The 144,179-nt window shown below is 45.7% G+C and overlaps 1 protein-coding gene across 1 annotated transcript; it reads left to right on the top strand.

The window, feature by feature from the left end:
- The first annotated feature begins 49,220 nt into the window (after positions 1-49,220).
- LOC141098814 (vomeronasal type-2 receptor 26-like) lies at positions 49,221-112,605 on the top strand. Its single transcript, XM_073586790.1, has 4 exons — positions 49,221-49,418; positions 56,829-57,635; positions 100,498-100,621; positions 111,677-112,605. Exons 1-4 carry the CDS (start codon positions 49,221-49,223, stop codon positions 112,603-112,605), a joined length of 2,058 nt encoding a protein of 685 aa, XP_073442891.1.
- The last annotated feature ends 31,574 nt before the right edge of the window (positions 112,606-144,179 follow it).

The following is a 144,179-nucleotide window of genomic DNA, read 5'->3' as shown; positions in this document are numbered from 1 at the left end:
GTATTGTTCAACATCTTTATCAACGATTTAGATGAAGGAATTGAGGGTAAACTGATTAAATTTGCTGATGACACAAAGCTAGGAGGGATAGCTAATACTAGAGAAGAGAGAGAGAAGATTCAAAAAGATATAAATAAACTGGAGCAGTGGGCAGCAACTAACAGAATGGATTTTAACAGGGAAAAATGCAAAGTACTACATCTGGGCAATAAAAATGAAAAAATCATATACAGAATGGGAGGAATAGGGCTAAGCAACAGCACATGTGAAAAAGACTTGGGTATACTAATACATCACAGACTGAATATGAGTCAACAGTGTGATGCTGCAGCAAAAAAGGCAAATGCAATTCTAGGATGTATTAACAGAAGCATACAGTCTAGATCACGTGAAGCCATTATTGCCCTCTACTTCTCTTTGGTCAGACCTGATCTAAAATACTGTGTCCAGTTTTGGGTGCCACATTTTAAAAAAGACATCAACAAACTGGAGCAAGTTCAGAAAAGAGCGGCCAGAATGGTGACTGGTCTGCAAACCCTGTCTTATGAGGAAAGGTTGCAGGATTTGGGAATGTTTAGCCTGCAAAAGAGAAGACTGCGAGGAGACTTAATAACTGTCTACAAATAACTCAAGGACTGTCACATTGCAGAAGGATCATCTTTATTCTCATTTGCACAAGGAAAGACTAGAAGCAACGGGATGAAACTGAATGGGAGGAGACACAGATTAGATATTAGAAAAAACTTTTTGACAGTTAGAGTGATCAATGTTTGGAACAGGCTGCCACGAGAGGGGATGAGTTCTCCTTCAATAGAAGTCTTCAAACAGAGGCTGGACAGATATCTGTCTGGGATCATTTAGCGAATCCTGCTTTGAGCAGGGGGTTGGACCAGATGGCCCAGGAGGTCCCTTCCAACTCTACGATTCTATGATTCTGATACAATTGCTTGCAAGCCCTTAGGTGCATTCAAACACAAACTGACCATTTAGTCATTTAGGTAAAGGGAAATGAGATAAAAGGCAGTTGAAGAGAAAATTTTTGATTTTGTACAAAAGAGTAATCAGAAGATAATATTAACTAAAAAGCAGCAAAATATACATGGCTCAAAAAAAATAAAGGGAACACTTAAACAACAGAATATAACTCCAAGTAAATCAAACTTCTGTGAAATCAAACTGTCCACTTAGGAAGCAACACTGATTGACAATCAATTTCACATGCTGTTATGCAAATGGAATAGACAACAGATGGAAATTATTGGCAATTATCAAGACACCCTCAATAATGGAGTGGTTCTGCAGGTGGTAGCATGAGAGGGACTCTACAACCCACACAAGTGGCTCAGGTAGTGCAGCTCATCCAGGATGGCACATCAATGCAAGCTGTGGCAAGAAGGTTTTCTGTGTCTGTCAGCGTTTGAAGGCGCTACCATTAGACCGACCAGTACACCAGGAGACAAGGAGGGGGCTGTAGGAGGACAACAACCCTGCAGCAGGACCGCTTCCTCAGCCCTTGTGCAAGAAGGAACAGGATGAGATGTTGTGAATTCTCTCTCTGACTTTACTGAAGGTAGTGGAGCTGGTCAGATTGACAGAGGGGTTGTGAGTTCTCTTTCTGGGCTCCCTCTGGTGGTTACTGGAGGTAGTGGAGCTGATCTGATTGACAGAGGCTTGCCACTTGATAATGAGGAAGACGATTGGAGATCTGGGGTTTCTGATTGGGATTTAAGACAGCTGACTCCCTCTATCTCTGCTGGTGATTTTCTTCCTGTGCCTTCTGAGGTCTGATGTCTCCTGCTCTGTCCCTGCATGGTTCAGCTAAGTGGTTTATTTGCTATTCTGTTTGCATTTGATCTGGTTTTGTCTATCTCTGCTTTGTGCGGGTCAGCCAGTTCCGGGTGAGGCTGTACTGAATCACCGCCCATATGTTACTGCTTGTGCCAGTTTGTTTTGTCCCCTGTTATATTGGTCTCTTTTTGCTTTGCTTTCAGAATATACCAGAGTGCTGATATAGTGGGGGCGAAGTTGTGCGACTTCAGTGTTTTTTGTGCATCAGACGTTTTGGACTTTTTGCAGGGTTTTTTGCATGATTGCAGACAGTGTCTTTTCTTTTCTGCCTGCGTTTGTGTTTTCATCTTGTCTCGTTGACAATATGTGTTTGGGGGCTATCTATTCCTTTGGGGTCTGCTCTGGGGCAGTTTAGATTTCCCCTTTCTGGTTTTAGGCTTAGTTAACTCTCCGGCTGTGCCGAGGCGTCTAGGATCATCGTAGGTATGCTCCACGGCTACTGCTAGTTGTGTGGATAGGATCAGGGGTCTGCAATCCGCTTAGTTACCAACCTCTCTGGTTTTCTGTTGCTTAGCCTGGGCATGCTATCCTCCTCGGTGACCCAATCATAATAAGGAGCACTGCCAGAGCCCTGCAAAATGACCTCCAGCAGGCCACAAATGTGCATGTGTCTGCAAAAATGGTTAGAAACTGACTCCGTGAGGATGATATGAGCTCCCGACATCCACAGATGGGGGTTGTGCTAACAGCTCAACACCTTGCAGGACACTTGGCATTTGCCACTGAACACCAGGATTAGCATCACCACTGGCGCCCTGTGCTCTTCACAGATGAAAGCAGGTTCACACTGAGCACATGTGACAAACGTGACAGAGTCTGAAGACGCCCTGGAGAGCGATCTGCTGCATGCAACATCCTTCAGCTTTAAGGTTTGGCAGTGGGTCAGTAATGGTGTGGGGTGGCATTTCTTTGGAGGGCCGCATGATGTTGGGCTGTGAGCACAACCTGTCATGTAGTGACTTGTCATGTGTGACGCGACCAGCAGGTCGGTAACTAGAACGATAAGACAAACAAGGGAACACCGGGGACACAGTTACAACGGTGAGCCCTACAATAGGGAACTGGGATGTGGACACCTCCTGCACTCTCCTGAGGCTGTGTCCCTGAACACTCCTAATGTTCCCTATACAAGCTCTTCACCTGTCGACGACCAGGATACCTGAATCCCTCACTAGCCCTGCACCTATCCCTTACTAGGGAACTGGCTAGTGCGGACACTGGTCCCACCGCTGTGCTAATATAACATTAGGAAAAATAACAAACAGCGAAAACAAACAACTTAGCTTTCTCTGTTGCCAATGCTCCTGAGGCAACAGAGTACGGCACCCGGATACAGCATCCAACTGAACCGCTGAAACACCAAAGCTCTGGATGAGCTGCAAAGCACTGCTCCCAATAGCTCCTCTCTCCTCCAAGGTTGGTTAGGAAATGACCAGTATCATGAACAGTGATCCAGAGCACCTGACACCCTTTTAAAGGAAGGAGAGGAGGGTTAACACCTGCTGGCTAATTTACACATGTAGTAACCCCAGTTGCCACCGGGGGCAACCCATTAGCAGCAAACAAGGTTGTAATAACCTCAGCGGCCATCGGGGGCAAAAACTCATTAGCAGCCACTAAGGTTGTAATAATACCAGAGGCCACTGGGGGCAAAAACTAGCATTAAGCCAGAGGCTTGAAGGAAAAAAAAAGGTTATATGTGAGCCCAGATCTGCCACAGATCCAAACATGGATTGTAACGCAACCCCCATCTGTGGATGTTGGGCTCTCAGACCATCCTTATGGAGTCAGTTTCTAAATGTTTGTGCAGGCACATTCACATCTGTGGCCTGCTGGAGGTCATTTTGAAGGCGCTCTTGCAGTGCTCTTCCTGTTCCTCCTTGCACAAAGACTAATGTAGCGGTCCTGCTGCTGGTTTGTTGCCCTCCTACGACCCCCTCAACGTCTCCAGGTGTACTGGCATGTTTACTGGTAGCGCCTAAAGCCTCTGGACACTACGCTGACAGACACAGCAAACCTTCTTGCCACAGCTCGCATTGATGTGCCATCCTGGATGAGCTGCACTACCTTAGCCACTTGTGTGGGTTGTAGAATCCGTCTCATGCTACCACGAGTGTGAAAGCACAACCAACATTCAAAACTGACCAAAACATCAGCCAGAAAGCATTGGTACTGAGATGTGGTCTGTGGTCCCCACCTGCAGAACCACTCCTTTATTGAGGGTGTCTTGATAATTGCCAATAAACTCCATCCGTTGTTTATTCCATTTGCACAACAGCATGTGAAATTGATTGTCAGTCAGTGTTGCTTCCTAAGTGGACAGTTTGATTTCACAGAAGTTTGATTTACTTGGAGTTATATTCTGTTGTTTAAGTGTTCCCTTTATTTTTTTGAGCAGTTTATATACTTCAAAGGAAGTGATAACATGCAGATGTAAGGTACAATGGCAGGATGTGTCATCACTTTGAAATTTTTGTCTTTTTCTACATGGAACATTCTTTCAGCACAAATTATAATGTATAAACAGAAAAAAGTTAAATAAAATACTGACACGTTTTAGCTTTGACCAGCTATATGCATCTGTTTCTCAATTCAATATATTAATAAATAACAAAAGAATAGAAGCATAATAATCTATGAATAAATCTCTCTCTCTTGCATTGCCTATATAAGTCGGTAGAACGCTGCACACTTCCCTGAAGAACAGATACGTGTTACGTTCTGCGCTCGATCTTCTACTTGAAATGACTGAATCCAACATGTCTAATGCAGCAATGATGGACACATTTCTGTCTCTAGCAATATTATATCTTATTACCATTTTATTATCTCAGTGCCAAATATCTGACACAAGTCCGCAATGCTTTATACGAAGAAGAGTGAGTTTATTTCATGCAAATTATGTGCAGAATGGAGATCTGATCATCGGGGGGATATTTACTGTCAGTTCTACAAAGAAAAATTTACATAAGAAATTAAATGATATTTTATCTTACTGCGAAATGTAAGTACATTGTGCCATCTTGTCTGCTGTCATTTTATGTTTTAAATGGAGGTTATGATGGTAATGATCATGTTAGCATCAGGCAGGTCTGCAATAATCAAACGAGAAAGACAGAAAATGGTGAACTGAGCGATCAGATGTATCGGCACATGGCTACAGCCATGGCTCACAATGACTGTAGACATCCAGGGTAAACCTCTCTGATGGAAAGCCGGCAGGTCCAGGAAGAGAAAAAGTTCAATTTCCCAACTGTAGTGCATTCTATTAGGCGGCCGGTCAGGTTTGTAATGATATTAAGCAGCAAATTAGCTCTATATCTGCAAGTCATTAGCATTTTGGGTTATGAAAGGTTGTCAGTGAACGTGGATATTCTGTGTTTATATCCACAATGTACACTGATAGGACCTTTGGGTCAGATACAATACTTTGATATCTTGGCAAATTTTAATGCAATTCGAGGTTGCGTAGAGATTTGACAACTTTCTGCATTTCCATGCCAATCTCATCCAGCTCCACCAAAATGAGGAGAATAGGGGGAGACAGAGGGGAAACACCACTGCTAATCATGAATTAAGATTTCTGGTAAAGCACACAGGTTAATTCATTAAAAGGTCACCTGTCAGAGAAGCCTGGTCATTTGGAGGCCATCAGCAGCACTCTTGAATTATTAGACTGGCAAAGTATTTATTTTTGCATTTTCTTTTCTTTCTCTTTTTATCTCTCTCTCGCGCTAATAAAGTTTGATTTTTTTCTAACTTTCTACAGACCTATGCCTCATTTCTACAGATATCTTATGGCCTTTATTTTTGCCATTGATGAAATTAACAAGAATCCTGATATTTTACCAAATATGACTCTGGGATACCATGTGTACGACTCTTGTAACTCTGTAAATAATGCTGTATATAGTGTTCTACAGATTCTATCCGGTCCTGGAGATCCAATTCCTAATTATTTTTGTAAGAAGTTTGGAAACTTGGTTGGTGTTATTGGAGATCTGAATCCAGGCATATCTTTAACCTTAGCACAGGTATTGGGTGTTCTCGGATACTCACAGGTGAGTTGCATTGTTACAGAAATATCTATGTCGGTTTTGTTCTATCATCTTTGGTTAATTATTAGGAATTCGCAAGAGGGTGTGAGATGCTTAACTGTGTGGGTAAGGAATGGGATATGAATAGTGTTGAGCATTCCGATACCGCAAGTATTGGGTATCGGCCGATATTCGCGGTATCGGAATTCCGATACTGAGTTCCGATACTTTTTGCATATCGAATACCGGAATCGGAAGTTTCCATAATGCTATGAGCCAGTTTGAGTTGATTCAGCCAGTCAGGAATCCTAAGAAGTGTGGGCACATCCTGTTAGGCATGTAGGCATGTTAACTAATGGCATGGCTCTGATTGGCTGCTGAAATGATGTCTTGATGCACTATAAAAGCCACCGCCGCCATTTAGGGCTCACTCTGCTGTGAATTCAGTTAGGGACAGGACGCTGCTGTTCAAGACTCTGAGGGACAGTTAGAGATAGCGATTTGCTATATAATATTGTGCTTTACTCAGGCTACATTATCAATCAGTGTAGCTTTCTTTTGCCTTGCAGCGCTGTTCACAGCTGTCTGCAAGGTCTGTGTGAGTGCAGCTCACGATGTAGTGTGTCCTGTAGCCACATCTAGTTGTAGGCCGCTCAGCGTGCGTCACTGCCTCATACATATTTATTTTTGTTTTATTGCTGCTCATTTTTCATTAATTCTCCTATTAGTGTTCAACAATAGTCAGTCAAAGAAAAAAGAAACATCCGGCACTGTCCCTGAGAAAGAAATACCCACAAAGCCACTTATAACCGCTATCAGTGTGACACCTGTAACCCTTGCTGAACGGGTGCTCTATCCATGTGAAGAAAAAACATGAATATCATAGTGGAAAAAGACAGCAGGATGGCACTCACCGTTCTCTTGAAATGATTCACTTTATTTCATATTAATAAAGCATAGGCATCGGCACGGGAGAAATGCAAAAAGACGGACGACAGCCGTTTCGTGCACAATGCACTTCAACAGGTCCCATCAGGTCCGTCTTTTTGCATTTCTCCCGTGCCGATGCCTATGCTTTATTAATATGAAATAAAGTGAATCATTTCAAGAGAACGGTGAGTGCCATCCTGCTGTCTTTTTCTCCTATTAGTGTGCATCCATCTGTATCCATATACATTGGTTGCAAATACTATAGGAGTAGACAGCGGAGCCTTTCTGCAGTCTTTCAGTGCTAGTGCCCAGTTCTCTGCACTGTTCACGGCTGTCTGTGAGGTCTCTGTGTGTTAGTGCAGCTCACGTTGTAGTGTGTTCTGCAGCCACCTCTGGTTGTAGTCCGCTCAGCGTACGTCACTGCCTCATACATAGTCCATTTTTGTTTTATTGCAGCTCATTTTTCCTGATTTTTTTCTCCTATTAGTGTGCTTTCATCCGTATCCATCTACATTGGTTGGTTGCAAACACTATATAGGAGTAGATAGAGGAGCCTTTTTGCTGGCTTGTGCCCTGCAGCCGCAGCCAGATTAGTATTAGCCTATTTTTTGGAGCCTCATCTATTGCATTGTAGGTTACCTTCCTGCATTGTAATAGCTCCAAAAAGTTTGTGATACTATCGCTTTCACATCTTTGGTCACATCCTTTTTGTTTTTTTGAAAAAAAAAACACGTAAATAAAGTTTACCAAACACTCCACTTGACAGTTGTGTAGGCCACATTAGCTCATATTAAAGTGTAGTCCACACACTTTAAAACAAGGTGTTTCTTATACCTATTAGCAGCTGTTCAGGAATAAGCACACTAAGCCCCCCTTTGTACTTTTCTACCTATCTTTATCAGTCTACCTAGATGAAGAAGGCAGGGAGTAAGGCACGTGGTCGTCGGCGTGGAGTTTCAGCAGGGAGAGGACGTGGGGATTCTGTGCCTGCTGCGGGCACCAGTGACTCAGCATCCCCTAGTTTTACCAGGTAACAGTCCTTTATGCGCAGCTTTGTAGCACCTCGCCGTACCCCACTGCTGCGGGACGAACAAATTGAAGCCGTTGTCGGATGGATGGCAGCTAATGCATCAACTTCAATTACTTCCACATCCTCTCAGGGCCAGAGCACTGAAGAGCAACCATCTGTCTCTTCACCACCTGCCAAATTGCCCAGGCAGTCAGAGAGCCCTGGACAGGAGCCATCTCTACTTCTGTTCTCTGAATCTCTTGGCTTGGAAACAGGGGGCCAGCCAAGCAGCATTCTAGAATGTGAAGAAGGGGGAGTATGCAGTGATGCGCAACTGCTTTGTCCCTCTGAATCTGAAGAGGCGGGTGGGCCAGTGCCTATGGTCAGCACACCTCAGTACGGATCAGATGATGAGACTCAGGTGCCACTTTCTGGTGTGTACTGTGCTGGCGAGACTACCCAGGAGAAGCAGGTGTTTGAAGACGGGAGTGTAGATGATGAAGTCCTTGACCCATCATGGCGTGAGGAAAAGGAAGGTGGTGGGAGCAGCTCTGAGGAAGAGATTCCCCGAATGGCCAAAACAGGAGGGAGAGGGAGGGGGCAGACTTGGTTGCCTGTAGCCTCCACTTCGGCACCCGTTAGGAGCATTCCTCTTCCAAAACCCAACACGGGCGCTCCCAGGACTTGCAGTGCATGGTCCTTTTTTGACACAGTTGCAGATGACATTTACTTTGTCAAATGCAAGCTGTGTAATCATAAAGTCAAAAGAGGGAAAAGTGTCAGCAACCTCAATACCACAAATATGTGGAAACATGTGCGGACCAAGCATGTGATGGAGTTACAAAGACACACTGAAGACGTAGGCCAACCTTCAGCACCACCTACCACCTCTTCAGTTCGTGTTGTAGCCTCTTCCTCCAGCTCACACACAGATGGTTCGGCTTCCTCACAGGATCGCCATGAAAGAACCTCTGGCACTGTTTTCCAGAGACCAAGTGACATTCCACCCACAGCACCATGTTCCCTGTCATCCTCACACTCCCAGGCCACTCTACAGCCATCGGTAGCACAGGCATGGGAGAAAAGGTAGCCATACACGGCAAACCATCCCCGAGCACAGGCTCTGAATGCTGGCATTGCAAAACTACTGGCCCTTGAAATGCTCTCATTCAGGCTGGTGGAGACTGACACCTTCCGTAACTTCATGGCATTGGCAGTCCCACAATACACCATGCCAAGCCGCTTTTATTTCAGCAGGCAAGCCGTCCCTGCCCTGCAAAAGCATGTGGACTGAAAAATTAAACATGCGCTACTAAATGCCATCAGTAGCAAGGTCCACCTGACCACCGATGCGTGGACCAGTAACCAAGGACAGGGATGATACCTTTCCCTCACTACCTATTGGGTCAATGTTGTAGAGCCGGGTACAGATCTTGAGAGTGGCGCTGTACGTGTTCTGCCAACTCCAAGAATTGCAGGAATCCAGTCTGTACACATTGACTCCTCCTCATACTCCAGTTCTTCTGAATCAGCGCTGCAGGAGCCGTCACGGTCTACCTCCACATGGACCCGTGAACGCTTACCCAATATGAGCATAGTCGTGGCCAAACGTCAACAGGCCGTACTGAAATTAATTTCTTTGGGGAATCAAAGCCACACAGTGCAGGAGCTCTGGAATGCCATCAAGCAGGAGAGCGACGTGTGGTTTGTGCCAGCGAATCTCCAGCCAGGCTTGGTAGTGTGTGACAATGGCCAAAATCTGGTGGCAGCTCTGGGCCTAGGCAACCTCTCTCACATCCCATGTCTGGCAGATGTGCTCAACTTGGTCATGCAGAGCTTTCTGAGGGACTATCCGGATCTTGATGCACTGCTGCACAAGGTCCGCATAGAGTGCGCTCACTTACGGCGTTCCAGCATGGCAAGATCGCTCATTGCAGCTCTGCAGCGCCGATTCCGCCTTCCGGCACATCGCATCATATGTGACCTACCCACCAGGTGGAATTCAATGTTACATATGTTGGAGCGGTTGTGTGAGCAGCAGGAAGCAGTAATGGAGTACCAGCTGCACCAGGCACAAACAAGTCGCACTGTGCGCCGGTCACACTTCAGCACCACTGAGTGGGCCTCTATGAAGGACATCTGCCTCGTTTTGCGTGCCTTCGATGATTCCACGTGGATGGCGAGTGCAGATCATGCACTAATCAGCATGACTGTCCCCCTTATCTGCCTGCTTCAAAAAACACTGCAAGCGCTAAGGGAGGAGGTTTTGGAAGAGGTGGAGGATGATGAGTCACAAATGCCATCTGCTTCTGGACAGTCTGCACAGCGTGGCTCCTCACAAAGGCCTAGGCAGGGGACACTTTGTGAGGAGGATGAGGAGGAGTCAATGGAGGAGGAAGACATCTCTCCAGAGGAGGGAGGTACACAATGCTCTAGTAGTCAGTATGTAGAAGAGGGCGGGTGATGCAGAGCAGGCAGAGATGACGCCTCAAGCAGGGGACAGCGTTTCTTGGCCAGTTGGGAGTCTGCAGCACATGGTTGATTTCATGCTGCAGTGCCTGAGAAACGACCGCCGCATCGCCCACATTCTCAACACGGCTGATTATTGGGTGTACACACTCCTAGATCCTCGCTACCAGGACAACTTACAAAGCCTCATAACATCGTTGAAGCGGGAGTGTAAAATGTGGGAGTACCAAGACTCACTGGTGCATTCCATCATGTTCTCCATTCCGCCCGAGAGCAGTGCTGCTAGTGCTTTACATAGCAGCTCTGTGCGTCGAGGCAGTGGAGGAAGCTCTGCACAAAGAGGGAGCAGAGGCAGCGCCTCAGCACAAGGCAAGACCAATATGGCCCAAATGTGGCAAAGTTTTGTGTGCCCACCACAAATGTCTACACCATCACAGACAGCTCCAGTCAGCAGGAGGCAACGTTTCTGTCATATGGTGACTGACTACATATCTTGCCCTCTCAGTGTACTCCAAGACGACTCTTCCCCCTTCAAGTTTTGGGTCTCTAAGCTGGATACATGGCCAGAGCTTAGCCAGTATGCATTGAAAGTTGTTGCTCTGAAGTGCCGTCTGCACAGAGAAAAACACATGCTCCAGTGTTAGTGGGGTTCAGTAACGCCAGCTGCTCCCCTGCTGTGTGTCCGGCAAAGTCTCCTGCTGCCTCCACATTAAAACTACATCAGATATAAAACTTGCTCCAATTAGGCCTCAGCGTAAACCCTGATTGAACCTGGGCTCCAACACCGCCAGTTGTTGCTCAGAAGTGCCGTCTGCACAGAGAAAAACACATGCTCCAGTGTTAGTGGGGATCAGTAATGCCAGCTGCTCCGCTGCTGTGTGTCCGGCAATGTCTACTGCTGCCTCCACATTAACACTACTACTGATTTCAAACGTGCTCCAATTAGGCCTCTGGCTCCACTCTGTCTCTAGTAATTACCCTGGCCTCCAACACCGCCAGTTGCTGCTCAGAAGTGCCATCTGCACAATCAACACGTTCCTGTGTTACTGGGGTTCAGTAACGTCAGCTGATCCCCTGATGTGTGTCCGGCAATGTCTCCTGCTCTGTCCACATTCCCACTACTAGTAGAGTGGAGCCAGAGGCCTAATTGGAGCACGTTTAAAATCAGTAGTAGTCTACAACAGATATTAAACTTGATGAAATTAGACCTCAGTCTACACCCTGATTGACCCTGGGCTCCAACATCGCCAGTTGCTGCTCAGAAGTGCCGTTTGCACAGTCAACATATGCTCCAGTGTTATTGGGCTTCAGAAATGTCATCTGATCCCCAGCTGTGTGTCCGGCAACTTCTCCTGCTCTGTCCACACTCACACAACTACAGATTTTAAACTTGCTCCAGTTAGGCCTCTGTCTCCACTCTGTTTGTGGTATTTTCCCTGGGTTCCCGCACTGCCTGCTGTTTCCCGGTATTGTCTTTGGCACAGGTACTCCCTCCTGCCCAGCCTGGTTCCAGCACGCCTGCTGTTTCCGGGTAGTGTCAATGTCACTTTGCCACCAATACATTGTCCTGTCGTGTTGAGGTCGGGTTTGCCGACTCTATGGTGCCAGCAGTTTATCGGCTTCCTATGTGGGCTGCGGGATCTGTCAACAAAGGCTGGTTCCGTAGTGCCAATAGGACAAGCACCCCCTGTAGGACTGAGGGTTTTGGTAACTGCAGCCGGCTCGCGGCCTTGCAACTTTGTGTTTCATGGGTACCTTCTGCTACCCATCCAGGTTCCAGCACCGTCAGCTGGTTTTCGGCAGTGCATTTGGCTGAGGTGCCTCCTTCTCGGTATCCGAGTTCCAGCAATGTCTGCTGGTCCTTGGTAGTGCTTTCTAGCACATGTACCTCCTGCTTAGTAACCATGTTCCAGAACCGTCAGCTGGTCCTCGGTAGTGCCATTGGATCTTGTTCAATCTGCTGCCCCTCCGGGTTCCAGCACCGTCAGCTGGTCCTCGCTAGTTCCATTGGCTCTTGCAGCTTCTGCTACCGTTCCGGGTTCCAGCACTGTCAGCTGGTTCTCGGCAGTGCCTTTGGCTGAGGTGCCTCCTTCTCGGTATCCGAGTTCCAGCAACGTCTGCTGGTCCTTGGTAGTGCTTTCTAGCACAGGTACCTCCTGCTTAGTAACCGTGTTCCAGAACCGTCAGCTGGTCCACGGTTCTCCCATTGGCTTTTGTTCCTTCTGCTGCCCCTCTGGGTTCCAGCACCATCAGCTGGTCCTCGCTAGTTCCATTGGCTCTTGCAGCTTCTGCTACCCTTCCGGGTTCCAGCACTGTCAGCTCCCTATCATGAGAGGGAGGAGATAGGGGCCAATGAAGACTGCAAGTTCTTCATAAGTTTCTGGGTGTTAATGGCCTGTATGTTTCTATAAGTCTGGACAGTGGGGGTGACCTGAGCAGCCTGGCAGTTCTTGATAGAGAATGAAAGAAGATTGTGGTCAGAGAGCGGGAGAGGGGAGTTTGCAAAATCATCCACTGCACAAAGCCTAGAGAAGACCAAGTCGAGGGAGTTTCCGTCTTCATGCGTTGGAGAATTAGTAAGCTGCGAGAAGCCAAACGAGGAGGTTAGAGATAAAAGGTGAGTAGCAGATGGTGAGAGGGGAAGAGCAATGGTATGCCCCAGAGTGTCTCAAAGTTCCCACCACTGTAGTCCAACATCCTCATCTTTTCTGCGTCTGGCCTCCTGTTTCCTCTTTGTGCAACTCTACTCTGTGTTTATAACCAAAAACTATACCCATAAGCAAATAACCAGGTAACAAAAAACTGATACAATATATGAACACAAGAGAAACTACAGTATATAGTGCCAATTAAAAATATCTTTTATTTACACTTAGTAAAAGTTGTTCCAAAATAAATCAAGAGTAGTATCATACATAATTAATAAAGCAAATGTTATCCAAAAATTGGGAAACACACCAAACACTACTGATCCAATAGACAAAAAAAAAAGGAAAATCTAACTCGTGATGTATGAGAAAAGCCAGGATAGATGAATGTGTGTATATAAAGAGCTTAATAAAAAACAAAATATGTATAATAAAATAAGCCTTTATTATGAATTTTGGCCAGACAACCAACAACAACATCAATTGAAAAAATAATATATAAAAACATATAAAAATATTTTTATATTATTTGGCAAAAAAATGCACAATATATTAATAATCTAGTATCTTGCTTATGATAATTTCACCACTGTACGAAAGAATGTACAAATTGAGCATATATAATAATCCCCAAGTAAAGCAGCAAAAAGCATAAATATACGAGTGCATAAAAAATGGTGAAGTGATCAAAAAATAAAATAATGAAATTATCAAATGCAAATCACTACACAAAAAATGTGAAAAATATAATAATCATAAATAAAGTGTAAAAGAATGTGTATGTATAACACATGTATATGTGGAAGATTCAATGAACACTGTGAAAAAATGTATATATATAATGATGATATAATAATAAAAACAAAAGTGAAATCACTCAAAATTGTGAAAAAATGGCTGCTAAAAAAAATGGGGCCAAAAGTGAATACTAAGCTCACATAGGAAATACTAAAACATAAAATTGTGATAGCGCTGCATTGGATTACAAAGCAAACAATAAAAATATACTGTATGCAAAATATCCTTTTAATAAAGATGCACTTGTATGATTAATAACCAATGTGCACCATATAATCGCTATGTAAAAAGCCACTAGAAAGGTGCCATATAGAGCGCTATGTAGTAAAAATGGGCCAAAACCAGGGAAAAAACTACCCGCATACCAGATAATGATATATAAAACACTGACGGTGCTGGAACCCGGAGGGGCAGCAGAAGGAACAAGAGCTAATAGCACTACCGAGGACCAGCTGACGGTGCTGGAACCCGGTTACTAAGCAGGAGGTAGCTGTGCTAGAATGCACTACCAAGGACCAGCAGACGTTGCTGGAACTCGGATGCCGAGAAGGAGGCACCTCAGCCAAAGGCACTGCCGAGAACCAGCTGACAGTGCTGGAACCCGGAAGTGTAGCAGAAGCTTATTGATACCGGATGGTCTGCCATCCAATTTTAAAAGGAACACATCGGTTACTTAGAAAACTATATTTTGTTGTATACTATTGATTTATTACATATTACTGCAGTGTTCGTTTTCTTTTCTGATCCAATAGACGCATAAAAATAGAGCCCATGTAACGCCCTCTGTTAAAGCCCTTAACATGTCCTAACACTGGTACAAATTGTGTCCAAATATGATCAAGCTGTAATAAGTTAAATTGAGGAAGCAATTACATGAGTAGCAGTTCAGAGTGTGGCATCCCTGTTACCCCAACGCGCGTTTCGTTTCTTCGTCAGGAGGCGAGTCTCAAAGTTGTTCAATGTGAATCAAATAGTTCCTGCTATCCCCCAGAGTGACTCAAAGTTCCCACCGCTGTAGTCCAACATCCTCATTTTTTCTACGTCTTTACTCCTGTTTCCTCTTTGTGCAACTCTTCTTTATGTTTACTCTGATATATTGATGCTCATTTTGGCATCACTTCATGACTTTTCCAATATCATGACTCATTTGGCCTATTGGACATCATGTTGTGTTGTTGTAACGTCAAATGGATGTATTCACTACAGAGGCCCACTTGACATTGTAAGCCCTGCCAAAAATATATGAATGATTGGACTTGATTCTTTATGGCATCCCCAGTATTTCTTTAGATGTGGATAGACCTGTGTGATGTATTGTATGGCTTCTGTTGATTCATGTTAGCCAACTGGGAAATTATAGTTCAAGTCTTGTGCCAACTGTGAATGTCAAGAGGAAATATAGAAAAGAAATTTTGGCGAGTGCCAAAATATATAAAATCCTCAATTTATTTCAAATATTTAAAAGAACATACAGGTTGGGGATACATCTCAACGCGTTTCTGGCAAAAGCCATTATTCACGACTATTGGCTGGAGATCCACTACATTGCAAGATGGACTGAATTATACTTTAGGACAACGGAGAGGCTATCTTTTTGCTTACTTTACCATAGAGGAAATATACTGATCTGTTAGGCCTCTATGAGACATTCATTTTATTACTGCTTAGTCAGTTTGTTAATTTGTTAATTTGTACAATCAATTTTTATTGGCAATTTTTTAACTTCAAATAATTATATAGCTTCAAAATTGTTATCTGGACTTCTGGTGCCAGTGCAGGTAGCCAGAAGTCATGTGATTGGTGTTCAAGTCTACAGTCAGGATTCTCCGGTGCTAGTGCTGGGAGCAAGCGATAATGAGCCTGCAAGAATGTGATTTGCATCCTGTCGTCCCTTACTTCATAGATACCGTTGGCAAAAAAATTATTTAGTCAGCCACCAATTGTGCAAGTTCTCCTACTTAAAAAGATGAGAGAGGCCTATAATTGACATCATAGGTAGATCACAACTATGAGAGTCAAAATTGAGAAAACAAATGCAGAAAATCACCTTGTCTGATTTGGCAAGATTTATTTTGCAACTTATGGTGGAAAATAAGTATTTGGTATTAACAAAAGTTAATCTCAATATTTTGTTATATATCCTTTGTTGGCAATGATAGAGGTCAAATGTTCTTTGTAAGTCTTCACAAGGTTGGCACACACTGTTGATGGTATGTTGGCCTATTCCTTCATGTAGATCTGTTTTGGGCCTGTCGCTGAGCAACACAGATTTGCAAATCCCTCCAAAGGTTTTCTATGGGGTTGAGATCTGGAAACTGGCTAGTCCACTCCAGGAACCTCATATGCTTCTTACAAAGCCACTCCTTCATTGCCCTGGTGGTGTGCTTGGGATCATTATCATACTGAAAGACCCCATCACGCTTCATCTTCAATACCCTTGCTGATGGAAGAAGGTTTGCACTCAAAATCTCACGATACATGGCTCCATTCATTCTATAATGTACATGGATCAGTTGTCCAGTCCCTTTGCAGAGAAATAGCCCAAAAGAATGGTGTTGCCACCCCCATGCTTCACAGAAAGTATGATGTTATTTGGATGCAACTCAGCATTCTGTATCCTCCAAACATGAGTTTTGTTTCTACCAAAGAGTTCTACTTTGGTTTCATTAGACCATATGACATTCTCCCAATACTCTTCTGGATAATCCAAATGCTCTCTAGCAAGTTTCAGTCAGGCCTGGACATGAACTGGCTTATGCAGGGGGACACGTCTGGCACTTCAGGATCTGAGTCCATGGCAGCATAGTGTGTTACTGATGGTAGCCTTTTTACGGTGGTCCCAGCTCTATGCAGGTCATTTACTAGTGATCATTTTGACCACACAGAGTGTGATTTTGCATGGAGCCCCAGATAGAGGGAGATTATCAGTGGTCTTGTATGTCTTCCATTGTCTTGTATGGTCTTGTATGTCTTCCATTTTCTTATTATTGCTCCCACAGTTGATTTCATCACATCCAGCTGCTTGCCAATTGCAGATTCAGAAATCTCTCATCATTTTAAGTGGGAGAACTTTCACAATTGGTAGCTGACTAAATACTTTTTCCCCCACTATATGTACAGCCTGGTTCTATACAAGGGAACTGAGTGAGGCCGCAAACACGTAATGGGAATGCAGCTCTAAGTATGCGAAGCTCGCAATTATTATTATTTATTATTTTTTTATTTTAGAGCACCATTGATTTCATTGAAGAAGAGTTACATACAGGTTACAAATAAAAAACATGGTGAAGAAAGTAACAATGACAGACTGATACAGAGGGGAGAGGGACCTATCCTTGTGGGCTTACAGCCTACAGCATTGCAGTCACATAACCGCTTGCTCATGAAACCGGCACGGGAGTATTGTGATAGTGTGCAATGTGCGAGCTGAAAGGAGTCACACTAGCAATTTTAAAATCATTCCAATTTTGTTCCTGCAAAGTTGGACAAGCGTAATGCAAGTGTCATGCTTTTTCATGCAAGTACAATCTGATTTTTAACACTTAGTATCTGATTTACATCCTAAGGCTGGTTTCACACTTCCTGATATTTCCAGTACCAGAAAAAAATGGTACCAGAGATGTCAATGTCCATGTGTGTAATACGTGTGGCACATGAGTGGCAACCATGTGCCACCCATGAGCTGCCCGTGTGCCGCATTTATACCACACAGACGAGTGCCAGGGTAGAAGCATTACAGTAAGTGCTGTTCCCCGGCGCCGGGTGCTGAAGATGACCCTCATCATTCTCCCCTGCTCTGCGATCAGCATGAGCAGGGGAGAATAATGAGAGTTGTATTTAACTGAGAACAATGACAGCAGGCAAAAGTTTTTGGAACTATTACTCCCATCATCCTGCATCTACTGAAATGTCCCCACGCCATATTTTTAATTATTTAAAAATTGCTTGTGTTCCCTTTATTTTTTTAGCCAGCCAGGTATAACTGACAGCTGAGGCCTGCAACTCTCAGCTGTCAGCTTCAGCAAGGCTGGTTATTAAGAATAGAGGAGTCCCCACACTGCTTTTTTAATTATTTATTGTTATGAATGAGTCACCGTAGGAGGCAAAAGCAGAAATACAAGCTAAGTCCTAAGCTAAGGGGGCATTTATGCACATGTAATCCAAGTACATGTATCAAAGTACTGGCAGTTATAACATGGCAGTTAGACAAGGCAGGAGACAGGTAAGACATTTATATACATCTTCTCCCTGTACATTTGGATTACAACAAATATATACCATATGCTTTTGTGTAATTTATATCCTGGCCGCTGCATTCACACACATCCACCGCCCTGCCATTAACTCTCTACACTCCATCCATATCAGCCCCTCGCTCCTTTCCTCTCCTATGTATAGCACTCACGCTCTTTTCACATTGCTACACAGCACAGATCCAGTCAGTCCCACCATTCAACATAAGAGACGCTCTCACAAATCACTTAACCATCTGCTCACTCTTTCTATCCTCCTTCTCCTAGTCGCAGGAGACATTGCTCCCAACCCTGGCCCCCCATGTTATAGAAAGTCAAACCCCCATCTGCTACACTCAGAAACCCCTCTAATCTTATCAATATTCCCTGCCTGCCATCTGTCTCTTTTAATTGTGCACTTTGGAATTCTCGCTCAGTGTGTAACAAACTCTCCTTCATTCATGACTTTTTCCTCTCTAATTCTCTTAACCTCCTGGCTCTTACTGAAACCTGGATCCTGCAGTCAGACACTACTGCTGCTGCTGCTCTTTCATACGGGGGACTACACTTCTCTCATACCCCAAGATCAGACAATAGAGCAGGTGGAGGCGTTGGTCTGCTCCTATCACCAAAATGTACATTTCAAGTTATCCCTCAACTACCCTCACTAGTCTTCCCTTCTTTTGAGGTCCATGCCGTCAGACTCTACACCCCCTTCTCCATGCGAGTGGCGGTGGTGTATCGTCCTCCCGGCCCCTCCCATCAGTGCCTGGATCATTTTGCCACTTGGCTTCCACATTTTCTCTCCTGTGACATCCCTACCCTCATCAAGGGCGATTTCAACATCCCCATTGCTCTTCCCCTCTCACCATCTGCTACTCACCTTTTATCTCTAACCTCCTCATTTGGCCTTTCGCAGCTTACTAATTCTCCAACGCATGAAGATGGAAATTCCCTTGATTTGGTCTTCCCTCGGCTTTGTGCAGTGGATGATTTTGCAAACTCCCCTCTCCCGCTCTCTGACCACAACCTTCTTTCATTCTCTATCAAGAACTGCCAGGCTGCTCAGGTCACCTCCACTGTCCAGACTTATAGAAACATACAGGCCATTAACACCCAGAAACTTATGAAGAACTTGCAGTCTTCATTGGCCCCTATCTCCTCCCTCTCATGTCCTGATTCTGCATTGAAGCATTACAATGAAACACTTCAAAGTGCCCTGGATGAATTTGCACCCCCTATAAATAGAACACCACAACGCAGATGGCGACAACCCTGGCACACGGTGCAAACACGTTTCCTGCAGCGGTGCTCCAGGTGCGCCGAACGTCTGTGGAGAAAATCCAATCTACATGAAGATTTCATCCATTTTAAGTTTATGCTTAGAACATACAACACTGCCCTTCACCTCTCCAAACAAGCCTATTTCAACACCCTCATCACGTCACTGTCCAATAACCCGAAACGTCTCTTTGACACTTTTCATTCTCTACTCAACCCAAGAGTACAGGCCCCAACCACGGAGCTCCGAGCTGACGATCTGGCCAATTACTTCAAAGAAAAAATTGACCAGATCCGACAGGAAATTATCTCCAAATCCCCTCATACCATGCACTGTCCTCCCTCCCCCACTGCATGTAACTCACTCTCTGATTTTGAACCAGTCACAGAAGAAGAACTAAGCAGGCTCCTTGCATCTTCTCGCCCAACCACTTGCACCAGTGACCCATTTCCGTCACATCTGCTCCAGTCCCTTTCCCCTGCTGTCACCCTTCACCTAACTAAAATATTTAACCTCTCTGTCTCTTCTGGTATTTTTCCCTCCTCATTTAAGCATGCTATCATACATCCACTACTTAAAAAACCATCCCTCGACCAAAACTGTGCCGCTAACTATAGACCTGTCTCTAATCTTCCCTTCATCTCTAAACTCCTGGAACGCCTGGTCCACTCCCGTCTGATCCGCTATCTCTCTGATAACTCTCTTCTCGACCCTCTCCAATCTGGTTTCCGCTCTTTACACTCTACTGAAACTGCCCTCACTAAAGTCTCTAATGATCTACTAACAGTTAAATCAAATGGTCATTACTCCATGCTAATTCTCTTGGATCTCTCTGCAGCATTCGACACTGTGGATCATCAACTCCTCCTCACTATGCTCCGTTCCATTGGCCTCAAGGACACCGTTCTCTCATGGTTCTCCTCCTATCTCTCCGACGGCTCCTTTACTGTATCTTTTGCCGGTTCCTCCTCCTCTCACCTTCCCCTTACTGTTGGGGTTCCTCAAGGATCGGTTCTAGGCCCCCTCCTCTTCTCCTTGTACACTGCCCCTATTGGTCAACCAATCAGTAGATTTGGTTTCCAGTACCATCTCTATGCTGATGACACCCAATTATACGCTTCTTCTCCTGACATCATGCCAGCCTTTCTAGAAAACACCGGCGATTGTCTAAACGCTTTATCTAATATCATGTCCTCACTATATCTGAAACTGAACCTGTCAAAGACTGAACTCCTGGTGTTTCCTCCCTCTTCTAATGTACCTATACCCGACATTGCCATTTCTGTGTGTGGTTCCACTATTACTCCCCAGCAACAGGCCCGCTGTCTTGGGGTCATACTTGATTCCGAGCTTTCCTTTGCCCCCCACATTAGATCACTGGCTCGCTCTTGTCATCTGCACCTCAAAAACATTTCTAGAATCCGACCTTTTCTTACTTTTGACTCTGCAAAAACTCTTACTGTTTCTCTTATTCACTCTCGTCTCGACTATTGTAACTCTCTTCTAATCGGTCTCCCTCTTACCAAACTCTCCCCTCTCCAATCTGTCTTGAATGCTGCAGCCAGGATCATATTCCTCACCAATCGTTACACCGATGCCTCTACCTTGTGCCAGTCATTACACTGGCTACCCATCCACTCCAGAATCCAGTACAAACTTATTGCCCTCACCCACAAAGCCCTCCATAGCTCAGCACCACCTTACATCTCCTCCCTTGTTTCAGTATACCACCCTACCCGCACCCTCTGTTCTGCTGATGACCTGAGGTTAGCATCCTCAATAGTCATAACCTCCCACTCCCGTCTCCAAGACTTTACACGTGCTGCGCCAATTCTTTGGAATGCACTTCCTAGGTCAATACGATTAGTCCCCAATCCCCACAATTTTAAGCGTGCCCTGAAAACGCATTTATTCAGACTGGCCTACCGCCTCAACACATTAACCTAACCTATCCCTGTGTGGCACAACCAAAAGTTTAACCATAACCAGGTTCCCTGCATCATGTTCCCACATGCTTTATGCATCCATCAGCCCTCTGTTTGGACCAGCCATAATGTTAAGTGTGTAACAGTACAGACACAATCAGGGCAACTGTTACTACCCACCTTTCGTGTCTCCCTTTTTCCCTCATATACTGTAAGCTCGCAAGCAGGGCCCTCATTCCTCTTGGTATTTTGTTATAATCTACTGTTTGTGATTATTGTTATGCTGTAATGTCTATTGTCTGTACAAATCCCCTCTGAAATGTAAAGTGCTGCGGAATATGTCGGCGCTATAGAAATAAAATTTATTATTATATTATATTAAGTCCAGAAAACCAGAGAAGTTGGCAACTATCAGATTGCAGACCCCTGAACCTATCAACACAACTAGCAGTAGCCGTGGGGGGTTTCTACGATGCCCTAGACCCCTCGATCACAGCCGGAGAATTACATAGGCCTAAAGAAAGAAAGGGGAAATCTAAACTGCCCCAGAGCAGACCCCAAAGCAATAGGCAGTCCCCAACATATAATAACGGTGAAGCAAGATGAAAATACTAACATAGACAGAAAGATAGACTGAGCAAAGATGGGGCCCAAAACTACCTAGATAGGAAAGGACAGGAAGGCTGCTGTCTGCAATCTGCCAAAACCCTATCAAAGACATAAGACAACAAGCTGATATGAAAAAGGCCCTGAAGCAGCAAGGCTTCAAAAACTAAATCAGCACTCAGGTATTTTCAGAAGACAGAGCTAAATGAATTCAGCACACCCCAGCAGGGAATGGCAGAAATCCAGAAAAACAAAGCAAAACAAAGTCAAAGCACCAAAGCAAAAGACCGAGCAGCAAACTTAGCTTTAGAGGAGCAGGAATTCAGACTGGTCTCCAAGGATCCCACAGAGAAATCACCCGCAGGGCAGAAGGGCGTCGGCAGCCTTATATCCAGTCAGTAACTCCACTCAGCCAGTCATCATCATCAGCCTCAGGTGTTTGATAATCAGGCTCACTACCTTTCTTTACCAGAAGAGGGAGTTCCTCGGGCCTCAGTAATGAAGGGGAAAATGAACTCACAACAGTACCTCCCCCTTGAGGAGGGGTCACCGAACCCTCAACTACGCCACCAGGGCGATCAGGGTGAGCCCGATGAAAGGCACGCACCAATCTTTTGGCATGAATATCAGAGGCAGAGACCCAGGAATTATCCTCCTGACCATAACCCTTCCACTTAACCAAATACTGGAGTCTCCGTCTAGCCAGATGGGAATCCAGTACTTTCTCTACCTCATATTCCATGTTACCTTCAACCAATACAGGGTCTGGAGGTGCCACCCCCAGAACAACAGGTTCAACAAACCTCTTCAACAAAGATTTATGGAACACATTATGGATTTTAAATGTGACAGGAAGAGCCAAACGAAAAGAGACCGGATTAATAATCTCCACAATCTTGTAAGGTCCAATAAATCTAGGCTTAAACTTAGGAGAAGCCACCTTCATAGCAATATTTTTTGATGATAACCACACCATATCACCAACCTTAAACTGGGGACCAATGGTCCTATGTCGGTTGGAAAACCGCTGGGCCTTTTCCTGGGAGAGAGATAACTTATCCGCCACTTGTTCCCAGATCTGGTGCATTCTCTCCACCACAGTGTCAACACCTGGGCAGGCAGAGGGCTCCACCTGCCCTGAAGAAAATCGAGGATGAAACCCAAAGTTACAAAAAAAAGGTGACATCAAAGTGGCAGAACTAGCTCTATTATTTAAAGCAAATTCGGCCAAGGGCAAAAATGAAACCCAATCATCCTGATCAGCAGAAATAAAACATCTCAAATATGACTCCAAGGTCTGGTTTGTTCTCTCTGTCTGCCCATTGGTCTGGGGGTGAAAAGCAGAGGAGAAGGACAACTGAATTCCCAGCCTGGAACAGAAAGTTCTCCAAAATCTAGACACAAACTGGACTCCTCTGTCAGATACAATGTTCTCAGGAATCCCGTGCAAACGAACCACCTGTTGTAAAAACAGGGGCACCAACTCAGAGGAAGATGGCAACTTAGGGAGTGGTACAAGATGAACCATCTTAGAGAACCTATCACAAATCACCCAAATAACAGTCATCCTCTGAGAGACAGGCATATCAGAGATGAAATCCATTGTAATATGGGTCCATGGCCTCTTGGGGACAGGCAAAGGCATCAACAACCCACTGGAGCGAGAACACGATTTAGACCGGGAGCACGTCCCACAGGACTGCACAAAATTCCTGACATCACGAGACAAGGAGGGCCACCAAAAAAACCGACTGACCAGATCTCTAGTACCAAAAATACCTGGATGACCAGCCAAAGCAGAGCAATGAACTTCAGACATCACTCTCTTCTTCCACTGGTCAGGAACATACAACTTTCCACTGGGACAACGCTCAGGTTTGTCCTCCTGGAACTCTTCCAGAGAACGTCTCAAATCGGGCGAGATGGCAGAAAGAACTGCCCCTTCGCCTAAGATGGTAGCAGGCTTGGTCACCACAGGAGAATCAGCAAAGAAGCTCCTAGAGAGGGCGTCTGCCTTGACATTCTTTGTTCCAGGAAGAAAAGAAACCACAAAATCAAAACGTGTAAAAAACAAGGCCCACCTAGCCTGTCTAGGGTTCAAGCACTTAGCCGACTCTAGGTAAATCAAATTCTTGTGGTTAGTGAGGACCACGACTTGATGCTTAGCTCCCTCCAACCAATGTCTCCACTCCTCAAATGCCCATTTCATGGCCAACAGTTCCCTATTCCCCACATCATAGTTACGTTCAGATGGAGAGAACTTTCGGGAAAAGAAAGCACAGGGATTCATTTTAGAAGTTACAGGATCCTTTTGGGACAAAACAGCTCCTGCACCAATCTCAGAAGCATCCACCTCTACCTGGAATGGAAGTGAGACATCAGGTTGCCGCAAAACCGGGGCGGAGGTGAATCTTCTCTTCAGCTCCTGAAAGGAAGAAACAGCCTCCGGAGACCAATTTAACACATCAGCACCCTTTTTAGTCAAATCAGTCAATGGCTTGGCAATACTAGAAAATTTTGCTATAAATTTCCGATAAAAATTAGCAAAACCCAAAAACTTCTGGAGGGCCTTCAAAGAAGTGGGCTGAACCCAATCGTGAATGGCCTGTACCTTGGCCGGGTCCATTTCAATAGTTGACGGGGACAAAATAAATCCCAAAAAAGAAATCCTCTGTACTCCAAAAAGGCATTTAGATCCTTTGACACACAGGGAATTCTCCCTCAAGATCCGGAACACAGTCTGAACATGTTCCACATGAGAATCCCAATCCTTGGAGTAGATCAAAATATCATCCAGATAGATAATCAAAAATTTATCAACAAAATCTCGGAAAATATCGTTCATGAAGCACTGGAAGACAGAAGGGGCATTAGTGAGCCCAAAAGGCATCACCAGGTACTCAAAATGTCCCTCCGGAGTATTAAACGCCGTCTTCCATTCATCCCCATGCTTAATGCGAATAAGATTATACGTCCCCCTGAGGTCAAGCTTGGTAAACCAGCAAGCACCTTTAACTCTGGAAAATAGATCAGAAATCAGGAGTAACGGATACTGATACTTAACAGTAATTTTGTTGAGGGCACAATCTTAATGATCCATCCTTTTTGGCTACAAAAAAAAAACCGGCACCTAAGGGTGACGAGGATGGTCTAATATGACCCTTCTCCAACGCCTCCTTAACATAGGATCGCATAGCCTCGTGCTCTTGTACAGATAAATTGAAGAGCCGACCCTTGGGAAATTTACACCCCGGGCTCAGTTCAATTGCACAGTCATAACTCCTATGAGGAGGCAGAGACGCAGACTCATTCTCACTAAATACATCATAAAAGTCTGCCAAATAATCAGGAACATCATGCGACTGAGGAGAGGTGGAAAACACCGGAGCCTCACTAAAGGCACACCGACAACCCCAACTCACCACAGACACAGATTTCCAATACAACACTGGATTATGAATCTGTAACCAGGGAAACCCCAGAACAATAGTATCATGCAGATTATGCAACACCAAAAATCTGCAATTTTCTTGATGGTCTGGGGCGACCCGCATTACCACCTGGGTCCAAAACTGGGGTTTATTTTTAGCCAAAGGAGTAGCATCAATCCCCCTCAAAGGGATAGGCGTCTGCAGAGGTGTCATCGGAAATCCACAACGTTTAGCAAAATCCAAGTCCATTAGGTTTAGGGCTGCTCCCGAATCCACAAAAGCCTTGGCGGAAAATGTGGACAGGGAGCAGATCAGAGTAATAGCCAGAAGAAACTTAGGTTGAACACCCCCAACAGAAAACGTGTGTGCCAAGCATTTCTCTCGTTTAGGACAGACAGAAATGATATGCGAGGCATCTCCACAGAAAAAACACAACTTATTACGCCTTCTGAACTCCTGACGCTGCTCTCTGGAAAAAACTCTATCACATTGCATAGGTTCAGACATTTGTTCAACAGGTGGCAACACCTCTCGTGCAGCTTTGCGTTCGCGCAAACGCCGATCAACCTGAATGGCTAATGACATAGAATCATCAGACCAGAGGGAACAGGAAATCCCACCATAGTATCTTTTACGGCTTCTGACAACCCCTTCCGAAAGAGAGCAGCCAAGGCATTATCATTCCAGGTAGTAAGTACTGCCCACTTTCGGAATTTTTGACAGTACAATTCTGCAGAATCACGACCCTGGCTCAATGCCAGCAGGGTCTTTTCAGCCTGATCAATGGCATTAGGTTCGTCATACAACAACCCCAAAGCTTGAAACAATGCGTTCACATTAGTCAGAATAGGATCATCTGGTTTCAAAGAAAACGCCCAATCCTGGGGATCGCCACGCAGCAAAGAGATGACAATTTTAACCTGCTGCGCGGAGCTCCCTGACGAGTTAGGCTTCAAGGCAAAAAATAATTTACAATTATTTTTGAAATTCAAAAATTTAGACCGATCCCCAAAAAATACATCAGGTGTAGGAATCTTTGGTTCAGCAGCATGTGAATGAGCAAGGTAGGCGGAAATTCCCCGCACTTCCGCAGCGAGCTGCTCCACACGATCAGACAATTGCTTTATCTCCATTGAGAGAAAAAAAAATTCCCCCTACGGCCTCAGAGATATAGAGGAAAAAATATACACACTTTTTTTTTTTTTTTTTTTTACAATTCTTTCCTGCTATTGAGTACCCTAGGATCTGCGGTATGGCGGGTGATTCTGTTATGAATGAGTCACCATAGGAGGCAAAAGCAGAAATACAAGCTAAGTCCAGAAAACCAGAGAAGTTGGCAACTATCAGATTGCAGACCCCTGAACCTATCAACACAACTAGCAGTAGCCGTGGGGGGTTCCTACGATGCCCTAGACCCCTCGATCACAGCCGGAGAATTACATAGGCCTAAAGAAAGAAAGGGGAAATCTAAACTGCCCCAGAGCAGACCCCAAAGCAATAGGCAGCCCCCAACATATAATGACGGTGAAGCAAGATGAAAATACTAACACAGACAGAAAGATAGACTGAGCAAAGACGGGGCCCAAAACTACCTAGATAGGAAAGGACAGGAAGGCTGCTGTCTGCAATCTGCCAAAACCCTATCAAAAACATAAGCCAACAAGCTGATAGAAAAAGGCCCTGAAGCAGCTAGGCTTCAAAAACTAAATCAGCACGACAGGTATTTTCAGAAGACAGAGCTAAATGAATTCAGCACACCCCAGCAGGGAATGGCAGAAATCCAGAAAAACAAAGCAAAACAAAGTCAAAGCACCAAAGCAAAAGACCGAGCAGCAAACTTAGCTTTAGAGGAGCAGGAATTCAGACTGGTCTCCAAGGATCCCACAGAGAAATCACCCGCAGGGCAGAAGGGCGTCGGCAGCCTTATATCCAGTCAGTAACTCCACTCAGCCAGTCATCATCATCAGCCTCAGGTGTTTGATAATCAGGCTCACTACCTTTCTTTACCAGAAGAGGGAGTTCCTCGGGCCTCAGTAATGAAGGGGAAAATGAACTCACAACAATTTATATAAATAATTTAAAAAAATGATGTGGGGTCCCCCCATTTTTGACAACCAGCCTTGCTAAAGCAGACAGTTGGGGGCTGATATTCTCAGGCTGGTAAGGGGCCATGGATATTGACCACATCCAGACTAAAAATATCAGCCCGCAGCCACCCATCTATTATATGCACCCATATCAACCAATAGCTGTATGCTTAGAATTTGCTAGTTATTAATTATAGAAGGAATCTACATTATTTTATGGGGGGTCCCCCATTTTAATAGCCTGTAAAGGCTAAGTAAACAGTTGGGAACTGATATTAATAGCCTGGGAAGCTCCAGTGGTATTACCCCCTACCCAGGCTATAAACATCAGCCCCCAGCCGTTGGCTTTCCCTCTGCTGTTTAAGAAAATTACATGGAATCTCACACCATTTTTTTCATAAACATAAACTTTTGATAATTAAATACATGTACAGTGAGCTGCACCTGCACTGTACTAATTGTATATGTCACTGACATCTGTATATTTATCTATTTTATGTGTATATACTGTATGTATCTCTTCTATCCCAACCTGCTATGATTTTACAGTGCGTGGCTGCTGAATTGCCGACTTTTCTTCTTTCAATTTATCTATCTAACTATTTATCATCTACTTTAAAATACTTTACTGGCAACACAATTATTTTCCCACAATTGTACCTAATTTTTCTGTCTTTTTCCGATTTTAAGGAAAATGTTTGTGCTTCCAATCATGAATCCGAATTTGCCATATTCGTGCCGAATTTACGTTTGGCGATAGTTTTCCAAACATAGTCACTTACAGTATCTCTACCCAAGACAGCAGTGAGATATCAAGCCCTGAGAACGTCAAGTCGTCATCGCCTAAACATTAGCAGCAGCAGCAGTGTAAGTGGCATAAGCAATTTCTGTGACTCCTTTAACACATTTTTTAGACCAGTCAGTGCACAGGCAGAACAAAGTACAAGTCTGTCACATTGTGAATGACTAGAGTGGATGGTGCAGGAGTATCTGAAGCTCAATATCAATGCTATCAAGGGTGGTTTGAAGCCTTTTAGATTTTGGTTTTTGAAAATGGAAGATTGGCCTGAGCTTGTCTGTCAGGCATTTGAGGTTTTGTCATGCCCGGCATCCTGCATTCTCTCAGAACATGTCTTCCGCACTGCTGGTGGTGTCCCGACGGATAAGCGTATCTATCTGTCCCCTCAAAGTGTAGACTGCCTAACTTTCATTAAAATGAACAAATCATGAATTGCCGATGACTTTTGCGCCCCAGTCTGGGCTGGCTAGGTGATGGTGTTGTTTTTAGTGTCATGTATTAATCTTGCGTTATTTCATTCTGTGCCATCTTTGTGGTGTCATCTGTGAGCTGTTGCTATTGCTGCTGATGTTACAAACACATTTTTGAAATGTGGAGACTCCAAGTTGAGTCTTCATCTGGTGGTTTGCCTGTGGTGGAAGGTGTGTCAGAGGCCTATTATAATATTTCTACTTTGTGGAAAATGATGCCTCTTTAGTGGTGTGTGACAATTATTTTTTGAAATGTGGAGACTCAAAGTTGGATCTCCATCTGGTGGGTTGCCCACGTAAGTAGGGCACCTAGACAGGCAGGCCTGTACTTACTTTTAGATCACTAACTGTGTTACTATTCTTACATTTTTATATCAATAGTAATCTATGAAACTGATGTTTGTGCCATTTGAGCATGGCTGGAATAAGAAAAAAAAATTGTGATGTGGCACAAATTGTGAGGTCTTCCAGCTAAGAAGCCTTACACCGCTCCCATAACCACCAGGTCCTCATTAAAACTTTAATTCCAAGCTGTAAATGCTGGGTCAGGCCCTGATACCTCATGCATGGCCAATGGCTAACATGTGTGCCATTTTAACAGATTTTACTGTGGGTTAATTGATCACTCAACTACCTGTGTTACTATTTTTACATTTTTCTATCAATAGTAGTCTATCAAACTAATGTTTTTGCCATCTGAGCATTGCTGGAATAATACAAAAATGTGTTGCATGAGGTGTGAGGTCTCCCAGCTGAAATGACTTACCTCTGTCTTAACCATCAGATCCTCATTGAAACTTCAATTTCAAGCTGTAAATGGTGGGCCAGGCCATTTGCAAATTTCTATGGTGGGTCAATTGATGCCACATTTCATGGTGTCTGCCCCAAATTTTAACAGTTTGGGAAACTTTTGTCACCCCTTAAGTTGTTGTGCATGTATTTGGCTTTGCCTCCCATTGAGTCTAATGAGGTTTGGATATGCTCGTCGAACCATTCGGGGAACGGTTTGGCGAACGGTGGTCCGTTCGGCGAATTCGAACCGAACCTTGAAAGGTTCGCTCATCTCTAGTAATAATCCTACCTCCGATCAGATCTGTTGGTGTTTCTCATGCATATGACAGCATAGGAAAACCTGACGTTTGGGGTACCAAACCCAAACAGTATCATGGACTTCGTGGAATGGTCCATGTTTGCGCTCTGTATTCGAACACTTCTGTAGGTGTTTTGTGCGGTATGTAAACTTTACTACTCAGTTTTGTCCATCTCTAGTGTCCATTTCTTCTACTTCCTCAGGAGGCTGGGGGGACTGCCTCCTCTCCTGCTACCTGGAGCTTGATTTCCAGATAGTGCTGGTGCCCTTGGCATGTAGAAATGGGCAACTGTCCCCTTTTTCACCTGCACCATCTCCTGCTCCCACATAGGAGGTGGGGAACCTGAGGACAGTGTGATTTCTCAGGGGTGATAGAAATCCCATCTCGAGCCACCTTGAAGAGCCTCTCTCAGGTCTATTTTCCTCAAGAAGGATTCATCCTGCTCCCTTCCTTCTAGGATCACACTCACCAAATACCAATGATGCATCCCCTCCATTTTTGAAGAACATTACCCTGACTCTAGCCACCAGATTTTGCATCCTTCAAGGAAAGTATTCCATCCCAAACTCTTTGATGGACCTTCATCTCCACTGTTGGTCATGCTTAATCACATCTCTGTCAGTACTTTGTGACTAAAGGGTCCGCTAGCATTTCTTGCTTGCCTCCTTGTCTCTTGCTACCAGCCTAGGCTTTGCAGTCCGATCATCAATTCCTTGCTCTCCCATCTGCAGTCCACAAAAAACCCAGAAATGAAGGCTGTGGCCTTGATTGGGCCAGTGTTTGGGCCCTGATGGTGAGAGGAAAGTGGCTTACCACATGCTCCTGCCACCTTGCTGCTGCTCCACCTTGATCAGGCTCCATATTCCTCCAGTCACTTCTTTGAGTGTTTCATGTGATTTTGCCTCCTTTGTCGCACACTAATCATGTTACAAAGTATGGATAATTAACTTAATCCAGAAAAAAAATTCAATGCTTTTTTGGTGTGTAATAAAACACAGAAATGATCCACAAAGCACATAAAACTCTATACAGGAGTTATTAAATCCAGATACATTTTTGAAGCTGTTTTTGGAGAGTTATATACAACCAAAATGAACCACAAAGCTCAAAATACTCTATGGATGAGGTATCGATTCCATTAAAATTTGTCTGCCCATGGACAACATAGTACGTCATAGCGATCGGCCGTGCACATGGGTGGTGTGTGGCAGATTGCAGCCGGGTGTTATCTGATTCTCACAGCTGACACCCTGCACTAAGTGCCAGAAGCAGTCACAGACCGCTCCCAGGACTTTAACCCCTGAAATGCTGTGATCGAACATGATCGTAGCATTCTGGGAGCAGGCAGAGGGGCTGTCAGCTCTCACAGCCCCTCTGCCTTCTGATGGGAGACCCTGAGACGTGGCGCGGGGTCCCGATCGCTGCTCTGGAGACCCGATGTCCTTGTGACGACATCCGGGTCTCCAGAGCTGAGAAACTTCCTGTCATGCGCAGTGCATGTCAGGAAGTCTTTCACGTTAGTGTAAAGAAACTGCGGCGCTGACAGCTTCTATAGCATGAAGATCTGCATGCTATATAAGCGATCAGCCTGCACAAAACGATTATCCCATAGTGGGACAAAGTGTAAAATTAAGAATGAAATAAAAAAAAACATTTTTTAAATAATTGGAAAAATATAAAAAAATAAAATAAATAATCAATAGTTATTATATCACTAAATAAATATTTGTATGAAAAAAAATCTAAACAATAAAAGTACACGTATTTAGTATTGCTGGGTTCGTAATGATCCAAGCTTTAAAACTGTCCCACTAGTTCATCCCTTTAGTGAACACCATAAAAAAATCAATGCAAAAAGCAATGTTTTATCATCATACAGCAGAATAAAAAGTGGAGTAATACACGATCAAAAAGACAGAAATGTCAGGATATCCAAAACTGACATCCAGCCAGTGTCTGGACCCTGAGAAACCCTTGCTGCTGCAGGGGCTTACCGGGGTCCCTAGGGAGAGGAGCATGTCCCAAAGGCTGTGTACTAGCAGGACCTGAACCACGTGACTACCAGGGGGCGGGGCCTCTTGCAGGTCTCCCAGAGGAAGCTGGAGCAGAGAGAGATTGCTTCAGGCCAGATAGGACCTGAAGCATCTGACTGCTAGGGGCATGGCCTAAGCTCCAGAGAGCAAGGAGATGAAGGAAAACTCCTAGAAGAGTAACTATGAGACAAAGTTACCAAGGGGCATAGACAGGAACGTAAACCAGATCAGGCCAGGGTCAAAGCACAAGATAGCATGACAGTGCCAAAGGATTAGACAGAATGGATAGTCAGGACGTAGCAAGAGATCAGTAAACCAGAACAGGCAATAGACAGTACAGAAACGGCAGGCAAGCGCACATCGGGGACAGACCGGGTCAGAACCCAAGATATCAAACACAGAAGCATGCACAAGGCACAAACGCACAGGGGTCACTAAAACTAAGCCAAGGGCAAAAGTATAGCTGACAGAGAACCCTGGTAAAGAGTGAGTATAAATACCTCTCCAAGATCCAGAAAGAGGCCACATACACTTAACCCTGCAGGGCAGGAACCCTTTTCAAACCATGTCAGTATATAAATAAACATGGTACCACTTAAAATGTCATCTTGTCCTGCAAAAAACAAGCTGCCACACAGCGTCATCAACGAAAAGAAAAAAAACTTGTAGCTGTCAGAATAAAGTGATGGAAAAACAATTATTTTTTCCATAAAATAGTTTTTATTATATAAAAGCGCCATAACATAAAAAATTATATAAAAGAGGTACCGCTGTAATCGTACTGACCCAAAGTATAAAACTGCCTTATCAGTTTTATCACATACAGAAAGGTGTAAACACCCCCCAAAAGAAATTTATGAATTGCTGTTTTTTTCTCATTCTGTCTCCCAAAAATCGGAATAGAAAGTGATCAAAAATATCATGTGCCCGAAAATGGTACCAATAAAAATGTCAGCTCATCCCGCAAAACATAAGACCTCACATGACTCTGTGGGCCAAAGTATGGAAAAATTATAGCTCTCAAAATGTGGTGATGCAAAAATTATTTTTTGCAATAAAAAGAGTCTTTTAGCATGTGACAGCTGCCAAACATAAAACCCCACCATAAATAGTAAATCAAACCCCCCTTTATCACCCCCTTAGTTAGGGAAAAATAATAAAATTAAAAAAATGTATTTATTTCCATTTTCCCATTAGGGTTAGGGTTAGGGCTAGCACTAGGGTAGGACTAGGGATAGGGCTAGGATTAGGGCTGAGATTAGGGTTAGGGGTGTGTTGGGGTTAGGGTTGGAGTTAGAAATGGGGGGTTTCCACAGTTTAGGCACATCAGATGCTCTCCCAATGCAACATGGCGTCTGATCTCAATTCCAGCTAATTCTGTGTTGAAAAAGTCAAACGGTGCTCCTTCCCTTCCAAGCTCCACCATGCGCCCAAACAATAGTTTACCCCCACATATATGATATCAGCCTACTCAGGATAAATTGCACAACAACTTTTGTGGTCCATTTTCTCCTGTTACCCTTAGGAAAGTAAAAAATTGGATGCAAAAATATCTTTTTTATGGGAAAAAATATGATTTTTTTCATTTTTATGGCTCTACGTTATAAACTTCTGTGATGCACTTGGGGGTTCAAAGTGCTCACCACACCTAGATAAGTTCATTGGGGGGTCTAGTTTCCAAAATTGGGTCACTTGTGGGGGGTTTTCACAGTTTAGGCACATCAGGGGCTCTCCAAAGGTAACATGACACCCGAAGATCATTCCATCAAAGTCTGCATTCCAAAACGTCACTGCTTCAATTCTGAGCCCCGACGTGTGCCCATACAGTAGTTTTCTCCCACATATGGAATATCAGCATACTCACCACACCTAGATAGGTTCATTCGGGGGTCTAGTTTCCAAAATGGAGTTACTTGGGGTTTTTCACAGTTTAGGCAGATCAGAGGCTCTCCAAAGGCAACATGACACCCGCAGACCATTCTATAAAAGTCTTCATTCCAAAACATCACTACTTCCCTTCTGACCCCCGATGTGTGCCCACACAGCAGTTTTGTAAAAGATCATGCTTGTGGAAAAAATATTATTTTGTTATTTTCACGCCCGGGCGTTATAAACTTCTGTGAAGTCCTTGGGGGTTCAAAGTTCTCACCACACATCTAGATAAGTTCCTTGAGAGGTCTAGTTTCTAAAATGGTGTCATTTGTGGGGGGTTTCCACTGTTTTGGCACATCAGGGGCTTTCCAAACGCGACATGGCGCCCGATCTCAATTCCAGCCAAAAAAGTCAAATGGCGCTGACTCCCTTCTGAGCTCAGCCTTGCGCCCAAATAGTTGTTTACCCCCACATATGGGATATAAGCATACTCAGGACAAATTGCACAATAACTTTTGAGGTCCTGTAACCCTTGGGAAAGTAAAAATTGGGGGTGAAAAGATCATTTTTGTGGAAAAAATATGATTATTTCATTGTATGGCTGTAGGTTATAAACCTCTGTGAAGCCCTTGGGGTTCAAAGTTCTCACCACATATCTAGGTAAGTTCCTTGATTGGTCTAGTTTCCAAAATGGGGTCACTTGTGGGGGGTTTCCACTGTTTAGGCACATCAGGGGCTCTCCAAACGTGACATGGCGTCTGATCTGAATTCCAGCCAATTTTTGCTCTCTTCTGAGCTCTGCCATGCGCCAAAACTATGGTTCCCCCCCACATATCAGGTATCAGCATACTCAGTACAAATTTCACAATAACTTTTGCAGTCCAATTTCTCCTGTTACCCTTGGTAAAATAAAAAAAATTGGATCTGAAGTAATTTTTTGGTGAAAAAAAGTTAAATGTTTATTTTTTTAAACATTCAAAATATTCCTGTGAAGCTCCAGAACGTTTAATGAACTTCTTGAATGTGGTTTTGAGCAGCTTGAGGATGCAGCTTTTAGAATGGTGTCACTTTTTGGAATTTTCTATCATATAGACCCCTCAAAGTGACTTCAAATGTGATGTGGTCTCTAAAAATAAAATGGTGTTGTCAAAATGAGAAATCGCTGGTCAACTTTTAACCCTTATAACTTCCAAACAACAAAAATTTTGGTACCCAATTTTTGCTGATGTAAAGTAAACATGTGGGAAATGATATTTATTAAGTATTTTGTGTGCTATATCTCTGTGATTTAAGGGCATAAAAATTCAAAGTTGGAAAATCGCAAAATTTTCAAAATTTTTGCCAAATTTTCATTTTTTTCACAAATAACGCAAGTTATATGAATTAAGTTTTACCACTAACATGAAGTACAATATGTCACGAGAAAACAGAGTCAGAATCACCAGGATCCATGGAAGCGTTCCAGAGTTATTACCTCATAAAGGGACAGTGGTCAGAATTGTAAAAATTGGCCCAGTCATGAGCGTGCAAACCACCATTGGGGGTAAAGGGGCACGTAACGGCTCTGAAGTTTAAGGTTATAGCATCCCCCAGCAATGGAATATATTCTGGGTCTTGGCTGCTGGGGTTGCCAAAACCCCAGAGAATATGATTCAAGTTGGTTTTTACGGACCCTGTTGCTATGATCACCGTTATTAGAGGTATAACGGCGACCGCAAAAAAGTCTGATTTTCCAATTAATTTCTCTCTCCTCTGATTTGATTGCACATCACAGGAGAGAGAAATAGGGTCCCCCGGTACCTCCATGGTCCCTTTAGGCCCCCCTGAAGTCCCCTGGGCCACCGGCTTCTCCTTCCAGGAGAAAATGCCGGGCGCATGAGCAGTGTGCCCGCCGAGATCTACCAGCTAGCACCCGGCACTAATAGGAGATTTTTTTCCTATTGGTTCATTTTGATCACTGTGACAGACCCTATCATAGTTATCAAAATAAAAAAAACCTGTAAATTAAACCCCCTTTATCACCCCCTTAGTTAGGGAAAAATAATCAAATAAAAAAAAGTATTTACTTCCATTTTCACATTAGGGTTAGAGTTGGGCTAAAGTTAGGGTTAGGCTTGGGGTTAAAATTAGGGGTGGGGTTGGAGCTAAAGTTAGGGTTGCGGCTAAAGTTAGGGTTAGGGTTGGGGCTAAAGTTAGGGTTAGAGTTTGGGCTAAAGTTAGGGTTAGGGTTTGGGTTGGGCTAAAGATAGGGTTAGTGTTGAAAAGAGAGTTGAGGTTAGGGTTTGAATTATGGTTACGGTTGGGATGCGGGTAAACGTTGGGATTAGGAATAGGGGTGTGTTGGCATTAGAGTTGGAGTTAGAATTGGGGGGGTTTCCACTGTTTAGGCACATCAGGGGCTCTCCAATCGCGATATGGCGTTCGATCTCAATTCCAGCCAATTCTGCATCAAAAAAGTCAAACGGCGCTCCATTCCTTCCAAGCTCTGCTGTGCACCCAAACAGTGATTTACCCCCACATATGGGGTATCTGTGTACTCAAGACAAATTGGACATGAACTTTTGGGGTCAAATTTTTCCTGTTACCCTTGTTAAAATAAAAAAAATTGGATCTGAAGTAAATTTTTTGTGAAAAATAGTTAAATGTTCATTTTTTTTAAACATTCCAAAAATTTCTGTGAAGCACCTGAAGGGTTAATAAACATCTTGAATGTGGTTTTGAGCACCTTCAGGGGTGCATTTTTTTGAAATGGTGTCAGCTTTGGGTATTTTCTATCATATAGACCCGTCAAAGTAACTTCAAATGTCATGTGGTCCCTAAAAAAAATGGTATTGTGAAAATGAGAAATCACTGTTTAACTTTTGACCCTTATAACTTCCTAACAAAAAAAAATTGTTTCCAAAATTGTGCTGATGTAAAGTAAACATGTGGAAAATGTTACTTATTAAGTATTTTAGATTATATATCTCTGTAATTTAAGGACATGAAAATTCAACGTTGGAAAATTGTGAAATTTTCAAAATTTATGCCAAATTTCCATTTTTTCACAAATAAATACAATTCATATCAAACAAATTTTACCACTATCATGAAGTACAATATGTCACGAGAAAACAATGTCAAATCACTGGGATCCATGGAAGCATTCCAGAGTTATTACCTCATAAAGGGACAGTGGTCAGAATTGTAAAAATTGGCCCGGTCATTACCGTGCAAACCACCATTGGAGTAAAGGGCTCAAATCCAGGCAAATTTTTTCAACGCTTTTTTGGAATGTTATATCTGTCCAAATTGTACCACAGAGCATTCAATACTCAATGAGTGAGTAATTGTATTCAGAAAATCTTTTAAATGCTTTTTTGGAGTGTTATATTCCACTGAAATGTACCACAAAGAGAATAAGGCCGGAGTCACACTAGAGAGGAATACGGACGAGTGCTATGCGAGAAAAAAAAATCGCATAGCACTCAGACTACTGTTAATCTATGGGGCAGCTCCCATCACTGTTTTTTTTCCCACGCTGCAGAGTTCATCACTGATGCTGCCACCGGCAGCTTCCCATTCATTCATCAGTGGTTTACAGCCGAATCTGTCGCATTAGCAGTGCTCCCAGTTGTAAACTATATATCCCCAAATATGGATTGCAGCGTGTGACTGAGGGCCAGATAAGTGTGGTATGTTGTTGTTTTTTTATTTTTTCTTTATTACAACAGATCGAGGGTGTCGTTTGGATTAGCATAACAATAAAGATGGCAAAACTGTGTGATGTTTCATTTCTTTAAAATACTTTTTTCTGGCTGTGCATTTATTTAACTCTTTACTGTGTATAGGATTAGTAATGGATAGGTGTCTTATTGGCACCTCTCCATTACAAAGCTGGACTTAATGTCACCTTACAAAATAAAGGTGACATTAATGCCCTATTACCCTATATGTCAAGGCTACAGGGCAGCGGGAACAGAAAGGCTAAGTGGTGGAATTGGCACATCTTATTGGCGCCTTTTCTGGGGTAGCAGGGGGCAGATGTTTTTAGCCAGGAGCGCAATCACCATGGTCCCTTCCTAGGCTATTAATATCTGCCCACAGTCACTGACTTTCCCTCTCTGCCGCAGAAAATTGCGCGGGAGCCCACACCATTTTTCCTTGAAAATAATCTTTTATTAAATACATACACGTCCCCTAATTTGCACACTCACTATACTAACTGTATTGCTCACAGACATCTACATATCTAACTATTCTGCATGGATTTACTGTATGTAATCCATGTCTTCTATCCTGTCGGTTTCTGCATTGATTTACTGAAGCCGACAAATGAATTAACAGCTATTCTTCTATGTCTCTCTCTATGCAATATAAAGATATACATGTACATACATGTGTGTCACTGACATACATATACATGTATATATACATATATATATACTAGCTGAAGAGCCCGGCGCTGCCCGGGCATAGTAACTAACTGTGGTTAGTTATAACAAATTATAATTATCCTCCATCCCATAGTCCCGTGCCCATATACCCATCACACATCCTCCATCCCATAGTCCCATGCCCATACACCCATCATACATATCCTCCATCCCATAGTCCCGTGCCCATATACCCATCTTACATATCCTCCATCCCATAGTCTAGTGCCCATATACCCACCACATACCCTCCATCCCATAGTCCAGTGCCCATATACCCATCATACATATTCGCCATCCCATAGTCTAGTGCCCATATACCCATCACACATCCTCCATCCCATAGTCCCGTATCCATATACATATCCGCCATCCCATAGTCCAGTTCCCATATACCCATGTTACATATCCGCCATCTCATAGTCCAGTGCCCATATACCCATCACACATCCTCCATCCCATAGTCCCGTGCCCATATACCCATCATACATATCCGCCATCTCATAGTCCCGTGCCCATATACCCGTCATACATATCCTCCATCCCATAGTCCAATGCCCATCATATACCCATCACACATCCTCCATCCCATAGTCCCGTGCCCATATACATATCCGCCATCCCATAGTCCCGTGCCCATATACCCATCATACATATCCTCCATCCCATAGTCCAGTGCCCATATACCCATCACACATCCTCCATCCCATAGTCAACCATTATGACATCATAATGAGCGGCAGGGCTTGCGACCTATGATGATATCAGCGTCGCCATGGCAACCATTGTGACATCATAATGAGGGGGGGCTTGATACACACACACTGCTTCCCCAGTATGCAAATAGGGGCATTATGACATCACAATGAGGGGTGGGGCTTGACGCACACACACACTTTTTCCCCCCAGTATGTAGATTGGGGCAAAATTGTTTGGTGAATTAGAACGCGCAGGGTTAAAATTTCGCCTCACAACATAGCTTAGGACGCTCTCGGGGTCCAGACGTGTGACTGTGCCAAATTTTGTGGCTGTAGCTGCGACGGTGTGGATGCCCATCCCGGACATACACACATACACACACACACACACACATACTTACACACTTTGAGCTTTATATATATTATATATATATATATATATATATATATATATATATATACTGTATATACACACGGGTGGGCCATTTATATGGATACACCAGGGTGGGCCATTTTTAAAGATGCAAACCAAAATGGCCAACTTCAAAATGGCCGCCATGGTCACCATCCATCTTGAAAAGTTTTCCCCTCACAAATACTAATGTGCCACAAACAGGAAGTTGATATCACCAACCATTCCCAATTAATCTAGGTTTGTCTATATAAATGGCCCACCCAGGTGTATCCATATAACTGGCCCACCCTGTATACATGTATAAATATCACACGGATACTAGATGAGAGGAAATCGCATCATTAAGCCACATGCACACAACCAGTATTTGATGAGTTTTTACCCCAGTATTTGTAAGCCAAAACCAAGAGTGGGTGAAAAATGCAGAAGGGGAGCAAATGTTTCTAGTATGCTTTTCCTCTGAACGCTCCACTCCTGGTTTTGCCTTAAAAATACCGGGGTAAAAAAACTCACCAAATACTCAATGTGTGCACGTGGCCTCACAATGCAAACGGATTACAAACAGATCACTGTTCGGGGAACACTTGTGCGATTCTCGGCCGTCAAAACAGGACCGATTTTTTTATACGTTAAGTGTGACTCCAGCCTAATACTCAAAATAAACAATTTTTTCATCTCTAATAATGTGGTCACGTGCAGCAGATAAATATTTAGCAACGGGCTGAAAACCCTATACCCTGCCTATAGAATGTAATATGTCATTTTCTCTCCTCCAGCAATTGTTCCACCCTAGGTTACATGCAGAAAGAGTCTGATACAAACAGCAAAGAACAGATTTAGCCCTTACAAGGGCTGTTAATATGATGGTTCATACTCAGCACTAGTATCAATGCTAGAGGACTCTGATTCGTTCAACTGTGCACACACAGCCCTGGACAAGCACTCTCTCCATCCAATAAGAACTGTCCCTGAGCTGTACGATTGCATCATTCTGCCGAATATTGCCACGCAAGTCCTTTGGTAACCTCCAATGATGTAATATTGCCAGCTAATCACAGTAATGCCACTACCAAGATGGCTGCAACATTACAGTGAGTAGCTGGCAATCCCAATCTGCTTACTGGCTGGATAACAGGTGCCAAACAAGCGGGAAGGGGAATCAAGTTTCAAACTCAAACACAGGCTAATGTTGTGTGTACTCAAGAGGAAGGTGTTGCATTTGGGCAAGTAGAAGGTACAGAACAAGCTTGGCCTCTCCCTGCAGTAGCTACACTACCATCAGCAGCTGCACCATTATCACCACAGCCACATCCCTGTCCCCTATTTGATGCTCTTCTCATTTTTTAAAAGGGTTATTTTGCATACTTCTTATAGAGAGATGGCAGAAAAATAGATTTATTTGCAGCATTATTAAAAAACACACAGCGGTCCGCAAAAATATATTTATTTTGCTTGCTAATGGCAACGAGATGGCTGATTCCAATTTTTTATTTTCCAGACTACTAGAAAACAAACACCAGTCTTGAAAAATTATTTATTTCCCCTACAAATGACAAAAAGATGACTAAGGCCAATTATTTGTTAATAACTGTACTAGAAAGACACACACCGGTCCAGAAAAATATTTATTTGGCCTACAGATGCCAACCAGATCTCTGATTCCAATTGTTTATTTCACAGACTACTAGAAATACCACTCAAGTCTAGAAACATTATTTATGTGGCCTACAAACAGCAGTGAGACAATTGAAGCTAATTATTTTTTGGTAACAGTACTAGAAAATACACAGCAGTCCAGAAAACTTACTTGTTTGGCCTACAAAAGGCAACGAGACAGCTAATTCTAAATACTTATTTTTCAAACTAGTAGAAAAGATACAGTTGCTTAAAGGCAGGATACTACCACTGGTGAGGGATACAACTTACACACATTGAATTAAAGGAATAGTACTCCCACAGCCGGGGGTGCAGAGTATAAGGTAAGTTCACACGTAGCGGAACTCCCATGGAAGTTACCGCGGGAATTCCATTCAGCGGGAAAATCACATTTTAAATTCCCGTGATTTTCCCGTGGAAAAACTAGCCATTTGCAAGCGTAATTAGCTTGCAGAATGCTAGCGTTTTCCAAGCGATCTGTAGCATGGCTCGGAAAACTGATTGATAGGTTGGTCACACTCATCAAGCATTGTGCTTGACTAGTGTGACCAACTTTTTACTATTGAGGCTGCCTATGCTGCATCAGTAATAAAAAGATCTAAAGTTAAAAATAATAAAAAAAATAAAAAAACGGGTTATATTCACCTTCCGATATCCCTCGCAGCGTACCCAGGCCTCCGTGATGCTCCGCCAGGTCCTGTTCCCAGTGATGCAATGACCTTTGATGATGTCGCTGTTCGCAAGACCGCTACATTATCGCGAGACAGCGACGTCAGCAAAGGTCATTATCGCAATGCCGCGTGCATCGCTGAAGCCTGGGGACGCTGTACGGGACATCGGAAGGTGAATATAACTCGATTTTTTAATTTTAATTCTATTTTTTACAGGGCTACGGTACCCACAGCCCGGAGGACAGTCTCCTCTCCTCCGGAGCGTGGGTACCAACCGCAAATGTTCTGCTTACTTTTCGCATGGTGGGCACAGCCACATGCGGAAAGTAAGCAGAACAATGCATTCCTATGTGGGCGGAATCACCGCGATTCTGCAAAATAATGAGCATGTGATTCCACCGCGGGAAAATCCGCAGCATTAGCACAGCATTGCGGAATCCCATAGGATTTTTGCAGCAAAACCGCGCGTTAAAAACAGCCGCAAAAACACGAAAAAAACGCGATGTGTGAACGCAGCCTAATAGTGGTTTAAAGGCACAGTACTCCCACAGTTGAGGGTGCAGAGCACACACAGAATCTTTAAGACACAGTACTCCCACAGATGGGGGTGCAGCGTACACACAGCAGCTTATCCCCTTCCTGACATCTGACGTACTATGCTGTCCATGGGACCCGGGCCCCTATGCCCATGGACAGGATAGTATGCCATAGCGATCAGCAGTGCTCACGAGGGGAGCACGGCTGATCGCGGCCGGGTGTCAGCTGATTATCACAGCTGACACCCGGCACTATGTGTCAGGGGTGGTCACGGGCCGCCCCCGGCACGTTAACTCCTGACACACTGCGATCAAACACGATCGCAGTGTATTGGGGATTTAGGGAAGCATCGGCAGGGAGTGGGCTCCCTCCGTGCTTCCCTGAGACGTGCAGAGCTGCTTCGGGGGCCTCCTTCCCTGCAGGTCCCCGGATCCAATATGGTGGCGGGGACCTTTGGGGGCCTGCAGGCTTCCTCACTGTCTGCAAAGCTCAGGCATGACGAAGCCTTGTGCAGTGCCTGTGTTAGATCGCTGATCTGTCACAGCGCTCTGTGATGTGTCATATCAGCGATCTGACACATGACAGTGATGTCCCCCCCTGGGACAATGTAACAAAGCTAAAAAAAAATTGTAAAAATGATTTATAAAAAATCGCTAAATAAATTTTAAAAAAAATTCCCTAATAAATTCATTTTTTGGAAATAAAAAAAAAATAAAAGTACACATATTTAGTATGCATATTATCGTCCATAATGACCCGCCCTATAAAACTTTCTCATCAGTTAACCCCTTTAGCAAACCCCTTAAAAAATAACAATAAAAAGCAAAGCAAAAAATAATGCTTCATTATCATACCGCCAAACAAAAAGTGCAGTAACGCGCGATCAAAAAGACGCATATAAATATCCATGGTACCGCTGAAAACGTCATCTTGTCCCGCAAAAAACGAGCCACCACACAGCATCATCAGCAAAAAAATAAAAAAGTTATAGCTCACAGAATAAAGCGATGCAAAAATAATTATTTTTTATATAAAATGGTTTTCATTGCATAAAAGCGTCAAAACATAAAATAAGACATAAATGAGATATTGTTGTAATTGTACTTACCCGAAGAATAAAACCACTTTATCAATTTTACTGCACGCGGAACAGTGTAAATGCACCCCCCCAAAAGAATTTCTTGAAATGCTGGTTTTTGTTCATTCTGCATCACTAAAATCAGAATAAAAAGTGATCAAAAAATGTCACGTGCTCGAAAATGGTACCAATAAAAATGTCAACTCGTCCCGCAAAAAATAGGACCTCACATGTCTCAGTGAGTCAAAATATGGAAAAATTATAGCTCTCAAAATGTGGTGATGCAAAAACTATTTTTTCAATAAAAAGCGTCTTTTAGCGTATGACAGCTGCCAAACATAAAAACCGCCATAAATAGTAAATCAAACCCCCCGTTATCACCCCCTTAGTTATGGAAAAAGAATAAAATTAAAAAAATGTATTTATTTCCATTTTCCCATTAGGTTTAGGGTTAGGGCCAGGGTTAGGGCTAGGGTTAGAGATAGGGCTAGGATTAGGGCTAATATTAGGGTTAGGGTTGTGTTGGGGTTAGGGTTGGAGTTAGAATTGGGGAGTTTCCACTGTTTGGGCACATCAGGTGCTCTCCAAACGCAACATGGTATCTGATGTCAATTCCAGGCAATTCTGCGTTGAAAAAGTCAAATGGTGCTCCTTCCCTTCCAAGCTCTGCCATGCACCCAAATAGTGTTTTACCCCCACATATGGGGTATCAGCCTACTCAGGTCAAATTGCAAAACAACTTTTGGGGTCCACTTTCTCCTGTTACCCTTAGGAAAATAAAAAATTGGGGGCATAAACATCATTTTTATGGAAAAAAAATATGATTTTTTATTTTCACGCCTGAATGTTATAAACTTCTGTGAAGCACTGGGGGGTTCCAAGTGCTCACCACACATCTAGCATAGTTCCTTAGGAGGTCTAGTTTCCAATGTGGGGTCACTTGTGGGGGGTTCCACTGTTTAGGTACATCAGGGGCTCTCCAAAGGCAACATGATACCCAGAAACCATTCCATCAAAGTCCGCATTCCAAAACATCACTACTTCCCTTCCGAGCCCTGACGTGTGTCCATACAGTAGTTTTCTTCCACATATGGGGTATCCGCATATTCATGACAAATTGGAAAACAACTTTTGGGGTCCAATTTCTTCTGTTACCCTTGGCAAAATAAAACAAATTGGGGACTAAAAGATCATGTTTGTGGAAAAAATGTGATTTTTTTTTTTTCACACCCAGGTGTTATAAACTTCTGTGAAGCACTGGGGGGTTTAAAGTGCTCACCACACATCTAGAATAGTTCCTTAGGGGATCTAGTTTCCAAAATGGGGTCACTTGTGGGGGGTTTCCATTGTTTAGGTACATCAGGGGCTCTTCAAAGGCAACATGCCATCCGCAGACCATTCTATCAAAGTCTGCATTCCAAAACGTCACTACTTCCCTTCCGTAGTTTTCTCCCACGTATGGGATATCAGCGTACCCAGGACAAATTGGACAACAACATTTGGGGTCCAATTTCTCCTGTTACCCTTGGGAAAATAAAAATTGGGGGTGAAAAGATCATGTTTGTGGAAAAAGTATGATTTTTTTATTTTCACGCCCGGGCATTATTAACTTCTGTGAAGCCCTTGGGGGTTCAAAGTTGTCACCACATATCTAGATAAATTCCTTGGGGGGTCTAGTTTCCAGAATGGTGTCATTTGTGGGACATTTCCACTGTTTTGGCACATCAGGGGCTTTCCAAACGCGACATGGCATCTGATCTCAATTCAGGCCATAAAAGTCAAATGGTGCTGACTCCCTTCCGAGCTCTGCCATGTGCACAAATAGTGGTTTACCCCCATATATTGGGCATCAGCGTATTCAGGACAAATTGCACAATAACCTTTGGGGTCCTGTTACCCTTGGGAAAATAAAAATTGAGGACGAAAGGATCATTTTTGTGGAAAAAATATGATTTTTTTAATTGTACAGCTGTACGTTATAAATGTCTGTGAAGCCCTTGGGGGTTCAAAGTTCTCAAAACATATCTAGATAAGTTCCTTCGGGGGGTCTAGTTTCCAAAATGGGGTCACTTGTGGGGGGTTTCCACTGTTTAGGCACATGAGGGGCTCTCCAAACGTGACATGGCATCCGATCTGAATTCCAGCCAATTTTGCAGTGAAAAAGTCAAACGGCGCTCCTTCCCTTCTGAGCTATGCCATGCGCCGAAACAGTGGTTCCCCCCCACATATCAGGTTTCAGCGTACTCAGAACAAATTGCACAATAACTTTTGCAGTCCAATTTCTCCTGTTCCCGTGGTAAAATAAAAAAATTCGACCTGAAGTAATTTTTTTGTGAAAAAAGTTAAATGTTCATTTTTTTTAAACATTCAAAAAATTCCTGTGAAGCACCTGAAGGGTTAATAAACTTTTTGAATGCGGTTCTGAGGGGTGAAGTTTTTAGAATGGTGTCACTTTTGGGTATTTTCTATCATATAGACCCCTCAAAGTGGCTTCAAATGTGATGTGGTCCGTAAAAATAAAATGGTGTTGTAAAAATGAGAAATCGCTGGTCAACTTTTAACCCTTATAACTTCCTAACAAAAGAAAATTTTGGTTCCAAAATTGTGCTGATGTAAAGTAAACATGTGGGATATGTTACTTATTAAGTTTTTTGTGTGCCATATCTCTGTGATTTAAGAGCAAAAAAATTCAGAGTTGGAAAATTGCGAAATTTTCTCCAAATTTCAGTTTTTTCACAAATAAACGCAAGTTATATCAATGAAATTTTACCACTAACATGAAGTATAATACGTCACAAGAAAACAGAATCACCAGAATCCATGGAAGCGTTTCATAGTTATTACCTCATAAAGGGACAGTGGTCAGAATTGTAAAAATTGGCCCGGTCATGAACGTGTAAACCACCCTTGGGGGTAAAGGGGTTAAAGTCACAGTACTCACACAGGAGGGGAGTGCAGAGTATGTACAGCAGCTTGAAGGCACAGTACTCCCTCTGATATCAGTTGCAGTATACATACAGTATATCAGCGTTTGGCGCAGTACCCCTATGGATATGGGTTGCAGAGTACAATCAGTAGTGTTTTTGCAGAGTGCTCAATCAGAATCTGTCTCTCACTCCACCTGCATCTAATCTCTGCATAATTAAGAGGTAGAATGGCGGTAGAACTCATGATCTTGCCTTTATACTGGCTGTGTCACGTGGTGCGCTGGCCAATCACAGTCATTCCAGCACAGGCACTCTGCCCCAACATCATGCTCCTCTCAGATTAGTAACAAAAACAGAGTAAAAGTATCATGATCCAGGATGGGATTTTGTCTTTGTCCCATCTTGGTCAGACAGGGGTTAATTGTTTCTGCCTCTCTCTGGTAGAGGGAGGCTATTTAGTTGCCAATTGACCTAGGTCTGGTGTCAGTTATACTCCTGCCCTCAGCTGAGTTAGTTGACCCCTTGCTTGCCTGTGCCCTGTGCCTGTTATCTGGTTGCTTGTTTGGTTTTTAACCAGTCCGTCTCTTCGTTGTGAGTTTGTCTACTGTCTTCGTACTGTGTATTTGCCCGTTCTGGTTTACTGATCTCTTGCTACGTCCTGACTATCCATTCTGTCTAATCCTTTGGTACTGTCATGCTATCTTCTGCTTTGACCCTGGCCTGATCTGGTTTATGTCCCTGTCTATGCCCCTTGGTAACTTTGTCCCGTAGTTACCCTTCTAGGAGTTTTCCTTTGGCTCCTAGCGCTTGGAGTTTAGGCCACGCCCCCAGCAGTCAAGTGCTTCAGGTCCTATCTGGCCTGGAGCAATCTCTCTCTGCTCCTGCTTCCTCTGAGAGACCTGTGGCTGGCTCCGCCCCTTGGCAGTCACGTGATTTAGGTCCTGTTTGTCTGAAGCACACATCTTCACCTCTGCTGCCCCGCTCCACAGGTATCTTTGAAGATGTGTGCTTCAGACAAGCAGGACCTGAATCACATGACTGCCAAGGGGCGGAGCTGGCCACAGGTCTCTCAGAGGAAGCAGGAGCAGAGAGAGATTGCTCCAGACCAGATAGGACCCGAAGCATTTGACTGCTGGGGGTGTGGCCTAAACTCCAAGCGCTAGGAGCCGAAGATACCTGTCCTACTTAGGACACGCACACTGGCTCAGTGAGCAAGTGCAGTGCAGTGTTCCTGACAGAAAGATTCCGTTGAAGCCCAAAAGAAACTTGGAACTTAAGGAGACAATAAAAAATAAAGTAACAGAATAACAAATATTCTTATCGCTTACACAGACATTGGTGGATGTATGTAAGTGTGTGTGGGGTGGGGTAAGAAGGGGGGCTAAATGAATTGACAAGAGTTTTCTTTGAAAGTTTATTCCCATCTCCATAAATCACTATTGCTGTATAATGCTTATACATAAAGCAAGCTTGAAATTTAGAGCTGCTTATTAATATTTTCTACATTTCTTAAGATATTAACACTTTTCTTGTGTTTACAGCTTGCTGCCTTGGAAATCAATAACCTCTGCAAGACAGAGGAACAAGCTCAGTGTTTGCAGGTTTTTTTTTCTGATCTTGTAATCACTGTTTGAAGCTGCCCAGGATCCCAGAAGCCCAGAAGCACATTGTTACCTTCTAATCCTGGCCTACTTCACTGCAATGCTTAAAAGTTAGAAAGTGATCGATCTCCTAGCACTCAAGCTATAAATAAAAAAAAGTGTTAATATCTGAAGAACAACAGAAAAATGTCATAAGAATTAATCTAGTACAGGCCGGAGCAAGCCGCCCCTCTCCCCCCATGTGGCGTTAGCAAAGGCCGGCATGACAGGGGGTTGGAGGGGGGTTGGGATATTTTAATATGGCTTGGAATATTCATTAGTGAAGTTTATAGGGCAAGCTAGGGGTGGGGTTTGGCCAGTTCCCGCTTCGGAGGCATTCTGAGCAGTCTCCCAATCTCCCTGCTTATCATCATGGGATCTATTGAGCAGGTGCTGAAGAGGCTGCGGGTGGCTGCCAATAATCAACCGCCCAGTTGGCTGGAGGCACAAGTGTCCGGGATTATAGGAGGAGGCAGCAGGGATGTCCCGGTGGTCATCGCAGGCGAGAAGTGCTCCCAGCGTGTCAGGCCTCCAGAGCGCTTGTCCCCGATGTGCCTCATAGGCCCCAGCACTGGCACAGGAGCCCCTCCAGGGACCCTCTGGGCTGGGTGACTGCCCACAGATGCCCAAGCAGGCCACTGTCTGGGAGGAATCCGCAAGTCGGGTTGGGGCCTGCGGCGGTTGAGAGGCCTACTCCCCTGTTGCTGCGTGTGGCGGAGCCATCGCACGCCGTGTCCTCGGGAGCTCCCTGTGATGTCACCTCGGGTCGCCATAGTGATGACCCTGCCTAGTGGCCTAGTGGCCCGCCTCCTTCTCCAGACATAGAAGTTGGGGGAGAGCCTGTTCTGATGAAGCGACAGGCAGTGCCCCAGGTGATTCGGGGCTGCTGGACCTGTGAGTGGACTGGGGATCATTTTCATTGCCCTCCAGCAGGGCTGGGACAAATCTGCTGTAGGGATCGCTTGGAAGCAGATCGGGCTGTGGGATTGCTCCCGGGGGCTAACCATTTCTGACTGTACCTGCTGGCCCAGGAAGTCTTTCCAGTGGGATCGTGTCCAGGATTGAGGGGCCTGTTGGGGCCATGGCATCAGAATCATCATCTGGATGCGGACCTCAGCTTCTTGAGGGTCCAGGGAGCGGATCAGTGATAATTGACAGCTGGACGAGTGCAAGGTCTGCGGCTAGGGAATCACAGCTCCTTTGCAACCTGGTGAGTATGAGTCTATGTCCTGTATGTTGCTGGCGTTTTCACTGTCACCATCATTGGGGGCTAGTCAGGCTGTGGGGTCCGTAGTGCAGGGCCAGGGAGTAGGGGTTCAGTCTGATTTGGGGAGCCACGGGATGAAAGAGTTATTGTGCAATGTGCGGGAGTTGCTGACGCATTTAGAGGGTGAGGGATTGACACCGTCGCATTTAGCAGCATGGGTGGGTTCTCAGGAGGTTGGTTGCAGTTCGACAGGCTCGGGGTTTTGTAGCGCCCAGCAGGTTTTCTGAACCATATTAGTGTCAGTGCAGACCAAAAAAGAAAAAGAAGGTGGGATTCATTTTGATGATAGGGAGCATTGCGAAGTTTACATTTGTTTTGAAGGGCCGCTGGGGGCTCATTTAAAAAAGATATGCGTGAGAAGATTTGGAAAGATGAGTATGTCGAGATCTTTTCACTTCTTCCGTTGGAAAAATTTAATTTGGATAAAACTAAAAAGGATGATCGTGAAAAGGATGATCGTGAAAAGGAGGAAGAAGAAGAGGAAAAATGGAGGTGGCCCCTGATCCCTCAGACATTTGTAAATTGGCTGCAGGCGTTTGCGATTTTGGTGAGTTAAAAGGCAAGAAAGCACCGAAGAACTGATCTGCCTTGCTTTCCTATATGGATTCCACAGGTGAGGCGCATAGGGTTTATGGAGGTTAAGCTTGGCATTGTTATGATGAGCAGTTCAGGCAGGGGAAGGCAGTTCATCCGTCGATTCGGTGGGATCAAAAGGACATAGATCTGTGGGTACGGGTTATGGCATCAACCAGGTTTGGTCATTCCTTTCAAGGTGGGGCCGGGGTTGATGGCCAGTCTGCCTCTCAAAGAAGTATTCAAGGGACTGGGGGTAAGTCAGGACAGGCAGGAGGTCAAAAGCATGGTTTATGCTTGCAGTTCAACGAAGGCCAGAGTAAGTTCAGAACCACTTGTAAGTTCAAGCACGTGTACTCACACTGCAGTGGTTCTTCACACGGCGCAGACAGGTTATTAGGGTTGCGGATCGCACTGAATATAAAATATAAGAAAATGCGATCGCAACCCGGGGTCCTCCGTGCAGAGATGGTAAACTGCTACTCGGTAATGGCGGAGTACTAACTGAACACCGGTTGGTTAACCACTGACCCGCTGTGTACAGGAGCAAACTCTGTTACCTCACAGAGACACTGAAACAAATGCCAGAGCCTGTTTATTTTCACAGGACTTGGCAGGGGAGCGCTAGTGTAGAGACCCAGGACTTTGCCCCAAGGACACAGGGTTAAAGTCCCTCTAGCCCCACTAGCATTCAGGACCGTGACTGCGATGCCTGGACAGACTCTTATAGAATGCTGCGCCCTGTTAACAGTCAGAGGGTGCAGCTGATAGTTACTTACTACACTAAGTGCGTACAGCGCATTTCTGGCGAACGACACAAACCAGCCTAAGCTTAGGACTGGAAAGCGCATAAGAGGCACATGGCACCGCTCTAACGGATACTGATGTGCATGCGGTAGCGTAGAGCCTAAGGTAGAGTGGCACACTCTGGCGCTAGCATGTGTGAGGAGTTGGGAGCACTGTCGTGCTAGGCAGTGCCACAACTCGGCGCTGACTCTGACTCTAAAACTCTATCTCATGCACAACTAAGGGAGGGAATTATAATGAGTCAGTCACCTGTCACAAGTATCCATCATCACACACACACTTAGCCATATTAGTCTATATTAGCGCATGGCTGAGCGGCCATGCAAGCCTTTTATAACAGCGTCCTTCCGGGACCTTCCTGAAAGTCCAATCCGAACTGCTTGAGGACCTGAGCATGTGACCTCCGACCTCCAATGAGAGGTCGTCCCACGGGCATGCTCAGCCTCAGTAGGCTAGAAAAAGGACTTAGCCTCTGGAGCTGCGAGCTGCTGACTAGTGCAGATTGCTAAAGCTGAACCAGGGTGGCAGCAGCAACCAACCCAACAGCACTAGCCTGAGCAAGACATCGGGATTGACACCTTTGCTGAGCAGCCTCCTCTGTGGTTGGGACTGAATGGGAGACCACAGAAGGCAAGGCTCGGGATTCCTCCTGTTCAGAGGCAGGAACCCGACGCCTAACACAGGTGTTTCAGGAAAAACAAGGGAAATGCAGAGATTAATAATCAAAAAGAAGGTGACAACAATGAAACTAGTCACGATGGTCCCCTATCTAAATAGATTCCAGGACAAGAATAAGGCGGATCTCCTGTTGTTAGGTTTCCGAGATGGTTTTAGAATCCCTGCTCCTCCTTTTGAAATCCCTCAGGTTTTGAAGCTCCTCAGGTCGGCTGAGTTACATGCTGATGTTGTTACGAAAAAGTTAATTAAGGAGGTTTCACTGAGATGGATGTCCTGACCTTTTCCGGTTCCTTCTTTGGCAAATTTGGTGGTATCGCCTTTGGGTGTGGTTCCGAAGAAGGAACCAAATAAGTTCAGGCTTATTCAGCATTTGAACATAAAAAATAAAAAAATCACATTACATGAAAGTAAACTCACCAAAACCTTGACTAATGCACTAGTAGGGTGTTTGCTAGGGACTCGCAATTATTGGGAAGCCTTGACGTTGGGTTGTGAGCTTATCTGTCTTGGTCAAAATATTAACTAATACCCCAATATTTTTTCATCTTTTTTGCTCTTTTTATCATTTTTGCAGGATGCAGCCAGGCCTCTTTATGTTGGCTTGGTTTTTCTGTGTGATGCATATATATAGTACTGAACAGCCTGCAGTAACCACCGATCGACCAAACCGCTGCATGACCAGCTCTACCCTCACCTACTGTATTATCACCCATCCCTTGTAGATTGTGAGCCCTCGCAGGCAGGGTCCTCTCTCCTCCTGTACCAGTTATGACTTGTATTGTTTAAGATTATTGTACTTTTATTATGTATACCCCTCCTTACATGTAAAGCGCCATGGAATAAATGGCGCTATAACAATAAATAATAATAATAATAATAATAATAATAACAGCCCACCTGCTAATACTAGGGGCATTATCAATAGGATGTTCAGACACTTTGCACCACACTTATCTGTGTGACTGATGTCCTTTGCAAGCCTTTTTTTGTGCATTTTTCCACTAGGCAGCCAGCCCCTCCATTGCCTGGTTGGGTGACTGGTTATTTTCATCAGTAGAATGCACCTGTACTGCCCCAGCTTTTATCAGTGGGAGGTCTGCTGCATCCTGCTAGTGCATTAGTCAAGGTTTTCGTGGGTCTACATTTCATGTAATGTGTTTTTTATTCAGCATTTGTCATATCCTTGGCGGAGGTCTGTGAATGATGGGATAGACCCAGAGCTTTGTTCTGTGGTTTATGCATCATTTGATGAGGTGGCGCATTGGGTGCGTTGTTGTGGCAGGGGTGCATTGTTGGCAAAAAACAATATTGAATCGGCTTTTCATTTGTTACTGGTTCACCATGAGAGTGTCAGGTTGTTGGGTTGTTATTGGGGAGGGGGGGTTTACGTTGACAGATGTTTGCCAAATGGTTGTTCGTTGTCTTGCACATTTTTTGTGGCATTCAGTTCTTTTCTTGAATGGGTGGTTTGTGATGTGTCAGGTTTTGATTCTTTGATACATTACTTGGATGGCTTTTTGTGTATCAGACCGGGGCAGTCCAGGTGCTGTGAGGTTATTTTAAAGATGGTTGTTTGGGTGGCGAAACGTTTTGGTGTCCCATTGGCTCAAGAAGTAACACAGGGGCCGTTCCCGAGTCTCTCTTTCCTGGGCATTGTGATTGATTTGGTCAGTTGGGAGTTCAGGTTACAGGAGGAGAAGGTGGTGGCTTTGAGAGAGGAAGTGGCACAGGTGAGACGTTTGAAGAAGCTGTCACTGCGTGAGTTTCAGTCGCTTCTTGGAAAATTAAATTTTGCTTGTCGCATCATCCCGATGGGGAAAGTCTTTTCACATAGGTTGGCTAGCGCCACGGCTGGAGTGAAGGCTCCACATCATTTTGTTTTTCTTTGTCCAGCGAGCACAAGGCAAATTTGGAGGTGTGGGATAGTTTTTTGGTGCAGTATAACGGTCGCTCCTTGCTGATGTAGGAGGTGGTTGGTAACGTTGATTTGGACCTGTTTACGGACGCTTCCGGTGGTGTTGGCTTTGGGGCCTATTTTGGAGGTCTGTGATGTGCCACTAGGTGGCCTGAGGAATGGTTTGCTTTGGGTTTGGTGAGGAATGTAAGGTTGCTGGAGATTTTTCCCACTCTGATGGCTGTGCATTTATGGAGGGGTGATTTTCAGAACAAGCGGATTCGCTTCCATTGTGACAACATGGCTGTCGTGTGTGCTATCAATAATTTGACGGCATTTTCCCCTCCGGTGATTAGGGTTCTTCGGCAGTTGGTGCTGTTTTGCTTGTCCATAAATGCGCACGTTATTGCCTCTCATGTGCCGGGTGTGAAGAATGATATCGCTGATTCCTTGTCTCATTTTCAGTGGGAGCTTTTCCGGTCGCTGGCTCCGGATCCGGAGGAACAGGGTTTGGAGTGCCTGGCGGAGCTTTGGAGTATGGCATCCGGGTTGCACATCCTTTGATTTGGGCGTCGTTGGCTCCCAGCACATGGGCTGCTTACCAATCGGTATGGTGTGCATGGGAGAGTTGGCTGGTATCATGTGGGGCCAGCTGCACTAGCGAGAACTGGGTGGGAGCTTTGTTATGGTGGCTGAGTCGTGGGGTGGATGAAGGGTGGTCAGCAGCAAAGGTGGGTAGGCTAAGTGCGACTTTGGCCTTTGGTTTTAAGCTTAGGGGTCAGAGAGATGTGACAAAGTCGTTCTTGGTAAAGCAAGCGATTAGGGGGTTTAGAAGAAGGGATGTCTGGGGGATTGTAGGCACTCGGTCTCCTTTAGTGTGCTAAAACAGTTAGGCGCATGTTTGAAGGAGGTTTGTATGTCTGACTTTGAGGTTGCTCTTTTTTGTTTAGCCTTTTCTTTTGCCTTTTTCGGGGCTTTAAGGGTTGAGGAAATTGTGTCTCCTAGTAGGCTTAGACAGGGCGGTTTACTGGCTAAGGATGTAGTGTGTACTGGTGGTCATTTGGAATTTTGGAAAGGCGGTCTAAAACGGAGCAGGAAGGAAAAGGTAAGAGTGTATTATTAGGGGCAGTGCCAGGCTCTTTGATGTGCTCGATTCGTTGTTTACTGGCGTTTGACAGTTTTCAGCCTATAAAGAATGGGCCATTATTGTGTTATGAGGATGGGTCTTTTCTTTCTAAATTTCAGTTTGACACAGTTTTCAGACAAGCCTTGACTGGTTTGGGTTTGGATGCTTCCCGGTTTGCATCTCACTCATTTCAGACTGGGGCTGCAACGGAGGCAGCAGTTGGGGGTTTAGCCCCTGAGGTAGTGCAAAGGATTGGGAGATGGGAGTCAGGGCGTTACAAGAGTTACATTAGGCCTTAAGGGGTACGGATGTTTTTTCATGTAGGGTGCGTTGTTCCTTGTTAATATTGTGTGTTGTAAGATGTTTCTGCTTTATTATAGGTTTCAATCCTCTGTTGGTCTGGGTCATAGTCCACTCCTAAGTTTATTGGGGCACAAGTTGCGTGGATATGCAGCATGAGGGAAGACAACTCGGTTTCTCCAGGGACATGGCGGTCATCAGGAGGTTGGGTTTCAGGAGATTGGAATGGAGCAAGGTTTTTTCAGAAAATACAAAGTAGTGTCAGGTTGGACAAGCCACCTGACATTTTGGTTTTGCATGTCCAGGGAAATAACTTGGGGGTTCAGCTGTGTCAAGAATAGGTAAGAGACATCAAGCATGATTTACTAAGGCTATGTTTATCATTTTGCAATTTGACTGTAGTGTGGTCAGATGTGGATCCACAGAAACCCTGGCAACATGATAGATCAGTGTAGAAGATCAATAAGGTGAGAATGAAGGCCAATCGGGTGGTATCTAGTTTTGTAATTAGGAATGAAGGTGTGGCGATACATCATTTTGAATTGGAAGAAGGGGGCGAGGTGTTTTTGCTGGGTGATGGGGTGCACTTAAATGCAGTGGGCATCGATCTGTGGGCACTTGTTTTGCAGAGCGGTATTGAGAGGGCCATAGCGGTTCGGTGTGTGGGGGGCTCAGGGATTTGAGGTGGTCAAATACCCTCATTGTGGCAATTGGGGGGTCCTTGAAGTTGGTGCTAAATTGGCCGGTAGGATCCGTGGGTATACAAATTCTTCAGTTGGTGTTGGATTATGGTTCTATGGTCAGGTGATTTGGAAGAATCTTGGCAACGGTGAGTCAGAGTCCCAGGGTTAAGTGGACAACGGAACTCTTCAGAGTATTTGTTGCTCCCGAGCCAGTGGAGTAACGGCTGGGAGTAGAGTTGAGCGACTTTAGTCGGATCGGGTTTCATGAAGCAAAATTCGTTTCAGATGAAACTGGTCCGACTAGGGCAAAAAAAGTCGGAGTTTCGTCCGAAACCCGACCCCAATGCAAGTCAATGGGGAACAAAAGTCGGCATTGAGTGGATGAATGTCATCAGGCTGCTGTGGCCGATTATTATCCAAGTTCGGAGTTTTGTCTTTATTTAGGGAAGGGGATTGGGTAAGGGGGAAGGGGCTGTTTAAGTGGAAGGGAAGTATGGAACGTGAGTAAATACCCCAACAGGATATCGACAATACCAATGTCAAGCACAGGCCGGAGCAAGCCGCCCCCCTCCCCCCACCTGGCATTAGAAAAGGCCGGCATGATGGGGATTGGAGGGGGGTGGGTATATTTTAATATGGCTTGGAATATTTATTAGGGTGTTTATAGGGCGAGTTAGGGGTGGGGTTTGGCCAGTTCCCACTTCGGAGGTGTTCTGAGCAGTCCTGCCCGCCCCCCTTTATTTCTTTGGTGGAGTGTCTTTGAAGAACTGTTTTGGGTCATAGTGGTTATGATGCGGTTGGGGGGTCCTTGAAGTTGATAATAAATTGGCCTGGGTGATCTGTGGGTATACGGATTCTTCAGTTGATGTTGGATTATGGTTCTATGGTCTGGTGATTTGGGGGAATCTTGGCAATGGTGGGCCGGATTCCCTGGGGTTAAGTGGACAGCGGAACCCTTCTGGGTATTTGGTGCTCCCGAGCCAGTGGGGCTGCTGTGGCCGGTTATTATCCAAGTTCGGAGTTTTGTCTTTATTTGGGGAAGGGGATTGGGTATGGGGGAAGGGGCTGTTTAAGAGAAAGGGGAGTATGGAACGTGAGTAAATGCCTCACCAAGATATCAACAATGCCAGTGTCAACTTCTTGCAAGTATTTACCGAAGACAATCATTTATGAAAATAGGAATAACTTTTTAATGATTGCTGGTGGTTAGGGATGGGCGAATCCTGAAATACTCGGAATCGCTAGACTGTAACGAGTCCGAGTCGGAAACTCGCTATTCGTTGCAAGTCTAGCGAGTCCAATGTTAATGAATGGGGATGCGAGTCTTGCAGCGATTCCTGTGCTTGGGGGGAGAGAGAGAGAGAGAGAGAGAGAATTTCAGAGTTTAATACAAGCAATTCTAGTGTCAGCAGGGGGACACAGAATCGCTGAGACTCCTATTTTTTTTTTCAGAGTTTAATACAAGCAATTCTAGTTTCTTAGCGATTTTGTGTCAGCAGGGGGACACAAAATCGCTAAGAAACTAGGATTGCTTGTATTAAACTCTGAAAAAACTAGGATTGCCATTGATTTGTATTGGACTCGTTACTGTGCGAGTAATCGCATGGAAACTCGCAGAGTACCGACTCCTGCGAGTCCCCTACTACTCGCAGAGTAACGAGTCCTAACGAGTAGATTCGCCCATCCCTACTGGTGGTCTAACTGTCAGAGACCTCTAAAGATTTGGATTCTGGAAAACAGGCTGTGTAGAGCCCCTTCTTGATTGAAGTAGAGCTGCACATGCTCAACCTCAGCTCTGTTCATCATCTATGGAACTGTATGAAATAGCCTATGGAGAAGAATATGTTTTGTGAAGCAATAATAATTATGTTCCCATGTTTTTACTGTATTATTTAGATCAGTTTTGGTACAATGGATCCAATTATGAGCAATTCAATCCTCTTTCCATCGTTCTTCCAAGCACTTCCCAATTACTCAACCCAGTGTCTGGCCATTATACAATTACTCAGACATTATAACTGGACGTGGATCGGTGTTATTACATCTGATGATGATTTCGGAGAGAAGCAGAGCCAGGAGTTAGAGATAAAGGCTGCCAAATATGAAATCTGTGTTGAGTATATTATTAAGATATATGATGACATAGAAATACATGTAGATCATTACCAAAAAATAAAGTTTATTAACAAATCAGCTTCACAAGTCATTGTCATTTGTGGAACATTTTCTGGCTTCATTGTATACTTTATTGAGGAGGAACTCAAGGCCCATGAGAAGACCTTCATTGTACCAGCAGGTTGGATTGCTCACTTCATACCATCTATAAAAGCAAGGTCAGCATTTCATGGAAGTCTGGTGTTTTCTCCACCTACTAAAAAGATGCCAGATTTAAAAAAATTCCTACAAGAAATTAGTCCAACAAATCGTCCAGATGACATTTTATTGCAGATTTTCATTGCATATGCTTTTGAATGTTTCATCTCTGGTCAAATGAGAAAATATCTTATTCATTTACGTCTTCACGAATGCAACAGAACCATAAAGTTAGGTGAACTTGGGAACAATATATATGATACCAACAGATTTAGGGTCACTTATCTTGTGTATAAATCTGTCTACGCCATGGCTCATGCTCTACATGAGATGAAATCACAGATAGGAAAAAATATAAAATACAAAGAAAATCAGAGACTGCTGCAAAAGGTAAGAAATGACTTATAAAAAGCATAAGATTAAGTATAAATGAAGAATGAAGCTACAATGGAATCATTTCTGTCACGGAGTGACTGACCAGTGCAACATGACCCAACGATTGGTCAGTCACAGCAAAATAAAAAACACACCAGGAAACACCAGGGGAAGCTTTAACAATGGTGGGCCCTGTCAGTAGGGAAAGGGGAAAATGGACACCTCCTGCACTTACCTGAGGAAGTGCCCTGATGTTACTAACATCCCTATGCAGGTTCTTTCGACCTGTCGCCGAGCAGGATACCTAAGCCCTCTCTTGCCCTGCACCAATCCCTAAGAAGGGAATAGGCAAGTGAGGACTCTGGTCCCACCGCTGCACTAAGACAACACAAGGTAAGGATAGACAGGCAGAAAAAGGAACAGTGTAACAAAAATACAACACTTAGCTTTCTGCTGTAAAGCACCGCACAGCAGGATCACAACACCAGATACACCATAAACATCTGAGGCACCACCGCTCTCAGCAAGCTCCTTCCTCCAGTTTGGTCGCTGTAGCATGAACTTTAACACTGACTGTCAGCTGATGCATCAGATGACCTCTTTAAGGATGGTGGGAGTGGTGACCACCTGCATCAATAAACTCAGCAGAAATGTAATTACACCTGCAGCCACTGGGGGAAAAACTGACACTAACCCCCGACGGCCTGAAAGGAAAAAAGTTTTAATGTGAAGAGCCAGATCTGCTACAAATCCAAAAATGGTTAGTGACAAATTCTCAACTAAATGCCTTACAATTATCACACAATAATTAAAATAATTATCACCACCATTCTAGTCAGCAATTATTGACATTCACATTGATCTTTAATCGCTTAGCATTGCAAGAGTTTTTGATTTGTAGTACAAAGCAATTAATTAATTAGTACGGCGTATTGTTAGATACATCTCACTGCTGCTTGATCTGTATGTGTTGATCAATCCTGCAGGTGATACGTGAGGCTGCATGGACACAGTTGTTGAGATTCCGGATGTATTTTATAAAGACCAAATATAATTTGAAGTCTTGAAAATGGTGGCTTGAAATCAAATAATATTTAATGTAAACCATTAACATACAGAAGGCACAGAAGAGTTTCTCTGATACATTTTGAGTTAATCCAACTTTTAGTCATCTAAGGCCTCGTTCACACGTTCAGTATTTGGTCAGTATTTTACATTAGTATTTGTAAGCCAAAATCAGTAGTGGGTGAAAAATTTCTCTATTATACTTTTTCTTTGATTTTTCCTCTACTGATTTTGGCTTGCAAATACTGATCTAAAATACTGACCAAATAGTGAATGTGATAACAAGGCCTAAGGGCAGAGACACACTGGCGAATTTTTCGTCCGAGAATCGGATCGTAAAACTTGCCCTGGCCGGCACCTCTCCTGACCTGAACTTAACAGCTGCATAGTAATCCATCACGCTGTCATGCTCAGGTCAAGAGAGGTGCCGGCCAGGGCAAGTTTTACGATCCGATTCTCGGAAGAAAAATTCGCCAGTGTGTCTCTGCCCTTAGAGTAAAAGTCAGATCAATTTGAGATGGATCTGAAAAACTCTTTTGACTTAATTAATTAATTTAATGCATTTAAAGAGTCATAATTTTTTCCTAAGCTGTCATCAATCAAGCTGCATCAAGGCTTGCTTTCTGCAGGAAATACACTGTTTCTTTTAGGCTAGTTGTGGTAGAGTATATATATACAGTATATGTGTTAGGGCTAGCGGAATGCACCAAGTAATAATGAGAAGGTATCAAGGTACATTCGCAGCCCAGGGTCCACCGTGCAGAGATCTTACCTACTGATCGGTATTAGCGGACGCAGTATGGAAATATGATAGCTGAACACAGACGGGTTAACGTCACCTGGTGTGTACAGCGGTGGATTCTGTTACAGCACAGAACCGCAGAACATAAACGCCGGAGCCTGTTAATGCTCACAGAGCCCGGCAAAGGGAACGCTAGTGTAGAGACACAGAACTCTACACTAAGGACACAGGGCTAGAGTCCCTCTAGACCCACTAGCACGCGGCACTGCAACTGCAATGCCAGGCCAACGTGACTAGGAATAATCCTCTCCAAGTGCATACAGTGCCGCAATGGCGGATGCCAATAACCAGCCAAAGCTTGCAGGCTGGAAAGCGCACCAACTGCGCAGGGCGCTGTACTGGTGGGTGCTGCAATATTTGTGGTACAGTGGTGCCTTGTGCTGGAAGGCACATTCGGCGCTAACATGTGTGAGGAGCTGGGAGCACAGCAGCGCTAGGCAGTGCCACTACTCAGCCCTGACTCTGAACCCTAACCCTACAAACAAGCACAACCAGAGGGAGTTAGTCACCTGTCACAAGCATCCATCAATACACACACACAAATTGCCATAAGAGCCTATACTAGCGGCGTCCTTCTGGGACCTTTCCAGTGGTCCAATCGGAGCAGGAACAGGACCTGTGCATGTGACCTCCGACCTCCAATGAGAGGTCGTCCCACGGGCATGCTCAGTAGGCAGAAGCCAGGACTTAGTCTCAGGAGTGTCTGCTTGCTGCTGACTCAAGCATGGTGTTAAAGCAGAGCCAGAAGAAGCAACCAGGCACCTAGCATTAGCCAGGGCAAGACGCTGGGACCGTCGTCTCTGCTGAGCAGCAATCTCTGCGGCTGCAGAAGAATGGGAGACCACAGAGGACATGGCTTGAGATTCCCCCTGTGCAGTGGGGGAAAATCGATGTCTAACATATATATATAGTGGGTACGGAAAGTATTCATACCCCTTTAAATTTGTCGCTCTGTTTCATTGCAGTCATTTGGTAAATTCACAAATGTTTATTTTTTTCTCATTAATGTACACGCTGCACCCCATCTTGACTGAAAAAAACAGAAATGTAGTAATTTTTGCAAATTTAATAAAAAATAAAAACTGAAATATCACATGGTCATAAGTATTCAGATCCTTTGCTCAGACACTCATATTTAATTCCCATGCTGTCCATTTCCTTGTGATCCTCCATGAGATGGTTCTACTCCTTCATTGGAGTCCAGCTGTGTTTAATAAAACTGATAGGACTTGATTTATAAAGGCTCACACCTGTCTATATAAGACCTCACAGCTCACAGTGCATGTCAGACCAAATGACGATCATGAGGTCAAAGGAACTGGCTAAGGAGCTCAAAGACAGAATTATGGCAAGGCACAGATCTGGCCAAGGTTACAACAAAAATTTTGCAGTACTCATGGCCCCTAAGAGCACAGTGGCCTCCATAGTCCTTAAATGGAAGAAGTTTGGGACCACCAGAAGTCTTCCTAGACCTGGCTGTCCAGCCAAACTGAGCAATCATGGGAGAAGAGCCTTGGTGTGAGCGGTAAAGAAGAACCCCAAGATCACTGTGGCTGAGCTCCAGAAATGCAGTAGGGAGATGGTAGAAAGTAACACAAATTCAACTATCACTGCAGCCCTCTACCAGTCCGGACTTTATGGCAGAGTGGCCCGACGGAAGCCTCTCCTCAGTGCCAGACATATGAAAGCCTGCACAGAGGTTGCTAAAAAACAAATGAAGGACTCTCAGACTATGAGAAATAAGATTCTCTGGTCTTATGAGATGAAGATAGACCTTTTTGGTGATAATTCCAAGCGGTATGTTTGGAGAAAACCAGGCACTGCTCATCACCTGCCCAATACAATCGAAACAGTGAAATGTTGTTGCAGCATCATGCTATGGGGTTGTTTTTCTGCTTCAGGGACAGGACGAATGTTTGCAATTGAAGCAAACATGAATGCGGCCAAGTACAGATATCCTGGATGAAAATCTCTTCCAGAGTACTCTGGATCTCAGACTTAGCAGAAGGTTCACCTTCCAATAAGACAATGACCCTAAGCATGCAGTTAAAATAACAAAGGAGAGCCCTGACCTAAACCCAACTGAGCATCTCTGGAGAGACTTGAAAATGGCTGTCCACCAACGTTCACCATCCAACCTGATGGAACTGGAGAGGATCTGCAAGGAAAAATGGCAGAAGATCCCCAAATCGAAGTGTGGAAAACTTGTTGCATCATTCCCAAGAAGACTCATGGCTGTGCTAGCTCAAATGGGCGCTTCTACTCAATACTGAGCAAAGGGTCTGAATACTTATGACCATGTGATATTTCAGTTTTTATTTTTTATTAAATTTGCAAAAAATACTTAATTTCTGTTTTTCTTCAGTCAAGATGGGGTGCAGAGTGTACATTGATGAGAAAAAAGTGAACGTTTGTGAATTTACCAAATGACTGCAATGAAACAGAGTGAAAAATTTAAAGGGGCATGAATACTTTCAGTACCCACTATATATATATATATATATATATATATATATATATAAAGAGAGCGAGAGAGAGAGAGATAGAGAGAGAATTATATGTGATTCACTGCAATTGAGATACAGTTGTGCTCAAAAATTTACATGCCCAGGCACAATTTTTGCATTCTTGGCTTTTTTTCAGAGAATATGAATTATAACACCAAAATCATTTTCCCACTCATGGTTAGTGGTTGGGTGAAGCCATTTTTTGTCAAACTACTGTGTGATTTTGGCCTGATTACATGCACAGAAGTTAACACAGATAGGTTTGAATGGCTACTAAAGGTAACATCCTCACCTGTGACCTGTTTACTTGTAATCAGTGTGTGTGCATAAAAGCTGAGTGAGTTTATGGGATCCAGACAGACTCTTGCATCTTTCATCCAGCCACTGATCTTTCTGCATTGTGAGTCTTGGGGAAAGCAAAAGAATTGTCAATGGATCTATGGGAAAAGGTAGTTGAACTGTATAAAAAGGAAAGGGATACAAAAAGATATCCAAGGAAGTGATAATGCCAGTCAGCAGCGTTCAAACTGTGATTAACAAATGGAAAATCAGTGGCTCTGTAGAGAGAAAACCACGGTCAGGTAGACCAACTAAAATTTAGTCCACAACTGCCATGAAAATTGTTCAGGATGCAAAGAAAAAACCACAAATAAAATCAGCTGAAATGCTGGACTCTGAAAACTAGTGGTGTGGCTGTTTCAAGATGCACAATAAGAAGTTACTTGAAGAAATATGGGCTGCATGGTCGAGTTGCCAGAAGAAAGCCATTACTGTGCAAATGCCACAAAGTATCTCACCTATAATACGCAAAACAGCACAGAGACAAGCCTCAAAACTTCTGGAACAAGGTAATTTGGAGTGATGAGACCAAAATTGAACTTTTTTACCACAACCATAAATGTTGCAATTGGAGAGAGGTCAACAAGGCCTATGATGAAAGGAACACAATTCCTACTGTAAAGCACGAAGGTGGATCGCTGATGTTTTAGGGATGTGTGAGCTTCAAAGGCACAGAAAACTTGGTCAAAATTGAAGGAAAGATGAAAGAAGCACGTTATCATCAAATACTGGAGGCAAATTTGCAATCATCAGCCCCGAAGCTGCGCATGGGACGTACTTTCACGGTTTAACATGGCAACGATCAAAAACACATGGCCAAGTTGACCTGTCATTGGCTACAACAGAACAAAGTGAAGGTTCTGGAGTGGCCATCTCAGTCTCCTGACCTCAATATCACTGAGCCACTCTGGTGAGATCTCAAACGCTCAGTTCATGCTAGACAGCCCAGGAATTTACAGGAAATGGAGGATTTTTGCCAAGAAGAGAGGGCAGCTTTACCATCTGAGAAAGTAAAAAACTTCATTCACAACTGCCACAAACTTTTTCAAATTGTCATGGATGTTAGAGTGGGCAATACACGGTATTAAGAAATGGGGCATGTAAACTTTTGATCAGGATCATTTGGATGTTTTGGGTTGTCACTATGATTTAAAAAGAGAAAACACAGTTGTCTGACAATAAAAGGCTTCACCAAACCACTAACCATGAGTGGAGAAAAAGTTTTGGTTTTACCATTTATATTCTCTGAAAAAAGGCCAAGAAAGCAAAAATTATGCCGGGACATGTAAACTATTGAGCACAACTGTAGCACAAAATTTGTTTTTTTTTATACAGGTATACCATTTTAGTACTGCCATTATTATTATTAGTAGTAGTAATTATTACTTTCATGGGATAGTGGCATTCCTTATGAAACTTTATGAGCGCTCATAAAGTAACAGTCATATCATATCCTGGAGTACTTCACTGACAGTCAAGCTTTAAATTACATACTTATGGCAGATAAAGAAACTTGCTTTGATCCTTGGCTGCCATAGTTAATAATTTGAACTTTGAATCATATTTTTTTAGAGGGGCCATGAGTTGACAGAGGGAGGTTTTACCCTTTATCAAACATCTTACCTAGAGCAGCTAGCATAAACCATATGATCAAGGGTTTAAATATTAGGAGTCCCACATGAACAGATCTTTTGAAATTCAAATTTGCCAGCTTTGTCAAATCTTTCATTAAAAATGTTGGTGATTTACATATTTTTCGCTTTGGAAGATGCACCTGATTATAGAGATGAAAATCAGGGGAAGAGTCTTGAGGAGATCATTTGCATATTCCCAGTGCCTTCTGGGATAAGTGAAGAGTCTCCGCGAGCTCAACGATCACTGTGTTTTGGCCGTTGCAGCTGAAAAGAGGAAATCGGAAAACCAGGGGAAGAGTCTTGAGGAGATCATTTGCATATTCCCAGTGCCTTCTGGGATAAGTGAAGAGTCTCCGCGAGCTCAACGATCACTGGGTTTTGGCCGTTGCAGCTGAAAAGAGGAAATCGGAAAACCAGGGGAAGAGTCTTGAGGAGATCATTTGCATATTCCCAGTGCCTTCTGGGATAAGTGAAGAGTCTCCGCGAGCTCAACGATCACTGGGTTTTGGCCGTTGCAGCTGAAAAGAGGAAATCGGAAAACCAGGGGAAGAGTCTTGAGGAGATCATTTGCATATTCCCAGTGCCTTCTGGGATATGTGAAGAGTCTCCGCGAGCTCAACGATCCCTGGGTTTTGGCCGTTGCAGCTGAAAAGAGGAAAGCGGAAAACCAGGGGAAGAGTCTTGAGGAGATCATTTGCATATTCCCAGTGCCTTCTGGGATAAGTGAAGAGTCTCCGCGAGCTCAACGATCACTGGGTTTTGGCCGTTGCAGCTGAAAAGAGGAAATCGGAAAACCAGGGGAAGAGTCTTGAGGAGATCATTTGCATATTCCCAGTGCCTTCTGGGATAAGTGAAGAGTCTCCGCGAGCTCAACGATCACTGGGTTTTGGCCGTTGCAGCTGAAAAGAGGAAAGCGGAAAACCAGGGGAAGAGTCTTGAGGAGATCATTTGCATATTCCCAGTGCCTTCTGGGATAAGTGAAGAGTCTCCGCGAGCTCAACGATCACTGGGTTTTGGCCGTTGCAGCTGAAAAGAGGAAATCGGAAAACCAGGGGAAGAGTCTTGAGGAGATCATTTGCATATTCCCAGTGCCTTCTGGGATAAGTGAAGAGTCTCCGCGAGCTCAACGATCACTGGGTTTTGGCCGTTGCAGCTGAAAAGAGGAAATCGGAAAACCAGGGGAAGAGTCTTGAGGAGATCATTTGCATATTCCCAGTGCCTTCTGGGATAAGTGAAGAGTCTCCGCGAGCTCAACGATCACTGGGTTTTGGCCGTTGCAGCTGAAAAGAGGAAATCGGAAAACCAGGGGAAGAGTCTTGAGGAGATCATTTGCATATTCCCAGTGCCTTCTGGGATAAGTGAAGAGTCTCCGCGAGCTCAACGATCACTGGGTTTTGGCCGTTGCAGCTGAAAAGAGGAAATCGGAAAACCAGGGGAAGAGTCTTGAGGAGATCATTTGCATATTCCCAGTGCCTTCTGGGAGAAGTGAAGAGTCTCCGCGAGCTCAACGATCACTGGGTTTTGGCCGTTGCAGCTGAAAAGAGGAAATCGGAAAACCAGGGGAAGAGTCTTGAGGAGATCATTTGCATATTCCCAGTGCCTTCTGGGAGAAGTGAAGAGTCTCCGCGAGCTCAACGATCACTGGGTTTTGGCCGTTGCAGCTGAAAAGAGGAAATCGGAAAACCAGGGGAAGAGTCTTGAGGAGATCATTTGCATATTCCCAGTGCCTTCTGGGAGAAGTGAAGAGTCTCCGCGAGCTCAACGATCACTGGGTTTTGGCCGTTGCAGCTGAAAAGAGGAAATCGGAAAACCAGGGGAAGAGTCTTGAGGAGATCATTTGCATATTCCCAGTGCCTTCTGGGAGAAGTGAAGAGTCTCCGCGAGCTCAACGATCCCTGGGTTTTGGCCGTTGCAGCTGAAAAGAGGAAATCGGAAAACCAGGGGAAGAGTCTTGAGGAGATCATTTGCATATTCCCAGTGCCTTCTGGGATAAGTGAAGAGTCTCCGCGAGCTCAACGATCCCTGGGTTTTGGCCGTTGCAGCTGAAAAGAGGAAATCGGAAAACCAGGGGAAGAGTCTTGAGGAGATCATTTGCATATTCCCAGTGCCTTCTGGGATAAGTGAAGAGTCTCCGCGAGCTCAACGATCCCTGGGTTTTGGCCGTTGCAGCTGAAAAGAGGAAATCGGAAAACCAGGGGAAGAGTCTTGAGGAGATCGTTTGCATATTCCCAGTGCCTTCTGGGATAAGTGAAGAGTCTCCGCGAGCTCAACGATCCCTGGGTTTTGGCCGTTGCAGCTGAAAAGAGGAAATCGGAAAACCAGGGGAAGAGTCTTGAGGAGATCGTTTGCATATTCCCAGTGCCTTCTGGGATAAGTGAAGAGTCTCCGCGAGCTCAACGATCACTGGGTTTTGGCCGTTGCAGCTGAAAAGAGGAAATCGGAAAACCAGGGGAAGAGTCTTGAGGAGATCGTTTGCATATTCCCAGTGCCTTCTGGGATAAGTGAAGAGTCTCCGCGAGCTCAACGATCACTGGGTTTTGGCCGTTGCAGCTGAAAAGAGGAAATCGGAAAACCAGGGGAAGAGTCTTGAGGAGATCATTTGCATATTCCCAGTGCCTTCTGGGATAAGTGAAGAGTCTCCGCGAGCTCAACGATCACTGGGTTTTGGCCGTTGCAGCTGAAAAGAGGAAATCGGAAAACCAGGGGAAGAGTCTTGAGGAGATCATTTGCATATTCCCAGTGCCTTCTGGGATAAGTGAAGAGTCTCCGCGAGCTCAACGATCACTGGGTTTTGGCCGTTGCAGCTGAAAAGAGGAAATCGGAATTTTGGCACATCTTTCATTGTTTTTAAGAAATCTCAAGATGGAAGAGGCCAGGAGCCATCTGGTGAGCTGCATTTCTTGCTACATGTTCACAGATTTACCTGTTGAGAAGCCAAACTTCACATGCCACAAATGCAAGCTTGTGTCCCTGTTGGAGGAAAAGTTGCAAAATCTCGAAGAGAGGTTAGCTACGTTGAAGATCATTAAGGAAGGTGAAGAGTTCTTGGACAGAGCAGAATTATCTCTTCATGTTACAGAAAGAGAAGAAATTCGAAGTGCACCTGAAGAAACAGAGGAATGGAGACATGTGACCCAGAGAAGCAGGAGGATCAGTAGGCAGTCAGCACCCATACTGCTCAGAAACCAGTACCAGGCTCTCACGCAGGAAAACGATGAAGAAATACATCAGGATAAGACTTTGCCAACAAACAGCAACCTTATACGCCTTCAGAGTCCTCCTGGATGGAGAAAGAAAAATGTTGTGAAGAAGAAACGGAGAGTGGTGGTCATGGGGGGTTCCCTGTTGAGAGGAACAGAGGCCGCTATCTGCAGACCGGATATAACTTCAAGAGAAATGTGCTGTCTTCCAGGTGCGAAGATTAAGGATGTGTCTGACAGGATATCAGGACTCTTCAGACCTACAGATGACTACCCATTCCTGCTACTACATGTGGGGACAAATGACACCGCAAGAAACGACCTGGAAACCATCTGCAGAGACTTTGAAGACTTGGGCAAGAAAGTGAAGGAACTGGGAGCGCAGGTGGTCTTCTCTTCCATCCTCCCAGTGGATGGCCATGGAGCAAGGAGGTGGAATAAGATTCTGCAGGTGAACAACTGGCTACGTCGATGGTGCCGTCAGCAACGATTTGGATTTCTGGATCACGGAATGAACTACTTATACGATGGACTACTTGCTAGAGATGGGTGCACCTTACGAAGACTGGAAAGCATGTATTTGGAAGTCGCCTTGCTACACTTGTTAGGAGAGCTTTAAACTAGAACAACATGGGAAGGGAAGCAAAAGGCCAGAAAAAGCCATACACCTGACAAATGCTATTGAGAACTCTGCTATTAGAAGTGGAAAGGAAGAACAAAGACGAAAGAATCTAATTAATACAAATATTGGAGAAAGAGAAACCAATCACAAACTAAAATGTTTCTATACTAATGCACAAAGCATGGGCAACAAACAAGGAGAATTGGAACTACTAACACAGGAAAAGAAATATGATGTCATTGGAATCACTGAAACTTGGTGGGACAATACACATGATTGGAATACAAGACTAGAAGGATACAACTTATTTGCAAGAAACAGACTTGATAAACGAGGAGGGGGTGTCGCATTGTATGTTAGAAATGCGTATATCTGCACAGAGATTGAAGCTTCAGAGACTGGGAGTTCTGTGGAAACTGTTTGGGTAAGAATACAAGGACAGAACAATGGAAAGGACACCATTGTAGGCATTTACTACAGGCCGCCTGTGCAAGCTGAAGATATGGATGAACTCTTTATGCATCAAATGGCCAAGTTCTCCAAAAAATATGACATAGTTGTCATGGGAGATTTCAACTATCCAGACATTTGTTGGGAATCTCTCTCAGGCAAAACTAACAGGTCAAGGAAATTCTTATCCCCTCTTGCTGACAACTTTATCTTCCAAAAGGTAAGGGAGAAAACAAGGGGAACTGCTACCTTGGATCTAATCCTTATAAACAGGGAGGAAATGGTTGAGGAGGTAAAAGTGGCTGGGACCCTAGGAGGTAGCGACCATGCTATTTTAGAATTTTGGATAACTAGAGGCGGAAGACCTGTGAAGACTCAGACGTCAAGGTTAGATTTCAGAAAGGCAGATTTTAAGGGATTCAGAAAGAGAATTGGAGGGATCCAATGGCTGGATATCCTTAAAGACAAAAATGTCCAGGAAGGATGGGAAATCTTGAAAAATGAAATTCTCAAAGCACAGTTGTTAACAATTCCGAAAAGAGGGAAGAATAGGAAGCATTTAAGGAAACCAGGATGGATGAACACAGAACTTAAGCACATGCTAAAAAGGAAGAAAAAAATGTTTATAAAATGGAAAGAGGGAGGCATATCTAAAGAAGAATATAATGCTGTCTGCAGAACCTGCAGGGCACAAATCAGATTAGCTAAAGCTGAAAATGAATTGAGGCTTGCAAGAGATGTCAAAAGCAATAATAAAGGATTTTGGGGATATGTCAAAAGTAAAAGAAAAGTCAAAGATGCTATAGGATTTTTACAGGATGAAAATGATGAAATGGTAAGACAGGATGTTGAGAAGGCCGAACTTTTAAATTCCTATTTTGCATCTGTTTTCTCTCAGAAAGGAAATGTAACATCAACTGTTATTCACTGTCCTATTAAGGGAGTAGAAGAATCCAGGATATCTATAAACAGAAAGATAGTGAGGAAACACTTAGCTAACCTAAATGAATTCAAGTCTCCAGGTCCAGATGAATTACACCCCAGAGTACTGAAGGAGATAGCAGAATAAATTTTTGAACCCCTCTCCATAATCTTTGAAAATTCTTGGAGAACAGGAGAAGTGCCAGAAGACTGGAGAAGAGCAAATGTTGTTCCTATCTTCAAAAAGGGGAAGAAGGTGGACCCAGGCAACTATAGGCCGGTGAGTCTGACTTCTATACCAGGAAAGATCTTTGAACAAATTATTAAACAACATGTATGTCAATGCCTGGATAAGAATGAAGTGATTAAACAGAGTCAGCATGGGTTTGTAGCTAATAAGTCATGTCAGACTAACTTAATTTCCTTCTATGACGGTATCACTGATTGGGTGGATCAAGGAAATGCTGTAGATATAGTATATCTTGACTTCAGCAAAGCATTTGACAAAGTCTCTCATACAATCCTTATTGAAAAAATGACTAAGTATGGGATGGACAAGGCAACTGTTAGGTGGATTCATAACTGGCTTAGTGATCGGACCCAAAGAGTGGTCGTAAATGGCTGTACATCCAGTTGGAAGAATGTCTCAAGTGGGGTACCACAGGGCTCTGTCCTGGGCCCTGTATTGTTCAACATCTTTATCAACGATTTAGATGAAGGAATTGAGGGTAAACTGATTAAATTTGCTGATGACACAAAGCTAGGAGGGATAGCTAATACTAGAGAAGAGAGAGAGAGGATTCAAAAAGATATAAATAAACTGGAGAAGTGGGCAGCAACTAACAGAATGGTTTTTAACAGGGAGAAATGCAAAGTACTACATCTGAGCAATAAAAATGAAAAAAGCATATATAGAATGGGAGGAATAGGGCTAAGTGACAGCACATGTGAAAAAGACTTGGGTATACTAATAGATCACAGACTGAATATGAGTCAACAGTGTGATGCAGCAGCAAAAAAGGCAAATGCAATTCTAGGATGTATTAACAGAAGCATACAGTCTAGATCACGTGAAGTCATTATTTCCCTCTACTCCTCTTTGGTCAGACCTCATCTGGAATATTGTGTCCAGTTTTGGGCACCACATTTTAAAAAAGACATCAACAAACTGGAGCAAGTTCAGAAAAGAGCGACCAGAATGGTGACCGGTCTGCAAACCCTGTCTTATGAGGAAAGGTTGCAGGATTTGGGAATGTTTAGTTTGCAAAAGAGAAGACTGAGAGGAGACTTAATAGCTGTCTACAAATATCTAAAGGGCTGTCACATTGTAGAAGGATCAACTTTATTCTCATTTGCACAAGGAAAGACTAGAAGCAATGGGATGAAACTGAATGGGAGGAGACACAGATTAGATATTAGAAAAAACTTTTTGACAGTTAGAGTAATCAATGAGTGGAACAAGCTGCCACGAGAAGTGGTGAGTTCTCCTTCAATGGAAGTCTTCAAACAGAGGCTGGACAGACATCTGACTGGGATGATTTAGCGAATCCTGCTTTGAGCAGGGGGTTGGACCAGATGGCCCAGGAGGTCCCTTCCAACTCTACCAAAAAAAAAAAAAAAAAAAAATAAGAAAAAAATATTTTGAGCCAAATAGTGTGCAAAAACCTTTAATAAAATGCAAAAATATTATCTGTGGATGACGCTCTCTTATGGGGAATCTGTGAATTCCAGTACAGTGCCTGCAGTACCGTACATTGTGACTACCACCCCCCTCATCCTCAGCGACACATTGATGGATTCTGAAAGATGAGGGAGGTGGTATTCACATTTGCAATAAACACTTTAGATACTACATTACAGTGTATATTTGCACTAAATATGGCTAGAACTCCCATCATCCTTCAGAATATACCCATTGATACAGTATATTCTAAGGGATGATTAGGGTTGTTTGCTCACCTTTCCTAAAAGGATCTTGGACTTGTGAATGCCGATCATTATCCATCACTGCTCTTCTCTCCCTCCTCAGCTTTAGACCTCTTTCACACATCCATGTCTCCGGTACATACAGTGACAGTTTTCACATGTACTGTAGACACTGACATACATACACCCATTCAAATGTGCACGTCGGTGTGTTTCAACGGACCATGTGTCCGTGTGCCTCACTCGCAGACATGTCCGTTTTTTAGTCTCAGCATGGGCGGCAAAATGTCTCTCATGCGAGCACACAGAGAACATACAAGAAGTACTACAGTAAGCACTATTCCCCGGCGCTGGGTGCTGAAGATGGCTCTCATCATTCTTCCCTGCTCAGCTGGTGATCAACGTGAGCAGAGGAGAATGATGAGAGTTCTGAGAGTTATATTCAAGTCAGAACAATGACAGCAGGTGGGGGCTTTTTGAACTACTCCTCCCATCAACCTACACCTGCTGCCGCTAATAACAGTGAGAGCAGGAGCGGATGGTGGGGTTATTCCTCACCCGCTGCCTGCGATATAGCTACCGGTAAATGAATTTAAAAACCCAGCATGGGTTCCCCCGTATTTTCTATAACCTGCCAAGCAAAACTTACAGCAAGGGGCTGAAACCCTCAGCTGTCAGCTTAAACAAGGTTGGTTATCAAGAATAGAGGGGTCCCCATGCCTTATTTTTATTATTTTAATAAATAATTTTAAAAAAGGCATGGGGTCCCCCCATTTTTGACAACCAGCCTTGCTAAAGCTCACAGCTGGGGGCTGGTATTCTCAGGCTGGTATGGGGCCATGAATATTGTGGCCCCCAGCCTAATAATAGCAGCCTGCAGCTGCCCAGAAAGTCACATCTAACATATGCACCAATTCTGGCTCTTTGCCCTGCTCTTCCCATTTGCCCTGCAGTGGTGGCAAGTGGGGTTCATATTTGTGGTGTTGATGTCACCTTTGTAGTGGCAGGTGACATCAAGCCCACAGCTTAGTAATGGAGAGGCATCTATAAGACACCAATCCTTTACTAATCCTATAGTTGTATTGTAAATAAATCCACAGCCAGAATAAAATCCTTCAATTGAAAAAATGACACAGACTCCTTTAATAATCTCAATTAACCCCTTTCCTACAATGGACGTAATATTCCGTCCATGTGACCTGGGACCTAAGTTCCAAGGACGGAATAGTACGTCTAATGCGATCAGCTGCGCCCACGGGGGGAGCGCAGCTGATTGCGGCCAGCTGTCAGCTGATTATCACAGCTGACACCCGGCACAATGTGTGAGGGGCGGTCATGGACCGCCCCCGACATGTTAACCCCTGGCACACCGCGATCAAACATGATCTCGGTGTACCTGGGGCTAATGGAAGCATCGACAGGGAGGGGGCTCCCTCCGTGCTTCCTTGTGTCCCCCACAGCAGCACGATGTGCAGCGCCGCTACGGGGGTCGCCTTCCCTGCAGGTCCCCGGATCCAATATGGCGACGGGGAACTTCAGGGACCTTCAGGGAGCTGGCTTCCTCACTGACTGCAGAGCGCAGGAATGAGAAAGCCTGCAGCAGTGCCTGTGACAGATCGATGATCTGTCACAGCGATCTGTGATGTGACAGATCAGTAATCTGTCACATGACAGTGATGTCCCCACTGGGACATCATAATAAAGTTGAAAAAAAGTGTAAAAATAATTTAAAAAAAAAAATCCCTAATAAATTCATTTTTTGAAAATAAAAAACAAAAAAACAATAAAAGTACACATATTCGGTATCGCCGCGTCCGTAATGACCCACCCTATAAAACTGTCCCATTAGTTAACCCTTTTAGCGAACCCCTTAAAAAATAAAAATAAAAAATGAAGCAAAAAATAATGATTTATTATCATACCGCCGAACAAAACGTGCAATAACGCGCAATCAAAAAGATGCATATAAATATCCATGGAACCACTGAAAACGTCATCTTCTCCCGCAAAACTTGAGCCACCACACAGCGCTGTCAACAAAAAATATAAAAGTTATAGCTCGTAGAATAAAGCAATGCAAAAATAATTATTTTTTATATAAAATTGTTTTCATTGCATAAAAGTGCCAAAACATAAAAATTGACATAAATGAGGTATCACTATAACCATACTGACCCAAAGAATAAAACCGCTTTATCAATTTTACTGCACACAAAACGGTGTAAACGCACCCCCCAAAAGAAATTCATGAAACGCTGGTTTTTGTTCATTCTGCATCCCAAAAATCGGAATAAAAAGCGATAAAAAAAGTCACGTGCCCAAAAATGGTACCAATAAAAATGTCAACTCGTCCCGCAAAAAATAAGACCTCACATGACTCGGTGGGTCAAAATACGGAAAAATTATAGCTCTCAATATGTGGTGATGCAAAAACTATTTTTACAATAAAAAGCGTCTTTTAGGGTATGACAGCTGCCAAAAATAAAAACCCGCCATAAATAGTAAATCAATCCCCCCTTTATCACCCCTTTAGTTAGGGAAAAAGAATAAAATAATAAAAAAATATTTATTTCCATTTTCCCATTAGGGCTAGGGTTAGGGCTAGGGCTAGTGTCAGAGCTAGGGTTAGGGCTAGGGCTAGGGCTAAGGTTAGGGCTAGGGTTAGGGCTAGGGCTAGGGTTAGAGTTAGGGTTGGAGTTAGAATTGGGGGATTTCCACTGTTTTGACACATCAGCCCAAAAAGATAAATGGCTCTGCCATGTGCCCAAATAGTGGTTTACCCCCATATATGGGGTATCAGCGTACTCAGGACAAATTGCACAATAACTTTTGGGGTCCTGTTACTCTTGGGAAAATATAAATTGGGGGTGAAAAGATCATTGTTGTGGAAAAAATATGATTTTTTTAATTGTACGGCTGTACGTTATAAACTTCTGTGAAGCCCTTGGGGGTTCAAAGTTCTCACCACATATCTAGATAAGTTTCTTGGGGGGTCTAGTTTCCAAAATGGGGTCACTTGTCGGGGGTTTCCACTGTTTAGGTACATCAGGGGCTCTCCAAACGTGGCATGGCGTCCAATCTGAATTCCAGTCAATTTTGCAGTGAAAAAGTCAAACACGCTCCTTCCCTTCCGAGCTCTGCCATGCGCCCAAACAGTGGTTCCCCCACATATCAGGTATCGGCGTACTCAGGACAAATTGCACAATAACTTTTCTAGTCCAATTTCTCCTGATACCCTTGGTAAAATAAAAAAATTGAACCTGAAGTAATTTTTTTTGTGAAAAAAAGTTAAATGTTAATTTTTTTTTAAACATTCAAAAAATTCCTGTGAAGCACCTGAAGGGTTAATAAACTTCTTGAATGTGGTTTTGAGCACCTTGAGGGGTGCAGTTTTTAGAATGGTGTCACTTTTGGGTATTTTCTATCATATAGACCCCTCAAAGTGACTTCAAATGTGATGTGGTTCGTAAAAATAAAATGGGGCTGTAAAAATGAGAAATCGCTGGTCAACTTTTAACCCTTATAACTTCCTAACAAAAGAAATTTTGGTTCCCAAATTGTGCTGATGTAAAGTAAACATGTGGGAAATGTTATTTATTAAGTTTTTTGAGTGCCATATCTCTGTGATTTAAGAGCATAAAAATTCAAAGTTGGAAAATTGCAACATTTTCAAAATTTTCACCAAATTTCCATTTTTTTCACAAATAAACGCAAGTTATATGAATGAAATGTTACCATTATCATGAAGTACAATATGTCACGAGAAAACGATGTCAGAATCACTGGGATCCATGGAAGCGTTCCAGAGTTATAGAATTGTAAAAATTGGCCCGGGAGTTAACGTGCAAACCACCCTTGGTAGTGAAGGGGATAAACCATACGAATGGCCTCCCATAATTTCATGGAAGCCCTCAATCTCATGTAATAAAAGTAAAATAAAAAAACAGCAATATACCGTACCCGTCCGATGTTCTGTCCCACGCCAAAATCCATGTCTAGTGGAGAAATAGTTTTTAACCTAGATGGTGCCAAGATGCGACGGTCCAGGCTGAGAACCACAGAGCAGCATCATTGACCACCAATGACATCATCGAGGCTGTGCTGAGAGTTTCTTCTGCACCAGCGCCACATTCACGGCCATTTTCCTGGAGACATCACGTAGAGGCAGGCACAGATGGAGATTTCGGCTTTCCTGCATCTGTGTCTACGCTGACTGAGAAGCCAGATGCCAAACCCTGGAAGAAGAATGGTGGCCGCCATATGCCGCCATTGCAGGGCCACTGTACCACCACCGATTGCCACCGTACCACTGCCACAGGACCACCGCTCACCACTGTACCAACACCGCACACCGCAGAACCGCCTCACCACTACCATAAATCCCCCCATCTCTGGGCCCACAGCATCGGTAAGAACAGTGTTCAGTTTATAAGACGCAACCCCATCTTCCCCCTAATTTTCGAGATCATAAAAGTGCGTCTTATAATACGAAAAATAGAGTAAATCCACCGTGATTCTTCAAAATGCTATGACTCTAATTGCCTAAAAAATATGTGTATAACACTTTGAGATCACCTAGGATTGTACTGAACCCCTTTTGAGTTGTATAATTCAAACACAATTGTACTTGCTGGAGCCTGAAATTCCAGGATGGGGGTTGCTCAGGAGAATACTTGAAGGTGACTGAGTGAGGAACATGGAGTAGAGAAGGAGGTCTTATGAGGACTAAAGTTTATGTGGGTTAAGATATTGGTAAATAAGCATGCAAATGGAGGAGACAGATTATGGATGGCCTTGTAGGTCAGTGATTGTATTTTAAATTGTATCCATTGGGAAATTGGGAGCCAATGAAGAGATGTGCAAGGTGGATAGGCAGAGGAGTACTGAGGGGAGAGATGGATTAATTGGGTAGAAGAGTCTAGGAAGGATTGTAGAGATGTGACAATGCAGTAGTCGATGTCAAAAAACGATTTCTTTAGCCTACTTATGGCACCGAGATGGCTAATAGCAATAATTTTTTCCAAGTTTACTAAGCAGCACACAGCAGTCCATAAAATGACAGCCTATATGGCAACGATATGGCTGATGCCAGTTATTTATTTGCAACACTGCTAGAAAACACACAGTGGTCTTGAAAAAGCATTTATCTGTCCTATGAATGGCAATAAGTTGGTTGATGACAATTATATTTTTCCCAGACTACTAGAACACACACACTGGCTCAGAAAAATTATTTATTTGGACTACAAATATTAGTGAGATGGCTGATGCAATATATTTATTTGCTAAACTATAGGAAACACAGTGTGGTTATGAAAAATTATGTATTTGGCCTAGAAATGGCAACCAAACCGCTGATGCCAATTGTTTATTTCCCAGACTACTAAAACACCTATACCAGTCCTGAAAAATTATTAATTGACCTAGAAATGTCAACGAGATGGCTAATGCCAGTAATGCCAACACTACTAGAAACACAAAGTGGTCCGGAAATTTTTTTTCTTTGGCCTACTAATGGCAATGAAACATCTGATGCCAAATATTCATTTCTCAGACTACTAGAAAACACACAGCAGCTTAAAGGAACAGTACTCCCACCGGCGAGGAGTGCAGAGTACACACAGCAGTTTAAGGGACAGTATTCCCACATGTGGGGGTGTAGATTACACAAAGTGGCTTTAAGCACAATATTCCTACAGGCAGGTGGGTGCAGGGTACACACAAAAGCTTAAAAAATGGTGGTCCCAGAACACATGCAGAGATTTTTAGCTCAGTTCCAGAGATGGGCGAACCCGAACAGATAAGTTTCGCATCCGTACCGAACACCTACTTTTTGGGCACGGACACAAAACACAGACTTCACCAGGAAGTCTGTGTTAAAATTCGGGCTCAGCTGCCCAAACACAGGGTGTTTGTCACTCTGACATGTGCATGACAATGCGGCAAACACCACTTCTGATCGGTGGTAAAATCATCCCTGCCGGTCAGTGAGCCGCAGTTCCCACACTGTCAAAAGACAGCGTTAGCGCGCAACTGTGATCGGAGGTGTAAAGTTTACCTCCAGTTACTGGTGTCAGCTGATGATGCTCCCATCATCCGACACCTGATGCTGCTAATAACAGCGAGAACACCTGAATCAATTAACTAATCAAATGGGTATAATTAGATGCTCCACCATAACGAAAACCCATGATATTTTATTTTTAATAAATTCTCCTACCTTTTTTTGGAAAAAATGGCTCACTTATTTAGTGCATATATCAATATTAGACATGCCCATAAGGACTGACCCTTAGTCAGAGGTATTCTTCGCCTAGTAGTTATCCCGTAAACTGGGCCATATAAAATACTAATTGGCCAAGAGTTCCACTACCTGGAAAGATTACTTGTCTTAGAGCATTCCCTCAAAAAAATGGGCTTTTGCAATTAAGTGCACATGAAACAAACAAATAAAAAAGTATAAAGCCACTCAGTCAATAAATATCTAAACATGATCAATGGCTCATAGTCCCCATTGAATGTGGGGATACTGTATCATAATCTGAAAGTCTATAATTAGCATAAAAGAAAACGCATGTCCAGCTCAGACCATAATAGGTTACTTATCTGAATCCAGTCCCACTAGGATCGACCCTACGCGTTTCACCCCCTCCAGATATCAGGGCTAGTGTTGAGCATTCCGATACTGCAAGTATCGGGTATCGGCCGATATTAGCGGTATCGGAATTCCGATACTTAGTTCCGATACTTTTGTCATATCGGATTCCGGAATCGGAATCGGAATCGGAAGTTCCCATCATGCTATGAGCCTGCTTGCTTTGATTAAGCCAATGGGAATCCTCTGAAGTGTGGGCACATCCTGTTAGGCATGTAGGCATGTTAACTATTGGCATGGCTGTGATTGGCTGCCGAAATGATGTCATGATGCACTATAAAAGCCACCGCAGCCGCCATTTCTGGTCACTCTGCTGTGAATTCAGTTAGGGACAGGCTGCTGTAGAAGACTGTGAGGGACAGTTAGAAATAGCGATTCCACCAAACATCTAGTGCTTTACCCAGGCTACATAAACCACCACTGTAGCCTTCTTTGCCCTAGCAGCAGTGTTCACAGCTGTCTGCAAGGGCTGTGTGAGTGCAGCTCACGCTGTGGAGTGGGTCCTGCAGCCACGTCAGGTTGTAGGCCACCCAGTGTGATCACTGCTGCCTCATACATCTTTTATTTTTTGAGCTGCATTTTTTACATAATTTCAATCTAGTGTGCTTCCATCCGTATCCATATACGTTGGTTGCAAACACTAGTAGTAGACAGCGGAGCCTTTCTGCAGCCTTTCAGTGCTAGTGTCCACTTTGCTGCACTGTTCACGGCTGTCTGAGAGGTCTCTGACTGTGTGTGAGTGCAGCTCACGATGAGTAGTGTGTCCTGCAGCTACGTCTGGCTGTAGGACGCTCAGCGTGCGTCAGTGCCTCACACATATTTTTATTTGAGTGCAGCTCATTTTTTCTTCTATTAGTGTGCATCCATCCATCTCCATCTACGGTGGTTGCAAACACTATATAGGAGTACACAGCGGAGCCTTTCTGCAGCCTGTCAGTGCCAGTGCCCACTTAGCTGCACTGTTGACGGCTGTCTGAGAGGCCTCTGACTGTGTGTGAGTGCAGCTCACGCAGAGTAGAGTGTCCTGCAGCTACGTCTGGTTGTAGGACGCTCAACGTGCGTCACTGCCTCACACATATTTGTCTTTGAGTGCAGCTCATTTTTTCTTCTCCTATTAGTGTGCATCCATCCGTATCCATCAACATTGGTTGGTTGCAAACACTATATAGGAGTAGATAGAGGAGCCTTTTTTTCTGGCTTGTGCCCTGCCGGCGCAGCCAGATTAGTATTACCCAATTTTTTTGGAGCCTCATCTTTTGCATTGTAGGTTACCTGCCTGCATTGTAATAGCTCCAAAAAGTTGGTGATACTATCAGTTTCAATTCTTTGTTCACATACTTTGAGTTTGTTTCCAACAAAGAAACCACAAAAAAAGTTCACCAAACACTACATTTGGAACTTGTGTAGGCCACATCAGCTCCTATTAAAGTCTAGTCCACACACACACACTTCATAAAATTAGTGTTTCTTGTACCTGTAACCAGCTGTTCAGGAATAAGCACACTAAGGCCCCCCTTTGTACTTTTTTGCCTATCTTAAGCAGTCTTGCAAGATGAAGAAGGCAGGGAGTAAGGCGCATGGGCGTGGGCGTGGAGTTTCAGCAGGGAGAGGACGTGGGGATTCTGCAGGGAGAGGACGTGGGGATTCTACAGGTAGAGGACGTGGGGATTCTGGGCCTGCTGCGGGCACCAGTGGATCAGCATCCCCCAGTTTTAGCAGGCAACAGTCCTTTATGCGCAGCTTTGTAGGACCTCAACGTACCCCACTGCTGCGGGAGGAACAAATTGAAGCCGTTGTCGGATGGATGGCAGCTAACGCATCGACTTCAATTACTTCCGCATCCTCTCAGGGTCAGAGCACCGAAGAGCAACCATCTGTCTCTTCACCACCTGCCAAAGTGCCCAGGCAGTCAGAGAGACATGGACAGGAGCCATCACAGTCTCTACTTCTGTTCTCGGAATCTGTTGGCTTGGAAAGAGGGGGCCAGCCAAGCAGCATTCCTGAATGTGAAGAAGAGGGAGTATGCAGTGATGCGCAACTTCTTTGTCCCTCTGAATCTGAAGAGGCGAGTGGGCCAGTGCCTATGGTCAGCACACCTCAGTACGCATCAGATGATGACGAGACTCAGTTGCCACTTTCTGGTGCGTACGGTGCTGGCGAGACAACCCCGGAGAAGCAGCTGTTTGAAGAGGGGAGGGAAGATGATGAGGTCCTTGACCCATCATGGCGTGAGCAACAGGAAGGTGGTGGGAGCAGCTCGGAGGAAGAAATTCCCCTACCGGCCAAAACAGGAGGCAGAGGGAGGGGGAAGACTTGGTTGCCTGTACCCTCCACTTCGGCACCCGTTAGGAGCATTCCTCCTTCCAAAGGCAAACCGGGCGCTCACAAGAGTTGCAGTGCGTGGTCCTTTTTTGACACAGTTGCAGATGACATTTGCTTTGTCAAATGCAAGCTGTGTCATCAGAGAGTCAAAAGAGGGAGAAATGTCAGCAACCTCAATACCACAAATATGTGGAAACATGTGCGCACCAAGCACGAGTTGGAGTTGCAGAGACACCCTGAAGACGTAGGCCAACGTACAGCACCACCTACCACCTCTTCAGTTCGTGTTGGGCCCTCTTCCTCCAGCTCACACACTGCTGGTTCGGCTTCCTCACAGGATCGCCAAGGAAGAACCTCTGCCACTGTTGTCCGGAGACCCTGTCACCCATAGCAGCACGTTCCCATCCATCACAGCCATCGGTAGCACAGGCATGGAATAAAAGGCGCCCTTACTCGGCAAACCATCCCCGAGCACAGTCTCTGAATACTGGCATTGCCAAACTTCTGGCAGTTGAAATGCTGTCATTCAGGCTGGTGGACACTGACACCTTCCGGGACTTAATGGCATTGGCAGTCCCCCAATACAACGTGCCCAGCCGCTTTTATTTCAGCAGGCGAGCCGTCCCTGCCCTGCAGAAACATGTTGAGGGCAAAATAAAACATGCGCTACTAAACGCCGTTAGTAGCAAGGTCCACCTGACCACCGATGCGTGGACCAGTAACCATGGACAGGGACGATACCTTTCCCTCACTGCCCACTGGGTCAATGTTGTGGAGCCGGGTACGGATCTGGAGAGTGGCGCTGTACGTGTTCTTCCAACGCCACGGATTGCAGGACTCCAGTCTGTACACATAGACTCCTCCTCCTACTCAAGTTCCTCAGAAACAGCAGAGCAGGAGCCTGTTACGACCGATATGAGCACAGCCGTGGCCAAACGTCAACAGGCTGTACTCAAATTAATTTATTTGGGGAATCGAAGCCACACAGCGCAGGAGCTCTGGAATGCTATCAAGCTGGAGAGCGATGTGTGGTTTGGGCCAGCGAATCTCCAGCCGGGCTTGGTAGTGTGTGACAATGGCCGAAATCTGGTGGCAGCTCTTGGCCTAGGCAACCTCACACACATCCCATGTCTGGCACATGTTCTTAACTTGGTCGTGCAGAGCTTTCTGAGGGACTATCCGGATCTTGCTGCACTGTTGCACAAGGTCCGCATAGAGTGCGCTCACTTGCGACGTTCCAGCACGGCAAGATCGCGCCTCGCTGCTCTGCAGCGACGATTTGGCCTTCCGGAACATCGCATCATATGTGACCTACCCACCCGGTGGAATTCAACGTTACATATGTTGGAGCAGTTGTGTGAGCAGCAGGCAGCAGTCATGGAGTACCAGCTGCATCAGGCGCAAACAAGTCGCACTGTGCGCCGTTCACACTTCAGCACCATTGAGTGGGCCTCTATGAAGGACATCTGCCTCGTTTTGCATGCCTTCGATGAATCCACGCGGATGGCGAGTGCAGATGATGCACTAGTCAGCATGACTGTCCCCCTTATCTGCCTGCTTCAACAAACACTGCAAGCACTAAGGGATGAGGTTTCAGAAGAGGTGGAGGATGAGGAGTCCCAAATGCCATCTGCTTCTGGACAGTCTGCGCTACGTGTTTCCTCACAAAGGCCTAGGCTGGGGACACTTTGTGAGGAGGATGAGGAGGAGTCGATGGAGGAGGAAGACATCTCTCCAGAGGAGGGAGGTACACAAACCTCTACTCAGTATGTACAGCGAGGGTGGGGTGATGCAGAGCAGGCCGAGGTCACGCCTCAAACAGGGGACAGCGGTTCTTTGGCAGTTGGGAGTCTGCAGCACATGGTTGATTTTATGCTGCAGTGCCTGAGAAACGACCGCCGCATCGCCCACATTCTCGTCTCGGCTGATTATTGGGTGTACACCCTCCTAGATCCTCGCTACCGGGACAGCGTACAAAGGCTCATACCAACGTTGAACCGGGAGCGTAAAATGCGGGAGTACGAAGAGTCACTGGTGCAGTCCATAATGTTTTCCATTCCACCCGACAGCATTGTTGCTAGTGCTTTACAAAGCAGCTCTGTGCATCGAGGCAGTGGAGGAAACTCTGCACAAAGAGGGAGCAGAGGCAGCGCCGCAGCACAAGGCAAGACCACTATGGCCCAAATGTGGCAAAGTTTTGTGTGTCCACCACAATTGTCTACACCATCAGCGACGCCTCGAGTCAGCAGGAGGCAACGCTTCCGTCAGATGGTGTCAGACTACATGTCTTGCCCTGTCGCTGTACTCCCAGATGGCTCTTCCCCCTTCAAGTTTTGGGTCTCTAAGCTGGATACATGGCCAGAGCTTAGCCAGTATGCATTGGAGGTGCTGGCTTGCCCTGCTGCCAGTGTATTATCGGAACGTGTCTTTAGTGCCGCAGGTGGTGTACTAACAGACCGTCGCACGCGACTATCTTCCGATAATGTTGACCGGCTGACTTTTCTGAAAATGAACAAGGCCTGGATCTCCAAAGACTTTGCCATTCCTCTTACAGACTAAATTAGTGGTTGGCAACTGTATCCAGGTCTGCTGGTGTGTTCATTTTTCTACCACCTGAACTATAATCCCTTTGCTTCAACACAGCCAGTTGTCGCTCAGATGTGTCGTCTGCACAGAGAAACACACTAGCTCCTGTGTTAGTGGGGTTCAGTAATGCCAGCTGATCCCCTGCTGTGTGGACGGCAAAGTCACCAGCTCCATCAACATTCAAATCACTACTGATTTTTAACCGTGCCCAACTTAGGTCTCTGGCTCCACTGTCTCTACTATTTCCCCTGACCTCCAACCCCGCCATCTACATCTCTGAAGTGGTGTCAGCACAATCTACACTTGTTCCTGTGTTCCTGTGGCTCAGTCCCATCAGTTTATCCCCTGATGTGTGTCCGGCAAGGTCTCCTGCTCTGTCCACATTCCCATAACCAGTAGTGGGAATGAGGACAGAGCTGGCGAACTTGCTGGACAAACATCAGGGGATCAACTGACGGGACTGAGCACCAGTAACACAGGAACAAGTGTAGATTGTGCTGACGCCACTTCAGAGATGTAGCTGGCGGGGTTGGAGGCCAGGGTAAATAGTAGAGACAGTGGAGCCAGAGGCCTAAGTGGAGCATGGTTAGAATCAGTAGTAGTCCACAACCTCCATAAAAACCGCTGCCCATTGGCCTCTGCATGCGGCATGCGTAATCCTGGGCTCCAACAGCGTCAGTTGGTGTTCAGAAGTGTCGTCTCCACAGAGCCAAACACATTCGTTAGAGTGTTAGTGGGTTTCAGCACTGCCAGCTGTTCCCCTGCTGTGGAGATGGCAAGTCTCCTGCTGCCTTCACCTGCCAAAATCCAGTAGGCCCCAGCCTGCTCCTCGCCTAATCCTGGGCTCCAACAGCGTCAGTTGGTGTTCAGAAGTGTCGTCTCCACAGAGCCAAACACATTCGTTCAAGTGTTAGTGGGTTTCAGCACTGCCAGCTGTTCCCCTGCTGTGGAGATGGCAAGTCTCCTGCTGCCTTCACCTGCCAAAATCCAGTAGGCCCCAGCCTGCTCCTCGCCTAATCCTGGGCTCCAACAGCGTCAGTTGGTGTTCAGAAGTGTCGTCTCCACAGAGCCAAACACATTCGTTCAAGTGTTAGTGGGTTTCAGCACTGCCAGCTGTTCCCCTGCTGTGGAGATGGCAAGTCTCCTGCTGCCTTCACCTGCAAAAAATACAGTAGGCCCCAGCCTGCTCCTCGCCTAATCCTGGGCTCCAACAGCGTCAGTTGGTGTTCAGAAGTGTCGTCTCCACAGAGCCAAACACATTCGTTAGAGTGTTAGTGGGGTTCAGCACTGCCAGCTGTTCCCCTGCTGTGGAGATGGCAAGTCTCCTGCTGCCTTCACCTGCCAAAATCCAGTAGGCCCCAGCCTGCTCCTCGCCTAATCCTGGGCTCCAACAGCGTCAGTTGGTGTTCAGAAGTGTCGTCTCCACAGAGCCAAACACATTCGTTCAAGTGTTAGTGGGTTTCAGCACTGCCAGCTGTTCCCCTGCTGTGGAGATGGCAAGTCTCCTGCTGCCTTCACCTGCCAAAATCCAGTAGGCCCCAGCCTGCTCCTCGCCTAATCCTGGGCTCCAACAGCATCAGTTGGTGTTCAGAAGTGTCGTCTCCACAGAGCCAAACACATTCGTTAGAGTGTTAGTGGGGTTCAGCACTGCCAGCTGTTCCCCTGCTGTGGAGATGGCAAGTCTCCTGCTGCCTTCACCTGCCAAAATCCAGTAGGCCCCAGCCTGCTCCTCGCCTAATCCTGGGCTCCAACAGCGTCAGTTGGTGTTCAGAAGTGTCGTCTCCACAGAGCCAAACACATTCGTTAGAGTGTTAGTGGGGTTCAGCACTGCCAGCTGTTCCCCTGCTGTGGAGATGGCAAGTCTCCTGCTGCCTTCACCTGCCAAAATCCAGTAGGCCCCAGCCTGCTCCTCGCCTAATCCTGGGCTCCAACAGCGTCAGTTGGTGTTCAGAAGTGTCGTCTCCACAGAGCCAAACACATTCGTTAGAGTGTTAGTGGGGTTCAGCACTGCCAGCTGTTCCCCTGCTGTGGAGATGGCAAGTCTCCTGCTGCCTTCACCTGCAAAAATCCAGTAGGCCCCAGCCTGCTCCTCGCCTAATCCTGGGCTCCAACAGCGTCAGTTGGTGTTCAGAAGTGTCATCTCCACAGAGCCAAACACATTCGTTAGAGTGTTAGTGGGGTTCAGCACTGCCAGCTGTTCCCCTGCTGTGGAGATGGCAAGTCTCCTGCTGCCTTCACCTGCCAAAATCCAGTAGGCCCCAGCCTGCTCCTCGCCTAATCCTGGGCTCCAACAGCGTCAGTTGGTGTTCAGAAGTGTCGTCTCCACAGAGCCAAACACATTCGTTCAAGTGTTAGTGGGGTTCATCATTGCCAGCTGATCCCCTGCTGTGGAGATGGCAGTCTCTCCTGCTGTCTCCGCATTCCAAAGACAGTAGGCCTCTGCCTACACCCTCCTATTTCCTGGGCTTCAACTCAGCCAGTTGTAGCTCGGAAGTGCCGTCCACATGGAAAGAGATACTTGCTCCCGTGTCTCAGTGGGGTTCAGTAACGTCAGCTGATCCCCTGCTTTGTGGATGGCAGTCTCTCCTGCTGTTACCTAATTCAAAATACAGTAGGCCTCTGCCTACACCCTCCTATTTCCTGGGCTTCAACACAGCCAGTTGTAGTTCGGAAGTGCCGTCCACACGGAAAGAGATACTTGCTCCCGTGTCTCAGTGGGGTTCAGTAATGTCAGCTGATCCCCTGCTGTGTGGATGGCAGTCTCTCCTGCTGTCACCTCATTCAAAATACAGTAGGCCTCTGCCTACACCCTCCTATTTCCTGGGCTTCAACACAGCCAGTTGTAGTTCGGAAGTGCCGTCCACACGGAAAGAGATACTTGCTCCCGTGTCTCAGTGGGGTTCAGTAACGTCAGCTGATCCCCTGCTGTGTGGATGGCAGTCTCTCCTGCTGTCACCTCATTCAAAATACAGTAGGCCTCTGCCTACACCCTCCTATTTCCTGGGCTTCAACACAGCCAGTTGTAGTTCGGAAGTGCCGTCCACACGGAAAGAGATACTTGCTCCCGTGTCTCAGTGGGGTTCAGTAATGTCAGCTGATCCCCTGCTGTGTGGATGGCAGTCTCTCCTGCTGTCACCTAATTCAAAATACAGTAGGCCTCTGCCTACACCCTCCTATTTCCTGGGCTTCAACACAGCCAGTTGTAGTTCGGAAGTGCCGTCCACACGGAAAGAGATACTTGCTCCCGTGTCTCAGTGGGGTTCAGTAACGTCAGCTGATCCCCTGCTGTGTGGATGGCAGTCTCTCCTGCTGTCACCTCATTCAAAATACAGTAGGCCTCTGCCTACACCCTCCTATTTCCTGGGCTTCAACACAGCCAGTTGTAGTTCGGAAGTGCCGTCCACACGGAAAGAGATACTTGCTCCCGTGTCTCAGTGGGGTTCAGTAATGTCAGTTGATCCCCTGCTGTGTGGATGGCAGTCTCTCCTGCTGTCACCTAATTCAAAATAAAGTAGGCCTCTGCCTACACCCTCCTATTTCCTGGGCTTCAACACAGCCAGTTGTAGTTCGGAAGTGCCGTCCACACGGAAAGAGATACTTGCTCCCGTGTCTCAGTGGGGTTCAGTAACGTCAGCTGATCCCCTGCTGTGTGGATGGCAGTCTCTCCTGCTGTCACCTCATTCAAAATACAGTAGGCCTCTGCCTACACCCTCCTATTTCCTGGGCTTCAACACAGCCAGTTGTAGTTCGGAAGTGCCGTCCACACGGAAAGAGATACTTGCTCCCGTGTCTCAGTGGGGTTCAGTAACGTCAGCTGATCCCCTGCTGTGTGGATGGCAGTCTCTCCTGCTGTAACCTCATTCAAAATACAGTAGGCCTCTGCCTACACCCTCCTATTTCCTGGGCTTCAACACAGCCAGTTGTAGTTCGGAAGTGCCGTCCACACGGAAAGAGATACTTGCTCCCGTGTCTCAGTGGGGTTCAGTAATGTCAGCTGATCCCCTGCTGTGTGGATGGCAGTCTCTCCTGCTCTCACCTAATTCAAAATACAGTAGGCCTCTGCCTACACCCTCCTATTTCCTGGGCTTCAACACAGCCAGTTGTAGTTCGGAAGTGCCATCCACACGGAAAGAGATACTTGCTCCCGTGTCTCAGTGGGGTTCAGTAATGTCAGCTGATCCCCTGCTGTGTGGATGGCAGTCTCTCCTGCTGTCACCTCATTCAAAATACAGTAGGCCTCTGCCTACACCCTCCTATTTCCTGGGCTTCAACACAGCCAGTTGTAGTTCGGAAGTGCCGTCCACACGGAAAGAGATACTTGCTCCCGTGTCTCAGTGGGGTTCAGTAACGTCAGCTGATCCCCTGCTGTGTGGATGGCAGTCTCTCCTGCTGTAACCTCATTCAAAATACAGTAGGCCTCTGCCTACACCCTCCTATTTCCTGGGCTTCAACACAGCCAGTTGTAGTTCGGAAGTGCCGTCCACACGGAAAGAGATACTTGCTCCCGTGTCTCAGTGGGGTTCAGTAATGTCAGCTGATCCCCTGCTGTGTGGATGGCAGTCTCTCCTGCTGTCACCTCATTCAAAATACAGTAGGCCTCTGCCTACACCCTCCTATTTCCTGGGCTTCAACACAGCCAGTTGTAGTTCGGAAGTGCCGTCCACACGGAAAGAGATACTTGCTCCCGTGTCTCAGTGGGGTTCAGTAATGTCAGCTGATCCCCTGCTGTGTGGATGGCAGTCTCTCCTGCTGTCACCTCATTCAAAATACAGTAGGCCTCTGCCTACACCCTCCTATTTCCTGGGCTTCAACACAGCCAGTTGTAGTTCGGAAGTGCCGTCCACACGGAAAGAGATACTTGCTCCCGTGTCTCAGTGGGGTTCAGTAACGTCAGCTGATCCCCTGCTGTGTGGATGGCAGTCTCTCCTGCTGTCACCTCATTCAAAATACAGTAGGCCTCTGCCTACACCCTCCTATTTCCTGGGCTTCAACACAGCCAGTTGTAGTTCGGAAGTGCCGTCCACACGGAAAGAGACACTTGCTCCCGTGTCTCAGTGGGGTTCAGTAATGTCAGCTGATCCCCTGCTGTGTAGATGGCAAAGTCTCCTGCTGCCTACACAGTCGTACCACTACTGATTTTTAACCGTGCTCCAATTAGGCCTGTGGCTCCACTGTCTCTCGTATTTCCCCTGTCCTCCAACCCCGCCAGTTACAGCTCCGAAGTGGCGTCTGCACAATCCACACTTGTTCCTGTGTTACAGGTGTTCAGTCCGGTCAGTTAATCCCCTGATGTGTGTCCGGCAATGTCGCCTGCTCTGTCCACATTCCCATTATGGGAATGTGGACAGAGCAGGCGACATTGCCGGACACACATCAGGGGATTAACTGACCGGACTGAACACCTGTAACACAGGAACAAGTGTGGATTGTGCAGACGCCACTTCGGAGCTGTAACTGGCGGGGTTGGAGGACAGGGGAAATACGAAAATCAGTGAAGCCACAGGCCTAAGTGGAGCTTGGTTCAAATTAGTAGTCTACAACCGATCTTAAAATTTCTTCAATGCAGCCTCAGCCTGCTCCGTGCTTGTCCCTGGGCTTCAACACAGCCAGTTGTTGCTCGGAAGTGCCGTCTTCACAGAGTAAAACACTAGCTCCTGTGTTTGTGGGGTTCAGTAACGTCAGCTGTTCCCCTGCTGTTTTGATGGCAATCTGTCCTGCTGCCTCCCAATTGACAGCACATCAGGCCTCAGCCTGCTAAGTGCTTGTCCTGGGCTCCAACATCACCAGTTGCTGCTCATAACTGACTTTGGCACGGGTACTCCCTCCTGCCCGGCTTGGTTCCAGCCCTGCCTGCTGTTTCCGGGAAGTGTCAATGTCAGTTTGCCACCCCAAGTTGCCATGTCGTGTTGCGGTTGGGTTAGCCGAGGCTAGGGTGCCAGCAGTTTAGGTGCTTCCTATGTGGACTGCGGGTTCTGGTAAGAAAGGCTTGTTCCATAGTGCCAGTAGGACAAGCACCCCCTGTAGGACTGTGTGATTCGGTAACTGCGGCCAGCTTGCGGCATGCCAACTTTGCTTTTCAGGGGTAACTTCTGATACCCCTCCGGGTTCCAGCACCGCCAGCTGGTTCTCGTCAGAGCCTTTGGCCTAGGTGCCTCCATCTCGGTATCCAAGTTCCGGCAACGTCTGCTGGTCCTTGGTAGTGCTTTGTAGCACAGGTACCTCCTGCTTAGTAACCGGGTTCCAGCACCGTCAGCTGGTCCTCGGTTGTGCCATTGGCTCTTATTCCTTCTGCTGCCCCTCCGCGTGCCAGCACTGTCAGCTGGTCCTCGCTATTTCCATTTGCTCTTGCAGCTTCAGCTACCCCTCCGGGTTCCAGCACCGTCAGCTGGTTCTCGTCAGAGCCTTTGGCCTAGGTGCCTCCATCTCGGTATCCGAGTTCCGGCAACGTCTGCTGGTCCTTGGTAGTGCTTTGTAGCACAGGTACCTCCTGCTTAGTAACCGGGTTCCAGCACCGTCAGCTGGTCCTCGGTAGTGCCATTGGCTCTTGTTCCTTCTGCTGCCCCTCCGGGTGCCAGTACCGTCAGCTGGTTCAAGAGGACAAAGAACAGGAAGACAACCACCAAGATGCAGAACAACAAGAGAGAGAAGACAAAGAAGCATAAAAAAAACAAAGCAGAAGAACATTAAGCATAAGACTAATACTCTGAGCAAATGATATTATCTTATTTATAAGCAGAAGAAGACTAAGCAGTGTATGGGGGTGAGTCCGTTCCTCCTCGTGGTGCCCCTGGAAAAGGCCTGCTGCTGCAGGCCAAACTGAACGCGGACAAATCCTGTTGTAAATCTTTTGTGACAGGCAGAACGGAAGGTGTAAACTTCTAACTTTTCTAGATAACAACTACAGGAATGCCTGACACAAACAAGAATATGATGAAGAAGAATAGGAAGAAGATGAAGAAGTTGAATATGTAGAATAATAATTGTTGAATAAGAAGAATATGAAGAATGTAAGAAAAGGAAGAAGAAGAAGAAGAATGTAAAAAAAGGAAGTAGAAGAATTTAAAAAAGGAAGAAGAAGAAGAATGTAAAAAAAGGAATAAGAAGAAGAATGTAAAAAAAGGAAGAAGAAGAAGAATGTAAAAAAAGGAAGTAGAAGAATGTAAAAAAAGGAAGAAGAAGAAGAAGAATGTAAAAAAAGGAATAAGAAGAAGAAGAAGAAGGTAAAAAAAGGAAGAAGAATAAGAAAGAAGAAGAAAGAAGAAAGAAGAAGAAGACATACATGTCTGGCAAAATATAAATGAGGCTAACATAGTCAATATCTTTGTAACTCCTAACATCTTTAAAAAAAAAGTTTAATTCCTGCTATTCCATTTGATTGGGCTAAACCTCTATGGCTTTAATGTCTCCTCCACCTCCCACAATACATTCTACATTATTCTTAGTTGTTTTTCTTCATGTAGAATTAACCTACAAGGAAAGAAAGGGTTTTTTTTAATTCCGATATTTTGGCCCCATTGACTTGCATTGGTTCCCGGTATCGGAATCGGCGATACCGATACTTTTTTTTAAGATCGGCCGATCCATTCCGATCCGATATTTTCAAGTATCGGCTGGTATCGCTCAACTCTAATCAGGGCTCATCAGGGGATACAGATTAGGAGCAGTCCATAATGACATAGCTGTTGGACACAGCCAGAATAAAGTCCTTAATTATAAATAAAGCAAAACACAGATTTCCTTCTTTATTTAAAAATAACAAACACAGTTATACTCACCAAATGCTTATTCCACCAAAGCCCTCGTTCTCCTGTAATAAAACTAAAATTAAAAAACAAAAATATCTTTCACCTCTCCGTTGTTCTGTCCCATGCCGTAATCCATGTCTGGGGGAAAAACAGTTTTCAGCCTGAACAATGCCAAGATACTAGCACGGGGGACATCACTGAGGACACGGCAGTTCAGTCCCGCCGGGAACGGAGCCTCAGTGACCGGAGGTAACCTTGATGATGTCACCGTCAGTCACTGAGGCTTCGCTTGCAGCAGTTCAGTCACCAGTGGTTCTCTGAAATGCAATGTCATTAAACTAGAATTTCTTGATCTCATCATGACTTGTCATTCAATCAGCAGTGCAGAATACTTCCATTGCCCTTGGCACATCTATAATAATAAATGCCCTAAGCAGCTTCCGGTTGTAACAACTTCCGTCCAGTTGTAACCGGTGACGTCACCGCACACCTCTTTCCATGTTAACCCTCAACACACCACTCCTCCTCAACACACACACTCCTCTCACCTTTCACCATCTGCACTCACTCTTTCACTCCACATACGACCCTTTCTCTCACTCCGTCTCTCATACTCACACCGTCATCGCCGCTGATCCACGATCCCCGACATTTTCTTCCGCCGGCACCATCCTGGATCCAGACGTCCTCCACGCCGGTGACATGTTCTTGCGGCGATGCCATTTTAATCGGCGAAATCCCGCGATAGTCAAGATGGCGTCGCCGCAAGAACATGTCGCCGGCGTGGAAAACGTCGGGATCCAAAATGGCGTCGGCGAAATCTCGTGAGATTTCGCCAACGCCATTTTGGATCCCGACGTCGTCCACGCCGGCGACATGTTCTTCCGGCGACGCCATCCTGAGTATCGCGGGATTTCGCCGATTAAAATGGGATTTCCGGCGCTGGCGGAAGAAGATGTCGGGGATCGTGGAGCAGCGGCGATGATGGCGTGAGTATGAGAGACGGAGTGAGAGAAGGGGTCGTATGTGGAGTGAAAGAGTGAGTGGAGATGGTGAAAGGTGAGAGGAGTGTGTGTTGAGGGTTAACATGGCAAGAGGTGTAATGCTATCGCATCCTCCCGATGCGATAGCATCGGGCCATAATCTAGTTTGTACATATTTCCTTTAAAAGCTGCAGCAGACTCAATTAATGCAATTCTAGGGCTTGTGTATCACAAACCTGTAAGATGAGCACACATACCCTTTTGTTTTCTCTTTACTACTTTGATAAGACATTATTGCACTTTAACCTTTTTATCTAATATTAGTAAGTTACCATGTAATGTGTTGTTCATTCTCCTAGTATCTTAGAAGACTACAATTTACAGATCCATTTGGAGAAGATGTTAATTTTAATGAGAAAGGAGAAATGACTTCAATCTATCACATCTTTAATGTGGCATATCTCACCAGCGGAATAATAGCCTACACTGGTGTTGGACAATTCAATGAATCACCTCAAGAAGGAAATCAGCTGACGATCAATAGTCATAAAATAGTTTGGAAAAATTCAGATGTAAATTTTTTCATTGTAATATTACTAAGTAATGTGTGTTCTTTTTGCTCCGTTTTCTAACCCCTTCACCACCTTATGATTTTCCTTTTTTACACTTTCATTTTTTGCATTCCATCTTCCTAAAGCCATAACTTTTAATTTTTCTGTCAATATGGCCATAGGAGGGCTTTATTCAACCACAAAGTGTATTGCAAAGCAGAAAAAAATGTGAAGCTCTGTGAAATTGGAAAAAAGTGCCATTCTACAATTGTTTTGGATTTTTTGTTTACCATCATGGGCGGACATACCGCATGTTCAGCCTCTGGCCACATTGCCCTCAAGTGCAGCGGGCAGGGAGAGATTCCTGCAGCTCCACTGCCTACAAGAGATAATAGCATTGGAGCGGAGCTGCAGAGATTTGCCCTGCTTCCTGCTTGTGCTTCCTCTCACCACAGACAGCAGCACTGCTGGATGACGTCATCACTTAGTGGCCAGTTGAGCCAGAGGAAGGAAGGCATTGGTGATGCTGCGGCTGAGTGTGCGGAGAGGTGAGAGGTGCTGTATGTGTGTGTGCATGCGTAGTGTTGTGGGGGAATGTGCAGAAAGGTGAATGGTGCTGTGTGTGTCTGGGTGAATAGTGGGAGGAGAGGGAAATGAAGAGGCTGATGGGGAAAGGGCAATGATGGTGAGGGAGGAGGAAATGAAGGAAGTGGTGGAATAGGCAAGGATGGGGATGTGGGAGAGGAGGAAATGATGAATGTAGTAGAAAAGGCAATGATGGGGTGGTGGGGGAGGAGGAAATGATGGAGGTAGTGGAGTGGGCAATTATGGGAAGGTGGGGGATGAGGAAATTATGGAGGTGGTGAAATGGGCAATGATGGTGATGGGGAGAAGGCAATGATGGAGGTGATGGAAATGGCAAGGATGGTGGTGATGGAAAGGACAATGATGGTGGTGGAGGGGGAAGGAAATGATGGTGGTGGAAAGGGCAATGATGGGAGAGAAGGCAATGATGGTGGTACTGGAAAAAACAATGATGGGGTGGGGAAGGAGGCAATGATGGAGTTGGTGGAGGAGAAGGCTGTGATGGAGGTGGTTGAAAGGGCAATGATGGGGATGATGGAGAAGGCAATGATGGAGTGGTAGGGGAGAAAGCAATGATGGAAGTTGTGGAAAGGGCAATGATGGGGTGGAGAGGGAAAGCGCAATGATGGAGATGGTGGAAAGGACAATGATGGGGTAGTGGGGGTGAATGCAATGATGTGGTGGTGGAAAGGACAATGATTGTGGTGGTGGAAAGGGCAATGCTCATAAGGACTGACCCTTAATCAGAGGTATTCTTCACCTAGTAGTTATCCCGTAAACTGGGCCATATAAAATACTAATTGGCCAAGAGTTCCACTACCTGGAAAGATCACTAGTCTTAGAGCTTTCCCTCAAAAAAATGGGCTTTTGCAATTAAGTGCACATGAAACAAATAAATAAAAAAGTATAAAGCCACTCAGTCAATAAATATCTAAACATGATCAATGGCTCATAGTCCCCATTGAATGTGGGGATACTGTATCATAATCTGAAAGTCTACAATTAGCATTAAAGAAAACGCATGTCCAGCTCAGACCATAATAGATTACTTATCTGAATCCAGTCCCATTTGGATCGTCCCTACGCGTTTCACCCCCTCCAGATATCAGGGCTCATCAGGGGATACAGATTAGGAGCAGTCCATAATGACATAGCTGTTGGACACAGCCAGAATAAAGTCCTTAATTATAAATAAATCAAAACACAGATTTCCTTCTTTATTTAAAAATAACAAACACAGTTATACTCACCAAATGCTTATTTCACCAAAGCCCTCGTTCTCCTGTAATAAAACTAAAATTAAAAAACAAAAATATCTTTCACCTCTCCGTTGTTCTGTCCCATGCCGTAATCCATGTCTGGGGGAAAAACAGTTTTCAGCCTGAACAATGCCAAGATACTAGCACGGGGGACATCACTGAGGACACGGCAGTTCAGCCCCGCCGGGAACGAAGCCTCAGTGACCGGAGGTAACCTTGATGATGTCACCGTCAGTCACTGAGGCTTCGCTTGCAGCAGTTCAGTCACCAGTGGTTCTCTGAAATGCAATGTCATTAAACTAGAATTTCTTGATCTCATCATGACTTGTCATTCAATCACCCTTGGCACATCTATAATAATAAATGCCCTAAGCAGCTTCCGGTTGTAATGATGGGGATGATGGAGAAGGCAATGATGGAGTGGTAGGGGAGAAAGCAATGATGGAGGTTGTGGAAAGGGCAATGATGGGGTGGAGAGGGAAAGCGCAATGATGGAGATGGTGGAAAGGACAATGATGGGGTAGTGGGGGTGAATGCAATGATGTGGTGGTGGAAAGGACAATGATTGTGGTGGTGGAAAGGGCAATGATGTGGGTGATGGGGAGGAGGAAATGATTGAGGTGATGGAAAGGGCAATGATGTGGTGGGGGAAAAAGCAATGATGGTGTTGGTGGAAAGAGCAGTAGAAGGGGTGGTAGGAGAGGAGGAAATGATGGCAGTGGTGGAAAGGACAATGATGGGAGTGGTGTGGGAAAAGACAATGTTGGGGGTGGTGGGGAAGAAGGTAATGATGGTGGTACTGGAAAGACAATGATGGGAGTGGGGGAGAAGGAGGAAATGATGGAGTTGGTGGAGGAAAAGGCTGTGATGGAGGTGGTTGAAAGGGCAATGATGGGGGTGGGCAATGATGCATTAGTAGGGGAGGAAGCATTGATGCAGGTGGTGGAAAGGGCAATGATGGGGTGGAGGGGGAAAGACCAATGATGGATTTGGTTGAAACGACAATGATAGTGGTGGTGGAAAGGGCAATGATGGGAATGGTGGGTGTTATGAATGGGTCACCAAGGAGGATAGCAGGCCCAGGCTAAGCCACAGAAAAACCAGAGAGGTTGGAAACTAAGTGGATTGCAAACCCCTGATCCTGTCTAGCAGTAGCCGTGGAGTGTACCTACGATGATCCTAGACACCTCAGCACAGCCGGAGAGCTAACTAAGCCTAAAGCAAGAAAGGGGAAATCTAAACTGCCTCGGAGCAGACCCCAATGGAATAGATAGCCACCAAACCTATATTGTCGGTGAGACAAGATGAAAACACAAACGTAGGCAGAAAAATAGACTGAGCAAACGATGGGGCCCACACTGACTAGACAGGACAGGAAAGGAAAGACACTGTATGCAATTATGCAAAAAACCCTGCAAAAAGTCCAACACGTCTGATGCACAAAAACACTGAAGTCGCACGACTTCGCCCACTATATCAGCACTCTGGTATATTCTGAAAACAAAGCAAAAAGAGACCAATATAACAGGGGACAAAGCAAACTGGCACAAGCAGTAACATATGGGTGGTGATTCAGCACACCCCCAGCCGGAGCTGGCTGACCCACACAAAGATGAAATAGACAAAATCAGATCAAATGCAAACAGAATAGCAAATGAATCAATTAGCTGAACCATGCAGGGAAAGAGCAGGAGACATCAGACCTCAGAAGGAACAGGAAGAAAATCACCAGCAGGGATAGAGGGAGTCAGCTGTCCTAAATCTCAATCAGAAATCCCAGATCTCCAATCGTCTTCCTATCATCAGGTGGCAAGCCTCTGTCAATAAGATCAGCTCCACTACCTCCAGTAACCACCAGAGGGAGCCCAGAAAGAGAAATCGCAGCCACTCTGTCAATCTGACCAGCTCCACTACCTTCAGTAAAGCCAGAGAGAGAATTCATAACATGTGGGGGAGAAGGCAATGATGGTGGTACTGGAAAAGACAATGATGGGAGTGGTGGAGAAGGAGGAAATGATGGAGTTGGTAGAGGAGAAGGCTGTAATGGAGGTGGTTGAATGGGCAATGATGGGGGTGATGGAGAGGGCAATGATTGAGTGGTAGGGGGAGAAAGCAATGATGGAGGTGGTGGAAAGGGCAATGATGGGATGGAGACGGAAAGAGCGATGATGGAAGTGGCGGAAAGAACAATGATGGGGTGGTGGGGGAGAATGCAATGATGTGGTGGTGGAAAGGACAATGATGGTGGTGGTGGAAAGGGCAATGATGGGGGTGTTGGGGAGGAGGAAATAATTGAGGTATTAGAAAGAGCAATGATGTAGTGGGGAAAAAGCAATGATGATGGTGGTGGAAAGGGGAATAATATGGGTGGTAGGGGAGGAGGAAATGATGGAGGTGGTGGAATGGGCTATGGTGATAGTGGTGTGGGAAAAGACAATGTTGGGGATGGTGAGGGAGGAGGAAACGATGGTGGTGGAATGCACAATGATACAGGGTGGGGGAGAGGACAAAAATGGGATGCGAGGGGAAGAGTACAATGAGGGGGATTGAGATGGGAGGAAGGGGGACTTATAATGGACTTAGGGGGAGGAGGAGGAAGACATTATAATCACTTATTATGTCTAACACAGTCCCTTAGAATAGAATGTATGTACTTATTATGTATAACACAGTCCCTTAGTATATAGTGTATTCACTAATTCTGAACCATTCTCTCTAGATATATATATGGTGCCATCCCTTATTATATAGCTTCCTCTGCTGTTATATACAGTAGTGTCTGTTACATAGTGTATTCTTGTTAATTTTGTTATTAACAGCACCCTCTTTTATTACATACTCCCCTCTCTTTTTAGATATAAAATGACTGCTGATGGATGAGCCGATGACCAGACAACCAGTCCATCAGCACCTCCATAAGAAAAGAAGCTTTCCCATGCTACATCAGCCATCATTGCATTATACAGCTAACAAGACATGACAGTATGTAATAAAAACAGGGCTCTATACAATCCAATATGTAAGAGACGGCACTGTACATAACAAGAGAGGGCACTGTATAATAAGGGACGGTAATATACATAATAAAGGAGACTATGTAGTATATATACATGTATGTGTGTGGCTATAATATACATATATATTGTAGCGTTCCACACTGTCAGTGTATGGAGTTTACTCACTTTGCAGGTCTTGGAGGTAAACCCTGGGACACTCAGGGTTAAAATGAGTCCATTCGATTTATTATTCACCAGCATGCAGCAGCCTTTACACTGTCTGTTACACATTCAGCTTTACCAAAATTAACACAGTCTCTCACTGACCCCGGTCAGCATAACACTGTTGGTGTCGGCCACACAGGTTCTCGGATCCCTCTTATCTGCAGAGGTATCCCATAAACATCAATACACAGTCTCTTCCTCACAAATACTTCTCACTGACACCGGTCATTACAACTCATGGTTGTCAAGACCATTACCTGTTCGATTGACCACACAGGTTCTCAGATCCCTCTTATCCTCAGAGGTATCCCATAAGCATCAATTCAAATACAGTCTTTCTGACCCCGGTCAGTATAACACAGACTCCGTTCCTTTACCTGTTGGCCACGCAGCTTCTCTGATCCCTCTTATCCACAGAGATATCCAATAAATATCTCTCACTGACTCCGGTAACCATAACTCACGGGTTTCAAGACCGTTTACTCCTCTGGCTCGGACTCGCAAGCACTGCTTCCCTAGGCTATGCAACATCTGGCCTGTAAACATGGGAGCTCTGTCCAGGCTGACAGACTCCCAACACACTCTCGCACATGTGCAACACACTTTCCTTAGATAGGTAACTGGTAGTGGTTACAGCTATCACATGGCTAGTCACATGAACATGACCTAATCACAGATCCTCAAAATTCACAACCACAGACATATACCTTCAGGCAAAACAGGGTACAGTGAGCCCCCCTCACCACGAGCGAGGTAAATGGGTTGCACGACCCTCCCAACTCTCAGAGCTACCCGTAGCCCGGACCCAAATGTGAACAAAAACTACTTAGAACTTACGTACACTCAAGAAAAAACACTCCGGGCTACATCACAGGGAGCTGCCATCCCTGCGATACCTACCTCTCATTAACTATACGGCCATTAGTATCGCTACTATATATATACTGTATATATATAGAGAGAGAGAGAGAGCTTTGTCGCCATTAAAGGAAGGGGGACCCAGACACATTTTTTGCACCAAGCTGTCAGTGTCTGCCCTTGTTTACCATGTTCACTAAATGGTAAAACTGACCTACCAATATGATTCCTCAGATCAGTACAAGTACCAAGATACCCAAAATGTATAAGTACTTTTTATTCAAAGGGAACCTGTCACCTCATTTTGCCGCTATAAGATGTGGCCACTGCCTTTCGGAGCTTATCAACATTCTATAATGCTGTAGCTAAGCCCCTAGTCTGATCTGAAAGAGAAGAAAAACAAGTTTTATTATACTGACCGGGGGGGGCGGTCCGGTCTGGTGGTTGTCACAGGTCCCGGGTTCGGCGTCTCCCATCTTCTTGCGATGTCATCATCCTGCTTGCTTTGTGCTGCACTCCTGTGCAGGCATGCTCACCTGCCCTGTTGAGGGCAGAGCAAAGTGCTGCAGTGCGTAGGTGACGGGAAATGTCAGAGAGGACCAGAACTGGAAGAATTTTCAAAGGAAGAATGGATAAAAATCCCTCAAACAAGAAGTGAAAGACTTTTGGCTGGTACAAAAGGCATTTGCAAACTGTGTTACTTTAAAAAGGGGGTGCTACCAGATACTAACCATGTATGGTGTCCAAACTTTTGCATTAACCCATTTTGCTTTTCATAATTTTAAAAATGTAAGACTTGAATTATGTTTTTATTTCCATAAAAAGGAAATGTGTCATCTTTAATACAAACTTTACGTGTCTCTGTATGTGTGCAACATCATATTAATGAGATAAGCATTGGCTTTCTATTACTGTGTCCAGAAAGGCATCATTTTTATGTGTAACATATAACATTATTTTTATGAATAGGAAATACACATGAAGTCTGGGCTTTGGATGATTAGTAGTTTAGCTCTACATTTACTCTATCATTAGCATTGTTATTTGGTCTTTGCTATGAGTTGTTTAAATTTTTTTCAATACTTAAAGAAGCACTCACTTCTTAGTTTTTATCTTAATATATTGCAATCAGCATATTATACAGCACTGTGTAATTACAATTGCTCATTTTGCCTTTCTACTCAGCTAATTCTTTTCCTTTCTCTGCTCTATGTAGATACAGGAAGTCTCTTTTTTCCCTGCCTGAGTCATTGCCCTCTTGAACTCCTGACCCAACTGCTCCCTCCTCCCCCCTGCCAGGAACTTTTGCAGTGACAAATGATACTGTACAATAAGAATTTCAAAAATAGAGCAGCACTAGGGATGAGCGAGTAGTGAAATACTCGGACTCGCTATACTCGTTATGAGTAGCTCCTAATACTCGGGTACTCGTAACGAGTAGCGAGTACAATGTAAGTCTACGGGAAATGCGAGTAATGGGCTGTGTGTGTGCTGGGCTGGGCAGGGACAGTGCGAAGACTGTGCCGGGCTGTGCGGGACTGTGCTGGCCTGAGCAGGTACTGTGCAGGGACTGTGCTGGGGCTGTGTGGGACTGTGCTGGGCTGTGCGGGACTGTGCTGGCCTGTGCAGGTACTGTGCAGGGACTGTGCTGGGGCTGTGTGGGACTGTGCTGGGCTGTGCGGGGACTGTGCAGGGCTGTGCAGGACTGTGACAGACTGTGAAGGACTGTGCCGGGCTGTGCTGGCTGTGTGGGACTGTGCGGGGACTGTGACAGGCTATGCAGGACTATGCCGGGCTGTGCGGGGCTCTGCTGGCTGTGCGGGGACTGTGCTGGGCTTTGCGGTGACTGTGCGGGGATTGTGCTGGGCTGTGCGGGGACTTTGCGGGGACTGTGACAGGCTGTGCAGGACTGTTCTGGGCTGTGCGGGACTGTGTTGGCGGTGCAGGACTGTGCTGGGCTGTGCGGGGACTGTGTGTCAAATATTGTGAGGTGAGTAGGGAAATACTCGCCAGGATTCGAGTACCGTGAGTACCGCATTACTCGCCGAGTACCGAATCCTAACGAGTATACTCGCTCATCCCTAAGCAGCACAAAAAACATGCAACAAAGTCCAGGTGCAAAGCTCCCAAAGGCATATACCAAACCTTCACAATGCAAAATTCAAGAAACATGTTAAAAAGGAGGTCAATTTTCCCTGTATGACTCATTGCAAAATCCAAGAAACAGGAACAGCACACTGGTAATTCAGCGTGAACAAGAGCTGTTTATTTAGCCCATAAGTGTGATATTTCGGTTCTGAAAGTGAGCTTGAAAAAGGTTTGCTTTCAGAACCAAAATGTCGCACTTATGGGCTAAATGAGCAGCTCTTGTTCACTCTGAATTACCAGTGTGCTGTTCCTGTTTCTTGGATTTTGTAATGATTCATACAGGGAAAATTGACCTCCTTTTTAACATGGTACTTAGAAGGACTCAGCTTGTCAGTTTTTAAACATGGGATGTCATAGACCAAATTGAAAACTGAAGAATATCATGGAATCAAAGTTAAATATTCATAATTTTGTACAAAATTTTTAAATCATTAGCATGAACATTATTAATGATGATTTTACTGCCACATCTCCTTTCTCTGATTTGTACTGTAATAGGTTCCCGTGTCTACTTGCTCTGAACTGTGTCCTCCAGGTTACAAAAGAACTCTAAAGCCAGGACCCCATAAATGCTGCTATCTATGCATGAAATGCTCAGAGGGAGAAATATCCAATGAAACAGGTAAAAAAAATCAACATAAATTGAATAAATGTAATTGATGCAACAGTGTGCTTGCTTTAAAAAGAGGAAAGATGAGTACAACATAATGATAATTTTTATACAATTTTAACTATATGTATCTTAATTAGAAAGCAAAAATATAAATCTAGACAAAACAAACAAAATATTTTTAAAAATGCCCACATTCAGCCAGAATCTGTTCCCTAAGCCAAAATCAATCTATTAGACTGGGATGAAAATGAATACAGCCATGAAAACATAATGAATATCCAATATAGGTGTAAAGGGACATTATCGTACAGTATTCACAATATGGAAAAGGAGCAATATCATAGACATACGCTTGTGATGTATCAAATACGTACATATAACCCTTTCAAATTCATATTTATTGATATATTTTTTAAAAAACAAATTTAGAAAATATAAACCCCAGTGCAAAGTGAAACCTAGACATACAAGTCTGAGAGATGAGACAAACACATACAGGTTTGAGACATTCAGACCATAATTGTCTATAAATCCAATAAAACAAAACCTAGTATGATAAGTAGGTCTCTCCTTTTTGCATGATTTACAATACATAAAAATCAACTAATCTCAAAGCTAAGAATGACAAGTGTACCCAGTGAAGGATGTGGAACAGTATAAAATCCCAAGTCACACCACAGGTGGCCTATGCAGCCTTGAGATATACACTGTACTTGTCCAGTCTGGCCACAGAGGTTGACCCCTACTTGTCGATGTTTTGGCATCCCCGCTCCTCAACATCTCTACCTCAATTTGCCAGTACAGTATGTCCCTAGTTAGATACAGTGGGGCAAAAAAGTATTTAGTCAGTCAGCAATAGTGCAAGTTCCACCACTTAAAAAGATGAGAGGCGTCTGTAATTTACATCATAGGTAGACCTCAACTATGGGAGACAAACTGAGAAAAAAAAATCCAGAAAATCACATTGTCTGTTTTTTTTCATTTTATTTGCATATTATGGTGGAAAATAAGTATTTGGTCAGAAACAAGCAATCAAGATTTCTGGCTCTCACAGACCTGTAACTTCTTCTTTAAGAGTCTCCTCTTTCCTCCACTCATTACCTGTAGTAATGGCACCTATTTAAACTTGTTATCAGTATAAAAAGACACCTGTGCACACCCTCAAACAGTCTGACTCCAAACTCCACTATGGTGAAGACCAAAGAGCTGTCAAAGGACACCAGAAACAAAATTGTAGCCCTGCACCAGGCTGGGAAGACTGAATCTGCAATAGCCAACCAGCTTGGAGTGAAGAAATCAACTGTGAGAGCAATAATTAGAAAATGGAAGACATACAAGACCACTGATAATCTCCCTCGATCTGGTGCTCCACGCAAAATCCCACCCCGTGGGGTCAGAATGATCACAAGAACGGTGAGCAAAAATCCCACAACCACGCGGGGGGACCTAGTGAATGAACTGCAGAGAGCTGGGACCAATGTAACAAGGCCTACCATAAGTAACACACTACGCCACCATGGACTCAGATCCTGCAGTGCCAGACGTGTCCCACTGCTTAAGCCTGTACATGTTCGGGCCCGTCTGAAGTTTGCTAGAGAGCATTTGGATGATCCAGAGGAGTTTTGGGAGAATGTCCTATGGTCTGATGAAACCAAACTGGAACTGTTTGGTAGAAACACAACTTGTCGTGTTTGGAGGAAAAAGAATACTGAGTTGCATCCATCAAACACCATACCTACTGTAAAGCATGGTGGTGGAAACATCATGCTTTGGGGCTGTTTCTCTGCAAAGGGGCCAGGACGACTGATCCGGGTACATGAAAGAATGAATGGGGCCATGTATCGGAGATTTTGAGTGAAAACCTCCTTCCATCAGCAAGGGCATTGATGATGAAACGTGGCTGGGTCTTTCAACATGACAATGATCCAAAGCACACCACTAGGGCAATGAAGGAGTGGCTTCGTAAGAAGCATTTCAAGGTCCTGGAGTGGCCTAGCCAGTCTCCAGATCTCAACCCTATAGAAAACCTTTGGAGGGAGTTGAAAGTCCGTGTTGCCAAGCGAAAAGCCAAAAACATCACTGCTCTAGAGGAGATCTGCATGGAGGAATGGGCCAACATACCAACAACAGTGTGTGGCAACCTTGTGAAGACTTACAGAAAACGTTTGACCTCTGTCATTGCCAACAAAGGATATATCACAAAGTATTGAGATGAAATTTTGTTTCTGACCAAATACTTATTTTCCACCATAATATGCAAATAAAATGAAAAAAAAAACAGACAATGTGATTTTCTGGATTTTTTTTTCTCAGTTTGTCTCCCATAGTTGAGGTCTACCTATGATGTAAATTACAGACGCCTCTCATCTTTTTAAGTGGTGGAACTTGCACTATTGCTGACTGACTAAATACTTTTTTGCCCCACTGTAATTGATACTCAGAAAACCTAAAACAGACAATTATATAGAATCTACTGAGGGGAGTTTCTCAAAGCAGGTCAACACATAATCTATATATATAAAATTGAGTGTATGTATGTGTGTGTGTGTATGTATCAAGCCATGCCCATTCCACATAGCAGGCACAGACCACATCTAGCTCCATTTTGTCTAGAATGGAGTTGCTCCTGTGAGGCATGACGTCAAGGGAAAGGGAGGAGCCTCATGGATAGAGATGTGAAAAGGTAAATGAGAGATGTCAGGGGAAAATGAGAGAAGTGAGGTGCTGCTGCAGTACGAGGCTGTGCATAGAGAAGAGTGAGGCACTGCAGGTGGAGGCTGTGTATAAGCCCACATTCACATGTTTAGCATTTGGGAAGTATTTTACCTCAGTATTTATAAGCCAAAACCACGAGTGGGAGAAAAATATAGAAGTGGTGACGGGTTTCTAATAAACTTTTCCTCTGATTGTTTTACTCCACATTTTAGCGTACAAATACTCACCAAATATCATGTGAACGAGGTCTAAGATAGAAAAGTGTGGTGCTGCAGAAGACGTAGGCTGTGTATACGATACATTTTATTGCAATTATTGCAATATCTCTTGGGATCAAGTGTTTCCAATTGTATATGGAAGAGGAGGGTGAGATGCTGCCAGGGGAGGCAACTATAAAGGAGAAAAGCTGTGCTGCAGAAAAATGCTGTATGTGCAGGAGGAGTGTGAGGTGCAGGAGGAGGCTGTGTAAAAAGAAGGAGCATGAGGTGTGGAATAAGGTCCATTAACTGCCACTGTTAAAAGTCATATCAACAGTCGTTAAGGGGTTAATATTGTGTTAAAAAAACTTTTGCTTCAAGAAAACTGTCACCGGTAAACCTGCGAGATGCAACACAAATCGCAGAACAGGAAATACTATATACAGGGGGAAATGACATACTGGTATATACTATATACAGGGGGAGATGACATACAGGTATATACTATATACAGGAGAGATGACATACAGGTTTATACTGAGGGGAAAATGTGAGGTGTGAGGTGAAAATGAAGAAGTGTGAGTGCAAAATGAGAGGAGTGAGGGGAAAATAGTGGAGTGATCAGAAAATGACAGGTATGAGGTCAAATGACAGGTGTGAGGGGAAAATGAGAGATGTGAGGGGAGAAAATGAGAGTAGTGAGGGGAGAATAAGAGATGTGAGAGGGGAAAATGAGAGGTGTGAGGGGGAAAATGAGAGGAGTGAGGGGGAAAATGAGAGGAGTGAGGGGAGAATAAGAGATGTGAGGGGGGAAAACGAGAGGTGTGAAGGGGAAAATGAGAGATGTGAGAGGGGAAAATGAGATATGTGAGGGGAGAAAATGAGAGGAGTGAGGGGAGAATAAGAGATGTGAGGGGGGAAAACGAGAGGTGTGAGGGGGAAAATGAGAGATGTGAGAGGGGAAAATGAGATATGTGAGGGGAGAAAATGAGAGAAGTGAGGGGAGAGTAAGAGATGTGAGAGGGGAAAATGAGAGATGTGAGGGAAGAAAACGAGAGGTGTGAGGGGGAAAATGAGAGATGTGAGAAGGGAAAATGAGAAATGTGAGAGGAGAAAATGAGAGGAGTGAGGGGAGAATAAGAGATGTGAGAGGGGAAAATGAGAGATGTGAGGGGAGAAAACGAGAGGTGTGAGGGGGAAAATGAGAGATGTGAGAAGGGAAAATGAGAAATGTGAGAGGAGAAAATGAGAGGAGTGAGGGGAGAATAAGAGATGTGAGGGGGGAAAATGAGAGATGTGATGGGAAAATGAGAGAAGTGAGGTGCTGTAACTAACCACAGTTAGTTACTATGCCCGGGTAATGCCGTGTCACTTAAAGCGTAAACCACTCATTTTGATGCTTATAGATAAAGATTGCTTCTATGTCTCTGCCTCAATGTGTTTCTGCTTTAATGGTTCATCAGAAGGCCAGAATTTGTATTCATAGGAGGTACAAATGCTAGAAGATGGTCATAAGCCCATTGTGGTATGCCTAAAATACAAAGGAAATGTGTCATCTTTAACGTTAAGCCTTTTAGATTTCAATTCATCTCCAACTTGCGTAAAGGAAACCTGTCACCAAGCGTGGCATCATAATGCTGTATGTAATCCCCTAACCGGACCTGTAAGAGAAGAAAAATAACTTTTATTATACTCACCTGTGGGGTGGTCTGTTCTGAGGGGTGTCTATGTTCTATATCCAGCTCCTCTCAGCTTCTTAATATCACCGTCATCCTTCCTGTTCCTTGTGAATGATACATCCCTGGGTCATCCACACAGTCTCCTCGGCATTGCGCTCCTGTGCAGGTGTACTTCGCTGCTCTGTTGGGGGCACGTCGAAGTACTGCAGTGCTCATGCGCTGGGGCTTTTTGACCTTTCCTGAAGCCTGATCTTTCTTCAGTGCCCCATAGCCCTAATTAACCCCTTCAGTACCCCATATGCACAGTGGATCACCCTATTTTCCTCCAAATGTAAAAAAGAGCATTAAAAGTAGCTTAGGATGGAGTGTTAAAAAATATATATATACAGTGCATTAAAAAAGTATTCATACCCTGTGAACTTGTCCACATTTGTCCACATTTCACCCACAAAGTTCAATTTATTTATTGAGATTTTATGTGATATATGAAAACTAACTAGCAAAAATGTAAGTGCATGGGAAATTATACATGGTTTTCTAAATATTTTAAAAATATAAATCTGAATTTGTAATGTACATTTGTAGAGCCACCTTTCAGTGCAATTACTGATGCAAGTCTTTTGGGGTTAAATTTTACCTGCTTTGCGCATCTAGAGGCTGAATTTTTTGCCCACAGTTTCTAGCTGGCATTTGGGTCTGGATGGTGACTGAGCCATTCACACAAATCAATATGCTTTGATCTAAACCATTGTAGCTCTGGCAGTATGTCAAAAGGTCTCTGTCCTCCTGGAAGGTGAACCTATGACCCAGTCTCAAATCTTTTGCAGCCTCTAACAGGTTTTCCCTGCCTGGTATGCCCTATATTTAGCTCCATCTATTTTCCAATCAACTCTGACCATCTTCCCTGTCCCTGGTGAAGAAAAACCTCCCCACAGCAAGATGATGCCACCAACATATGTGATGATGGGCATGGTGTTTCCAAGGAGATGTGCAGTGCTATTTTTCTGCCACACATAGTGTTTTGAATGTCACTCCAACTTTGTTCTCATATGTCGAGAACCTTCTTCCACATGCTAGCTGTATTCCCTACATGGCATGAGGAAGAAGTTACTCTGGTCAAATGAAATGAGAGTACAAAATAAAAAAGACCTGTGTAACTCATGCACTCCCAGACCCTGCTATATATACTGGCAGTATATTTGGGGCAATTTGAGGACATTTCTAAATTTGAGCTAAATTACCCAACAAATGTTAAAATGCTATTCTTCGATTGTAAGCTCTGCATCAGAAAAAAATGTCCTCTAAAAGACACAATTGGGAAAAAAACAAAAATTATTTTTTCATTCATGATTTCTGTAACGCCGGTATGTTTGTATCTTTTTTCCCTGGCGTTACTCAGCATGTCTCTGCATTAACCCTTTGCTCCTTTCCCCCTAACTAGCATGTGTGACTCCACTGCACTGCATGACCACCCACTTGTGCGGTCCCTGGCTGCTGCTGTAAAAAGCTATCCATGGATTTCTAGGTCCTCTGCACTGTGTATGGCTTACCACGTGTGTTAAGGCTTGCAGCTCTGCCAGGTGTCCTTTGCAATACTGATTTGTGTCTGGCTGTGCTTAGGGTGCATGTGGCCACACCTCCCCTGCTTTTATGAGGAATAGGTGTGTGCTAGCATTGCTGCTCCAGCCTATCACTTTGAGGCAGCTCCTATATAAAAGTTCCCTGCTCTGAGAGGCATTGCCAGAGCTTCGTCTTATGTCTCTGTGTCTTGCTATGTCTGTGTGGTGTTCAGCACCTGCCTTGCTTGCCTGCAGTTTCTAGGTGTGCTGATGCCTGTTTTGCTGCCCTCCAGGAGGCAGAATATCCTGGTCCCTGTTCTTGTCTACCCTCCAGGAGGCAGAATATCCTGGCCCTTATTCCTGTCTGCCCTCCAGGAGGCAGAATATCCTGGTCCCTGTGTTAATGTTGGGAGTCTTGCCTTGTACATGTTTCCTGCTGTGAATTGTTTCCTTGATCTGTTCCTGTACCTGTCTGAAATGTGTCCTCTGTGTTATGTTCCTGAGGTCCTTCCATGTCTTGAGCCCTCTGGCCCAGTGCCTGTGACTCTTTGCTACCTGACTTTCTGTGATCTAACCTGGGTTCATATTGGAAGTGGGAGTCCGGTGTGTCTGCTGAGTTTCTGATACTGTGCGCTCAGCTGGTTAATCGGTGTAATCTCCTGCCGGTTCCAGTCCAACGCGGTGGGGAATGCATCAGACCGCTTGGGTTCCTTTCCAGGTCGCTGCCAGATGTCCAGAGCCTGATGACTGTGGCCTCTCGTCTGGAGCCTGATGACCGCGGCCTGATGTCCAGTGTCTGATGACCACTTCCAGATGTGCTGTGCCTGATGTCCTCCGCCTGATGTCCGGATCTTATGCTTCCCTGCCCGATGTCCAGAGCCTGCCGATCGCTGCCAGAGCTCCGGAGCCTGATGACTGCGGCCTGATGTCCGGAGCTGATGTCCGCAGCCTGATGTCCAGAGCCTAACGTTCGTGGCCAGATGTCCGGAGACCGATGCCAGTGTGCTGATGCTCTATCTGAGATCCGAGTCCTGATGTCCTGCCTGAGACCTGATGTCCGCCTGGTGTCATGATGTCCTGCCTGAGACCCGATGTCCTGATGTCCTGCCTGAGACCTGATGTCCACCTGGTGTCCTGATGTCCACCTGATGTCCGCAGGTACCCTGATGTCCAGATGTCCTGTGTGTGACCTGTGTTCCTGATGGCCAGTCCGTGTTCCTGATGTCCAGTCCATGTTCCTGATGTCCAGTCCATGTTCCTAGTTGTCCTGCCTGTGTCCAGATGTCTGGTCCATGGTCCTGGTGGTCCAGCCTGTGTTCCAGAGTTGGTCCTGCCTGTGTTCCTGGAGAGTCTCCAGCCTTGTTTCCTGGTGATGGTTCTGCCTGGATCTAACTAGCCGATGACCTGTGTTGCCATCCTAGAGTTCCCCTGTGATGATGTCTGTCCTGGATCGGTGTCTGATGTTCTCCTGCTGAGCCTGTGCTATGCCGAGGCCTGATAGAGAGGCCATCCTAGTATGCCCAAGCCAGATAACCCTGAACTGCATCAACCCGTGATGACTCTTGCCATTGTCTGACGTCTGTTCTGGGTGTGTGTCTGATATTCTCCTGCTGAGCCAGTGCTATGCCTGAGGCCTGAGAGAGAGGTTGTCCTGATATGCCAGTGCCAGGCAACCTTTGACTGCATCTACCCGTGATGACCCCTGCCATTGTCTGAAGTCTGTCTGAGGTCGGTGTCTGATGTTCTCCTCCTATGCCTGAGGCCTGAGACAAAGGCCGTCCTAGTATGCCAGTGCCAGACAAACCTGGACTGCATCAACCCGTGATGTCCTCCTGCCTTCGTCTGTTGTACAGAACCGGGAGCCAGGCATCATTATGTTTCATTCCTGTACTATGTTTGTCTTTGAGTAAACTTTATGTGTTGAAGTTGTGCGGTGTCATGTTGTTCTGCCACCTCGTCCACATGCTCAGCTGCCACAGATCCTGCTCGCTGCCCTTCCCTTGTCTGGGTAGGTTCTGGTTACTTTGTGGTCCAGTGGGTCCACATTTCGTCCCCACATGGGACGCTTGCCCCCACGTCGGTGTGGTCGGTCGGCATGGAGGCGTCAGCTGGGCCACGTCCGCAGTCGCAGTCATGATAATTTCCATTAAATACTGCATAAAAAACTATAAAGTTAAAAAAATGACAATATGTCTAAATAAATTATTTCAAAGATATGTTCAAAATGGAGTCACTTCTTGGGGTAATGATGGCTTGGAGCCTCTTCAAACAAAAAGTGCTAAACCATTCATGCTAAATTTGGGCTATGAAAGCGTTGGGATGATCCTTCATATTCAGATCCTGCCATACATCCCAGCAGCAAATTTACACAACATTGGTAGTATTTCTGAACTCAAGAGAAAAAAATCTGATAAACTTTCAGAGGTACTTCACTATAATATTGCTTGATGTTTAAAAGACATGTATTCTAAACAATCAATTTAATTAAAAAAATTGAAAATGTACAGTATGTTTTTATTCCAAGGTTTACACTAAATCCTACATAACAATTATGGGATTTAAAACTTCACCATTCCCCAAGATATTCTTTTTAGGGTGCAATCAGATGGTCATATAATTCTGATGACAATTGCATCAGAATGCTTGGGGAGGCAGTCAGTTCTCCTGACCCGAGTATGACAGCTTCATGTATTTCTTACACCTGTGACGCTCGGGTCAGGAGAGCTGCCGTCCAGTCCATGCACTGCGATGCAATTATCGTCAATGTTATACAACCATCTGACTGCACTCTCAGGGTTGTAGTATGGGGTCACTACTGGGAATTTTCTGTCATTCTGATAGCTGAAGAGCATCTTCAAACATCGTATGGGGTTGCTCAGCCAGTCATGTAGAATCTAGACTCCAAAAGCCTTAGGTTGACTCTTTACTTTATGACCCTGCCCTGCATGTAATAGACAGATTTCTCTATTTGATGTATTTCTGAGCTCCACAGATATTGCCCAATCAATCTTGAGGTGTAGTTTTCCAATCTATTGCTATATGCCTAAAAGATATGTGCTCTAACAGATGCATGGGTAGAAGAAAATGAACATGTTTTTTCACTTCTGATTTCTACCATGTCTTGCATAAAAACCTCTGGATTCAAAAACTGATCATGCTCATAGAAAAATATTCAGAATTGAGAGTCCTCAGTGGTTGATACCTTTTAATGGCTAACTGAAAAGATGGTAACACGTTGCAAGCTTTCGAGAATATGCAGGTCTCTTCATCAGGCATAGACTAATACAAAATCTGAAGGATAGCATATTTATACAAAAAGACAGCACAGAAAAAACCCAATAGCTAAGACAAGTGATGTGAAGTGGAATAGTCATTATGGGGGAGTGATAAGCATAAATTTTGGAACAGTTCATAGATAAGGAGTGTGAAGGTTTTATTGCCCTCTGATTGCATCTGTCTGGTTCTGTGTTGTGATGACCCCAGAAGGTCTAAAGAGCAAATTCCTTAATTGATGTAAAGAGCATGATGGACATTAAATTATTTGTATTAAAAGGTAACTTCAAGTCTCAGAGAGAAAGAAGAATCTCAGAGTACAAATTTATGAAAACTTTCCAAACATTCAGTGCAGGAAAGAATGTGTAGCATGGATTTATGTCTTTCTACAACAATTAAGGAATTTGCTCTTTAGACCTTCTGGGGTCATCACAACACAGAACCAGACAGACACAATCAGAGGGCAAAAAAACTTTCACACTCCTTATCTATGAACTGTTCCAATATTTATGCTTATCACTCCCCCATAAGGACTATTCCACTTTACATCACTTGTCTTAGCTATTGTGTTATTTCTGTGCTGTCTTGTGTATAAATATGTGACTCTTCAGATTTTGTATTAGTCTATGCCTGATGAAGAGACCCGAGTAGTCTGGAAAGCTTGCAACGTGTTACCATCTTTCAGTTAGCCATTAAAAGGTATCAACCACTGAGGACTCTCAATTCTAAATATTCTTCTATCTACTGACTAACACGGTACAAAGATATATATCTTTCCTGTATCATGCTCATAGACAAATTTTGTGAGATATATAGTTTTCAAAATGGTGTCATAAATACCTGGAGTATTCTATCATTTTGACATCACTGTTTTTTTCGAATATGGCTAAGTGCATAAAATAAAATTCTTACTAAATAATGCAGAATTACATTACTATTATTTTGCAAACCATTGTGAAATGTTCCAAGTAAAAAAAATATAAAAAATGATAACATACGTACATATCGAAGCATTCAAATAATAAAATCTATTTAATATCATATTGATACAAAATACTGGATATGTGTTATATCAATATAGGAGAAAAAAAAGCTAGTCAGCACACTATTAAATGAATTCCTGTGGCTTTGGGTGTGGGCTCCAGGATGGTGCTCGGAAAAAGCGGCTGTGGTAATCAAACAAAAAAGTTCCAGCAACAAACATCCAAATCAGATTGTTGAATAGACGTTAAAACTTCATCTTTATTGCAATATCTTTAAAATCCTGGATTTACACTTTTAATATCATGATTTTAAAGATGTTGCAATAAAGATGAAGTTTTAACATCTATTCAACAATCTGATTTGGATGTTTGTTGCTGGAACTTTTTTGCTTGGATATGTGTTATAGACGGATTAAAATGATAAAACATTTTTTTTAATAGAAAAATACAATTTTTTTTACCAAAAATTAACATTAATAGAAATATGTGTGTGGTGAAAAAAGCAATGTCAGAATTACTTGGATACCTGAAGGCATTACTGAATTGTGTTTTGATGAACTCACAAATACCAGAATTCTAAAATATGTCTTTGTTCTAAATCTCTTCAATAAAGTAGTCCTATATGGGTAAAGGTTTACTGTTTTCTTTCTTTTTTTAGACAATGTGTCGTGCCAAAAATGCCCAGAAGATCAGTGGCCAAATGACTTCAATCAATGTGTACCGAAACCTATTGAATTTTTGTCCTACACAAATGACCCTGCAGTTCTTACAATTTCTGCAATTTCTGTCTTATGTTTTTTTAAAACATCTGTAATTTTGGGGATCTTTATTCTATTTCAAGACACTCCAGTTGTTCAAGCAAATAACAAAACCATGAGCTTCATTCTCCTGGCTTCCATCATGTTGAGTTTCCTCTGTGTATTTTTGTTCTTGGGTCGTCCTACACATGTCACCTGCATGCTTCGTCAGACTTCATTTGGGATCATCTTCTCAGCAGCCGTATCTTCTATTCTGGCTAAAACCATCATGGTCTACACGGCCTTCAAAGCCACCAAACCTGGAAGTTCCTGGAGAAGATTGATTGGTGTGAAGATTACAAACTGTGTTGTCTTCTTCTGCTCATTTATCCAAGTGTTACTCAGTATCATTTGGTTATCTACTTCTCCTCCATTCCCAGAGATGAACACTCACTTATATCAGGACAAGATCATATTTCAGTGTAATGAGGGGTCCATGTTGGCCTTTTCTATGCTCCTGGGTTATATGGGACTACTTGCTGCCATTAGTTTTATTGTGGCTTTCTTGGCCAGAAATTTACCTGATCGTTTTAATGAAGCTAAGAACATCACATTCAGCATGCTGGTGGTCTGCAGTGTCTGGGTGGCTTTCATCCCATCCTACATGAGTGTTACTGGGAAAAATACTGTTCTTGTAGAAATATTTGCTGTAATAACTTCAAGTTTTGGAATTTTAGGCTGCACATTCTTCCCTAAATGTTATATCATACTGGTGAGACCAGAGTTAAACTCAAAGTGCAGTTTATCTAATCAAATAAAAGCAAAAACCAAGGGTATGTGCTCACTTTGAGTATTTCAATATAAAATTTCTGCACCATATCTGCATCTCTTCGCAGGAAAAACGCGGCATTTTTTATTCATTTGAGATTCCGTTTTGCATATGTTTTTTACTTGCTTGTGTTCATCGCTTTTGGACAGCAGTGAATGCTATAGAGATAGCTAATGCATATAGATAATAGACATGCAATGGCTTGTGAAAGTATTCACATCCCTAGGCTTTTTACCCATTTTAACAATATAAATATGGTGTCCAAATAAGAATGAAGAAATGGCACTTCACCTCAAAATATACTACTCAACCCCTACTTACAATAAAAGAGGGGAAATGAAGAGATCCATAAAAGTATAATTTTTATTTAAATAAAAGTTAACACCAAAACATAACAAAGGATAAAAAAGCAGAATGCCTCACATGGAAGGATCGTGCCAACTCTCAAGGTTGTAGACCAAAACTAAATTATATGTATGCTGTATATACCAAGTGATAAAATAACCACTTTGTAGGGTCAGCTTAGCAATAATAGTGTAACGTTACAAGTGAACTCAAAAGATAAATATAACATAGTAGATAAAATTAATATTCCAAATACAAAGTTGGCCCAAGAATAAGAATGGCTAACAATATGATTTATACAATCTATAAATCAAAAGAATCGGTATTAATATCACTGGTCTCATTTAGTCATGCAAATAGGCAAAGATATAACAGTGCTCATGACATGTAAAAGCACTGTGACAGCGATCAGCGACCGGCCCCCCAGCCGGTATCGCTGATCACTGTAGGAAACCGCTGGACATTTCTTTTGTCACTTGTCTCCCGCTGGTCTCCCGCTGGCCAGCACGCATCGCTGCGTGTGACAGGCGGGAGACCAGCGATCAGCTGGTAACTAACGTACACATCGGGTATCCAAGAGATGTGCGTCCCTTGGATACCCGATGTGTACGTTAGTTACAAGCTCACTGCATCAGCGCCCTGGTAACTAGCGAACACAGCGATGTCGGGCGCTCGGCGTCGCTGTGCTGATCGCTGGTGAAGCTGTCTGTGTGACAGCTCACCAGCGATCACATCGCGACTCACCTGCGATCCTAACATGTTGATATCGTTGTTGGGATCGCTGGTGAGTCACTATGTGTTACTCCAGCTAAAATAAGACCAGTGATATTATTGCCGATTCTTTTGATTCATTGGCTTAGCACCATAGGTGTGATTCATCCCTTCTTTAGCTTACTATAGCATTGACCAGTATTTAAGTATAAATCATATTTCTAGCCATTGTGATTCTATCAAATAGATTGGGCCTGCTTTGTATTTGGAATATTATTTTTATCTACTATATTATATTTATTCTTTTAGTTCACTTTTAATGTGACACTATTGTTACTAAGCTAACCCTACATAGTGGTTATTTTATCCCTTGGTATATATACATATAATTATGTTTTGGTCTACATCCTTGAGAGTTGGCACGATACTTCCTTGTGAGGGATTTTGCTTTTTTATCCTTTGCTATGTTTTGGTTTTAGCGTTTTTTTAAATAAAAATTATACTTTTATCTATCTCTTCATTTCCCCTCTTTAAATGTAAGTAGGGGTTGAGTAGCATGGTTTTACCCATTTGTTACATTATTTATAACATGTGTTTAAATATTTTGTAATCCGATTTCTGTTGCACTAAATAATCTAAGTTAATAAAGTGAGAAAAATATAGGAATAAATAAAATTTATGGGATCAAATAATTAATAATTGGTATGTCCATATGTATTCACCCCTATTTGTGATGAAGCCCCTAAACATTTCTGGTGCAAACAATTACCTTCATAAGTTCCATGCTTAGTGACAGGACGTCCGCCGGTGTGTAATCAAAGTGTAACATGTCTTATCAGTATATACACTTTACCTTGTCTGAAAGGGAACAAAGGCGGCAACACCATTAACAAGAGGCACCAATAACCAAACATCATGAAGATCAAGGTGATCTCCAAACAAAACCACGAAGACCAAGGAGATCTCCAAACAACACCATGTAGACCAAAGAGCTCTCCAAACAACTCCTCGAAGACCAAGGAGATCTCCAAACAACAATGGGGGGTGAGGTTTAGCATGCACACCAGGATAGGGGAGGTGAGAGGACCATGCATACCAGTATTGGGGTGAGGGGACCATGCAAACCAGTATTGGGGGGTGAGGGGTAGCATGCATACCAGGTGTAACGGGGTCTACCAAGCTGGAGTACCTCTTTCAGTACCACCCCGTGTTTTCGGAGGTCCGCTCTGCGTTGGCTGGAGTCTGAATGAATGACGCTGGCTGGAATTCCTTGGTTACATGGGTGCATATAAAAGATCACTGCTTCTCCATGTATTTCCAGTCTGACAACACTTTACTCACAGGACACATAATATATCACACAGATACAGAGGGCAGGCCAATAGAAAAGCGGCAGGCCAGACATGCATTACAAAAGCTGCAGGTGGCCGGAGCCTGCCGATGTTTACTGTGGGAATTACAAAGGTGGGGGGAGGGCGGACAAAAGGTGAATATCGTGTCCCCTCTGCCCAGGGGCGCAGCCTGTGAACTGATGCATTAGGGACATGCATCTCACATGGAACCTATTATACATACATGTAACTGCACAACATATTCTGGGTGTTGAGTGGTTCTGCAGCACGTAACACGACTCCCCCTTTTCAGCGACGTGATCGGCATACACAGTCTGATCCTCAACGGATCGGTTTGGGGATGACCGAAGTTTATGGGGTTGGTACAAGTTCCGTTTGTCGACTTAGTCCATCGGCGTTACCGTTTTGTTTGCCGGGTCTCTGGTGGATGGTGAAGTCCAGAGGTTGTAGGGCTAAACTCCACCGTAGCAATCTGGTGTTGTCTCTGGAGACCCGATTAAGTCAGACTAGGGGATGATGGTCCGTTAGGAGGGAAAACTGTCGTCCATTCAAATATGGTTGCAACTTCTTGAGTGCCCATACTACCGCCAGGCACTCCTTCTCGATGGCCGCATAGCTTACTTCACGGGGCAGTAGTTTCCGACTCAGGTAAGCTACCGGGTGTTCTTGGCCATCCGGCTCGACTTGGCTCAGTACTGCCCCCAATCCAAACATAGAAGCGTCTGTGTGAACCAGGAAATGTTTAGTTGGATCTGGTGCGGCCAATACAGGAGTATTGGTGAGGGCATCCTTTAGTTGGCGGAAGGCTTCCTCACACTCTGAGGTCCAGGTTACCTGGCGCGGTTGGTTCTTACGGGTCAGATCAGTGAGGGGCTTGGCTGCGCTGCTGTAATTGGGAACAAATTTCCTGTAATACCCCGCTGTCCCTAGAAACGCCATGACCTGGGTTTTAGTGCGTGGGATGGGCCATTTGGCTATGGCCTCAATCTTGGCTGATTCTGGTCACTGTTTCCCACTTCCCACCCAATGCCCTAAATACTGAACCTCTGCTGTGCCCACGTGACACTTGTTTGGGTTCAGGGTGATTCCGGCCTGGTGGATCCTGTCCAATACTGTCTCTAGGTGATTTAGATGCTCTTTCCATGTTGCACTGTAGATGGCGATGTCATCCAGGTAGGCACAAGCATAGTCCTGGAGACCATCCCAAAGCCGGTCAGCCAGCCTTTGGAAGGTTGCCGGGGCATTCTTCATCCCAAATGGCATAACTCAAAAGTGGAATAAGCCAAATGGGGTGACAAATGCCGACTTGGGAATAGCGTCAGGACTAAGGGGAATCTGCCAGTAGCCTTTGCATAGATCGATGGTGGTTTTTAATTTGTATCAGTCCTTTCATTAAGTTGGTTTTTGGGATTTAAAAACTTCCCCACAAAATTATTTTTAAATAATTTTTTAAATAATTTTAAAACACATCTTTAAATTAAACACTTTGGTTTTATATTTTTCTCTCGCATATTTGCACACTGGGAATTGTGGCAATATGCTTCTAGTTCTTTCATAGATCTGCCATGTGAATGACAACATAAAAAAAAAAAAAAATACATCGGTTTAAAATACACAATTTCTCCAAATATAGCTCCTTTTATACATTCCCATTTATCACTACTATTGATGAAAGGAAACTTTTTGCACTTTACACTAGTTATATCAAATGAGTAATTACACTTCACTACTCCTCACCACCGGTAGCTCATCACTCATGATAGCTCAGTGGTGAAACCGCCAGACATTTGTCTCAAACTCACCACAATGAAACTGGTTCTTATCCTCTCTTGTTCCCTTTTTTTTGTGTTCTACATATTTTATATATTTCTTTTTATTTAACTATAAAAGTCCATATTATTGCATTGATTGTCTGAATAGGATGCACAATACTATCACGATCCCGAATATATGTTTTTCTATATATATATATATGTCACTTTGCTTGTCTATTCCAAATATCTTTATGTGCAGCATGTGCAGGTTGACGCCCTTCTCGGGTTACGCCCACACAGCATATAAAGCTGTCATTTGTATAGACCGATCACAACTCTGTACTGTAACCTGAAGAAGAGGTGTGGTTTGTCACCTCGAAACGCGTAGTTTCTGTAGTACATATAATAAAGAACTTGAAAGATTTATATGGATTTCTGAAGAATACTTATCACTAAAGCAGCGCAGATGCTCAGAAGTGCCTTTCTTGGATCCTCAACTTATGATACCTTTCTTTACCAGAAGAGGGAGTTCCTCGGGCCTCAGTAATGAAGGGGAAAATGAACTCACAACAGTACCTCCCCCTTGAGGAGGGGTCACCGAACCCTCAATTATGCCACCAGGGCGATCAGGGTGAGCCCGATGAAAGGCACGCACCAATCGTTTGGCATGAATATCAGAGGCGGAGACCCAGGAATTATCCTCCTGACCATAACCCTTCCACTTAACCAAATACTGGAGTCTCCGTCTAGCCAGACGGGAATCCAGTACTTTCTCTACCTCATACTCCATGTTACCTTCAACCAATACAGGGTCTGGAGGTGCCACCCCCGGAACAACAGGTTCAACAAACCTCTTCAACAAAGATTTATGGAACACATTATGGATTTTAAATGTGACAGGAAGAGCCAAATGAAAAGAGACCGGATTAATAATCTCCACAATCTTGTAAGGTCCAATAAATCTAGGCTTAAACTTAGGAGAAGCCACCTTCATAGCAATATTTTTTGATGATAACCACACCATATCACCAACCTTAAACTGGGGACCAATGGTCCTATGTCGGTTGGAAAACCGCTGGGCCTTCTCCTGGGAGAGAGATAACTTATCCACCACTTGGTCCCAGATCTGGTGCATTCTCTCCACCACAGTGTCAACACCTGGGCAGGCAGAGGGCTCCACCTGCCCTGAAGAAAATCGAGGATGAAACCCAAAGTTACAAAAAAAGGTGACATCAAAGTGGCAGAACTAGCTCTATTATTCAAAGCAAATTCGGCCAAGGGCAAAAATGAAACCCAATCATCCTGATCAGCAGAAATAAAACATCTCAAATATGACTCCAAGGTCTGGTTTGTTCTCTCTGTCTGCCCATTGGTCTGAGGGTGAAAAGCAGAGGAGAAGGACAACTGAATTCCCAGCCTGGAACAGAAAGTTCTCCAAAATCTAGACACAAACTGCACTCCTCTGTCAGATACAATGTTCTCAGGAATCCCGTGCAAGTGAACCACCTGTTGTAAAAACAGGGGCACCAACTCAGAGGAAGACGGCAACTTAGGGAGTGGTACAAGATGAACCATCTTAGAGAACCTATCACAAATCACCCAAATAACAGTCATCCTCTGAGAGACAGGCATATCAGAGATGAAATCCATTGAAATATGGGTCATGGCCTCTTGGGGACAGGCAAAGGCATCAACAACCCACTAGAGCGAGAACACGATTTAGACCGGGAGCACGTCCCACAGGACTGCACAAAATTCCTGACATCACGAGACAAGGAGGGCCACCAAAAAAACCGACTCACCAGATCTCTAGTACCAAAAATACCTGGATGACCAGCCAAAGCAGAGCAATGAACTTCAGACATCACTCTCTTCTTCCACTGGTCAGGAACATACAACTTTCCACTGGGACAACGCTCAGGTTTGTCCTCCTGGAACTCTTCCAGAGCACGTCTCAAATCGGGCGTGATGGCAGAAAGAACTACCCCTTCGCCTAAGATGGTAGCAGGCTTGGTCACCACAGGAGAATCAGCAAGGAACCACCTAGAGAGGGCATCTGCCTTGACATTCTTTGTTCCAGGAAGAAAAGAAACCACAAAATCAAAACGTGTAAAAAACAAGGCCCACCTAGCCTGTCTAGTGTTCAAGCGCTTAGCCGACTCTAGGTAAATCAAATTCTTGTGGTCAGTGAGGACCACGACTTGATGCCTAGCTCCCTCCAACCAATGCCTCCACTCCTCAAATGCCCATTTCATGGCCAACAGTTCCCTATTCCCCACATCATAGTTACGTTCAGATGGAGAGAACTTTCGGGAAAAGAAAGCACAGGGATTCATTTTAGATGTTATAGGATCCTTTTGGGACAAAACAGCTCCTGCACCAATCTCAGAAGCATCCACCTCTACCTGGAATGGAAGTGAGACATCAGGTTGCCGCAAAACCGGGGCGGAGGTGAATCTTCGCTTCAACTCCTGAAAGGAAGAAACAGCCTCCGGAGACCAATTTAACACATCAGCACCCTTTTTAGTCAAATCAGTCAATGGCTTGGCAATACTAGAAAATTTTGCTATAAATTTCCGATAAAAATTAGTAAAACCCAAAAACTTCTGGAGGGCCTTCAAAGAAGTGGGCTGAACCCAATCGTGAATGGCCTGTACCTTGGCCTGGTCCATTTCAATAGTTGACGGGGACAAAATAAATCCCAAAAAAGAAATCCTCTGTACTCCAAAAAGGCATTTAGATCCCTAGACATACAGGGAATTCTCCCTCAAGATCCGGAACACAGTCCGAATATGTTCCACATGAGAATCCCAATCCTTGGAGAAGATCAAAATATCATCCAGATAGATAATCAAAAATTTATCGACAAAATCTCGGAAAATATCGTTCATGAAGCACTGGAAGACAGAAGGGGCATTGATGAGCCCAAAAGGCATCACCAGGTACTCCAAATGTCCCTCCGGAGTATTAAACGCCATCTTCCATTCATCCCCATGCTTAATGCGAATAAGATTATACGCCCCCCTGAGGTCAAGCTTGGTAAACCAGCAAGCACCTTTAACTCTGGAGAATAGATCAGAAATCAGGGGTAACGGATACTGATATTTAACAGTAATTTTGTTGAGGGCACGATAATCAATACAAGGTCTTAATGATCCATCCTTTTTCGCTACAAAAAAAAAAAGGCACCCAAGGGTGACAAGGATGGTCTAATATGACCCTTCTCCAACGCCTCCTTAATATAGGATCGCATAGCCTCGTGCTCGGGTACAGACAAATTGAAGAGCCGACCCTTGGGAAATTTACACCCCGGGCTCAGTTCAATTGCACAGTCATAACTCCTATGAGGAGGCAGAGACGCAGACTCATTCTCACTAAATACATCATAAAAGTCCGCCAAATAATCAGGAACATCATGCGACTGAGGAGAGGTGGAAAACACCAGAGCCTCACTAAAGGCACACCGACAACCCCAACTCACCACAGACACAGATTTCCAATCCAAAACTGGATTATGAATCTGTAACCAGGGAAACCCCAGAACAACAGTATCATGCAGATTATGCAACACCAGAAATCTGCAATTTTCTTGATGGTCTGGGGCGACCCGCATTACCACCTGGGTCCAAAACTGGGGTTTATTTTTAGCCAAAGGAGTAGCATCAATTTCCCTCAAAGGGATAGGCGTCTGCAGAGGTGTCATTGGAAATCCACAACGTTTAGCAAAATCCAAGTCCATTAGGTTTAGGGCTGCTCCCGAATCCACAAACGCCTTGGCGGAAAATGTGGACAGGGAGCAGATCAGAGTAATAGCCAGAAGAAACTTAGGTTGAACACCCCCAACAGAAAACGTGTGTGCAAAGCGTTTCTCTCGTTTGGGACAGACAGAAATAATATGCGAGGCATCTCCACAGAAAAAACACAACTTATTATGCCTTCTGAACTCCTGACGCTGCTCTCTGGAAAAAACTATCACATTGCATAGGTTCAGACATTTGTTCAACAGGTGGCAACACCTCTCGTGCAGCTTTGCGTTCGCGCAAACGCCTATCAACCTGAATGGCTAATGACATAGAATCGTCAAGACCAGAGGGAACAGGAAATCCCACCATAGTATCTTTTATGGCTTCTGACAACCCCTTCCGAAAGAGAGCAGCCAAGGCATTATCATTCCAGGTAGTAAGTACTGCCCACTTTCGGAATTTTTGACAGTACAATTCTGCAGAATCACGACCCTGGCTCAATGCCAGCAGGGTCTTTTCAGCCTGATCAATGGCATTAGGTTCGTCATACAACAACCCCAAAGCTTGAAAGAATGCGCTCACATTAGTCAGAATAGGATCATCTGGTTTCAAAGAAAACGCCCAATCCTGGGGATCGCCACGCAGCAAAGAGATGACAATTTTAACCTGCTGCGCGGAGCTCCCTGACGAGTTAGGTTTCAAGGCAAAAAATAATTTACAATTATTTTTGAAATTCAAAAAATTAGACCGATCCCCAAAAAATACATCAGGTGTAGGAATCTTTGGTTCAGCAGCATGTGAATGAGCAAGGTAGGCGGAAATTCCCCGCAATTCCGCAGCGAGCTGCTCCACACGATCAGACAATTGCTTTATCTCCATTGAGAGAAAAAAAAATTCCCCCTACGGCCTCAAAGATATAGAGGAAAAAATATACACACTTTTTTTTTTTTTTTTTACAATTCTTTCCTGCTATTGAGTACCCTAGAATCTGCGGTAAGGCGGGTGATTCTGTTATGAAAAAGTCACCGTAGGAGGCAAAAGCAGAAATACAAGCTAAGTCCAGAAAACCAGAGAAGTTGGCACCTATCAGATTGCAGACCCCTGAACCTATCAACACAACTAGCAGTAGCCGTGGGGGGTTCCTACGATGCCCTAGACCCCTCGATCACAGCCGGAGAAATACATAGGCCTAAAGAAAGAAAGGGGAAATCTAAACTGCCCCAGAGCAGACCCCAAAGCAATAGGCAGCCCCCAACATATAATGACGGTGAAGCAAGATGAAAATACTAACACAGACAGAAAGATAGACTGAGCAAAGACGGGGCCCCAAAACTACCTAGATAGGAAAGGACAGGAAGGCTGCTGTCTGCAATCTGCCAAAACCCTATCAAAGACATAAGCCAACCAGCTGATATGAAAAAGGCCCTGACGCAGCTAGGCTTCAAAAACTGACTCAGCACTCAGGTATTTTCAGAAGACAGAGCTAAATGAATTCAGCACACCCCAGCAGGGAATGGCAGAAATCCAGAAAAACAAAGCAAAAACAAAGTCAAAGCACAAAAGCAAAAGGCCGAGCAGCAAACTTAGCTTTGGAGGAGCAGGAATTCAGACTAGTCTCCAAGGATCCCACAGAGAAATCACCCGCAGGGCAGAAGGGCATTGGCAGCATTATATCCAGTCCGTAACTCCACTCAGCCAGTCACAATCATCAGCCTCAGGTGTTTGACAATCAGGCTCACTACCTTTCTTTACCAGAAGAGGGAGTTCCTCAGGCCTCAGTAATGAAGGGGAAAATGAACTCACAACAGGAGTCCCTGCTTCCATACAAACTGTTCCCCTTCCAGTACTCCTCTCCCCTCCTGTGCCTTCCCACGATATCCCTCTAATGAAGGATCCTCTAGTAACTCCCTCTTAAATTCATCTGGGGTGGCCTAAGAAATGTGTCTGGCTATGGGAATATGTGTAGGGCTGGGATGACTTACATGAGCCTCCTCTGAGTGTGATTCCGCCTCCGCAGCTCGAGCTTGTCTCCTGGTGGTCACAGGATATGTCTCAGCCAGAGGGGCCACTGAGAATGCAGACAACATGGGCCCCAAGTCATTTCCCAGCAAGACATCTGCAGGCAAATCCTCCATCAAGCCGACCTCAACAAGGCCATCCCCGACTCCCCAGTTCAGGTGAATCCTGGCAGTGGGCAGTCGATGTATAGCTCCCCCTGCTACACGGACTGCCACTATCCGGTCCATCTTCTCTTGTTCCCGGACGAGATGAGGCTTCACAAGGGTCAAAGTTGCCCCAGAATCTCTTAGTCCCTGCATACGTTTCCCATTAACCCACACAACCTGTCGATGCTGTTGTCGATTATCTGCCCGGGCTTCCTGCACGGGGTCTACTTCATGCAGCTCTTCCTCCATCCCTTCCACCCCTTGGTTAGTCCTAGCCCCCAATGCCGGGTGAGCTTCGCCTTGGTAGCAGTGTACAGCAGCCCGGCTGAAGGTAGCTGTTCCCGCCTTTGGCCACTGGGTATGCTGAGTCCGGTTGGGGCATTGTCTTTGCAGGTGGCCCAGGTGACGACAAGTGTGGCATCGCGCCCCAGGGGGACTGTGGTAGGCCGGGTTTCTAGCTGGTCCCACTACAATCTTCGGTGGTTTGGGGCCCTCCAGGTCCATGGGTGGGCCCCTAGTGACCACCTTTGATCCGGACAACTGCGGCCTCCTGACATCATGATGTTCATCGGCCAGACGAGCGGCTACCTCAAGAGTCGTTGGCCGCCTGTCCCGAAGCCATTCCTGTGTCTCAGGGTTTAGTCCATTAAAGAATCGTTCTAACAGGAAGAGCTGGAGGACGTCCTCCTTAGTGGTTGCTTGGCTCCCTTGTACCCACTGTAGCAGTGACGGCTGTAATTTACAGGCCCATTCAGAGTGGGTATCGGTTACGCGTTTTATAAGTCCGCGGAACTTTTGACGGTAGGCCTCTGATGTCAGCGCGTATCGGGCCAAGATCACTTCTTTGATCCGCTCATAGTCCATACAGTCCTCATCAGGTACCGTGCGATAGGCGTCCGCTGCCCGGCCTGTCAGCTTGCTGGCCAGAATCTGAACCCGTTCCTCCGGCTTCACTTGATGAAGGGCACACTGCCGCTCAAAGTCCTGCAGAAAGCCATCAATGTCTTCCTGTGCCTCCCCCAACTGTCGGAAGGCATTATACTGGATCTTTTTGTGGCTTACTGTTGAAGGTACCTGGTCGAAGGCCAGAGCTCACCCTGCTCGCTGACTCTCCTCTCTCTGCTCTGCCATCTCCATCTTAGCCTGGTCCACTTTGGTCCGCTCTGCCATCTCCATCTTGGCTAGCTCTATCCTGGTCCGCTCAGCCATCTTTTCCTTCAGATCAGTACGCACATCAGTCATCACCTCTCGTATGATCTCTACTGCAGGGTTTGGGCCATAGAACGCCAGTCTGTTCTTTACCTCCCTCTGGAATTCAGTCTCCTCCACGTTCACATTTGGGAGTGCTGCACTGTCGTGTTCCATGATGGCTGCTATCAAATCCGCTTTTGTTTTGTTGCTGGCGATCAACCCTCGGGCTTCCACCAGATCTTTTAATGTAGTCCTCTTTAACTTCTGGTAGTTATTTTCCATTCATTCCTTTCCTCCTGTAGAAAGGGTATCATATCCCACCGCTGCCACCAGTGTAACGGGGTCTACCAAGCTGGAGTACCTCTTTCAGTACCACCCTGTGTTTTTGGAGGTCCGCTCTGCGTTGGCTGGAGTCTGAATGAATGACGCTGGCTGGAATTCCTTGGTTACATGGGCGCATATAAAAGATCACTGCTTCTCCACGTATTTCCAGGCTGACAACACTTTACTCACAGGACACAGAATATATCACACAGATACAGAGGGCAGGCCAATAGAAAAGCGGCAGGCCAGACATGCATTACAAAAGCCGCAGGTGGCCAGAGCCTGCCGATGTTTACTGTGGGAATGACAAAGGTGGGAGGAGGGCGGACTTAAGGAGAATATTGTGTCTCCTCTGCCCAGGGGCGCAGCCTGTGAACTGATGCATTAGGGACATGCATCTCACATGGAACCTATTATAAATACATATAGCTGCACAACATATTCTGGGTGCAGAGTAGTTCTGTAGCACGTAACACCAGGATTGGAGGGTGAGAGGACCATGCATACCAGTATCGGGGTGGGTGAGGGGACAATGCATACCAGTATTGGGGGGTGAGGGGACCATGCATACCAGTACTGAGGGGTGAGGGGGTCATGCATACCAGTATTGGGGGGTGAGGGGACCATGCACACCAGTATTGGGGGTAAGGGGACCATGCATACCAGTATTGGGGGTGAGGGGACCATGCATACCAATACTGGGGGGTCAGGGGACCATGCATACCAGTACTGGGTGGTGAGGGGACCATGCATACCATGATTGGGGCGTGAGGTTTAGCATGCATACAAGGATAGGGGAGGTGAGAGGACCATGCATACCAGTATTGGGGTGAGGGGACCATGCATACCAGTACTGGGGGGTGAGGGGACCATGCATACCAGTCCTGGGGGTGAGGGGGCCATGCATACCAGTAATGGGGGGGTGAAGGGACAATGCATACCAGTACTGGGGAGTGAGGGGACCATGCATACCAGTACTGAGTGGTGAGGGGGCCATGCATACCAGTATTGGGGGGTGAGGGGACCATGCATACCAGTATTGGTTGTAAAGGGACCATGCATACCAGTATTGGGGGTGAGGGGACCATGCATACCAGTACTGGGGGGTGAGGGGACCATGCATACCAGTACTGGGGGGTGAGGGGACCATGCATACCATGATTGGGGCATGAGGGTTAGCATGCATACAAGGATAGGGGAGGTGAGAGGACCATGCATACCAGTATTGGGGTGAGGGGACCATGCATATCAGTACTGAGGGGTGAGGGGAACATGCATACCAGTCCTGGGGGGTGAGGGGACCATGCATACCAGTATTGGGGGTGAGGGGACCATGCATACCAGTATTGGGGGGTGAGGGGACCAGGCATACCAGTACTGGGGGTGAGGGGACCATGCATACCAGTATTGGGGGGTGAGGGGGCCATGCATACCAGTATTGGGGGGGTGAGGGGACAATGCATACCAGTACTGGGGAGTGAGGGGACCATGCATACCAGTACTGAGGGGTGAGGGGGCCATGCATACCAGTATTGGGGGGTGAGGGGACCATGCATACCAGTATTGGGGGTGAGGGGACCATGCATACCAGTACTGAGGGGTGAGGGGACCATGCATACCAGTACTGGGGGGTGAGGGGACCATGCATACCAGTACTGGGGGGTGAGGGGACCATGCATACCATGATTGGGGTGTGAGGGTTAGCATGCATACAAGGATAGGGGAGGTGAGAGGACCATGCATACCAGTATTGGGGTGAGGAGACCATGCATACCAGTACTGGGGGGGTGAGGGGACCATGCATACCAGTACTGGGGGGTGAGGGGACCAGGCATACCAGTACTGGGGGTGAGGGGACCATGCACATCAGTATTGGGGGGTAAGGGGGCCATGCATACCAGTATTGGGGGGGTGAGGAGACAATGCATACCAGTACTGGGGAGTGAGGGGACCATGCATACCAGTACTGAGGGATGAAGGAGCCATGCATACCAGTATTGGGGGGGTGAGGGGACCATGCATACCAGTATTGGAGGTAAAGGGACCATGCATACCAGTATTGGGGGTGAGGGGACCATGCATACCAGTACTGGGGGGTGAGGGGACCATGCATACCAGTACTGGGGGGTGAGAGGACCATGCATACCATGATTGGGGCGTGAGGGTTAGCATGCATACAAGGATAGGGGAGGTGAGAGGACCATGCATACCAGTGTTGGGGTGAGAGGACCATGCATACCAGTACTGGGGGGTGAGGGGACCATGCATCCCAGTCCTGGGGGGTGAGGGGACCATGCATACCAGTATTGGGGGTGAGGGGACCATGCATACCAGTACTGGGGGGTGAGGGGACCAGGCATACCAGTACTGGGGGTGAGGGGACCATGCATGTCAGTATTGGGGGGTGAGGGGACCATTCATACCAGGATTGGGGGTGAGGGGACCATGCATACCAGTACTGGGGGGTGAGAGGACCATGCATACCAGTACTGGAGGGTGAGGGGACTCTGCTTACCAGTATTGGGGTGAGGGGACCATGCATACCAGTACTGCGGAGTGAGGGGACCATGCATACCAGTCCTGGGGGGTGAGGGGACCATGCATATCAGTACTGGGGGGTGAGGGGACCATGCATACCAGTACTGGGGGGTGAGGGGACCATGCATACCAGTACTGGGGGGTGAGGGGACCATGCATACCAGTACTGGGGGGTAAGGGGACCATGCATACCATGATTGGGGCATGAGGGTTAGCATGCATACAAGGATAGGGGAGGTGAGAGGACCATGCATACCAGTATTGGGGTGAGGGGACCATGCATATCAGTACTGGGGGGTGAGGGGAACATGCATACCAGTCCTGGGGGGTGAGGGGACCATGCATACCAGTATTGGGGGTGAGGGGACCATGCATACCAGTATTGGGGGGTGAGGGGACCAGGCATACCAGTACTGGGGGTGAGGGGACCATGCATACCAGTATTGGGGGGTGAGGGGGCCATGCATACCAGTATTGGGGGGTGAGGGGACAATGCATACCAGTACTGGGGAGTGAGGGGACCATGCATACCAGTACTGAGGGGTGAGGGGGCCATGCATACCAGTATTGGGGGGTGAGGGGACCATGCATACCAGTATTGGGGGTGAGGGGACCATGCATACCAGTACTGGGGGGTGAGGGGACCATGCATACCATGATTGGGGTGTGAGGGTTAGCATGCATACAAGGATAGGGGAGGTGAGAGGACCATGCATACCAGTATTGGGGTGAGGAGACCATGCATACCAGTACTGGGGGGGTGAGGGGACCATGCATACCAGTACTGGGGGGTGAGGGGACCAGGCATACCAGTACTGGGGGTGAGGGGACCATGCACATCAGTATTGGGGGGTAAGGGGGCCATGCATACCAGTATTGGGGGGGTGAGGAGACAATGCATACCAGTACTGGGGAGTGAGGGGACCATGCATACCAGTACTGAGGGATGAAGGAGCCATGCATACCAGTATTGGGGGGGTGAGGGGACCATGCATACCAGTATTGGAGGTAAAGGGACCATGCATACCAGTATTGGGGGTGAGGGGACCATGCATACCAGTCCTGGGGGGTGAGGGGACCATGCATACCAGTACTGGGGGGTGAGAGGACCATGCATACCATGATTGGGGCGTGAGGGTTAGCATGCATACAAGGATAGGGGAGGTGAGAGGACCATGCATACCAGTGTTGGGGTGAGAGGACCATGCATACCAGTACTGGGGGGTGAGGAGACCATGCATCCCAGTCCTGGGGGGTGAGGGGACCATGCATACCAGTATTGGGGGTGAGGGGACCATGCATACCAGTACTGGGGGGTGAGGGGACCAGGCATACCAGTACTGGGGGTGAGGGGACCATGCATGTCAGTATTGGGGGGTGAGGGGACCATTCATACCAGGATTGGGGGTGAGGGAACCATGCATACCAGTACTGGGGGGTGAGAGGACCATGCATACCAGTACTGGGGGGTGAGGGGACTCTGCTTACCAGTATTGGGGTGAGGGGACCATGCATACCAGTACTGCGGAGTGAGGGGACCATGCATACCAGTCCTGGGGGGTGAGGGGACCATGCATATCAGTACTGGGGGGTGAGGGGACCATGCATACCAGTACTGGGGGGTGAGGGGACCATGCAAACCCGTATTGGGGGATGAGGGGTAGCATGCATACCAGGATTGGGGGGTGAGAGGAACATGCATACCAGTACTGGGGGGTGTGGGGACCATGCATACCATTATTGGGGGGTGAGGGGACCATGCATACCAGTATTGGGGGGGTGAAGGGACCATAAATACCAGTACTGGGGGGTGAGGGGACCATGAATACCAGTACTGAGGGGTGAGGGTACCATGTAAACCAGCATTGGGGAGGTGAGGGGTAGCATGCATACCAGTACTGGGGGGTGAGAGGAACATGCATACCAGTACTGGGGGGTGTGGGGACCATGCATACCATTATTGGGGGGTGAGGGGACCATGCATACCAGTATTGGGGGGGGTGAAGGGACCATAAATACCAGTACTGGGGGGTGAGGGGACCATGCATACCAGTACTGGCGGTTGAGGGGACCATGCCTACCATGTTTGGGGGGTGAGGGGACCATGCATACCAATACTGTGGGGTCAGGGGACCATGCATACCAGTATTGGGAGGTGAGCGGACCATGCATACCATGATTGGGGGGTGAGGGTTAGCATGCATACAAGGATAGGGAAGGTGAGAGGACCATGCATACCAGTCCTGGGGGGTGAGGGGACCATGCATATCAGTACTTGGGGGTGAGGGGACCATGCATACCATGATTGGGGGGTGAGGGTTAGCATGCATACAAGGATAGGGGAGGTGAGAGGACCATGCATACCAGTCCTGGGGGGTGAGGGGACCATGCATATCAGTTCTTGGGGGTGAGGGGACCATGCATACCAGTACTGGGGGGTGAGGGGACCATGCAAACCAGTATTGGGGGGTGAGGGGTAGCATGCATACCAGGATTGGGGGGTGAGAGGACCATGCATACCAGTATTGCGGGGGTGAGGGGACAATGCATACCAGTACTGGGGGGTGAGGGGACCATGCATACCAGTACTGGGGGGTGAGGGGACCATGCATACCATGATTGGGGTGTGAGGGTTAGCATGCATACAAGGATAGGGGAGGTGAGAGGACCATACATACCAGTATTGGGGTGAGGGGACCATGCATACCAGTACTGGGGGGTGAGGGGACCATGCATACCAGTACTGGGGGGTGAGGGGACCAGGCATACCAGTACTGGGGGTGAGGGGACCATGCACATCAGTATTGGGGGGTAAGGGGGCCATGCATACCAGTATTGGGGGGGTGAGGAGACAATGCATACCAGTACTGGGGAGTGAGGGGACCATGCATACCAGTACTGAGGGATGAAGGAGCCATGCATACCAGTATTGGGGGGGTGAGGGGACCATGCATACCAGTATTGGAGGTAAAGGGACCATGCATACCAGTATTGGGGGTGAGGGGACCATGCATACCAGTCCTGGGGGGTGAGGGGACCATGCATACCAGTACTGGGGGGTGAGAGGACCATGCATACCATGATTGGGGCGTGAGGGTTAGCATGCATACAAGGATAGGGGAGGTGAGAGGACCATGCATACCAGTGTTGGGGTGAGAGGACCATGCATACCAGTACTGGGGGGTGAGGAGACCATGCATCCCAGTCCTGGGGGGTGAGGGGACCATGCATACCAGTATTGGGGGTGAGGGGACCATGCATACCAGTACTGGGGGGTGAGGGGACCAGGCATACCAGTACTGGGGGTGAGGGGACCATGCATGTCAGTATTGGGGGGTGAGGGGACCATTCATACCAGGATTGGGGGTGAGGGAACCATGCATACCAGTACTGGGGGGTGAGAGGACCATGCATACCAGTACTGGGGGGTGAGGGGACTCTGCTTACCAGTATTGGGGTGAGGGGACCATGCATACCAGTACTGCGGAGTGAGGGGACCATGCATACCAGTCCTGGGGGGTGAGGGGACCATGCATATCAGTACTGGGGGGTGAGGGGACCATGCATACCAGTACTGGGGGGTGAGGGGACCATGCAAACCCGTATTGGGGGATGAGGGGTAGCATGCATACCAGGATTGGGGGGTGAGAGGAACATGCATACCAGTACTGGGGGGTGTGGGGACCATGCATACCATTATTGGGGGGTGAGGGGACCATGCATACCAGTATTGGGGGGGTGAAGGGACCATAAATACCAGTACTGGGGGGTGAGGGGACCATGAATACCAGTACTGAGGGGTGAGGGTACCATGTAAACCAGCATTGGGGAGGTGAGGGGTAGCATGCATACCAGTACTGGGGGGTGAGAGGAACATGCATACCAGTACTGGGGGGTGTGGGGACCATGCATACCATTATTGGGGGGTGAGGGGACCATGCATACCAGTATTGGGGGGGGTGAAGGGACCATAAATACCAGTACTGGGGGGTGAGGGGACCATGCATACCAGTACTGGCGGTTGAGGGGACCATGCCTACCATGTTTGGGGGGTGAGGGGACCATGCATACCAATACTGTGGGGTCAGGGGACCATGCATACCAGTATTGGGAGGTGAGCGGACCATGCATACCATGATTGGGGGGTGAGGGTTAGCATGCATACAAGGATAGGGAAGGTGAGAGGACCATGCATACCAGTCCTGGGGGGTGAGGGGACCATGCATATCAGTACTTGGGGGTGAGGGGACCATGCATACCATGATTGGGGGGTGAGGGTTAGCATGCATACAAGGATAGGGGAGGTGAGAGGACCATGCATACCAGTCCTGGGGGGTGAGGGGACCATGCATATCAGTTCTTGGGGGTGAGGGGACCATGCATACCAGTACTGGGGGGTGAGGGGACCATGCAAACCAGTATTGGGGGGTGAGGGGTAGCATGCATACCAGGATTGGGGGGTGAGAGGACCATGCATACCAGTATTGCGGGGGTGAGGGGACAATGCATACCAGTACTGGGGGGTGAGGGGACCATGCATACCAGTACTGGGGGGTGAGGGGACCATGCATACCATGATTGGGGCATGAGGGTTAGCATGCATACAAGGATAGGGGAGGTGAGAGGACCATGCATACCAGTATTGGGGTGAGGGGACCATGCATATCAGTACTGGGGGGTGAGGGGAACATGCATACCAGTCCTGGGGGGTGAGGGGACCATGCATACCAGTATTGGGGGTGAAGGGACCATGCATACCAGTATTGGGGGGTGAGGGGGCCATGCATACCAGTATTGGGGGGGTGAGGGGACAATGCATACCAGTACTGGGGAGTGAGGGGACCATGCATACCAGTACTGAGGGGTGAGGGGGCCATGCATACCAGTATTGGGGGGTGAGGGGACCATGCATACCAGTATTGGGGGTGAGGGGACCATGCATACCAGTACTGGGGGGTGAGGGGACCATGCATACCAGTACTGGGGGGTGAGGGGACCATGCATACCATGATTGGGGTGTGAGGGTTAGCATGCATACAAGGATAGGGGAGGTGAGAGGACCATACATACCAGTATTGGAGTGAGGGGACCATGCATACCAGTACTGGGGGGTGAGGGGACCATGCATACCAGTACTGGGGGGTGAGGGGACCAGGCATACCAGTCCTGGGGGTGAGGGGACCATGCACATCAGTATTGGGGGGTCAGGGGGCCATGCATACCAGTATTGGGGGGGTTAGGGGACAATGCATACCAGTACTGGGGAGTGAGGGGACCATGCATACCAGTACTGAGGGGTGAAGCGGCCATGCATACCAGTATTGGGGGGGTGAGGGGACCATGCATACCAGTATTGGAGGTAAAGGGACCATGCATACCAGTATTGGGGGTGAGGGGACCATGCATACCAGTACTGGGGGGTGAGGGGACCATGCATACCAGTACTGGGGGGTGAGAGGACCATGCATACCATGATTGGGGCGTGAGGGTAAGCATGCATACAAGGATAGGGGAGGTGAGAGGACCATGCATACCAGTATTGGGGTGAGAGGACCATGCATACCAGTACTGGGGGGTGAGGGAACCATGCATCCCAGTCCTGGGGGGTGAGGGGACCATGCATACCAGTATTGGGGGTGAGGGGACAATGCATACCAGTACTGGGGGGTGAGGGGACCAGGCATACCAGTACTGGGGTTGAGGGGACCATGCATGTCAGTATTGGGGGGTGAGGGGACCATTCATACCAGGATTGGGGGAGAGGGGACCATGCATACCAGTACTGGGGGGTGAGGGGACCATGCATACCAGTACTGGGGGGTGAGGGGACCAGGCATACCAGTACTGGGGGTGAGAGGACCATGCACATTAGTATTGGGGGGTGAGGGGGCCATGCATACCAGTATTGGGGGGGTGAGGGGACAATGCATACCAGTACTGGGGAGTGAGGGGACCATGCATACCAGTACTGAGGGGTGAAGGGGCCATGCATACCAGTATTGGGGGAGTGAGGGGACCATGCATAAAAGTATTGGAGGTAAAGGGACCATGCATACCAGTATTGGGGGGTGAGGGGACCATGCATACCAGTACTGGGGGGTGAGAGGACCATGCATACCATGATTGGGGTGTGAGGGTAAGCATGCATACAAGGATAGGGGAGGTGAGAGGACCATGCATACCAGTATTGGGGGAGAGGGGACCATGCATACCAGTACTGGGGGGTGAGGGGACCAGGCATACCAGTACTGGGGGTGAGGGGACCATGCATGTCAGTATTGGGGGGTGAGGGGACCATTCATACCAGGATTGGGGGAGAGGGGACTATGCATACCAGTACTGGGGGGTGAGAGGACCATGCATACCAGTACTGGGGGGTGAGGGGACTATGCTTACCAGTATTGGGGTGAGGGGACCATGCATACCAGTACTGCGGAGTGAGGGGACCATGCATACCAGTCCTGGGGGGTGAGGGGACCATGCATATCAGTACTGGGGGGTGAGGGGACCATGCATACCAGTACTGGGGGGTGAGGGGACCATGCAAACCCGTATTGGGGGATGAGGGGTAGCATGCATACCAGGATTGGGGGGTGAGAGGACCATGCATACCAGTACTGGGGGGTGAGGGGACCATGCATACCAGTATTGGGGGGTGAGTGGACCATGCATACCAGTATTGGGGGGGTGAAGGGACCATAAATACCAGTACTGGGGGGTGAGGGGACCATGCATACCAGTACTGAGGGGTGAGGGTACCATGTAAACCAGCATTGGGGGGGTGAGGGGTAGCATGCATACCAGTACTGGGGGGTGAGGGGACCATGCATACCAGTACTGGCGGTTGAGGGGACCATGCATACCATGTTTGAGGGGTGAGGGGACCATGCATACCAATACTGTGGGGTCAGGGGACCATGCATACCAGTATTGGTAGGTGAGCGGACCATGCATACCATGATTGGGTGGTGAGGGTTAGCATGCATACAAGGATAGGGGAGGTGAGAGGACCATGCATACCAGTCCTGGGGGGTGAGGGGACCATGCATATCAGTACTTGGAGGTGAGGGGACCATGCATACCATGATTGGGGTGTGAGGGTTAGCATGCATACAAGGATAGGGGAGGTGAGAGGACCATGCATACCAGTCCTGGGGGGTGAGGGGACCATGCATATCAGTACTTGGGGGTGAGGGGACCATGCATACCAGTACTGGGGGGTGAGGGGACCATGCAAACCAGTATTGGGGGGTGAGGGGTAGCATGCATACCAGGATTGGGGGGTGAGAGGACCATGCATACCAGTTTTGGGGGGTGAGGGGACAATGCATACCAGTACTGGGGGGTGAGGGGACCATGCATACCAGTAATGGGGGGTGAGGGGAACATGCATACCAGCATTGAGGGGTGAGGGGGCCATGCATACCAGTACTGGGGGGTGAGGGGACCATGCATACCAGGATTGTGGGGTGTGGGGTAGCATACATACCAGGAATGGGGGGTGAGGGGTAGCATGCACACCAGTACTGGGGGGTGAGGAGTAGCATGCATACCAGTATTGGGGTGAGGGGACCATGCATACCAGGATTGGGGTGTGAGGGGACTATGCATACCAGTACTGGGGGGTGAGGGGGCCATGCATATCATTACTGTGGGGGAGAGGACCATGCAAAACAGTGTTTGGGGATGAGGGGTAGCATGCATACCAGGATTGGGGGGTGAGAGGACCATACATACCATTATTGGGGGGTGAGGGGACCATGCATACCAGTACTGGGGGGTGAGGGGACCATGCATACCAGTACTGGGGGGTGAGGGGACCATGCATACCATGATTGGGGCATGAGGGTTAGCATGCATACAAGGATAGGGGAGGTGAGAGGACCATGCATACCAGTATTGGGGTGAGAGGACCATGCATACCAGTACTAGCGGGTGAGGGGACCATGCATACCAGTCCTGGGGGGTGAGGGGACCATGCATACCAGTTTTGGGGGTGAGGGGACCATGCATACCAGTACTGGGGGGTGAGGGGACCATGCATGCCAGTATTGGGGGGTGAGGGGACCATTCATACCAGGATTGGGGGTGAGGGGGCCATGCATATCAGTACTGGGGGGGAGGGGACCATGCAAACCAGTATTGGGGGGTGAGGGGTAGCATGCATACCAGGATTGAGGGGTCAGAGGACCATGCATACCATTATTGGGTGGGTGATGTGACCATGCATACCAGTACTGGGAGGTGAAGGGACCATGCATACCAGTACTGGGGGGGGTGAGAGGACCATGCATACCAGTACTGGGGGGTGAGAGGACCATGCATACCAGTACTGGGGGGTGAGGGGACTATGCATACCAGTATTGGGGTGAGGGGACCATGCATACCAGTACTGCGGAGTGAGGGGACCATGCATACCAGCCCTGGGGGGTGAGGGGACCATGCATATCAGTACTGGGGGGTGAGGGGACCATGCATACCAGTACTGAGGGGTGAGGGGACCATGCAAACCCGTATTGGGGGATGAGGGGTAGCATGCATACCAGGATTGGGGGGTGAGAGGACCATGCATACCAGTACTAGGGGGTGAGGGGACCATGCATACCAGTATTCGGGGGTGAGGGGACCATGCATACCAGTATTGGGGGGGTGAGGGGACCATAAATACCAGTACTGGGGGGTGAGGGGACCATGTAAACCAGTATTGGAGGGGTGAGGGGTAGCATGCATACCAGTACTGGGCGGTGAGGGGACCATGCATACCAGTACTGGCGGTTGAGGGGACCATGCATACCAATACTGGGGGGTCAGGGGACCATGCATACCAGTATTGGGAGGTGAGCGGACCTTCAATACCAGTACTTGGAGGTGAGTGGGACCATGCATACCAGTCCTAGGGGGTGAGGGGACCATGCATACCAGTACTGGGGGGTGAGGGGACCATGCATACCAGTACTGGGGGGTGAGGGGGCCATGCATGTCATTACTGGGGGGAGAGGACCATGCAAAACAGTGTTTGGGGTGAGGGGTAGCATGCATACCAGGATTGGGAGGTGAGAGGACCATACATACCATTATTGGGGGGTGAGGGGACCATGCATACCAGTACTGGGGGGTGAGGGGACCATGCATACCAGGATTGGGGGGTGAGGGTTAGCATGCACACCAAGATTGTGGAAGTGAGAGAACCATGCATACCAGTATTGGGGTGAGAGGACCATGCATACCAGTACTGGGGGTGAGGGGACCATGCATACCAGGATTGAGGGGTGAGGGATAGCATGCGTACCAGGATGGGGGGGTTGAGAGGACCATGCATACCAGTATTGGGGTGAGGCGACCATGCATACCAGGATTGGGGGGTGAGGGGACCATGCATACCAGTACTGGCGGGTGAGGGGACCATGCATACCAGTACTGGGGGGTGAGGGGACCATGCATACCAGTCCTGGGGGGTGAGGGGACCATGCATACCAGTACTGGGGGGTGAGGGTTAGCATGCATACAAGGATAGGGGAGATGAGAGGACCATGCATACCAGTCCTGGGGGGTGAGGGGACCATGCATATCAGTACTTGGGGGTGAGGGGACCATGCATACCAGTACTGGGGGGTGAGGGGACCATGCAAACCAGTATTGGGGGGTGAGGGGTAGCATGCATACCAGGATTGGGGGGTGAGAGGACCATGCATACCAGTTTTGGGGGGTGAGGGGACCATGCATACCAGTAATGGGGGGTGAGGGGAACATGCATACCAGCATTGAGGGGTGAGGGGGCCATGCATACCAGTACTGGGGGGTGAGGGGACCATGCATACCAGGATTGTGGGGTGTGGGGTAGCATACATACCAGGATTGGGGGGTGAGGGGTAGCATGCACACCAGTACTGGGGGGTGAGGAGTAGCATGCATACCAGTATTGGGGTGAGGGGACCATGCATACCAGGATTGGGGTGTGAGAGGACTATGCATACCAGTACTGGGGGTGAGGGGGCCATGCATATCATTACTGGGGGGGAGAGGACCATGCAAAACAGTGTTTGGGGATGAGGGGTAGCATGCATACCAGGATTGGGGGGTGAGAGGACCATACATACCATTATTGGGGGGTGAGGGGACCATGCATACCAGTACTGGGGGGTGAGGGGACCATGCATACCAGTACTGGGGGGTGAGGGGACCATGCATACCATGATTGGGGCGTGAGGGTTAGCATGCATACAAGGATAGGGGAGGTGAGAGGACCATGCATACCAGTATTGGGGTGAGAGGACCATGCATACCAGTACTAGCGGGTGAGGGGACCATGCATACCAGTCCTGGGGGGTGAGGGGACCATGCATGCCAGTATTGGGGGGTGAGGGGACCATTCATACCAGGATTGGGGGTGAGGGGGCCATGCATATCAGTACTGGGGGGGGAGGGGACCATGCAAACCAGTATTGGGGGGTGAGGGGTAGCATGCATACCAGGATTGAGGGATGAGAGGACCATGCATACCATTATTGAGTGGGTGATGTGACCATGCATACCAGTACTGGGAGGTGAAGGGACCATGCATACCAGTACTGGGGGGGTGAGAGGACCATGCATACCAGTACTGGGGGGTGAGAGGGCCATGCATACCAGTACTGGGGGGTGAGGGGACTATGCATACCAGTATTGGGGTGAGGGGACCATGCATACCAGTACTGCGGAGTGAGGGGACCATGCATACCAGCCCTGGGGGGTGAGGGGACCATGCATATTAGTACTGGGGGGTGAGGGGACCATGCATACCAGTACTGGGGGGTGAGGGGACCATGCAAACCCGTATTGGGGGATGAGGGGTAGCATGCATACCAGGATTGGGGGGTGAGAGGACCATGCATACCAGTACTAGGGGGTGAGGGGACCATGCATACCAGTATTGGGGGGTGAGGGGACCATGCATACCAGTATTGGGGGGGTGAGGGGACCATAAATACCAGTACTGGAGGGTGAGGGGACCATGCATACCAGTACTGAGGGGTGAGGGTACCATGTAAACCAGTATTGGAGGGGTGAGGGGTAGCATGCATACCAGTACTGGGGGGTGAGGGGACCATGCATACCAGTACTGGCGGTTGAGGGGACCATGCATACCAATACTTGGGGGTCAGGGGACCATGCTTACCAGTATTGGGAGGTGAGCGGACCTTCAATACCAGTACTTGGAGGTGAGTGGGACCATGCATACCAGTCCTGGGGGGTGAGGGGACCATGCATACCAGTACTGGGGGGTGAGGGGACCATGCATACCAGTACTGGGGGGTGAGGGGGCCATGCATATCATTACTGGGGGGGAGAGGACTATGCAAAACAGTGTTTGGGGGTGAGGGGTAGCATGCATACCAGGATTGGGAGGTGAGAGGACCATACATACCATTATTGGGGGGTGAGGGGACCATGCATACCAGTACTGGGGGGTGAGCTTTAAACTAGAACAACATGGGAAGGGAAGCAAAAGACCAGAAATAGCCATACACCTGACAAATGCTATTGAGAACTCTGCTAATAGAAGTGGAAAGGAAGAACAAAGACGAAAGAATCTAATTAATAAAAATATTGGAGAAAGAGAAACCAATCACAAACTAAAATGTTTCTATACTAATGCACAAAGCATGGGCAACAAACAAGGAGAATTGGAACTACTAACACAGGAAAAGAAATATGATGTCATTGGAATCACTGAAACTTGGTGGGACGATACACATGATTGGAATACAAGACTGGAAGGATACAACTTATTTGCAAGAAACAGACTTGATAAACGGGGAGGGGGTGTTGCATTGTATGTTAGAGATTGCACAGAGATTGAAGCTTCAGAGACTGGGAGTTCTGTGGAAACTGTTTGGGTAAGAATACAAGGACAGAACAATGGAAAGGACACCATTGTAGGCATTTACTACAGGCCGCCTGTGCAAGCTGAAGATATGGATGAACTCTTTATGCATCAAATGGCCAAGTTCTCCAAAAAATATGACATAGTTGTCATGGGAGATTTCAACTATCCAGACATTTGTTGGGAATCTCTCTCAGGCAAAACTAACAGGTCAAGGAAATTCTTATCCTCTCTTGCTGACAACTTTATCTTCCAAAAGGTAGGGGAGAAAACAAGGGGAACTGCTACCTTGGATCTAATCCTTATAAACAGGGAGGAAATGGTTGAGGAGGTAAAAGTGGCTGGAACCCTAGGAGGTAGCGACCATGCTATTTTAGAATTTTGGATAACTAGAGGCGGAAGACCTGTGAAGACTCAGACGTCAAGGTTAGATTTCAGAAAGGCAGATTTTAAGGGATTCAGAAAGAGAATTGGAGGGATCCAATGGCTGGATATCCTTAAAGACAAAAATGTCCAGGAAGGATGGGAAATCTTGAAAAATGAAATTCTCAAAGCACAGTTGTTAACAATTCCGAAAAGAGGGAAGAATAGGAAGCATTTAAGGAAACCAGGATGGGTGAACACAGAACTTAAGCACATGCTAAAAAGGAAGAAAAAAATGTTTATAAAATGGAAAGAGGGAGGCATATCTAAAGAAGAATATAATGCTGTCTGCAGAATCTGCAGGGCACAAATCAGATTAGCTAAAGCTGAAAATGAATTGAGGCTTGCAAGAGATGTCAAAAGCAATAATAAAGGATTTTGGGGATATGTCAAAAGTAAAAGAAAAGTCAAAGATGCTATAGGATTTTTACAGGATGAAAATGATGATATGGTAAGACAGGATGTTGAGAAGGCTGAACTTTTAAATTCCTATTTTGCATCTGTTTTCTCTCAGAAAGGAAATGTAACACCAACTGTTATTCACTGTCCTATTAAGGGAATAGAAGAATCCAGGATATCTATAAACAGAAAGATAGTGAGGAAACACTTAGCTAACCTAAATGAATTCAAGTCTCCAGGTCCAGATGAATTACACCCCAGAGTACTGAAGGAGATAGCAGAAGAAATTTCTGAACCACTCTCCATAATCTTTGAAAATTCTTGGAGAACAGGAGAAGTGCCAGAAGACTGGAGAAGAGCAAATGTTGTTCCTATCTTCAAAAAGGGGAAGAAGGTGGACCCAGGCAACTATAGGCCGGTGAGTCTGACTTCTATACCAGGAAAGATCTTTGAACAAATTATTAAACAACATTTAAGTCAATACCTGGATAAGAATGAAGTGATCAAACAGAGTCAGCATGGGTTTGTAACTAATAAGTCATGTCAGACTAACTTAATTTCCTTCTATGACGGTATCACTGATTGGGTGGATCAAGGAAATGCTGTAGATATAGTATATCTTGACTTCAGCAAAGCATTTGACAAAGTCTCTCATACAATCCTTATTGAAAAAATAACTAAGTATGGAATGGACAAGGCAACTGTTAGGTGGATTCATAGCTGGCTTAGTGATCGGACCCAAAGAGTGGTCGTAAATGGCTGCACATCCAGTTGGAAGAATGTCTCAAGTGGGGTACCACAGGGCTCTGTCCTGGGCCCTGTATTGTTCAACATCTTTATCAACGATTTAGATGAAGGAATTGAGGGTAAACTGATTAAATTTGCTGATGACACAAAGCTAGGAGGGATAGCTAATACTAGAGAAGAGAGAGAGAGAATTCAAAAAGATTTAAATAAACTGGAGAAGTGGGCAGTAACTAACAGAATGGTTTTTAACAGGGAGAAATGCAAAGTACTACATCTGGGCAATAAAAATGAAAAAAGCATATATAGAATGGGAGGAATAGGGCTAAGTGACAGCACATGTGAAAAAGACTTGGGTATACTAATAGATCACAGACTGAATATGAGTCAACAGTGTGATGCAGCAGCAAAAAAGGCAAATGCAGTTCTAGGATGTATTAACAGAAGCATACAGTCTAGATCACGTGAAGTCATTATTTCCCTCTACTCCTCTTTGGTCAGACCTCATCTGGAATATTGTGTCCAGTTTTGGGCACCACATTTTAAAAAAGACATCAACAAACTGGAGCAAGTTCAGAAAAGAGCGACCAGAATGGTGACCGGTCTGCAAACCCTGTCTTATGAGGAAAGGTTGCAGGATTTGGGAATGTTTAGTTTGCAAAAGAGAAGACTGAGAGGAGACTTAATTGCTGTCTACAAATATCTAAAGGGCTGTCACATTGTAGAAGGATCAACTTTATTCTCATTTGCACAAGGAAAGACTAGAAGCAATGGGATGAAACTGAATGGGAGGAGACACAGATTAGATATTAGAAAAAACTTTTTGACAGTTAGAGTGATCAATGAGTGGAACAGGCTGCCACGAGAAGTGGTGAGTTCTCCTTCAATGGAAGTCTTCAAACAGAGGCTGGACAGACATCTGACTGGGATGATTTAGCGAATCTTGCTTTGAGCAGGGGGTTGGACCAGATGGCCCAGGAGGTCCCTTCCAACTCTACGATTCTATGATTCTATGCATACCAGGATTGGGGGGTGAGGGTTAGCATGCACACCAAGATTGGGGAAGTGAGAGAACCATGCATACCAGTATTGGGGTGAGAGGACCATGCATACCAGTACTGGGGGTGAGGGGACCATGCATACCAGGATTGAGGGGTGAGGGATAGCATGCGTACCAGGATGGGGGGGTTGAGAGGACCATGCATACCAGGATTGGGGGGTGAGGGGACCATGCATACCAGTACTGGGGGGTGAGGGGACCATGCATACCAGGATTGAGGGGTGAGGGATAGCATGCGTACCAGGATTGGGGGGTGAGGGGACCATGCATACCAGGATTGGGGGGTGAGGGGACCATGCATACCAGTACTGGGGGGTGAGGGGACCATGCAAACCAGTATTGGGGGATGAGGGGGAGCATGCATACCAGGATTCAGGGGTGAGAGGACTAATTTATGGAAAAAATAATAATTTTTGCATCACTTTATTCTGAGAGCTAAAACTTTTATTTTTCTGGTAATGAAGCTATATGGTGGCTTGTTTTTTGCGGGACAAGATGATGTTTTTAGGTGTACCACTTTATTTATTTCCATCTTTTTGATCGCGTGTTATTCCACTTTTTGTTTGGCAGTATGATAAAGCATTGTTTTCTTGCTTTGTTTTCTTAATGGTGTTAAAAGGAGTTAACTAGTTGGACAGTTTTATAGGTCGGGTCGTTATGGACGCGGCGATACTAAATATGTGTACTTTTATTGTTTAGATTTTTTAAAATATTTATTTATTGATTGAATAAATATTGATTTTTTATTATTATTTTTCATTTTTTTGAAATATTTTTACAATTATTTAAAAAAGAAATATTTCATTCTAACTACACTGTATTCCACTATGGGACACTCATTTTGTGCTGGCTGATCGCTCTGCCTGCTCCCAGAACGCTGCGATCATGTTTGATCGCAGTGTTCCGGGAGTTAAAGTGGCGGGAGCGGTCCATGACCGCTCCTGGTACTTAGTGCGGGTGTCAGCTGTGAGAATCAGCTGACACCCGGTTGCTATCAGCCGCGCTCCCACCGAGAGCACGGCTGATCGCGTGTGACGTACTATTCCATCCATGGTCATAAGGGCCCAGGTCACATTGATGGAACAGTATGTCAAAGGTCAGAAAGGGGTTAAAAGTTTGAAGTTAGTACTGTACACTTACTGTCCGGTGATAAAGTACAAACAAGGACTTCTCCCTGAAGTGCTGTCATGGTCGCAGAGAGAACCGCAAGGCGAACCCATGACACGCGTGACCCTGGATACACCGCCTCCAGTAGGGCAAATTTAAATAATAAAACATGCATTACTGGGAACGCTTAGGCCGGGAATGCAGTGCGGGACGCCGGAAGGTAAATATACCTTGATTTTTTATTTTTTATTCTTTTCTTTACAGGGGTATGGTACCCAGGGCCTGGAGGACAGTCTCCTCTCCTCCACACCGTGGGTACCAACCGCACATGAGACGCTTAACTTCCCGCATGGTGGGCATAGCCACATGCGGGAAGTAAGCGATTCTCATGCATTCCTATGGGTGCGGAATCGCGGCAATTCTTTGCGATTCCGCACAAAAGAATGAGCATGCTGTGATTTTTTCCGCGATGCGTTTCCGCCGCGGAAAAAAACGCAGCATTAGCACAGCATGTGCGGAATGCCATAGGAATGCATGGGGGGCATTCTGTACACGATTTTTAAACGTTTTCGCAGCGTTTTAGCGCCGAAAATCGCGGCAAAAACGCTTAAAAGAGAAAAATAAAAAAAAAATGAATTTTTTTTAATCAATTTTGTTTCTTGTTCCCACAACACATTTGCTTATTGTACTACAAGTTGAAGAAAATCCAAGAGAGGCGTTCTGAGTGAGGATTACAATTAAGTGCAAGGAGACAGCTAAGTGCATAGTTCAGCACAAGAACTTAAATATGTAAGAGGGTGACAAGGACTGTCATGTGCTTTCCCTACTGTGTGACGTTTTCAAAATGACTTGGTCATGTGATTTTTGGGTATTTTTATGAGTTGTAATATGTAAAAATGCAAAGAACTTTATAGGAACTAATTGATGTGGTTATTGTGTGATGCAACTATTGTTCAATTTGAGTATTGTCCAGTGTATGTGGAAAGTCTAGGGCTAGGTTTAGCACATAATGTGTAGTATAAGCCTTAGCAGTTAGATATAAAAAAGGGAAACATGCAGTCATGGGTAAAATAGTTATAGAAGGAAGTGCAAAGGTTTAGATACAGTTAATGTTTGGGACCAGCACAACGTGCGAAGCGATGGGTCATATAAAAAGGCAAGCACTTCCTGGGTAGGTTAAATAAATATAGATAAAGTGCCAGTGAGAGTTCGAGGCAAGCGGTTTGAACACACAAACCTAACCCCCGCACACCCCTAACCCTAATCCTGACACTAACTGAAACAATAACCACAGCTCTAGCCCTAACCCTAACTTTATCCCAACTCACTTTAGCCCAACCTTAACCCTAACTTTAGCCCAACTCACTTTAGCCCAACTCACTTTAGCCCAACTCTAACCCATATGGAAAAATGGAAATATATTTTTTTTACTTCATTATTTTTACCTAACTATGGGGGTGATAAAAGGGGGTTTTATTTACTTTTTTATTTTAATCACTGTGATAAGGTCTATCACAGTGATCAAAATGAACCAATAGGAATAATTTCCTATTGTTGCCGGATGCCGGCTGGCAGATCTCAGTGGGTGCACTATGCATGCGCTCGCCATTTTCTCCTGGATGAAGACACTGACGTCCCAGGGAAGATCATGAGTGAATGCAGGGACTTCGGAGGTACCAGGGAGATCGGGAGACCCAATTTCTCTCTCTGCTGATGTGCAATCACATCAGAGGAGAGAGAAATTAAATGGAAAATCTTACTTTTTTGCGGTTGCTGTTATGACTTTAATAACGGCGATCGCAACACCGGGGTCGGTAAAAACTGAGCCAGAGAAATTCTGACTCTGGGGGTGCTATAGTAATAATCTTCATTTTTT

This window comes from Dendrobates tinctorius, unplaced genomic scaffold, assembly GCF_039654945.1.
Source record: "Dendrobates tinctorius isolate UK_male_01 unplaced genomic scaffold, ASM3965494v1 ptg000095l, whole genome shotgun sequence".
NCBI classification, from domain to species: domain Eukaryota; kingdom Metazoa; phylum Chordata; class Amphibia; order Anura; family Dendrobatidae; genus Dendrobates; species Dendrobates tinctorius.
Note: the sequence above shows the minus strand (reverse complement) of the source record. Positions and strands in the feature narration are given on the sequence as shown.

Coding starts and splice junctions, on each gene's coding strand:
- LOC141098814 (XM_073586790.1), top strand. CDS start 49,221: ATGCGTGAGAAGATTTGGAAAGATGAGTATGTCGAGATCTTTTCACTT. Junction 49,419..56,828: donor TGCAGGCGTTTGCGATTTTG/GTGAGTTAAAAG, acceptor TGTATTATTTAG/ATCAGTTTTGGTACAATGGA. Junction 100,622..111,676: donor AGAAATATCCAATGAAACAG/GTAAAAAAAATC, acceptor TTCTTTTTTTAG/ACAATGTGTCGTGCCAAAAA.